This window comes from Caretta caretta, chromosome 2, assembly GCF_965140235.1.
Source record: "Caretta caretta isolate rCarCar2 chromosome 2, rCarCar1.hap1, whole genome shotgun sequence".
NCBI classification, from domain to species: domain Eukaryota; kingdom Metazoa; phylum Chordata; order Testudines; family Cheloniidae; genus Caretta; species Caretta caretta.
The window spans coordinates 257,250,104-257,389,939 of record NC_134207.1 but is presented as its reverse complement, the minus strand read 5'-3'; the positions used below and the strand labels follow the sequence as shown (position 1 = coordinate 257,389,939).

Here is a 139,836-nt window from a genome sequence, read left to right as displayed (position 1 = left end):
AGGCCAATGTCATTTTGGGATGTATAAGTATGGGCATTGCCAGCAGATCAAGGGACGTGATCGTTCCCCTCTATTCGACATTGGTGAGGCCTCATCTGGAGTACTGTGTCCAGTTTTGGGCCCCACACTACAAGAAGGATGTGAAAACGTCCAGGGTAGGGCAACAAAAATGATTAGGGGACTGGAACACATGACTTATGAGGCGAGGCTGTGGGAACTGGGATTGTTTAGTCTGCAGAAGAGAAGAATGAGGGGGGATTTGATAGCTGCTTTCAACTACCTGAAAGGGGGTTCCAAAGAGGATGGCTCTAGACTGTTCTCAGTGGTAGCAGATGACAGAGCAAGCAATAATGGTCTCATGTTGCACTGGGAGAGGTTTAGGTTGGATATTAGGAAAAAACTTTTTCATTAGGAGGGTGGTGAAGCACTGGAATGGGTTACCTAGGGAGGTGGTGGAATCTCCTTCCTTAGAGGTTTTTAAGGTCAGGCTTGACAAAGCCCTGGCTGGGATAATTTAGTTGGGGATTGGTCCTGCTTTGAGCAGGGGGTTGGACTAGATGACCTTCTGAGGTCCCTTCCAACCCTGATATTCTATGATTCTATGATATCTATCCACAGATAAAGCCTGGCTGTATAAATTTATTTTGAGTAATATAAGTATGTTTGTTTATAGCATTATATGACCTTGTGTTTGTTTAAAAAAACATGTTTTACTGTAGTAAAAGGCAACATTTACTGTATATGTTGGGAGTGGTATTGCCTAATTTTTATATTTAGGCACCTAAGTAAAAGTGGCCTGGTTTTCAGATTGCAGAGCACATGCATCTTCCACTCACTTCAGAGAGAGTTATTGGTGCTCAGAACATTTTGAAGATCAAACTGTTTTTATTTAGGTGCCTCACTTTAAGCATCTACATTTGAAAATTTGCCCTTAACGTGTCTGTATCCCAATTTGTTAGAAAAGGTGTGTGGGAGGGAACGACGGGGGGAGACAGGGGAGGGAGAAAGAAGGCTATAGGGTGTTGTGTGAATCCATTAAAGTTTTTAAAGTGCTTTGGAGATAAAGTGGTATATACAATTTTTCATCATCATACTGCAGCCAACCTGTCACAGAAAATATTACCTGGTAATCTGATACAAATTCAAGGCATGTGTATCTAGACAGAAGATTCTGGGAGTAGTTGTTTTTCCCTACTGGCTGTGAGATCAGCTTGTTTACTTGTCGGGTGTCTGTAGCAACATTGCTTTGACTGCTTTGTTGTGATAAGGCTGGTCAGCTGAAGTAAGCTGGGTGTCACAAAATTATTGAGAAAGAGAGGCTTAATTAAGATTTTGTATTTAAAAGCTCAGATGTCTAGGTGTCTTTGTCTATTTTGTCAGAATCTATCCTATCCCCTATTTCCATCTTTCATTTTATTAGAGAAGAAGTACAATCACATAACCAGGAGTTCTCAAACTTTTTTTTCGGGCTGTGATGATTCTCCCCACCCATACCATGCCACCCTTACTTCTGCACTGCTGCTGGTGGCAAAACTGCCTCCAGAGCTGGGCGCCCGGCCAGCAGCTGCCACTCTCTGACTGCCCAGCTCTGAAGGCAGCGCAGAAGTAAGGATGGCAATATGGTGACCCCCCCATACAATACCATTGCTACCCCCAGTTTGAGAAATGCTGACAAATATAAGACTTTAGCAAAAATATCTATCTATTCAAACAAGAGATCTGAAAATATTTGTTACAGGCAGTGAGAACAGTACTTGCAGATACAGATGAAAAATGACAGGAATAATAAGGTAATAAATAATTCTTTATAATTATTTGTTGCTTTACTTAGAAAATATTTTGTCTTAATGTGAAAACTCCATATAATAAAAATAAAGAAGCTATGTAATAGAGTGATATCCTAAAAAGATGAGGTGACCATTGATGATAATACAGAATAGTTTTCTGCCAAATGCTTCACGATTAAACGTAATTTATTTTATTTTTGCAAGACCCTATGAAACAAATTGCAATTAAAAACTATGTTACATTTTATTCAAATATTCTAATAAAATGAGTCTGAAGTAGGTCTTAACTAAACACATTCAAAACTCTCTAAAATTGCAAAATTAGTGTCAAAACCTTTGTACGGTTGGCTTTTATCCTATTTATTTTTTTAACTTGAGAACTGAAATATAGCTGTTACATTTGTAATATATTTGGAACTTCCATAGAACCTCAGGTAACTTTCTGTGCAATCTGTATTAAAGGAAATACTTATAACAATATATCAGTGCTGTATCCTCCAAGTACACTGATATTAAGCTAAATTTTGCCCTGAATTACATCCCATGCAGCCACCCCCATTGAAGAATTTGCCTCCTTGTTTAAAATATTTACTTACTTACTACCTAACGGTGGATTTTGTAAAGAGCATTAGGGGAGTTAGGTGCCCAAATTACATTGAAATTCAGAGAGAGTTGGGTATGTATCTCCTTTACAATCCTTTGAAAATGCCAGCCTGAAAGCATGATAGATGCTGCTGCTTTCTCCTGATTGATTTATTAAAGATTACAGAATAAAGAATTAAAAATACAAAACAGCAAGAAAAGATCAGTGGATTCATAGACCCATATATTTTAAAGATAGAAAGGACACTTGTGATTGTCTAGTCTCACTTTCTGAATATTATAGGTTATAGAATTCATCCAGTAATTCCTGAATCAAGCCCATAACGTCTGATTGAGCTAGAGGATATATGTTAGACAGACATCCAGTCTTGATTTAAAGACTTCAAGTGTTAGAGAATCCAACACATTTCTTGGTAAATTGTTCCACTGGTTGGTTAACCCCACAGACACTGCAGGACACATTAAGCTATTTGTATCCAAAAATGTCAATTTTATATTTCTTCTTTAAGTGGAAAAAAGAACAACTAATACTTTGTATGTGAAGTTGTTTTGTTTAATTGGTGTTTACATGATTACTCCAGCTTTTGTTCAACATCTGAACACCATTAGATGGCACCATCTACCATGTTTAAAATGTAGTTAAACTTAATTGAAAAACATGCAAAATTTGTTGTAATCTCCCTTTGGAGGTATTAAAATTATTTGCCTAATAAATATGAGAATGAGCTCATGATTGGTTTTAGTTTTGCTAATGAGTCTCTCTCCTCCTGCACATGCTCCCAAGCCAGCTACAAATCTTTGCAGGTGCTTGTCCCCTCAATTTGGTATATCTTTTCTATGCAACAGATCTTATTTCTTCAGCCACCAGTGCTGCCTTTTACTGTTTCTCTTCCTTCTGCCTCGACAAAACCATGTTTTGAAACAAAGGGTTCCCGCCATCTGCTGAAGCTATATAAGGCAGGGAATGACATCATCCATGGTTCTTCACTCCCCACACAAGCAGACACCTGGAAACACCTTAGGAACAAAGACTGAACTGGGGGAAGTGCTAGACCCAGGCGAAAGTGATTTCTAGCCTGTGTATGAAAGACCTGGAGATTCCAAGCTGTAAAGCAAGTGCAGCTTGTCCCTTAAGAATCTGCAGCCTGCTTGTATAATTTCTCAGGGTGAGAATCTGCTGGTTCATATCCTATCTTTCTAGTATCTTAGACTTAGTTTACGTTTTGTTTATTTACAAGGTAATCTGTTTGCTATCACTTATAATCACTTAAAATGTATCTTTTGTAGTTAAAATATATTCTATGTTTTAATCCAAACCAGTGAGCTTTGACTGGAGTGCTTGGGGAAAATCACTGCTTGATTATCACAAGTGTGCATTGTTCTCTTCACATTGAGGGACAGGTAGACCGGGTATTAAACCCATATACTGGTCAGATTTGACCAGGGCAGGACTGTACTTATTTGGGGTCCTCGACTGGGAAGCTGGTGGTTAGAGAGCATGCGTGTAACTACAGCTGGGTGTGTCCCTACCCTATTTCTGCACTCCAGTTTTCCCCAGCTGTCCACATTAGCCTTTAAGGGTCACAGGCAGCCAGGCACAACTGTCTTGAGGCTGCTCAAAGTTCCACCAGTGACTGAAGTGGCCCCAAGACTGGATAGCTGCAACAGTGAGGGGGAGAGCTTGTAATCACAAGCTCTCCCCCTCAGCCTTGTGGTACTGTGCTTAGCACAGCTTAGCCAGACCAAAGAATCTGGCCATTAGGTCTGCCAGAAGGTTCAAAGAGTAATTATTTTGTAAAGAAAATTAATAGCATCTAATTCATCAACAGCTTTATCTGTTGTAATGGGAAAAGCTCTTGAAGGGTCAGAAGAGAAGCTGGGACCACAAATACCTAGATTGATGAAATGACAGTTGATGTCCCAGTCAGGACCAGAAGGGACTAATGTTAGCAGTGACATTTGGATATGATGCAGTTGAAGAGAGGTTCTATCAGAAAGCGACTGTTCAGAAGATTGTGACAGGACACTAAATAATTAAATACAATAGAGAAAAAAACCATGAAGTGTTTGAAAAACGCTGAAAGGGAGAGAAGTGATGTAGTTAAAGAGTGAGTCTCACCTCCTGATGCAACTTTTAAAATGTATGGAGTTTCTTTTATTAAAGTCCAAGTTGCTTAAAAATAAATAAATAAATAGATAAATAACAAACAAAAAATAAATAATAAAATAAATTTATATAAATAAGTAAATAGAAATAAATAAATAAATAAATTTTAGCTCAGATTAGAATTTATCATCCTTTGGTTCTATTTCCTATTTTTTGATGGGGTTTGCTGGTTCTGCTATAGTATAAGTTCTTCTGTAAAAGGATGGTATCTTAGTCTATGTTTTGTAAATTGCTGTTGTAGCAAAGAGGCCTGGCCACCCTCAGAGACTGACCAGGAGGGACGGCCAGATGCCCCTTGGTTGGCAGAACCAGGAAGCCCATTCTTACCACACCGGAAGCAGAGGGGCGGGACAGGAACGGGAAGTATAAAAGGTGGGCCCTGTAGCTCAGTTGAGCACCAGCTCCCAAAGGAGACGGATGTGTTCTCCCCACTGCTGATGCAGGAACCCACAGAAGACTTCAGTGACCCTGAGGACTCACCCAAGCTACCAGAGCTGCCAGAGCCAACCAATGCTGTGGAGCTGCTGGGGTTGCCACTGGCAGTATACCCTGAGGAGACACCAGACTCACCACACCAACATACCAAACCTGAGGTGAGTAGGAAGTAGTGCAGGGAAACTAGACAGTCATCTGGTTGAGTGCTGGCCTGATACAAGGTCAGTGTGTTGCGGGCGGATCCCCGCTGGCCCACTGGCGGACCACTCCACCACTGTTAGAGTCCTGGGCTGGGACTCAGTGGAGTCGGGTGGGCCCACGTCCCCCTACCTTCTGTCACCCCACTCCTGTTGTGGCAGCCTCCCCACCATAGGCCAGGAGGCCTGTGTCAGTCTACTGCCTGAGCCCTAGACAGAGTATGGTGCTCATTGCTGCCTGAAGGCCAGGTTCCTAGACTCTTACCTGCTATACCCTGCTTGAGGGCTAGACTTCTAGACTGCTTGGTGCCCTGCCCTGCCTAAGAGCCTGGGCCCCTGAACTGTTCACTGCTCTACCCTGCCTCAGGATTTGAGCCCTAGAGACAGCTAATTCCCCCTTACAGACTGCTGTTTGAGGTGCGTAACAGCAGAGGAGTGGCCACCCTCAGAGATTGACAGTGAGGGACAGACACGCACGCCTACAGCTGTGCAAACTAATGGTGTAATGTAAATGTTGAATAAGATATCAGAGCAGCATTGGAAGCAGATAAGCAGAGTCCTGTGGGAGCAGCAGTGTGTGGAATATTTGACTCAAAACTAACGTATAGAAAATCAAATTTGATTCAAGTTCAGTCAGTATTCACAAACTAGTGGTGGTTTGCTTAAATTTTTGTCATGTCTGCAAACTTTTCAAAGCATATAATAATTAGTAATAATGTCTGTCTTTCAAAGTGTAAGCTCTTTGGGGCAGGGACTGTGTTTTCTTGTGCCGTACTTGTAATGGTTAAGTCTTTGAACATCTAATTGCTGTTAAACAGATGATGCCACAAACCAAGTCAGCATTATCCTACCTCACAAACTCAGCCTACTAATGCACAATGTCTAGTGCCACTTCGTAGTATAGAGATTACATATTGGATACACTGCTGGGATCTGTTTAGTGTCTTCAGAAGGCTTCACTGCGTGAGAACAGTGTTGGGGAACAGTGAGTGATCAGGTGCGCACACTGATCTCTGAACCTCTAAACAAGATGGATTCAGCTTTCCTGACAGATGGGAAATAGAGAAGAATAGATTCCACCAAAACAAGCCTGGTGAGAAGGATCTTCAAATTAGCTGATGTCACCTGGGTGGAGGAAGTAGTCAGAAGTGTAAAAGTCCTACCAAGTGTGACGGTAATGGAAAAAGCCTTCTACTTTGTCCAGATCTGTGTGACTGCTTTGTCTGTGACTTCTGAGTTAGTAACCTGCAATGTATTCCACTACTACCAAAGAATTACCCTAAGCAGGCACCATGGACTCTGATGACCTTTGGTGAAGCCGTGTGACTCCTCCTTCCCTATGTTCATTCAGAAGCTTCATGAATTTCTAGCAAAAGAAGGAAAGACTTTAACTGAGGTAATAGGAGTTAGGAAAAGGATAGGAATAGGACAGGCTGATGGTTGGATGCAGCTAGCAAAAGGTTGGAAACAGTAGTGAAGGTGAAGAAGATGGAAATAGGAACAACAATGAGAGGAGGAAATTGTCAATTTTGTTTTGGACTCCCATTGCCTTCAATAAGCACTGGATCAGCCCCTCACCCCCCCTCCCCTTTTTTACAGACTGTTACAGAACATTATCATCATACACTCAGAGTGAGATACTCCACTCAACCAACAGGATGCTAAATTCTAACTTAACCAAAAGTAACAAAGGCAAAAATAACAGTAGCCATCAACCTCCTTGCCAGGTGTAAATGGTGAGGGGAGGGAAACAGGTCTGGCCGTTGCTGCTATTTGGTCAACTAGAAATAACTGGAAATCTAACCAGACCCCAGAGTTGCAAACTTTGATAACAAATAATGGCTGAACATCCTCCATCAGGAGGGCTGATATAATTGGACCCAAATCATCGGATTTCCTTCTTCACCCTACCATAATCACCTAATGCATAACAATAGGCATATAATAAATTATTTAAGAATAATGATTATTAAACAACACTTAGTGACCATCTTCAACAGTTGTTTGTATCCAATTGGAAGTTTGAGTCCATTCCAAATGATATAAAAGATACAATTCTGTTCCCTCTATATAATAGAATTGGTGACGGAGTAGAGTGTGGAAATTACCAAGGGATCTCCCATCTATCTATTCCTGGTAAAGCACTGGCAAGAGTCCTCAGTCAGCTTCTACAACACTGTGTCAGATTTCTTTCTGAGAGGCACTTGGATACCTCAGTGATGAATGCATTATAAATGCTTGGACAGAGTGTCATCAAGTGGTTTCAGAGTATGATGTGGTAACACTGGTATGATCTTTATTCTTTGCCAGCACCAGAGAAGATAAGTGAAGAATATCAACCATAATAAGTGGGTTTTATTGATCTACAGAGGGCCTTTGAAAGTATTAAAAAGATATTTAGGCAACTCCTCAGGAAAAAAACTTCCCGGGCAAGTCAGTTGCAATCAGCTCTTTATTTCATGAGGCTATGCCTGGAAGAATCAGTTATTGCAATAATGTCCTTCCTGATCCCAATCTGATCAAGACAGGTATGAAACAGGGATACATATTTCTACTGGGTTTGATTCAGTATGTTTTTTTGCTGCTGTTATTAATGAAGTTTGTTACAATCTGCAGCCAGGAGTCTGCATTCACTTTGGAGAAGATAGAGCTTTCAGTCTGTCATACAAGAAAGCAAAACCTTAAATCACTGACTGTCTCCAAAATCTGCATTCTGCTGCTGGTCTTTTTGTCCTTTCTGAACAAGAGCTACAAGAAATGGCTACACATTTTAATATGGCAGCACTGTCCATATTTTTTTTTAAAAGGCCCAAATTCTCTGTCACTATCCTCTGGGTTACCATGTTGGTCCAAAATCATCACCAAAAGACACCAAGTTTACAGTTTTATAAGATGTTTTTTATTAACTAATGTTCAAAAATTCAGGCTTCATATAAGTATTCAGATGCTAAATCTCTAATATTGTTCCTTAGCCGAATATTTTTTAATACAATGGAAATCATTTTAAGAAAGAAAATGTATCACAATGTTATTTACTTTTATTACAGTACATGTAGTAGTTTCCGTACTTAGAATGGGAAATACTACAAGTACTGTGATAGTCAGCTACTGTGCATTTTAAATGGCATCTCCTGTATCTGTTCAAAGCTGAATAGTTAGGAGATACAGTTCCCTTCCCATGATATTTGTGGCCTGGTAAGCTCATGCGCTTCTCCTCTTTTTTTCTGAATGCCAGTTCTGATGGTGGCTGAGGGTAATCCAGAGACAGGAGCCTCTCTCTCTGGCCCCTCCTTGTAACGTCAGATGAATCTTCTTTTATGACCATTTATATAAGACAATCTTACTGTTGTTCCTTTCCTACCCATTCCCCACCTGTAACTAACTTTAGCTATTAATCTGTCATTCTGCCAGTATCAATTAAGTTTGCTTAAAGTAAGGAAAGAGTGAACCTCATCATATAGATGTACTTACATCTGTGTCATTAGTATAAATAAACAACATACCTCTAGGTCAAAGGTATAAGAAAAGGAGCATTCAGAGTAAGGTCTTTAACTTTTCAATGATGGGGAAAAATCCTTTTGTGAAAGAAAAGTTTATTTTTCAAAAGACATTTAACCACCATGACAGTGAAAATAACCTTCAATTTATGATTATGGGTTCAGTGCTTATACCTGTCTATACAGAAGCAGGTGTTCTAATTGCAATGCTTTTTTCATAATGTTTTATAACATTCTATTAATAAACATAATGGGGAAAGTAATATCTAACTCATATATTCTGTTATATGATGTTAGTCATTGGATTTGATTATTAACATCCTGCTGCAGTAAAGGATAAAATAATAGATACAATTGTATTACTTATTGCTTTTTCCATTGTTCAGTTTCTAACTCCTCTTCAGCTGAGCACTGTTCTTTGATATTCAGCTGAATACTACAATTTTTAATACTTAATTAAAATTTAGCTGATAAACATGAACAGGGATGAAGAGCATTGTGAGGGTCTTCTGCAGTCACTAGCAGTCCGCTAGCATCTGACATGATTTTCTGGAGACCTACCCCTATCATGATACAGGAAGTAATCCATCTGGAAACTGTCTGTGCTGAAAGTGCTTGCCGTCTTATTCTGTCTTGCATACAAAATGAAGAGCTGAGGGGACAGCCTGAAAGTCTTAGTTCTGTCAAGATGGAATGCTAAAGCTCACCTCACATCTAAAGTATGGAGACACTCTTCATCCCTATTTGAATGTGGCTTTGGGGAAAAGAACAGGTAAGTATATTGTCTGGTTTAAATGAAAAGCCAATACCACTTTAGTTAAAAATGGTGGATGTAGCCTCAAAGTTACTTTATCGTTGAAAAATAACATATGTGGAGGTCCTGCCATGAGAACCAGCAGCTTACTCATTCTTCAGGCTGATATGATGGCAATGAGAAAAGATACCTTCTGATACAGGTGAGACCAAGAACAGGTGGCAATATGCTTGCATGGAGGGCCCATCAAGGCAGATAATACAATGTTAAGATTCCAAAGTGGTACTGTATCTATAACAGGAGGAAAAAGCTGAATAATCTTTTAACAATCTAGAGAACATGGGGTTGGAAAAGACCAGTCTCTCTTGAATGGGAGGATGGATAGCTGAGATCATTGCTAAGCGAACTCTCACGGAGCTTAGAGAAAGTCCTGAGGATTTGAGATGTAACTGGTACTCAAATGTCTTGAATCTTAGTTTCTGTTGGCTATATTCCCTGGAGAATGGACCAATTGGTGAAACATTTCCACTTAGCTCAATAAGTGGCTTTAGTGGACTGTTTTCTACTATTAAGTAATATTTCCTGAACTGCCACTGAGAAGTCTTTCTCAGCTTTATCTAATCACTCAACCGCCGTGTCATGAGGTGCAGACTGTTTGGATCCAGGTGCAATATTCATCCATGCTGCTGAGATAGCAGGTCTGGGAGAGGAGGCAGAGGCCATAGAGGTGGAATCAAGAGACTGAAAATCCAAGAACTAGCATTGTCTCAGCTATGCTATAATAATTATCTTGGCATTCTCTCATTTCAATCTGAGGACAACCTACAGGATGAGAGGAATTGATGGGAGATGCATACACGAGACTTGGTTCCCACATAGGAAAAGGCTGTGGTTAGTGAGGCTGGACTATGACACACTTGGGAACAGACTTGACATTTTCCGTTATCCTTTGTCACAAATGTATTGACTGATAGAATACACCAAACCTGAAAAACATTTCTGAGCACACACTTCTTCAGGGACTGCTCATGATTTTGGGAAAATCTCCTTCTGAAGTGATCTGCCAACTGATTCTGGGAACTTGGTAAATACATGGCAATGGGAATAATGTCTTCTTTGATACAAAAGTTCCACCACTTCATTTCTTCTTGACAAAGCTGATTGGACTTTGCCTCTCCCTGTCTGTTTAGATAGTACATCGCGGTTGTATTGTCCGTCAGTGTTTGGACTTACAAGCCTCTGATGCAAGGGATCAAAGCATAGCATGCCCTGTGAATTGTCTGGAGTTAAAGGACATTGATATGAAGAGTTGCTTTGTGTTCCTTTCATAATGCTTGTGTTTTCAGGTTCTCTAGCACCCCACCCTTTCACAGAGGCATCAGTAATAATTGTCCTGGATGGAAGTGGACGAGAAAAGGGTACACCCCTGCATATGTTGATCTGATCAGTCCACCACTGTTGAGATTGTAGGAATGCAGGATGAACCCAGACCAACTTGTCCATAGGATGTCTGTCTGGTCAACAGACTGATTTCAGTGACCCTTGAAGGATACGCAGGCAAAGCCTGACATTGTGGGTCATGTAAGTACTTAAGGCCGTGTTGCCTAATAGCTTTAGACACATCAAGACTGCGATGATGGTGTGTGACTTGAGAGAGAGGCATAGTTGATGAATCGTCTGAAATCTCTCCAGTGGGAGAAAAGCCTTGAATTCGCAGAGTTGAGTAGGGCTCCACTGAACTTGGTTTTCCATGGCAGGACTTATGTGGATTTTCCCCTGTTCAGCATGAGTCTCAGATGGTTGAAGAGATGAACTGGATATAATGGAGAATCTGATGTTTGGATCTGTCCTGCATTAACCATACATCCATGTCAGGGGAGAGGAGCATTCCCTTTCTCTTCAAGTAGACCACCACGTACTTGGTGAATAGATATGGGGTTGACAACAGGCCAAAGGGAAGTATTGAGTATTGATAGTGTTGGGCTGCTGTTAGAAATCTTAGAAACTTCCTGTGAGTTAGCAGTGTTGTCACATGGAGGTAAGCATCCTGCAGATGGAGGGCAGCAAACCAGTCATTGCAGTCTAGGGAAAGAATGACTGATGCTAGGGAAACCATACAAAATCTTATGTACTTGATGAACTTGCTGTGATTTCAAAGGTCCACCCTGGGTCTCAGAACTCCCCCACACTCCTTGTACTTGGAGTTCAGAAAGTATTGTCAGTTAAACTTCATTCCCTGATGTTGAAGGGGAACTTCCTCTATGGCTCCTAGAGTGAATAGTGTCTGAACTGCTTGAAGGAGCATTGACCTGTGAGATTGGTCCCTGAATAGCGATGGGGCAGGTGGGTAGGAGAGGGAGACGGAGAAAAATAGGATAGAATATCCCAGTCTCACAGTGCTTAGGATCCATTTGTCTGTCAGTATAGAGTCCCAAGCAGTGAGGAAACAGGACAATCTGTCCCTAGAGGAGAGATGGCTGGAAGATCACTGATGACTATATTGCTATCTTCAAAGAAATCAAATGGGCTGCTTCTTAACAACTGAGGATGCTATCGAACTGGAGTTAGAGGGCCTCTTTCTCTGTGATTTGTGCTTTCTATTCAAAAAAATTTTCTAGCTTGGTGGGTATACAGGCTGTCTATTATACTGATGTTGATATTGGATCTGTAATGATGGCAGATGGCTGGGGTATAGCTTTCTAATGAACAAAGGGTAGCATGAGAGTCTAAATAATGTAAAGTTACACTGGTTTTATCTGAAAAGAAAAGTTAATCAACAAACAGGATGACCTTTGTAGTTTGCTGGATATCAGAAGCTATGCCCCAGTTCTGTAATCATGAGGCTCTCCTCACTATTAGTGCAGAGGCTATCACCATAGAAGAAACATCAGCCACATCAAGCATGGAGTGAAGCGACACCCTGGCCACCATGGAGCCTTCTGCCAGGAAAGTTTTAATTTCCTCCCTTGCATTTTTTGGTAGTTTGTCAAAAACTTGGACATTGCATCGCAGTTTACAAAGTCACATTTAGCTAACACTGTCTTCTGATTCACTATATGCACTTGGAGAGAGGAAATAGAATGATTTTTTTCTCCCAAATAGATCAAGTCTTTGGGGCTCTTTTTTCTGTGGGAGTTGATTTAATTCTCCCCGATGTGATCTCTCATTGGTTGACGTAACTACCAGTGAGGCAGGATGGGAATAAAATCACTCAAAGCTTTGCACTGGGATATGATATTTATCTGTGCGCTTAGTTGTAGGAGCTAAGGAGACTCGTGTATGCCACAAGGTCTTTGTCAGTTCTAGAAAAACCTCATTGTTTTGGAGGGCAACTGGCATGTAAGTGTCCTCTTGCACAAGCTCAGCTTCTATAATGGAGAAGCCCCAGCCCCAGCCATTCTTGTCAGCAGTGCCTGATGAGACTTAAAATCCTCTGCTACCAGAGAAGAAGAGTCCAGGATCACTGAGTCATCGGGTGAGAAGGAGGAAGGGATAACAGGAGCCAATGGATGCTTATGTGATAGAACTGGTTCATCAGCAGTGGTTCTTCCTGCAGCACTGGAATAATAGAATCATAGAATATCAGGGTTGGAAGGGACCACAGGAGGTCATCTAGTCTAACCCCCTGGCTCAAAGCAGGACCAATCCCTAACTAAATCATCCCAGCCAGGGCTTTGTCAAGCCTGGAGCTCAAGGGTGAATAGAATCTCTGTGTGCTTCCAATTTAGGTGTCTCTGTTTTGCAAAAGGCAGTGGCAACCTTCCCCTAGATTGGGCCAGTGATCGAGACATGGGGGACCAGGAAACACCAAAGGGGTCCAATAAGGACATGGAGGGAGACCATAAGGCATGGGCAACCAAAAAGTATTAGGTCATGATGACTTGTTCCTGCTGAATGATTGGCCCTGCCCCCGGTACTGATGTTTCTCCTGTGGGCAGCCTAGATGATTAGCTAGAGTGACTGTATCTAGGAGAGGATGGTGAGATACTGTAAAAGTCTGAGCTTGACTGAGAAGAACCATCTGAGTAGTCCATGGGCATCAGGGGCGCAAAGCCCGATGGGGCCACTAGGTGATCTGTTGTATCTATAGCCCACTGTGAAGATACTAACATTGGCACCTAGGTAGATATGTTTCAGAGTAGCAGCCGTGTTAGTCTGTATTCGCAAAAAGAAAAGGAGTACTTGTGGCACCTTAGAGACTAACCAATTTATTTGAGCATAAGCTTTCGTGAGCTACAGCTCACTTCATCGGATGCATGCGATGAAGTGAGCTGTAGCTCACGAAAGCTTATGCTCAAATAAATTGGTTAGTCTCTAAGGTGCCACAAGTACTCCTTTTCTTTTTACAGGTACAGTCGCAGTCTGTGGTGGCAGCGTGCTTACTAAGGCCCAGGATTGGAGGCAGGCCTTTTTGCCTGCTCCCTGAGGTGATGTTTGAGGCACAAGTCTCTGGAAATCTGCATCCTTTTCTTGAAAGAATGGCAGCTGCTACACCTCTCCTGCATATGTCCCTTGCTGATGCACAAAGGCAGTGCACATGGGGGTCACTACTTAGGATAGACACCCCATATGATAGGCAGTGCTTAAAGCCCAATGAATGCTGCATGCCACTGGTGACCACACCAAAAACTATTAAAATAACTTAAAATACAATAAAAAAACCTCGCTAACAGGTGCTAGCTGCTAACTATTTATGGGTAAAGTTAGAAAGCTAAACTCACAGATTGCACAGAGGAAAATGTATCTGAGGTAAACTGAACAGGGAGCTCAAACTTGGACCACAGGTGATGAGAAGGAAATGATCGGGGACTGGGCAGCCCCACCCTTATATTGCCTCAGCAGGGGCCACAATGATGGCCCACCCCAACGAGTATTGCTACAGAAAACTCTCCAGCTTTAACATTCTGTGCACATGCACACACACCTGAGTGGGATACATGTATGCAACCAGTCAAAGAAGAAAGTGAAGTTCTGGATATCATAAAAATCGAGGGTAAGATGAACAAAAGAACAAATTATAGTTATTTTCCTTTATGTTTTTTTGGTTTTGATATGATATTTAGGTATGTTTTCCAAGAGGCAGTTGTAGACATTTCTTTTAGCAGAAATCAATTATGCATTGGCATCAGCCTAACAGTATCTATCAAAGTGTCACAGATGCTTTCATGTATGCAATATATTGCTTCGTCAGACCCCAGAGAAGGGAAGATTCAGGCATCACAGAGTTTTCCACTTAAGTAGGTGTTGAGCAAATTATCCCATTACATTTCAGCATGCATTAGTCCATTAAAGAGATGAAAATTCCTTTGTGTAATCAAATGGTTTCAATGTGTACTTATACTAGTCATTTCCTGTTATTCCATAAAGTTCTTATTACCCTTTATTAAAAAGATCTGAGTTTTTACAGGACCATAACTGTAAAAAAACATTTGATAAAAGAAAACATTCTCTTTTATTTGGCAAAGTAATTAACCGTATTTAATAACATTAAATATAATTACACAGTGATTTGAAGGACTTTGTTTTTCTTTTAATTTATTAACATTCTGGGTAGCTTTCTTATAATGGATTTAGTTTCTTATTTACCAGAAAAAAATCTTTCTTTATTTTAATGTTAGAACAATCCTGCTTTGAGAAAAGGACAGGATGAATATGACTTAAGGCAGTGATACAGACACCTCAGTGGTTCAGGAGCCAAATTAGCAATCAACATTACCCCAAAAAGCCCCAGTAGTGTGAATTCATTATTTCATTTACTATAGTACTATTTATATTTAAACAGTATGCAAGGGAAAATATTTAGTTTTTATATATAAATATTCTCATAGCAACTAAGTTAATAACTTAGAGAAAGTTGATAATTTACTTGGTTAATAACATAGTAAAAGCATCCTGGTGGGGTAATAATGTTAATATCATGTGCTGCAAAGAGCTGCAGGAGACACATTAAAGAGCTACTCCTGAAGGAATTCTGTGCCAAAAATCAAAAATTCTGCATATTTTATTTGTCAAAATAACACAATATAATCACACCAAGTTCACTTATTTTGGTAATTTATTTAAACTACCATACAGAAAAAAATCACAATAACTATTCAAAATAACTTTTCCTAAACACATGAAAATTAAGTTACAAATCCTGGTAATCAAGACCTGGCATTCCAGTTATAATACTGGATTTTCATTTAAATTACATTACTTTTATTTTGGTGTTTGATATTCTGTAAAGTAGAATGTTGCTTTAAATTGCTCAGACTTTCATACAAGAAAATCATACAATTTTGCTAATCATTGTCCTGCATTTTTTTTAAAATGGATAAGTAAAAGCCAGTGGGGCCCCTGGACGTTCGAGATACAAAAGAAGTATTTAAAGATGATAAAGTCACCACGGAGAAACTAAAGGAATTCTTTGCTTCAGTCTTCACTGCTGAGGATGTTAAGGAGATTCCCAAACCTGAGCCGTCTTTTGTAGGTGACAAAGCTGAGGAATTGTCACAGATTGAAGTGACAGTAGAGGAGGTTTTGGAATTAATTGAGAAACTTAACAGTAACAAGTCACCGGGACCAGATGGCATTCACTCTTGTGTGAATGCCATCTGGTCCCGGTGACTTGTTACTGTTAAGTTTATGTTCTTCTAGGTGTCTGACAATTTTATTCTTTACTATTGTTTCAGCTAATTTGCCCGGTACTGATGTTAGACTTACCGGTCTGTAATTGCCAGGATCACCCCTAGAGCCCTTCTTAAATATTGGCATTACATTATCTATCTTCCAGTCACTGGGTACAGTAGCTGATTTAAAGGACAGGTTACAAACTATAGTTAATAGTTCTGCAATTTCACATTTGAGTTCTTTCAGAACTCTTGCGTGAATGCCATCTGGTCCCGGTGACTTGTTACTTGAAGGAGGTTTTGGAATTAGTTGAGAAACTTAACAGTAACAAGTCACCAGGTGACTTGAACTCCTTGCCTGAGGAGGTTGTGAAGGCTAGGACTATAACAGGGTTTAAAAGAGAACTAGATAAATTCATGGAGGTTAAGTCCATTAATGGCTATTAGCCAGGATGGGTAAGGAATGGTGTCCCTAGCCTCTCTTTGTCAGAGGGTGGAGATGGATGGCAGGAGAGAGATCACTAGATCATTATGTCTTAGATTCACTCCCTCTGGGGCACCTGGCATTGGCCACTGTTGGTAGACAGGATACTGGGCTGGACGGACCTTTGGTCTGACCCAATATGGCCATTCTTATGTTCTTAAATAGATCCTGAGCTGTAATCTAACCCCATTGTGCCTCTCTGGCACAGGAAAAAAAAACAAGAAAGCACATAGACCTTCCTAGCTGATGATTCCGTTACTGTCATTTACAGTAAGGCTCCTTTACACCACTCTGGCAAGGTAAAGGAGCCTTAATTGACTAAGAATGGCATGAGTTAACTAACAATTGGAACATTAGCAGCCTGCCTCTTTAGTTGTTACATTTCTGCTCTGCCTCAGGGACAGAGCCTGTTTCACACAGCCCTACACCTCCAAGCCCAGGATGCAGCAACAGTGAAGAGAATGACAGAATGAATCTGTCTCACTCATTCTCATGCAGGCAAGCACCCAGCCCCACCCCCTTAAGGTCTCTCCATGGATGCAAGCACCATGGATGCAAGCACGCATGCCCAGCCTCCCTCTGCTCTGCTCTCTGCTGCCGGCTGCACCTAGCAGATGCTCCCGGGCTGGAGTGGCGCCTCTATGGCCCGGTGTAAGTGGTGCTGCGCGCTCCCCCCACCCTCAGTTCCTTCTTGCCACCAGTGAAGGTGCTTCGGAACTGCTCTGTTCCAGCTTCTCCGCAGCTTTCCTCCAGAACTGTTGTTCATTCATTGTAGTAGTACCTGTAGTTGAAGTAGTTAGATTAGTTTAGTTTAATGCGCCCGGGTTGGGGCATGCCCCATGCCCCGGGCTTTAAGTTGTGCGACCCTTGTAGGCGGCCAGTGCCAGTGAGCGATCCACATGCGGTCTGTTTACGCTGTCTGGGTGAAACCCATCTCAGCAATCGCTGCAAGATTTGCAAGTCTTTCAAGCCTCGGGCCAAGAGAGAAAGAGACATTCGGCTCCAGGCTATCCTGATGGAGTCGGCCTTGACCCCGACTCAGGCACGCCGCTCCGAGTCGGCACCGGGTACCGCTGTGTCAGTGTGTGGAGACCCCTTGGTGCCATCTACTGGTTGGCACCGCTCCCCGTCCGCAGGGCACTCCAAGAAGGCTAAGAAGAGGCCTTCGCCGCGGCACCAGAGCAAGACCAAGGGAGAGGCGAGACCCATGTTGGGCAGTCCTCGGTCCCCATCGGCCTCCAGACCTCCAACTCAGGTTGAGCAGAGTAGCCTGGCCCATTCAGAGCAGGCTTCCCCGGATGTCCGGATGCCCTCCGCGTCAGAGGCCCTGCAAGCGGCCCAGGATGTTATGTCCCTGCCGGTGCCAGGGGCACTGCCAATGCTGTCTCCCCAGTCCAGAGGCAAGCCACCACTGGGATCTCTGCGGTCGCCCCCTGCTTAGTACCGTTCACGGTCGAGGGAATGTTCCCGACGCCGTTCACCACTCAGTGACCATCCAGTGCATAGTCCATGCCGGTCACCGTTGACCCCTACCAGGTTGTCTGGCTGGGTTCCAACTAACAGGGGCTCCAGGCACTGCTCCGCCTCGAGGAGCAGGCCCTGTTGAGACCAAGACAGATGTCACTAAAGGCCCTCATCTCCGAGGGGCTACCATAGCCAGTTGCGACAAGAATGTTGACGCCGTTCCCATTCGTCATCTCACTCCAGCAGTTCTGGGCATCAATCGCCAGCACCTCACCGTTGTGGATCCGCCCGCCAGAGCCGATCGTGGAGCAGCTGCTACCAGCAGTACTGTTCCTGCACATTGGGATCAGAGTCTCACGGCCAGCACCGTTCCCGCCGCCGCCGCTCCTCCTGGTCCTGAGACAGCGACAGGTCATACGCCAGCCTGACATCCCTTTGTAGCCGTCGATCGATGGGACAGGCCAGTGAGGCTGAACAGCCTGCTCCACCGGTGCCACAGCAAGTGCAGTGGCACTGGGCTCCTTGGCCGGCACTGTGGTACCAATGGCCCCCGTGGCCCCCGACACAGCCTCCAGTGGGGGTTCGCTCGGTGGCTGGAGCCTCGGTACAGCCATCAGCCTCTCTTTCCCAGCCTCCTAGGAAAGAGTCGGTGGAACATGCATCTTCAGTTCTGTGCCCGGAGGGTGACACGATCCATTGTCTACAGCCAAGCTCTACAATACAACCGCATTTGCTCCAACCCCTCAGACAGAGACAAACACCTACAAGATCTCTGTCAAGCATTCTTACAACTACAATACCCACCTGCGGAAGTGAAGAAACCGATTGATAGAGCCAGAAGAGTTCCCAGAAGTCACCTACTACAGGACAGGCTTAACAAAGAAAATAACAGAACGCCACCAGCCGTCACCTTCAGCCCCCAACTAAAACCCCTCCAACGCATTATTAAGGATCTACAACCTATCCTGAAGGATGACCCAACACTCTCACAAATCTTGGGAGACAGGCCAGTCCTTGCCTACAGACAGCCCCCCAACCTGAAGCAAATACTCACCAGCAACCACCACAACAGAACCACTAACCCAGGAACCTATCTTTGCAACAAAGCCCGTTGTCAACTGTGTCCACATATCTATTCAGGGGACACCATCATAGGGCCTAATCACATCAGCCACACTATCAGAGGCTTGTTCATCTGCACATCCACCAATGCGATATATGCCATCATGTGCCAGCAATGCCCCTCTGCCATGTACATTGGTCAAACTGGACAGTCTCTACGTAAAAGAATAAATGGACACAAATCAGACGTCAAGAATTATAACATTCAAAAACGAGTCGGAGAACACTTCAATCTCTCTGGTCACTTGATTAGAGACCTAAAAGTGACAATTCTTCAACAAAAAAACTTCAAAAACAGACTCCAACGAGAGACTGCTGAATTGGAATTAATTTGCAAACTGGCTACAATTAACTTAGGGTTGAATACAGACTGGGAGTGGATGGGTCATTATAGAAAGTAAAACTATTTCCCCCCCACACCCTCCTCAGACGTTCCTCAGATGTTCTTGTCAACTGCTGGAAATGGCCCACCTTGTTTATCACTACAAAAGGTTTTCTGCCCCGCTCCACCCCGCTCTCCTGCTGGTATTAGCTCATCTTAAGTGATCACTCTCCGTACAGTGTGTATGGTAACACCCATTGTTTCATGTTCTCTGTGTATATAAATCTCCCCACTGTATTTTCCACTGAATGCATCCGATGAAGTGAGCTGTAGCTCACGGAAGCTTATGCTCATAGCAATTATGGACATTTGCAAAGTAGCAATATGGTCATCTGTGCATACTTTTTCAAGACATTATGCCATCACTCAAGCCTCTTGCAACCTCAGCAAGTTAGTGCTGCAGCCTCTCTTCACATGCTGCAAAGTCCCACCACATCTTTGGGAACTGCTACAGAGTCACCGAAAGTGGACTCTAACATGCATAATCACTTGAAGGAGAAAAAGTGGTTATTCACCTGCAGTAACTGTTGTTCTTCGAGAAGTGTTGTGTACATATACATTCCACAACCCTCCCACCTCCCTTGATACTTCGGACAATGTTTCATGAGTGAGGAGAAGGAGCTGAAAGGCAAGCAGTGGACACCCCCTTTTTATGCCCTCAGCTGGGTGCATGAGGAGAGCAGGGGCACATGTGCCGCCTAGTGGTACTCCTAGCAGAAGTCTCTGACATGAGTACATTGGGAACCTCCCCCCTCCCCCAAAGTGGAATGTGATGTGCACAACCCATCTTGAAGAACCTTAGTTACTGGGGGTGAGTAATCTTTGTTTTCCTTTTAATTCCTTTTTTCACCCAGGGCATTTCAATCTGGGGGTGTAAATATGGCAAAAAAAGCACAGCTCATGTAGAATGTCATCACAATTATGCAATGATTAATTCATCACATCTAATAGATGTTCAGTGATCAACTTGTCCCCTGAAAAAGAATTGTGTTTGCAACATAATTTTTTGCAGCTTGAATTGTGCAGTCTTGAATCCCTTCTGCAGTCAAGAAGTCTCAGTTGGCATCATGGACAAGCATGTTACAAATCACAAGTTGGCTCCTCCTTCCAGTGAAGTCAATGGGAGATTTGCCACTGATTTCAGTGGTAGCAGGATCTGGTTGATGTATATATGAGACAGAGAAGTACTTGAACTGAAAAGATTAGCTGCATTCAAACATCCAGCCATAATTACCTAGTAAATTGGAACTTACTGTGGTTCCCAAAATACATTCATCTTAGAATGCATGGGTGCAGCTGCAGTATAATTATTTGATTTTATTATATGTTTAGCTTTAAAAATTTCCAAAGTGCACAGGTGAGAAGTTGAAAGTTTTTACTCAAGGTGACCAAAAACCCAAGCAATGAAGAGGTTAGAAGCATACTGAATGCCATCCAATTCTCCCATGTTAGCACTGTCCTTCCATTTGAGTGGGAGGAGGTCATACAGAATATGTCTTCATTTAGTTCTAAATCAAACCTAAAGTATGCATGACAGCAAAACACTAGTACAAATTAAAGTATTTCAAGGAGGGAGGAGACCTACTTTCATGGCTGGTTAACATAAGTGAAAAGTAAATCATCATCCTTATTTAACATAAACAGTATTCCTTCTTATGTAAGATCATGAAAGCATCTGTTTCCTCTTCTTAAATCTGCTTTTCCTCTCTATAAATTCCCCCTCCTCCTCACCGGAGTTAGATGTCTAGTCAGCAATCTTAATACAATTTACAGCATAAACAAGACTAGAAGATTTGACCTCATCTTTGAAACATGAATCAGGCACTTTCTGCACCAGGTTCCACTGTCTTGATTAAAATTGTTTGGAATTCAGAGTTATTTGGCTTTATTTTCCTCTCAGTGTACATCAAGATTAACTGAGTTTAAGTTAATGGAGTTACACCCTTGTAAAACTAGTGAAATTGAGAAGCAAATCAAGTCCATTATTTTGTTAAGTGGAGGACCCATTCTTCCCTCACGTATGCAACAGAGAATGAATAAATCATGTAATTTAAATATACAGCGCTTACCTAATCACTTATTTACTTCAGGTTTATGTCAATTTTATCTAAGTTACATTGGTGGAAAACTGTAGTAACACAGTAGTGAAACAGTTCCACAGGCTGTGAAGTTCAAACAGTGTTTCCTCTTTTCACCTTCTCCTCACTTCATAGAAAGATCAAAGTCCACACATAGTTTTATGAAAGTCATATATTATATACTGTGAGCCAGTTCTCTTCTCACAAAGATCATAGAGACATATAAGACCCTTGACTTAATTGAAGTTGCTCCTGATTTCCGTGCATGTGAGAAAAGAATCAGGTTTATGTGCTTTGCTTCTTCAAGGAGATTAATAATAAAATGTTTCTACTGTTTGGTTATATGTTTTTTCAGAGGGTGTATTAAACTGATTTATTGTTACTGTATGTGTTTTTGAGTGGTAAAGTGTTTGGTATTGTCAGGGCAAACCCCTAGATATACCTAATCTTGGTTGGTATAAGTAGTATTAGCGATGCTCACTTTTTAACTTCACTTTGACTGAATACTGTAACTCTTAATATTGTGTAGTTAGACCACCCAGAGGAGAAAAATGGAGCAATGCAGAGTACTCTACTTAAGTACTTAAATAAATTTTCCTGCTGTTTGAAATGTGCATTAGACCATTTAGAAATCTGAAGATTACTGTATACCACAGAATGGTTTCAGTATGTTCTTAAAATGAAAGTCATTTCCTCTTATTCTGTAATACCAATTATCCATTTAAAAGAGTTTGGATTTTACATCAGTGTCATTTCTTATTTCATTCTCTGATAGAAGGAAATGAGAAACCTTTATACTAGCTCTTTATTTTGACAAAGATGCCAATTAACTACTTTGTACAATTAGACTCCACTACTATGGAGACTAGAAAATGGCTTAGGTTTTCCTCTTAAAGGAAAGCTGAATATAATAGAACGTAAGAGCTATTCTAATCTCTGTTATTACAAAGCACTGCAAATCACTAAAAACTACTTCAGATCATTCCCCAGCCTTTACACTGGGTGAGGAATCTCCATGTAAGTTAATGTTCACTACATCAGCATTGATTTATGAGTTTCCTTACTGTACAGCAGCTCTCTCTCCCCATGGGGTTGGATTGTCAGCAGAGGTCATTGAAGAGGCTAGAAGTTATGTGGAGTCTTTGGATCTATGTATGGATAGACCTTACCCTACAATGTGAGAACTGTATTTCCGGCGCAATCCCCATCTGTTCTATGGGAATGAAAGCAAATCCTGCAACAACATCCAATAAGGTGGAACCTCTCTGATACTAAACTCACTGACTTCTCTTTTTCCTACAAAGGAATAACCCACATGGGGGAAAGTTTGGTCCTTTATTTGCTTTGCTTTAAATGTGAATTAAACACTGTTTGAAGTACTTTCTAGTTCATTTCAACTACTGTCCTATATATGTCTACAGAAGTTGCAAAATCCTATTTTTGCAGGCTATATATCTTTGTAATTAGAAATTCTATTGTTTTCAGTTAAGTTTTCAGTTAAAAAGTTCAGAAACTTTTATTTTAAGTTTAACCCGTTACAGCATACAAGGGTTTTTTTTGATTAAGGATTATACAATTCCACATTGAAAGCTTGAAATCTGTTGAAGAATTGTAAGCTGAAATGTTTGTCTTAACAGGGGAAGAGAAAGAACATCATATTGAAAATCTCCCCTTTCTGAGTGCATGTTACTATAGAAATTCAACCCTACTTTGCATATTACTAAAACTTTCCATCTATATCACATTTCTCAAATGTTAAATCATCCTCTCCCTCACAATTTCTAATTTCACTAATTATGACAGTTGCATTTTTGTGAGATAAAGAACATGACATAACTGTGGTTTGGTATTTTTATTTCATGATCAGAAAGTTCACATCTTTCCAGATATAGTTTGTGCTACCAACCCCACTGTATATCATTAAAAACAGATTGTATTGAAACGGGAATGGAATTTACTATGATGTTTCTGGCTAACGTCTGGACCAGGGGTTCTCAAACTTCATTGCACCGCAACCCCTTTCTGACAAGAAAAATTATTACGTGACCCCAGGATGGGGTCTGAAGCCTGAGCCCAGGTGGCAGGGCCTAATGCCCAAGCCCCACCATCCTGGGGGGAGAAGCCAAAGCCCAAGATCTTCAGCCCCAGGCAAGGGGCCTGTAAACTGAGCCTTACCACCCAGGACTGAAGCCCTTGGGCTTTGGCTTCAGCCTTGGGTGGTGGGGCTCGGCTTCAGCTTTGGTCCCAGGTTCCAGCAAGTCTGTGCCAGCCCTGGCCACCCCATTAAAATGGGAACCCGACCCACTTTGGGGTCCCGACCCACAGTTTAAGAACCGTGGGTCTAGACTATGCGGAAGGACCAAATGTTTATCTTTAATATTTTTGATGATGCCAGCTTTCCAGAACTGCATGCACAGATGTACAGTGAGATGCATATCTAATTTGCTCTCACAGTTAGCACAATTGCATTCACAAATGTGGTAACTGCATGAGCAAATGACCAGTTAGACATAGCTAATACAGTGATGACAGACATATAAGAACCTAGATAGATAGTGTATGGAGCTGCAATATATGTGTAATTCCTCGTCTTGTTATTTCCACTCCTTGTTACTTCTAAATTAAATTGTAAATTCTTCATAGCAGGGACTGTGACTTTCTATCCATACTGCAAAGTGTCTAAATTTCTGTAAAATAATATAATACAACAGATAAACTGTATATACAATCATCAGAAAACACAAGTAATTAAGCTGGCAGTTTAAAGAAAACTAGGAACTGAAATTTCCTGATACTAGAATAAAAGCTTTTTAAAATCTCAGTTTAGTATTCCAAGGTTCTTGCTACACTAGGGAGGGCAATAATTAGAAGGCTGTTGAATCCAGTAATTTCAACTAAACATGTAACTTTCTTACATGTGAAGGCTCCAGTGGTGTGGACTGGAGAATGAGAAGTTACTCATAGTTTACCGTACTGGAGTTTTTTGTGATGTGTTTTTCGTATGCACATCCACAACTTGCACTTCCATCTTCTTTACTTCAGCACCCTCACTTTGGAATTCTGCAGTGAGAAGGAACCAAATGGCAGCTGGCGCACTCCACCCATATGTGCTCTCAGCATGGAGCATGAGGACAGACAAACACATGTGTTCCCTACAGATACTTTTGGCCAAAAAGACTCCAATTTCTGGCACATGAGTTGCATGCACACCCATTAGTGGAATGTGCATATGGACAACACACCTTGAAGAACTTCAGTTACTGTACACAGGAACTAACTTCTTATTCTCCAGTCCACTCGCCACCCATAAGCTGGAGGGAATGGGAGTAGGCACAGAGGGACAGGTATTTATAGGTATGTAGGCACCTAAAGATGCAGAAAGATGTCTAGTGGGATTTTCAAAGGTTTCTAGTGGCCTGTGATGGGGTGCTCCACTCACCACTAGGATGGTGCCTTCTCCTGGTCACTCTGGGGAATAGATCATCAGGTCAACACTCCTTCCCATGGTCACACGCCATCTCTCCACCTCTCTCTCTGAGTCTGCAGCCCCTCTCTAGCTCCACAAGCTGCTGCTGCCACCTCTTTGTGACTCAGCGTTCCGGCCAGGTCACTATCTGCATTGTCCCCTTCAGGGGTATCAAAGTCTTCCTTCAGCAATCCTGGGCAGTCTTCCCATTCAGTGCCGCATGGTGCCACTTCCTCAATGGCTGGCAGGGGAACCTGGGCCTGCCCTCTATTCCAGGTTCCAGCTCAGGGACGCTCTAGCCCGCAGTCAAGGTCTGTTCTCTTCTAGACCTTACTGCCTTTTCCCTGAGCCTTGTCCTACCTTCCTGGCTTCCCCCTTCCTTGAGTTTCCCAGTTGACCTTTCTGCTGCCAATTTCCTGCTTTTCATTCCTCTTCAGCTGGGCTCCCTCACTCAGTCAGGGGATTACTTCGTCATCTGGTTCCTCTCAGCTGTGGCCTTCTGGGTCTTCTTTGTCTTCATTAACCCTTTCAGGGCAAGTGTGGGGTAAACACCCCAGCACATGGTCTAAATGCTGTTTATTTCAATGAGAGTTATGCACTTTTGAAAATCACACTAGGCACCTATCTGCATGATTAGGAACCTAAATATCTTTAAAATCTGGCCTACAATGCCTTTTTACTCCTCTGTGTCTGGACCCAAGGTCCAGATAGCCTATGCAGGAAGGATAAGGTGGTTTTTACTCTCCTACATGGGCATCTAATCCAAGTTACAAGCTAGTCCTAAGAGAACAAAATCACCGTTCAGTAAATAGATGTGTCAGATACTATGATGATGAGGGCCATGTAAGGACAAAGGTAAATCGATAGCATAAGACATTGAAAGGAACAAAGATAATATAATTTGAGTTTATATTATGAAGTCTGAGATTTGTTTGATTGATCTGTACAACCTGCTCTTACTTTATGCTGTTAATTGAAAATAATAGTGAAGGAAGTGAAACCAAATGGATGGATAAATCTTTTGGCTGTTTCTCTCTAAATGCAGTGTGTGTGGCTAGTTCAGCAGCACCATGTGACTTCCTTTAACTGTTCCTGGATTTCCACACTAATCTATTTTAGAAGTATATGTTTTGCCCATGGAATTAAATAGTTGATATAACATCCTTTCCTTTGAGTTCTAGACAACCAAATCCAGCGTGATGTTATTGACATGAACTGTGACCGTGTAAATCATTGTTGCAACCAGGGTCCTATGGTTGCACCAGGTCTTGTACTGAGAAGGTCAAGTGGGGTGTCTATGGCAAGGTTGTAGTTTGCTGGTTATGATTATGCTGTCTGTATGTGTGTATCATTTTTGTATTTGAAGTTATAAATATTGGCTATGTGCTTGTATCTCAATGTGTTTGATTCTAAGTAGCCTCAGTGAAGCATTTGGTCAGATTCTTGAGAAAGGACTATTCTCAGTAAGTGCCCAATCAAGAAACACTTAACTGACAATGGACTTTAGGAGACGCCAATCCACATCTGAGCTTTCCTGGGAACATTCAAACTAACATGTAAATAATGGCGTCAGCCTGCAAAAAGCTGAATCATTCATGGACATGTGACTTGCCCATGTGGCTACAAACTCCATCTTGTTGCTGTGACTTTGCACAGAAAAACAAAGGGGTTTCCTCCCACAAGAGAAAATATAAAAGGCCCTGGAAACCCCTCCATTTTATCTTCAGCTGACTCAAGAGATGGCCTTTCCACCCCAAAGAGATGCCTGAAAGAAATTGGAACAAAGGACAGTAACTACGAGGGTGTGAGTGATTGCTGGACCCAGACTAGGAAGGAGACCAGTCTGTGAAAGAAGCTTATTGGAACATCTCTGGGGGTGAGATTTCATCTTCTAATCAGTTTCTTAATGTATTAGGCTTAGACTTGTGTGTTCTGTTTTATTTTGCTTGGTAACTTACTCTGTTCTGTCTATTAGTTGGAACCACTTAAATCCTACTTTTTATACTTAATAAAATCACTTTTGTTTATTATTGAACCCAGAGTAAGTAAGTAATACCTGGGGGAGCAAACAGCTGTGCATATCTCTCTATCAGTGTTATAGAGGGTGGACAATTTATGAGTTTACCCTGTATAAACTTTATACAGAGTAAAATGGATTTATTTGGGGTTTGGATCCCATTGGCAGTTGGGTCTCTGAGTACTAGAGATAGTAGCACTTCTTAAGCTGTTTTCAGTTAAGTCTGCAGCTTTGAGACGCGTGCTTCAGACTGTGGGTCTGTGTTATAGCAGGCTAGCGTGTCTGGCTCAACAAGGCAGGGTTCTGGAGGCCGAAACTGGCGGGGAAAATGGGCTCAGAGGTCGTCTCAACACATCAGGTGACAGTCCCAAGGGGCGTCACTGTGACCCAACCCATCACACCCAGAACTTAACTCATCTTCTTGTGAAAATGCTGGATTCTCAACAAATTTTAAATATACAACAACAAAAAACATTACTTGCCAAAAGACAGCAGTGCACCAGCACTACATAAATGTTGTGGATGTGGTGAATATACGCTAGCCTTAACTGTTGACACTGGCCCCCAAATGGCCCATTCATCCTCCTCTCTCATACATATCTCACGGGTTTTGTGACACAATGTGCTAGACTAAGAAAGAAGGACAGAGCATCAGTGACAGAAAACTAAGGCTTAAATAGGAATTGAAACAGAATTTCTCCCAGCCTATTGCAAGGCTATATTAGAAGCCCTGAGAGCTTTCTTCTCCACTTCCACAGAAGCTGCCAAAATACACTCTAAGGAACTATGAATTCTGGTAAATTGTGTCATTAGCCCTGACTGCCTGTAGTCCACAGTAGAACTTAGCAGCAAGCATTGCACAGAGCTATCATCCTCTGTAGTTAAAAATATTGCTCACATTTGGAAAAGCTGCTCAGGATCTGCAGATACAATCCCTTATGATGATATCCAATTACCAGATTGCTTTCATCCCTTGAGGTCAGCCTTTCCTAACTAGAGGAAATATTATCAGACACCCTGAAGGAGACACAATTCAAAACCTGTGAATCAGCCCCCTTCCTGTCATTTTTGGTACAAGAGACTCATGAGCAACTGGGGGCCTCTTCTGACTTAGACAGAAAGCGCCTCATTTGGAGAAGGAATCTTCCTTCCCCCTCAAAACATGTCACAGAGTAACCAATGCTGAAATAAGCTATTCTGGATGCACTGGACCTGGCTAGCTATTGCCCACTATCAAACCTTCCATTGCTGATCAAGCTTATTGAGAAACTGGCCAAAAGTAACTACAAGCTTATTTAGCTAAAGCCAATATCCTAAACCCTGCACAAACCAAATTCAGGCCAAGACACAACAGAAACAGTGATAGACTGATGGACAGTCCTTTGATGATGATGGATAGAGGTCAGATCTCCAGTCTCATACTCCTGAACTTCTACACAGCATTCAACATGGCTGATTACAGGAAAGGGGAGTGTTGGAGCCCAAAGAAATGCACTAAAATAGCTTAAATACTTCCTGGAAGGACATTTCCATAGGGTAGTTATAGGAAACAATACCTCCTGCACCAGACTCCCTTACTTGTAGAGCCCCCACAATGATCAGTTCTTTCTCCAGTCTTATTTAACAGCTGTATTCAGTCACTGGAGAACTGGCGAGACTTCACGAGCAGGAGAAGCCCTCCACCACTGCCACACACACTTTATGGTTTCATCTGATTAATCTGTGCTTTCTAACATTCATTCTGAATTTGCTACAAAGTTTTGCCCTCAAAATTAGAATTTGTTAATGATTTTTGGGCTAGTAACTGAATATCAAAAACATATTAGTGACGGTGGATTGCAACCTTTCACTACCACAAAAGCTATACATGTTTTTCCATTAACATCCTTTCTTTCTTTTCTTCTCCTCTAATTTTGACCTTATCCTTTCGGTATAGTTCTCAGACTCAGCACCATATATATTTTGCACTATTTCGCTAGAAGGAGATGGAAAAATATTCAAATAATATGAAAGTATTTATGCTGAAAGTTTTTGCAATACAGACAGGGTGGAGAGTCCACTACATGAAGAGAAGAGGTTGTAAAATAGATTTTGCCTTTGTATTTCCTATCTGCTTTGTTCAGATTCAGTGCAAACAATGTTTTTTTTGTCAAAGATACTCTTATTTCTGCAGAGATAAAATAAATTTGTAAAGGAATACTCAGCTAGGAGCCTCCCCCATTCTTTGCTTACTTGAGTTACAGCCTTTCCCATGAGATCTTGTAGAATCACATTAGTTACTTTCACATCTAAACAAACACACACTCCTCCTTCATTCCCTCCCTTCCCTCATATACACACCCCACATACAAATAACATTGTCTCTGGAGTAAGAGTTTAGCCAGGGTGGAGAGGAATTGCTTAAGGGGGAGATACAGATGGTGATACACGGAGGAGAATTTTCTAACCCTTGGGAGATAACTGGCCTGAAACTCGTTTCTCTTTGAATTAATGAAATGAATTCTGGAGCCTTTCTTTAGAAGGAGTGGAAAAGAATGTAAGTTTTATGTACTTAATGCATTCTTTTTCTTCTTGGGAATAGGAATATTAATGCTGGGAACTTTTACTTGCTTCAGTGACGTATTACCTGCTTAAAAGACATCTGAGAAGCTAAGCAAAATCTTTCATCTAGGTGAGTGGTTTGAACAGAACATTAAAATTGGGCAGGAGTTAAAGAAAATGTGAATGTTTACTTCTCTGAGAAGTGAAATGGAGTTTCTCTCACTCCAATTTTAGTATATTGTATCCCTATGATTTCAGATAGGATCAAAACAACATTTGTAAGACATAATATATGGTTCAGTAAAATTTGATCTGCTTTGATGTTGAGATGCCAGAGATAAGACTGTTAAAAATAAAGACTATTTAGTTATATTTTTTTCTTCAAAACCAAAGGGTCCCCTAGAATCTGGAATTATTTCAATAAATGAAAGTTTAATACCTCATTATTTTATCATAAAGTGAAAATGTTTATTTTATTTAAGAACACCAGATGCTGACTGTGACTAACCTTTATATTCTGAAAACAAGAAAAGAATAGGTCTTATATTAAAGTGGATTTTTTTTTAATCACAGACTTAATCAGGTCTCCGTTTTGTATTTGCAACCAAAATAAGTCAGTGAGAAACTTGGAAGATGATATTTGGTGATCATGGTTTTATCAAGACCAGGGCAATGACTCCAATGAGAGAGTTCGTGGGAAAATAAATTAAAGAATGATGTAGCAAAGGGAATAGTGTCTGAGATTAAATATTTGATGGGCATTTGGCTAAGGAAATGAAGATAAACTTTTTAAAGATACCTAAATGGGAGTCAGAGGTCTGTTTGTTTTGACCAGTTAGGACAGTGAAAGGTCCTAAAGATTGCATTTGTGGTAAATCTCTGGGAAAATGGTATAAAATGAAATAGAAGCCATACAGAGACTTTGTAAATCCTCATAAGTAAATCTGTAGGTGTACTCAGCTCTGAGCATTTTTGGAGCTCAGTCCATGGTCCTGCTATGCATTCCAGTAGCTTGTTTCATAGGTCTAAGTATTTAGTAATGTAGAATTTTTTTTTTTAAATTGTAGGATTTGAACTGAAACTATTTTATGAGTAAGGGAGATAAACTGCTTATTTTTTTGATCTTGGCTTCTTGCTAGGATAAACAGAGCAGGTGAAGATGCAGATTATGGCAAACTGGGAACTTCTATTGTCTAGATAGACTTTTCAGATTACTTTAATGCAAAATGGGACCTTCAGAGCTACATTCTGCGCATATGAGTTTCAGCTTCTTTCTGTGATTAAAAACTTTTAGGCTAGAATTTGATACAAGTTGTAATATTTTTTAGATTTGGAGGTCAAAAATTTCAGTCTTTGGATGATTTTCAATAATCCTTTTATAAGTTTGTTACTCCAAAACGTGGTACTCCGGGTGTGAACTCCTTTTCTATCTAGGAAGATACCATCTGCAAGCAATTTTCAGCACTTCAGAAATTACAAGTTTGTGGTATTTTCAGTGTGTATGTTATAAAAAAACCTCATCTTAAATTGTTGTTTCAGTGGGATTTTTATCTAGTTTTATCAGTTTTAACCAAAACTTCGAAATGGACAGTAGAAATATAACCAGTTTCTAATTTAAAATGTTGTTAATTTTTGGGCTAGAAACATACATAAATTCATATTTATCTTAATTATAATTTTCAATACACTATTCTGTCTAAATATACTGCTTATAAATTGAATCAGAATTTTTAGGAAAAATCTTAGGAGCAGTTTGTGATTTTCTAATTAAGCTAGAAAGACGGTTACATTTTAGCTTGATAATATTTATCATATTTTGTTCAGACTGAAACAAAATTAAAGTGGATAAATGCATATGCAAATTTCCTGCACCCCTAAGGTTTCTGGTCATTTGCCAGTGTGGCCTTAAATGTTGCAAAGATTGCTCTTCACGGTCTTCTACAGTTCATGATTTTAACCACTTTGTCTAGTCCAAAGGATTTGTGTATCCTTAAACAATGAAAAATAATAATTGCATGATAAATAATTGAGAGTGCCAGAGACAGAAGTCCTGTCCTCATTAAAATTACAGCATGGGCATTGAGGCATTGAAGGTTTAAGCGTCCTCATACCAACCTGCCAGTGTTCGTCAAACCTGTCTCAAAGGGAGCACAGCTAGTAGCAAGAGTGTAATTTGCTTCCATACACATTCAGTCCTTAGTCTCTCTGCTAAGACCATCAACAGTGGTCCAAATTGTGATGGTGTCTTTGTGATTTAGGCAGCAGTCAGCTTGGAATTGGACTCAGACCACCAATGAATTTCAAATAAGGCACTGAACAACTGTCAGGTGGTAATAACTTTTAGTCAGTACTAACCAGGACTGTATTAAAACTGCTTTGCTAGATCCAAAATGTTCCAAATACTATTATCAACCCTCTTACTCATCCAGTGCCTTCAATGGAATATTCTCTGAACCACTGTGGTGTCACTGCAAGTGGTTATATCTGAAAGATTCTGAACATCCAAGGAGTGCTTAGAACAGATCAGCTCAGAAGGGGGATCATAGAATCCTAGAATATCAGGATTGGAAGGGACCTCAGGAAGTCATCTAGTCCAACCCCCTGCTCAAAGGAGCACCAATCCCCAGCTAAACCATCCCAGCCAGGGCTTTGTCAAGCCTGACCTTAAAAACCTCTAAGGAAGGAGATTCCACCACCTCCCTAGGTAACCCATTCCAGTGCTTCACCACCCTCCTAATGAAAAAGTTTTTCCTAATATCCAACCTAAACCTCCCCCACTGCAACTTGAGACCATTACTCCTTGTTCTGTCATCTGCTACCACTGAGAACAGTCTGGATCCATCCTCTTTGGAACCCCCTTTCAGGTAGTTGAAAGCAGCTATCAAATCCCCCCTCATTCTTCTCTTCTGCAGACTAAATAATGCCAGTTCCTACAGCCTCACCTCATAAATCATTTGCTCCAGCCCCCTAATAATTTTTGTTGCCCTCCACTGGACGTTTTCCAATTTTTCCACATCCTTCTTGTAGTGTGGGGCCCAAAACTGGACACAGTACTCCAGATGAGGCCTCACCAGTGTCGAGTAGAGGGGAACGATTACGTCCCTCGATCTGCTGGCAATGCCCCTACGTATACATCCCAAAATGCCATTGGCCCTCTTGGCAACAAGGGCACACTGTTGACTCATATCCAGCTTCTCATCCACTGTAACCCCTGGTTCCTTTTCTACAGAACTGCTGTGTAGCCGCTCGGTCCCTAGTCTGTAGCAGTGCATGGGATTCTTCCATCTTAAGTGCAGGACTCTGCACTTGTCCTTGTTGAACCTCATCAGATTTCTTTTGCCCCAGTCCTCTAATTATCATGATGGTGATGGGATGGTGATGCAAAGGTGGCTTTAAACCACCTTGTCACTTTCCTGATATTAAGCCAATATACAATGGGTACCTCCCTTTGCACAGAGTAGCATCAGGGCTAAGGACAGTGAGAAATCTTTCACACATATAATAGATACAGATTTAAGACACACAAGTGTAAATCCAGAGTAACTCCATAGAGTATACAATAGAGTTACACTGGGTTTATATTTTAGCGTAAATAAGATCAGAAGCAAACTTCTTGTAAACTGCTATAAATAGGTAGGCAAAATGAGGTATGATATTTTCGACTCTTAGTTTCTTTGTTTTTTCATCTTACTTTATACCTTTCAAATTATTATAAAATGTTTTTGCATTACACTTTCATTTTTTAAGAAACGGAAGTACAAAATACGTCTTTACACATTTCATTGTTTTCTTTAAAATATATTTTTAAAATTCACCAATATCGTGTCTGTTTGATATGTTCATTTAAAATTATCAGAGTTTCATGGAATATAACAACACATTTGAGAAAACAAAGGGCCTGATCTGCAGCAGCTTTGAACTGTTCTACCAGCCCCAATGCTGTCTTACCCAGCTCCCAGAAAATTCCTGTCAGTTGGCTTAGACCTACCATAGTGACTCCCCTGAAGCTAGAGCAAAGGGCATGACTAGGGTGGTCCTATACCATTCTATGCTGGCTGCTAGAATGGCCCCCTAGGGCCTAGGGCCTAGTCAGTGCAACTTAGAGCAGTCACCTTTGCAGTTGGTTTTCTCCATGGGCTGGATAAAATCAATATGTCTAGGAGAAAACAAAGGTGAAATCTTGGTCACATTGAAGTTGGTGATAAAACTAAAATTGACTTCAGTAGAGCTAGGATTTTCACTTCAAATCTTTAAACAACACTTAATTCCAGTTACTTACAATATAACATATGAACATATTATACAAAAGTCCTTAACTGATCAGAAGAAAAGTTTAAAAGGGTCAGGAGAAAATGACCCAAGAATTAAGAAATGTAATTCACTAGTGACAAAATTGGTCACTAACATTAATTATCTATCCTGTCCCTCTCCTCCACCCCAGTATCAGCCTAATGGGTCTCAAACCACAGTTCTGACCTCTGTTAAATGGATGTACTTCCACTGATTCAATGGCAGACAGAATTCAGACCATAGTCACTACAAGAAAAAGAGAGAGAAAATCTCTTCTACGATAATTTAGTTTATACATCAGAAGTAACATCCCTGAAAAAGAAAAATTGTGAGGGAAAACACCTTTACTGTAATATTTTAGGTACACATTTGGGTAATCATCTGATAGGTAATAATTTACAAAAATTATACCAAAAAGTTAAAATCTCAGCTCATCAATCATATATTTGGTGGTTTGCTCATTATTTTGACTCTTGATCTCAGTTTGAGCATTCAGGACTTGAAACTGTCTCCAACAAGAAAACTCTTCATTTTAAACACCAGCAAAGTATTTTATGAAAGGCCATAATATTTTCTATGTGCTGTTGTTGCCTCCATAATATCAGGGGGAAAAAGCTCTTTCTGGCCTTGAATTAACAATTTAATCCACAGATGGTCACATTGCTAAATCTACCCTTGATCCAATACAAATTCAAAAATAACCACAAGTGTACCTTTTAGGTAACAATCATGGGATACTACTGAAGAGTTCTGAATAAACAAGGAACATTTTTCTTGAATCCTGTATATTAAATAATTATAAAGGTTAATTAGCAAAAGTTTAGGTACCTCACAACTCTCAGTGGTTGAAAAGTGTATTTTAGGAATACTTCTGTTCCCATTTAAGTCAATGGGAATTTTGCCATTGACATCTGTGACAGCAGGATCAAGCCTTTATTTCCTGTGTAGCACCTAACCATTGTCCACAGGTCAAGACAGTTGCACAAATATTTAGACCAGAAAGCACACTCTGGCTCTGAATCCCAGCTCTGGCCAAGGAGTGCTTGGTAAAGTCACCATCAGAAGGGATTCTAAAGTGCCTTGTGTACCCTACAGCCAAATTTGGGCCAGCCAGGCTCCACCCTAGTCCCTGCCTATATATTAGAGTAACTTTGGCACCAGCTACTAATAGTTCTTAGGAGAGGATGACATTGCTAAATCTAGCCTTGATTGGATACAAATGCAAAAATAATCACAAGTGCACCATTTAAGTAACATAAATTACTTCATGGGATATTATTGAAGAGTTTTGAATAAACAAGGAACATTTCACTTAAATTTGAAGAGCTTTTATATTTTGAAGGATTTTTTTGATGCAGGAGAAGAGAGAAATCTGTAACAAAGTCTTCAACAAAACAATATGAATGGTGAGATCTGGGGAGGAAGTGTTTTAAATTATTTTTTTAATATCTTGAGTTTTTGAGGTTGGTAGTCTTTTATGGAAGCATTTTTGCTGATGAGCACCTGTGTAACATTTGGCAGATAGCACAGCAGAGCAATTATTGTATTCCCTCTGTGCACTGCACAGAAAGGGTATCATTTCATCCATCATTCACAGCTCTCATTATCAATACCACAACATCTGAATTATCCCAAACAACAAAAAAACAAATATTTGTTTGGACTTTAATACATTAGAGCAGATTTCATTTTAATTTCACGACAATATTATGAGCTGCACTGATTTCAAAGTCACATGCATGTAATATCAAGATGCAAAGAATGAAATATTGCAAAGATATATTGGTCCTGATTCACGAAAGCACTGAAGGACATGTTTTCCAGAATAGGGATGTATTGACTCATGTACTCAAGTATTTTCTTAAACTGGGGTCAAAAGCACAAAACTCATCCCTTTCTACTAGAAAAAAGCGATATCAACTACCAAACAAATTTTACTTCCCAGAATTCATTATTTTCTCCTTTTTTTTTTTTTGGTATTGTGACTCATTCTGAGCAGTCTTCTCTTCCTAGCCTGGTGTTATAGGCTCCAGTTTTAGAACATAACTCAGTCAAAATTCAAAGACATTGAAAATAAAAAATGGGAAGTTAAGAATGACCATACGCACTATTCTGCATTCTGCCTTCCTGGCCTCTGAAGTTTCTTCACCAAAGCAATCTGGCAACACCATGAGGAGTGTCTTGGTGAATATTCAGAGAATCATAGAATATCAGGGTTGGAAGGGACCTCAGGAGGTCATTTAGTCCAACCCCCTGCTCAAAGGAGCACCAATCCCCAACTAAATCATCCCAGCCAAGGCTTTGTCAAGCCTGACCTTAAAAACCTCTAAGGAAGGAAATTCCACCACCTCCCTAGGTAACCCATTCCAGTGCTTCACCACCCTCCTAGTGAAATTTTTTTTCCTAATATCCAACCTAAACCTCCCCCACTGCAACTTGAGACCATTACTCCTTGTTCTGTCATCTGCTACCACTGAGAACAGTCTGGATCCATCCTCTTTGGAACCCCCTTTCAGGTAGTTGAAAGCAGCTATCAACCCTCCCCCTCCCCATTCTTCTCTTCTGCAGACTAAATAATCCCAGTTCCCACAGCCTCGCCTCATAAGTCATGTGCTCCAGCCCCCTAATAATTTTTGTTGCCCTCTGCTGGACGTTTTCCAATTTTTCCACAACCTTCTTGTAGTGTGGGGCCCAAAACTGGACACAGTACTCCAGATGAGGCCTCACCAATACCAAATAGCGCAAAATGATCACGTTCCTTGATCTGCTATCAATGTTCCTACTTATACAGCCCAAAATACTGTTAGCCTTCTTGGCAACAAGGGCACACTGTTGACTCATATCCAGGTTCTCGTCCACTGTAACCCCTAGGTCTTTTTCTGCAGAACTGCTGTCTAGCCGCTCGGTCCCTAGTCTGTAGCAGTGCATGGGATTCTTCCATCCTAATATTGCCACCTTATACTTAATAACATTAAGGCAAGTGGCGAGCCTTGACTACTGCTCATTTTGCTACAATATGTTTTGTCTTGTCTTCTGAATAAAAGCTCTTGCTAATTGTTCCCATATTCCTGTGAGCCAGAATGCAAGCCTACAACAAGGGTTAAGAAAAGTAATAAGCAGGTAAGAAGACTATCTTTCTCCTTCATTAACATGTTGACCAGTCTGGAGACACAGTAAACTGTAAGAGTACAAAGCTCCCTTCTGTCCATTTCATACATTTCATGTGTCTTGAATCACATTCCTCCAAATATGTCTATACTTCTCTGAGCTTAAAATATGTACTGTCATTGTGGGTAACATTTTTGTAAAGCACCTAAGTCCCATTTTCAGATGTTATTTAGATATTTAGGAGCCCAAGAATCATTTAAAGTCAATGGAAATTAGGTTCCTAGATGCCCAAGTCCCTTTTGAAAAAAAAAATGGGACATAGGCTCCTAAATCACTTAGGTACTGTCAAAAATTTTGCCTTCTGTGTATAGTCGATAAATCGATTCTTTGCTCACGTAATCTAATTAAGCAAAATGCCATAAAATATGTGTGTAAGCAGAGTTTGGATGAGCTTTCCTCTGACATCTAGTGGTGAGCTGTGGAAAAAGACTTCAGAAGCTGATTTCGTTTGCATGGACATACCCACCCGGCCTAGGTGCTCAGCATGATGGGACTGCTTGCCCAAATGATCACTTGTGGCTGGTGTTGGATCCCCAGTCTCTTTGTTATTGGGGCAGGAGTAATAAAGGTTGTTATCCTTGTTGTGTGAACCAAGGGCAGCAGAACTGTACCTGGCATACCCCAATGGAGGGACTCACCCTCAACTGAACAGCACTCACTATGCAGGGGACATGGGTTCCAAAGCTCAATGAGTTGAGAGAGGGTAGGGACAGTACTTGTACCTAGTGGTGTGGGCCCTGTTTAAGGGTCCTAGACACCATTTGACCCTTTCTCTCTCCATGGTATAAGAAACGAGTTAATTTAGACTCAATTGAGAGTCTTGTTACATGCTGCAGAGCTGAAATCACTGATACCTAGGTCTAAGTATTAGACTTATTTTGGGACAGTGTCTCTATTGCAAGAGACTGCCCAATGTGCACCAGCAGTGAGGGTCCCCCACTAACAGCTGAAATCACAGAGAGCTGTGTTGTGTGTGTAGAGAGGGGGGCTGATGACATCTTGGTGAGTGGGCAGCCGGTGGAGAGGCGTGGCAAGTGGCTAGTAGCACGGCTGGTGGAGAGGGCCAGAGCAGAGCCCCGCAGAGGCATGGCAATCGGCTGTTGGGGTGATGAGCGAGTGCCTGAGACATGCAGCATGTAAGGTGCCTCCTTACCCATCGTGCCTTCCACACTGGGTGGGAGGAGAACTCTGAGGATGAACCTCTGAACTCTGGGGCTGCACTGGCCAAGGACAGCAATTGAGAGTGGGGTACAGAGAAGGGACGGGCATGTTAAAGGGACTTTTGGGTTGTTTGACTTAAGATCCTGAGGGGAAAAGGACACTGCCCAACTTACTTGGGGGTGGGTCTTTTGCTCATGGTTTGTGTTTATGAACCCTAGTTGCAGTGTTTTCCCAAATTAATGCTGAGTTAATTCTCTCCTTTTATTAAAAGTTTTTGCTACACTCAGACTCTGTGCTTGCAAGAGGGGAAGTATTGCTTCTTAGAGGCACCAGGGGGTGGTGTGTAATTGTCCCAGGTCACTGGGTGGGGGCTCAAGACAGTTTTGTGTTGTATTGTTGAAAAGGAACCCCTAGATACTGAACCCCCTTGTTGCTGCTGGCTCCACCTGGCAGAAGGGTTACATGTGTATTGTCCAGCTATTGGTTCATAAATCAGAGGCACAGTGTGTTAAACAGCTTCCAATTTAGCTTTTAGAATACAAAGTAATACTTGAGGGTGCCTTCATATTTGTATGACCAGCATTGACAGAGGGTGTGTGTATAATATTTTGTATTGAACATGTTTGTTCTAGTTTTAATATATTTTCTGATATATCTTTAGCTCTGTTACTGTTACCACAAATCATGGTTTGTGATTGGTTTTGTAGTTGTTGTTTTGTTTTAAGTGCCTGGAAGGTTAAAATTGATACTGAAAGGATAGCTGGATGTGTGGAGTGAAAATGCCCTCTTTTCCCCCTTAAGCGCAGCCCTTTTCCCTCCATAAGAACAGCCATACTGGCTCAGATCAATGGTCCATCTAGTCCAGTATCCTGTCTTCCAACAATAGCTGGTCCCAGATGCTTCAGAGGGAATGAGCAGAACAGGACAATTATCAAGTTATCCATCCCCTGTTGTCCAGTCCCAGCTTCTGGCAGTCACAGGTTTAGGGATACTCGGAGCATAGGGTTGCATCCTGACCATCTTGGCTAATATCCATTGATTAACTTATCCTCAATGAATTTATCTAATTCTTTTTTGAACTAAGCTCTACTTTTTGCCTTCACAACATCCCCTGGCAATGAGTTCCACAGGTAGACAATGCACTATGTGAGCAAGTACTTCCTTATGTTTGTTTTAAACTTGCTGACTATTCATTTCAGAGGGTGGTCCCTGGTTCTTGTGTTATGTGAATGGGTAAATAACACGTCCTTATTCACTTTCTCCCCATCATTCATGATTTTTTTAGATCTCTGTCATCTTCCCCACAGTCATCTCTTTTGCAAATTTAACAGGTCCAGTCTTTTTAATCTCTCCCCATATGGAAGCTGTTCCATACCCCTAATCATTTCTGTTGTCGTTCTCTGTACTTTCCCCAAATCTAATATATATTGTGACAAAGCTCTGTCCTTGCCTTCGTGGGTCGCGTGTTGCCTGGTGGATTTCGCTAGCCTCAGAGGCTCACTGTGACCTTCTATGTAACCCTTCTCTCTCTAGAGACAAGGGTCACAGTCTACTGAGCCATTTTCATCATAAGCCAGTGAGGGAGGTGAGGAGAAGTTATCCTTCCTTGCACAGTCTCTGTTGTCTCCCAGTCTCAGTGATTAAACAGGGGGCAAAGGGAGGGGGAGGGAGCCCGGGCCCACCCTCTACTCCGGGCTCCAGCCCAGGGACCCTAATAGTATCAGCTATGGTAGCTGACCTTTTAGAAACATGACATGTGCAATTCCCTGGGCTACTTCCCCCACAGCAGCCCTCACTTCCTCAAGCTCCACTTCACCCTTACCTCAGGGCCTCCTTCCTAGTGCCTGATATGGTGTGTACTACTCAGCCTCTCCAACAACACAACTTCCTCCCACAGCTCCTGACATGCACACCCACCTGACTAACTGGGAGGCTTTTAACTAGTTTCAGCCAGCCCCTGATTGGCTTCAGGTGTCCCAATCAACCTAGCATTCTCCCTGCCTTCTGAAAAGTTCTTAATTGGCCCCAGGTGTCTTAATTGACCTGGAGCAGCTGCCATTTCACTTATCCTGGTACCAGGGATTTGTTTAGCCTGGAGCTAATATATCTATCTCCCACTACTTTTCTATAGCCATCTGGCCTTGCCCCATCACAATATATATATATTTTGAGATAGCATTCAAGGTATGGGTGAACTATGGATTTTACAGTGGCATTATGATATTTTCTGCTTCATTATCTATCCCTTTTCTAGCTGTTCCTATCATTCTGTTAGCTTTTTTGACTGCTGCACATTGAGCAGATGTTTTCAGAGAACTATCCATGATGACTTGAAAATCTCTTTCTTGAGTGGTAACAACAAATGTAGACCCCATAATTTTGTATGTATATTTGGGATTATGCTTTACAATGAGTTAAAGGTCCTTTCTGTTTTCCTCAGTATGATTTGATTTCCAATTTTTAAAGGATGTCGTTTTGTCTACCTACCCCTTTTACTCTATTATTTACTATGATGGCATTTTTTGGTAGTCTTAGTGTTTTTTTATTTGAGGTATATCTATAATTTGAGCCACTGTTCTTGTGTTTTTAAAAAGCTTCCATGAAGCTTGCAAGCATTTCACTCAAGACTGTTCCTTTTAATTTCCATTAAGGTAGTCTTCTCAGTTTTGTGGAGTTCCCTGTAATAGTGCGCACTCACCGCTTGGTGTTTCTTGGTGGCCATGTCTGGTAATTTGCTGCCCTCATGTCTGATACGCCCCCTTCTTCCCATTGCTCACACTGCATCCCCTCTCATTCTCCAGACATACAGTGTTCCCTTTTTGTGATTCATCTGCTCCTTCTTCGTGTGTTGGCCCTCTGGCCAGATCATTATATGTTTTCCCCTTCCTGTGGTGACAAAATCCCACAGGATAAACCATCCCAGGCACTCTTCATATCGACTGCCCTGACTGTGCCACTTTCCCAGTCGCTGGGAGGGTAACCTAGGCCTACCCTCTACTCTGGTTTCCAGCCCAGGGATCCTCTACTCAGTGGCCAAGGTCTGCAATGTCCCACTTTGCTGCTGTTTCCTTGAATCTTTTCCCACACCTTCTCTCAGGCTTCCACCCCACCACCTTCTGTGTAAAGTCTTCCTACAGGGCTTGGATTCCTGCGGTTTCTACTCTCCTCCAATAGGTTTCCTCCTTTAAATATCTAATCCCTAGAGAGTGACTGCAGGCTTACTCACTACAGCCCTTTTTTGCTGTCATCTTCCTGGCTTTATACTAGCCCCTACTGTTCCTTTTCAGCTGGGCTCCATTATCAATCAGGGGTTACTTAGGCCACCTAATTCCCCTCAGATGTAGCCCAGCTACTTAATTGGCCCTTCTCACCCTCATTAACACTTTCCAGTCTAGTGTGGGGTGAACACCCCATCACATTAACCTTTTTGAAGTTAAATGCTACTGTGTTGGGTTTCTTTGGTATTTTTCTCCCTACAAGGATGTTAAATTAAATTACATTATGGTTGTGATGACCAAATGGTTCAGCTATATTCACCTCTTGGACCTGATTCTGTGTGCCACTGAGGACTAAATCAAGAATTGCCTCTCCCCTTGAGGGTTCCAGGACTAGCTGCTCCAAGAAGCAGTCATCCAGCAGGGCTCCTATTCTCGGCAGGCAGCTTAAGTTGCTTTTACATTTTTGCTTTGCATGCCCCTTTTACAGGAGCTGGAGATAGAACACTGGTATCAACTGGTTCCATGGCAGTTGGAGTTTGGCAGTTGAGCTCCAATGCTTAGCTCTTAGAATGGTGGACCCCTGCTGTCCATCCATTTGGGGGCAAGTGGAATCTTATTGATTGGAGGGAGGGGACAGCAAGGGGGAACTTCCAGGCTTCAAGAAAGGAATCTGTTATCTCCTTTTTCAAGAGAAGGAGTACTTGTGGCACCTTAGAGACTAACAAATTTATTTGAGCATAAGCTTTGGTGACCTACAGCTCACTGTAACTCACGAAAGCTTATGCTCAAATAAATTTGTTTGTCTCTAAGGTGCCACAAGTACTCCTTTTCTTTTTGCGAATACAGACTAACACGGCTGCTACTCTGAAACCTGTCATTTTTCAAGAGAGCAAATTTGCTACTCTTTGATGGAATTAATGAAGAGAAAGAAACAAATGTGGCAGGGCACCTCCTCCGTTTCGCTGGGCTTAGCACTTCCTCCTCTTGCAGTGGAAGGGGGGTACTGGAGTAAATCACTCCGACTTTGCAGAGTGTTTGTTTTCTCATGTGGGATTTCTCTAGCCATATTTTCAAGGTTCAAGGAGTACTCCTCCATCAAACAAATTCACAACACAAAATAAAAGGGATATCTTTTCCTACCCCCCTCTTTGAGGGAGGGTGCTGCCTTGTAATTGGCTCTGGTGTGCAAGTCCTTCCCCTAAACAGGGAGGAAAGCAGCCTCTCACTCTGGAGAAGCCTCTCTCCCTGCTGCCACTGACCCTGCAGCAGCTTGTCTCTCCTCCCACTCTCTCACCAGAAGAGAGTTTTGTAAAGGTCTCCAGAAGCCCCTGATTGACCTGAGATAAACTCTTGTCAGTTTACAGGGGGAAAGGCTAAAATATCTGTCTTCCACCACTCTCTTACAGCTGTCCAGCCTGACTTTGTCACATAAGACATCCTCATTTAATAAGTAATGCAAGTTCTGTTTGGTGGTGGTTGTTTTGTTTTGTTTCCCTAGGAGATTGACAGCTACAAAAGCATGTGCAGTTATAAGACAACTGCAAAGCCAACTGTGGTTGGTTGTATTTGACAGGTTTTTGGTAGTCACTTACGTTGATACCTTTTGTTAGCTGTTTCCACTACTAGGGATACAATCTATCACAGGAGGAAAAGGATGAAAAGATGGCTGACTTCTCACTACCATGTTCTAACAATTTCTGCAAGTTCACACGTGAATCCTTGGCTGCTATTGAGAAGCGAATCGCTGCCAAGAAGGAATGTGTAGGTCAGAAGCCTGAAGAGAAACCTCGGCCCCAGCTTGATTTGCAGGCTTTCCAGAAGCTGCCTGCTCTCTATGGAACTCCCCCTCAGGAGCTCATTGGGGAACCACTGGAGGATCTTGACCCTTACTACAGTGATCACAAGGTTAGAGCCATCAAAAAAGTTTGTTGTTTTAACTTTGCTTTATTAAGAAGTTCAGAGAAGAAATGCTAATGCCGAGGGGTATGATTTTTATGCCTCCTTGACCAGTTATCAGTAGAGAGCCTTTTCTGGTTTAGGGGTCAGAAAGCTAAATTTGGCAGTGCTTCCTTTGAATGATTATATTAAGATAGCTGTATTAAATCAGGTTATAATAAAACAGGTACCTAACATACTTGGAGTACTAAGTGATAATATAATAAAACCTTAACTTTATAATCTACTAATCAAACAGAATGAAATTAATCAGCACGAGGCATATGCATCACTTATTTTCTGCTTAAGCCGTCCAAATAGGGTTCAAGTGGGACTTTGGTGGTGTATGTTAGCCCTCTTCACAAAGATGAATTTCACCCACACTGAATATAACATGGGACACAATATAAAAATCTATTACTACACGATGACAGAAAACTGAGTTATTGGTTTATCTAAAGTATCTTGTAGCCTACTAGACCTATGTGTAGGCTGATCAAAGACACTACATTACATGTAGCCTCTCTCTAAAGGCTGCTAATAGTCAGAATCACTTAATACAGTCTATTTTCCTATGTTACAAAGTTTAATAAGGAAATACAGAAAATAAATATATATATTTTTACAAAACCACCAGTTCTTTGACAATGTTTTCTATAGAATATATTTTAGCCTTTAAAATATACATGAAATTCTGAGACTTGAACCCACGTCTCCCACACTCTGGTTAGAGACCTATCCCCCAAGCTAATGGGATGGGTTTCTCCAAGTCTTTCCTGTTGCAGTTGTTACATCTTGTATAAATAATTAAATATTCATTGGCACAGGGACTTGAGCCCCGGTCTCCCATATCCCCAGGTGAGTGCCAAACAACTGAGCAATAGAGTCAGTCTCTCTCTGATCCAAAGAATATTTAGTTATTTATTCAAAGTGGAAGACCTCCAACTGGAGAAATTGAGAAAGGGAAGAAGAGCGGGAAAGAAATTGAGAAAGGGAAGTATATCCCAGTTGTTAGGGCACTCCCCTTTTCCAGTTTTTAGCGGAAATTCCAGGGTCCCTGTTTTTTCAGAAATTCCACCCTGGACCTGAGAAACCTTCCTGATTAAAATTTCAGCAAAACCAAACCAAAACCATCTCTTTTGTGGGAAAAGTTTCAGGTTTGACAAATCAGTATTTTTTGATGAAAAACTTTTATTGAAAAATTCTGGACCAGTTCTAATGTCAATATTAGTGAATTCTGAGAAAGTGGTTCAGTAAATAAAGGTCCTTATCCTGCAAATGCTTACAGGCGTATGTAGATTGACTCTCACATGAGTTGTCCCATTTATGAATATTGACATGAGTAAAATGACTTCTTTGGACATTCTTTTTAAGACCAGGGCTAAAGAAGAAAGTTTCCTACTGAGATCTTTCAACTGATTAATTAATAGCCTAAATTTTCCTTGGGAAAAAAAGGACATGTAATGTGTTCTCCATAGTACACAATATTTCTTATTGATTCATTGAAAATTGTGTGGTATAAATATATAAGAAATCAAAAGGAATAGACAAGATTTACAAAAAAGTCTTTCAGTTTAAACAAACAAAGTGCAAGTCCAGACATCAGACTTTTGCGTATAATCTGCAGCTCTGGCCATAAATACAAACCATTAACATCCTCAATTCAATTTCTGTAAAAGTTTAATTTATTTAATATTATCTCTCATTTTTTTGTTTTCTTTAAAGACATTTATGGTACTGAACAAAGGAAAAACAATCTTCCGATTTACTGCCACACGTGCCTTGTGTATATTTAGCCCTTTTCATTCAATCAGAAGAGCAGTGATTAAAATTTTGGTTCACAAATATCCTTTCAGTTGGCTTTACTCATTCTATTTTTTAAATAATAATACAAGATAATGATAGTTATACTGTGCTTGTTATATTTTAGAACATATGTTGGCTCTAGCCTTTTTCTAAAAGCAATAATACATGTGCTCCAGATAGCGCACAGATAATTTTGAATTATTTTAGAAATGACTATTATTAGTATATGAAACTGGAAAGTACAGGGATAGATAGATCTGTACAGAGGAAGGATGGCCATGGAAACCAGGTAACAGAGGGCCCAATTCTGATCTCATTATACCTGTGTAAATTGGGAGTAATGTCATTAAAGTCAATGTGCTTGGTTCACTAGAATGTTTCACCAGTTTTACATTGTGAAGTTACACTGGAGTACCACAGTGATACTTAGACCCCAAAGAGGGCATGATCCTGCCACTGTACAGCTCTCAGAGTGCCACCAATCACATGGAGCCCTTCAAAGGTGTTATGAGCACCCTGAGGAGAAGTATGTTCTGTAATCCAAAGCCCACCCTAGCAGCAGGGGACAGGCGCCGATGGAGGGGTGCTGCATATGGCTCTGCAATGGTACAGGGAGGGTGATTTTTGTCTAGGGTCACCTCTCCAGCATGCTGAAGTGTGGTCGCTTGGGCTGGCAAGCCTAGTTCTCCAGCAGGGCTGCCTGCGTTCAGGTCCATGGTGCTTTTGGTGCAGCTGTTGAGTCTCTGGAGGTCCCTGTCTGAAAGGATGGCTCCTAAACTTGTAGCTGGTAGGCATAGGGGAATTTGAGGAGGGAAGATCTTCTGCACAGAACCGTGCTTCCTGGATTGCATGTCCACAGGGAGTGTGGTGTCCCACCCCTTCTGCCCTCTGCCCACTCCTCCAGAGCTGGGTGCACATGGATCACATCTGTGATGTGGTGACTATATCTGCTTCGCTTTCTGCACCAGTTGCAAGTGGGGATCTGCTCCAGTGATGCCATTGAGCTGTGCTCAGCGCTTTTGTAGATCCCGTGTGTGTGGTAGTGGAAACCCCTGGCACCGCTTTCAGGCTCACACCCATAATTACTACAGTGTAAAATCAGTGTCAGTGATATCAGAATCAGCTCTCTGGATTATGTTCCTGGCTTTTTCTTTGTGATCTTGGATGAGTGACTTAATCACTCTGTTTCTTCATCTGTAAAAAGGGCATAATGTAATACATGCCTCAGAGTTTCATGAGGAATTCACTTGTTATTACCTTTACTTTTATTGCATTAGTGCCCAAGGACACCAGCCAGAAGCAGTATAAACACATACAAAGTCATGGTTCCTGCCCTAGAGAGCTTATAATACAATTTAAGATGGAGACTCCACAAATGAGTGTAACAAATTATATGAGGGAAGAGGAAGGGTAGAAGGAGAGTAGTGCCAAGCAGTGATCTATTTTCTACACATATCTTTTTGAACAAAAGGTTTGTGTGTGAGGCAGGATGGTCTTGTGGCTAAGGCACTGACCTGGGGCATTGACATCTGGCTTCAATTCCCACCTGTCACAACTATCTGTGTCACCCTGGGCGAGTCACTTCAGCCCAGTTCCACAAAGCTACTTAGACTCCTAACTTCCACTGAAATCTGAATACTTTTGTGGATCTGGGGCCTTTATCTCTTTGCACATCAGTTTCTCATTTGTAAAATCAGGATAAAAATACATCCCTTTCCCCTCTCTTTGTCATTCTTACCTATTTAGACCCTGAGCCCTTTGAGGTAGGAACTGTTTCTTACTAAGTTTTACATGTGATGCCTAGTGCAATGAAGTCCCAATCTTAGTTGCTTAGATGGAACTGTATTTTAAATAATGTTAATAATAGTGTATTATGAGGTGATATTAATTAAAATGAATAACATCAAATTGTACGACATGCTTAACAATTTTATTTTGAAGTCAAATATTAAATTCACAACTGTTAAAACACTTTGTGTAGTGACATTTTCTGATTATACAATAATGTTCTTTACCTTAACTCCTGTTACTTACATTGTTCACTATGTTTATTATGTGCACTATTTTAACCAATTGTGTCTTCATGGCTATATCAGAGACTCCTGGGAAGTCTAAGTCACCTGAATCTCCTGTATGGAACAAGTATGTTGAGTAAGTATTTCTGTAGGAATTTATTTTTCCTAATTCTCTAGTTCTAATTAGTTAATCGGCCTAATCTTGTAGTCCTCTCACAAGGTAATGTCATATTGGGGTCAGTAGGAATTTTGCTTGTGTTAGAACTTCAGGATTATTGCTTTGTGGAAATAGGGCCATCATCTATTTTCACTTGCTCCATTGTCAATCCAGAGTAACTCATTGGAGAGCAGAATCTGAGTCATGAAGGAAAAAAAAGTGCTAAATTTCTTTTATTGTTTACCTTTCCTCCACCTTTCATTGCTCTAAGCCCTGAAGTCCTTCCTCAGTTTTTACTCAATGCTTACCCAGACAAGTCTCCCACCAATGTCAATATTGAATAAGGATTTCAAGAAGTTGTCCTTTGTCTTTTTAAAATTCTTTCAGTAATGTTGATTTGTGCACTATTTGCTCTAGTAAAATATTCTGTTAGATGCTTTTTGCTTTTGGAACTCTGTCAGTAAGTAAGGCCCTTGTCTTCAGCATTGCCAATTCTCGCAATTTTATCACTTTCACTAAATAGCACAATATTTAGTATTTTGTCTTAAAGCCCCAGCTTCTGGAGTCATGTTAAAACCTGAAAATCTCAGATTTCAGAAAAAAGGTACAATTCTATCCCTCACAGTTGTAGAGGAAAACTTGAAAATGTGAACCCTAATGGCCTCAACAACAGAAGGCAAAGAAAAAGAACCCCAAATGTATTATTTCTAAAACATCATTATTTTTAGGCCAGTCGTGTGACTTTTTCGGGCCTTGCTTATGAGTTTTGAACACTTGCTGCTGGCAATCCTGTAATGAACTCTATGTAGCTGGATCCCTGCACCTGCACAGATCCCATTAACATCACTGCATCTCCTGCTCTTTTGGAGCACATTGCAGGATCAGCGTCTAAATTAACAACTTTCAGTCTATCACAGGGGTGGGCAAACTTTTTGGCTTGAGGGCCACATCTGGGTGGGGAAATTGCATGCAGGGCCATGAATGTAGGGCTGGGGCAGGGGATTGGGGTGCAGGAGGGAGTGCGGGGTGTGGGAGGGGGTGCGGTGAGCAGGAAGGGGCTCAGGGCAAGGGGTTGTGGCACAGGAGGGGTGCGAGTGTACACGGGGGCTCAGGGCACGGGGTTGGGGTGCAGGAGGGGTGCAAGATACGGTGGGGTTGGGGTGCAGGAAGAGTGCGGGGTGTGCCAGGGGGCTCAGGACAGGGGGTTGGGGTGCAGGGTGCAGGAGAGGTTTGGGGTGCAGGCTCCGGCCCGACGCCGCTTACCTGGAGCGGCTCTGGGGTGGTAGCGGTGCACACCGGGGCCAGGGCAGGCTCCCTGCCTGCCTGCCCTGGCCCTGGACCCGGACCCATGCCACTCTGGGAATTAGCCTGCACAACATCCCTGTGGCCCCTGGCGGAGGGGGGCAGAGGGCTCTGTGCGCTGCCCTTGCCTGTAGGTACCTCCCCAAAGCTCCCATTGGCTGGGAATGGAGAACCACGGCCAATGGGAGCTTAGGGGGGAGGTACCCACAGGCAAGGGCAGATCACAGAGCCCTCTGCCCCCCTCCCCCAGGGGCCGCAGGGACATGGTGCTGGCCGCTTCCCGGAGCAGCGCAGGGCTCATGGCACCACGGAGGTGGCAATCCTGTGGGCCGGATCCAAAGCTCTGAGGTTCCAGATCTGGCCCGCATGCCATAATTTGCCCACCCCTAGTCTATCAGCTCATCCACTTTGCTAACTGTAATATCTGAATAAAATTGTGGCATGATTTTAATATGCATCTCCATTTGTAATAGTGTGGCTCCCTAAGTTTCTATGTAAGGGAGTCAGAATTTAGACAGAATATTATATGCTGTGAGAATTGAAAATGCTGTTTGAATGAATTCAGACAGTATTTTCAGAATATTTTTTCTCAGTGAAAAGGGCTACATTACTGTTAAATAATTTCTGAACATATTTTCTGTGTATCAGATGCTTTTAGAATCCCCGCAGGAGACCTCGTTCTTGCAGAAGTGACAAGTGCACTCAGAAAAGCCAGCAGAGCATTTACTGACAATTTCCATTTAAAACAATGCTGCCTTTAAAATGAAGATCCTGTTACCAGATTCACAAACTGACCAACATACAGCTATTTTGGCACATTGACAAGTGATTATATGAATTATGTTCACAAATTTTAAAAGTGGCCTGTGATTTTGGTTACCTCAAATTTGGATTGCCCAAACCGAGACACCTTAAAATTTTAGCAAAGAAAACTGTCAGAGGTAAGTCAATATGCTGCAGACACAGATGTTGGTAACTGAATCCAGACTGCTGTCAGCTAATATCTCAAATTGCCTATGAGTTAGATCCTGATCGAACACCCATCGAAACCGATGGAGCCTTTCCATTATCTTCAGCGGGGCCATTGGACTAGCTCCTGGGGGCTCTAAGGCAGCTCACAGAGTGCGTACGCTGAATGTGCCTCCTTCACTAATTGCTAATGTTCTCGCATTTCTTGAACACTTTACTCCCCAGGTACACTTTCACTGGCATTTACACTTTTGAATCATTGATAAAAATATTGGCAAGAGGATTCTGTCTGAATGAATTCACTTTCCTTCGAGATCCATGGAACTGGTTGGATTTCAGTGTCATTGTTCTGGCGTAAGTAAGAGTGTATATATATATTAAGGACAGGTGTGAAAGTAAGTCGAGTGACTTACCGGTACTCTGGGGCCAGCTCTGGCCCCCAGAAGGGGCGGGGCCTAGGGCGGAAGAGGCGGGGTTGAGGGGGTCAGAGCCAGCCCCAGCCCACCCTGTCAGGTAAGTGCCCCCCCCTCACCGGGGTAGCAGCAGCAGCCCAGGGCTCCAGGGGCTATTTAAAGGGCCCAGGGCTCCCCTCTTCTACCTCCCTGGCCCTTTAAAGAGCTGCCGGAACCCTGGGGAAGCAGCGGGGCTCCAGCGGCTATTTAAAGGACCGGGGCGGCAGAAGCAGCTGGAGCCCTGGCCCTTTAAATAGCCCCTGGAGCCCCTGCTACCCCAGGGCTCTGGGGGCTATTTAAAGGGTCCGCGGCTCCCCTGCTTCTACCGCTCCGGACCTTTAAATAGCCGCTGGAGCCCTGGAGTAGCTGCAGTGGGGCTCCAGCGGCTATTTAAAGGGCTTGGGCCCTTTAAATAGCTGCTGGAGCCCTGCAGCCACTACCCCAGGGCTCCAGCAGCGGGGCTCTAGAGGCAATTTAAAGGGCCTAGGTCTCCAGCCACTGCTGGGAGCCCCAGGCCCTTTAAATTGCCCCCTGGGGAAGCCGGGCTGCCCCTGTACGGTGCACCGGCTCTTACCGGTATGCTGTACTGGGGCGTATCGGCTTACTTTCACATCTGATTAAGGGATATCATGCCATTAAAGTATTTTTGCTTGTTTTGATTTTTTCCTCTAACTTTTCACTGAAGTGGCTAAATTGTTCTACTTTGCACCCACGACACAAAATCATTTTAAGGAACAATAACTGTATCTGGAAAAGCTATCTAGTGCTCCTGAATCCCCTTCGTTGTAGGGTGTAGAGGATAGCAACAGTATACCAATCCCTCAAAAAAGGATAAAAGGGACTGTACAGAGGGCAAAGACAGCAGTAAGATATGCTGTATTCCATCACACAGAAACCAGCAACCCCTTTATTTGAAATAGGAAAAGGATCTGACCTGACAGGCAGTGAGATTTAATATCTGTAGTGTCATGAAGTGTGTGTGTGTGTGTGTGTGTGTGTGTGTGTGTGAATGCATGTGTGTGAAGGCACTATGGCCACGTACGTACAGACACCATTGTAGTCAGTGAATCAAATCTGGGATTTTGTCACCAGAAACACAATTTGAGCTTGAACTACTGAAGCTAGAAAGCTATTACAGTGGCAGCCACAAGAGGGAAATAAAATCAAACCCATTAAGCCACTGTATTATATACTCTTCCGACTGTTACACAAGCATGTCAAGAATATTTGCAATCCACAGCTCAAGACTCACAGGGGATATACATTTTTATGTTAGCTTCCTTTCAAATATAAGTACCAACCAGAGGTAGAACCCGTTAGTCCAGGTTTTATTTGATTACTCCAAACATTCCAGAGTGTTGTGAGTTCCAAAGATACTGGGTCTTTTAAAAACAACAAGGAGTCCGGTGGCACTGTAAAGACTAACAGATTTATTTGGGCATAAGCTTCCGTGGGTAAAAAACCCACTTCTTCAGATGCATGGAAGAAGTGCATGTCTCCATGCACCTGAAGGAGTGGGGATTTTACCCACGAAAGCTTATGCCCAAATAAATCTGTTAGTCTTTAAGGTGCCCAAATAAATCTGTTGTTTTTGTGGATACAGACTAACACGGCTACCCCCTGATACTGGGTCTTTTAGTTCCTTCTGTCTTGGTTTCTTTTTATCACAGTAAGGCAATAAACAGGCAATACTATCATCCATAGCATATCCAAATATTTCATTGTAGTAGATAGAACGAAGTGTACTCCATACCAACAGTGGCTGGAGCTACTCCCTACAGTGTTCCACTGAGCTGTCTGCACGGACAGCTTCTCACTCACTGTGCTCCCAGTGGCAGCACACTGACTGCAGCCCAGTCAATGAAGAGGAGATGAGGAACTTCCTACCACACACACAAATACAGCCATGGACTTTAGAGTTCCATCTTATGCAAAGGTCCCTTTTTGTTACTAGTTCACATGGCACTATTGTTCTAAGGAAAAGAATATCAAAATGATACCATTAAAGGAAGAAAGAAATGTGGAGTTACACGTGCCTCTGTTAGTGTGTGTATGTGAAGCTTTGCTGTGGTCTTTTCCATCTTTGCTCCAAAAAAACCAGATTGTATGTAAAATAAACTAGGAGAAACATTCTGAGTCACCTCATTAATATCTCTGCCCGTGAAGTCGTGACTCGCTCAAAGTCTCACCCCTGACCTCCTGCTTGGCCAAAAGAACTGTGTGTGTGTGTCTGTCTGTCTGTGTCTGTATGTGTGCCTGTGTGTGTGGGGGGGGGGGGGCGGGGGGAGGAAGGGCTAATATCAGATAGAGCTGAGAAGCAGAGAAGAGGAAAGGTTGTAGTTGATAGCTATTGGGGACTCTGTGTTATGGGAGGATGTTAGGCTTCTTTTGTGGAATGGGGCTATTTGGGGGGAGAACTGATTGGTTTGCATTATGGGAATATGGAATACAGTTCTAAAGGATAGATTTGATTCATTTTGTTTTAGTGAGGAAAATAGACTGATTTTTTTTTTTAGGAGGTAGGCCTGTGGCACAGGGGGAATTGAGAGCTTTATTGTGGGGTTAGGGAGGAGGCATACTTTGAAGTTTTACTTGAGGATCTGGTCAAAAATAAATTATTTTCTTCTTCCTCAGCTTGAAATACATAATTTTGAATAATTTCTGAGTTATTTTAGTTTAAATTTAAAAGTGTATTGTAGGAAGTTGGCAACATGCATAATCAAGCACTACCATGTAAATAGTTTCTATTGAAGTAACCAAGAAATAGATTTATAACACTTAGGATGAGAACTTGACATGCGGTTTACTAATGCACAAGATATTATATACTCAGAAGGGTTAGCAGTTGGGAAAACGCATATAAAGTAGTTGCTTTGTTCATTCAATTCAATAGCATGTTGTGTCATGTCTTGATTTTACAGATATGCAGGGGCGTTTAGTGATCTAGGCAGTGTTTCAGTCCTTCGCACATTCAGGGTTCTGAGAGCTTTAAAAACTATTTCAATAGTCCCAGGTAAGAAGCCCAGATCTTTGAATATTTTCTGCCAACTACAAGTGATTTTCTCCTCCAACTACTTCATTATTGGTTTGTTTGTTTTTTTCAGGTCTTTTGTCTTTTTTTATCTGTATAACTTTCAGCTGCTACAGATACCACTGAATTTGTGGGCATGGATGGTGTCTCAGGATTGTTGGCCCAGTCATTTAAGCACTGGAAACAATTTACCATCTTATTTATTTTGGTTATTTATGTCTTTGAGGATTTTGTTTGATCTTTATAATGACTATTACACAAAAAGCCCTTCTAATTGTTCTTGTTTATCATTGTTTTGACTGTGCAATGTCAATACATCAACAGACTTGTGCTTTATAATTAACATTTATTATTATTGGTTCAGATCCTATTCAGTTTTTACTTATTCCTTAATCAGGAAAGTCAATTAGGTATTGCCTGATTAAGGAAGGGCTGTCTAAAACTTGAATAAGGTTGATGAATTTGGTCCATTGGTCTCTTTCTGGTCCGTCTGTATTATTTTCTGTATGTCTCTAGTGTTCACAGGTCCTCCCTAGGTAGCATCACTGTAAATTTTATTAGCATGATGCTTATTCCACTTTCTAGATTATGAAAGACAAACTATCCTGATCCTTGCATGGAAGAGGGTGCAATACATGGGGGAAGAACATAAGAAGTCTTCTGCCCTCCAGACAACTTGCTTTCCCTGCAAAAGTGCTAGGGATAAATGTGTGTAGGGGAAAAAACTACATTTCTCATGTTGATCACTTCTCTCTCATCTGGGCTTTGCTTGTATTGCAAAGATGCATGTAACACTGGCCTAGTAAATATGAAACGATGGCTGCTGTATCTTGTTTTAAATCTCAAAAAAATGGTATATTGTATGTGTATCAGTTTCTCAGTCCATACACTGTTGAATTTTATCTCTCTAGGACTGAAGGTCATTGTAGGTGCACTGATCCAGTCTGTTAAGAAACTTACTGATGTGATGATCCTGACTGTTTTCTGCTTGAGTGTCTTTGCCCTCATAGGCCTCCAGCTCTTTAAGGGCAATTTGAGACATAAGTGTGTCAGGGTTTTTAACTACACCAACGGAACTATTACTTCAGATGATAAGTCATGGGACTCCTTTGACTTGTTTACTAACGATTCAGGTAAACTGTCCTCTTATTTCTTTTTAAAATGGTAGTATATATATGGAGAATCCTGCCCTGCAAATGATATTGAAAATACCAATGAACTGCTACCACAACACATTAGTCATCAAAATGCAAGAGCAGTTTGCAAATGTCCTGGGATAATTTCTTCTATTGATGATACAATTCTGTCTCTCTCTCTCTTCCCCCCACTCCCCATCAAAAGTATTGGAAATAATGTTCCCAACGTTTCTGATAATATTCATCTGTGTTTCCTAGTATGATAGCATAATAACTGAAATGCACATTAGCTCATTCTTTGATGTAATTCCCAGAAGTTCTGCCCTGTACAGTGTGCTGAACAGTTATAATTATTCAGAAAACTGTATGTTTAAGTAGGCTACACATTTATGTGTTCTGAAGTGGACTGAACAGTTTTATTAAAGATTCAGCTAAATTGCTTGCTTTTTTCCTTGAAATACATTCTATATTTCTTTATTCCATATGTATGTCATGACCACAGTTAGTGCTGAAAGTATGGATGAGAACAGAGGTATGTGAAAATACATCAAAGCATTCTCAGAGGACAGGCACTAGTTAGATGCACCAAGGGAAGAAAGAGGTTTATGCAGAAGAAATACCTCAAAATACACAAGAGGAACCATACCAGAAAAAATGTTTGCATGTGTGATGGGTTCCCCCCAGGGTGCCACTTGGAGCTGGGGTACCACTGAGCCCTCTGACTCACCAGCTTGGGCTCCCTCTCACACTGTGTTGCTGTGTCAAGCTGCAGAGTCCTCCAAGCTTGCACTTTCACTTTCACACAGGTAGGGACACACCCAACTGCAGTTACATGCAGGCTCTCTAACCACCAGCCTCCTACCTAGGACCCCAGAGCAGTACCGTCCTGCACTGGTCAAAATCTGGCCAGTATATGGATTTAATACCTGGTCCGCCTGATATTTCAATGTGAAGAGGACCATACACACTTGTGATAACCAAGCTGAGATTTTCCCCAGACACTTTAAAAAGACACACTCATTTGTATTAAAACATAAAATAAGTTTATTAACTACAAAAGGGTAGATTTTAAGTGATTATAAGTGATAGCAAACAGATCAAAGCAGATTACCTAGTAAATAAACAAAACCGCAAACTGAGCTTAACATACTAGATACATAGAATATGAATTAGTAAATTCTCACCCTGAGTGATAAACATGCTGGCAGATTCTTAATGTACAAGCTGTCTTTGCTTTGCAACTTGGGTTTCCCAGGTTTGCATTCACAGGCTAGAAATCCCTTTAGCCTGGGACCATCACTTCCCCCAGTTCAGTCTTTGTTCTTCAGGTGTTTCCAGGTGTGTTGTTTTAGGGAGAGTGAGGTACCATCATGATGTCAGTTCCCTCTTTTATATCTTCTTCCCACTTGCTGGAAAGCTCTTTTGCTGTGACCTGGGTCAAACAGTTCCCATTGTGTAATGCTATCTCTGAGAGGTTTCTATGGTACACAGTTCCTGGAGTAAGCCTTGTGCTTGTGTGCTTTTCCTCAATGAGCCATGAACGTTGTTTCATCTTTTTACTGTTGTACCTGAAAGGCTACTTGTGTGTGTTTTCAACCTCACATCATTTTTCAGTAACACATACATAGCCAAACTTCATAACTTCACATAGGATGATAGCACATACAATCCAATGAGATATTAATGTCTAGCACAGGGGTGGGCAAATGTTTTGGCCTGAGGGCCATATCTGGGTGAGGAAATTGCATGCAGGGCCATGAATGTAGGACTGGGGCAGGGGGTTCAGGTGTGGGAGGGAGTGTGGTGTGCAGGAAGGGACTCGGGGCAAGGGGTTGGGGTACAGGAGGGGTGCAGGGTGTATGAGGGGGCTCAGGGCAGGGGGTTAGGGTGCAGGAGGGGGTGCGGAGTATGGCAGGGGGCTCAGGGTGGGGGGTTGGGGTGCGGGAGGGGTGCAGAGTGTGGGGAGGACTCAGAGCAGGGGGTTGGGGGTTCAGGGCAGGAGTTGGGGTGCAGGAGCGATGCAGGGTGTGGCAGGGGGCTCAGGGCAGGGGGTTGGGGTGCAGGAGGGGTGCGGCAGGGGACTCAGTGCAGAGGGTTGGGGCGCTTACCTGGAGTGGCTCCGTGGTGGCAGTGGCATACAGTGGGACTAAGGCAGGCTCCCTGCCTGCCCTGGCCCCACGCCGCTCCTGGAAGTGGCCAGCACCACGTCCCTGCGGCCCGAGGTACCTCTCCCAGCAGTTCACCTTCTAGATCTGCAGAACACTCTGGCAGATAATTTGAGAAGACATTTCTCATCAGATCATGAGTGGACAAAGACTGTGATTCACACATTTTTCCAGGAATGGGACCATCCTTCAATACATCTGTTTGTGACAGAAAAAAACAAGTATCTCACCTTTTGTTCCAGACGGTTTCAGAGCCCACGATCCGTCAGATACATTCCTCATGCGGTGATCCTTGACACTGATGTACGCTTACTCACCATTTCTTTTAATTCCCAGGGTACACAGGAAAATCGAGCAAGATGCTGACAGGGTCATCTTGATAGCTACCACTAGGCCAACATCGGTTTATTACTCCAAGACCCTTACCTGTAACACCAGACTTGATATTCCAGGACACTGGGAGCATCCTTCATCCGAACCCATCCCCCCTCCATCTCACTGTCCAGAGACAGTCCGACTTGTTTTTCAGATATCAAGACTATTCTGATAAATAGTAGGAAAGATTCCACCAGAGAAGCCTACACTGCTAAGTGGAAAAAATTTACAACTAGGTACATACAATACCCAGTTACATCCTGTTAACATACAGCTATCTACTATCTTGGACTATTTACAATATCTAAAGAAATCTGGACTTTCAATTATTTCTGTTAAAGTACGCCTTACAGCCACCACTTCATATCATTCTCCTATTGAAGTCTGTACAGTCTCTTCCTACCATACTATGTCTGAATTCCTCAGAGACCTAACTAGGATTTTCCCTCTCCCTGGACCTCAACACAGTGTTTGCAGGTCTAATGGACCCTCCATTTGAACCCCTAGCAACATGTTCACTATTAAACTTATCTATGACACCTCCTTTATGGTAGCAATTGCATCAACTAGGAGAACTGGGGAAATACAGAGATTCATGACAGGAAGTCTGTATTCAGTTTTTCATATTTCTAAGGTATCTCTTACACCAAACTCCAAGTCCCTGTCCAAGGTAGTTTCAGACTTCTGTTTAAATGAATAATATTGGTCATCTACCAATATTCTTTCCCAAACCACATTTCTAATCAGAGAGAATTCAGATTGCATACCCTCAATGTTTGTAGGTCCCTAGCCTTTTATCTGCAAAAGACTAAACCCTTCAGAGCTTCCCTGAGGCAGTCTATATCATTTGTTGAGACAATGAAGGGCCAACCATTTTCTGCCCAGAGATTATCTAAATAGGCTTCCTTGCAAACCATCTCCATTTTGGGTATGTTTAAATCAGTTCCTCGAGGTTCAGCATAGACTATTACCAAGCATTTTTCCGTAATGGAAGCATTCAAGTTGGACACTTCTTTTCGCAGATTGCTGCAATCTCTATTTGGATAGACTCTGAGCACCTACCTCGTCATATCTGATCACTGCTTGGGAGTTATCAAGAATGCAATATATATATATATATATATAGAGAGAGAGAGAGAGAGAGGGAACAATTCAAAGACAGAAAAATTACTTACCTATACAGTAACTGGAATTCTTCGAGATGTGTTGCCCATATATATGTATTCCATGACCTGCCCTTGTTCCCCACAACTATAGAGTCCTGTTATATATGGATTCTGCAGTGGCAAAGGAACTGAGTGGCAGTTGGGCATGCACCATGTTTTTATGCCCTTAGTGTGGAAGCATAAGGACATTCAAGGTACATGCAGGGACACAATGGACACTGCTGGCCAAAAGATTCTAATCTCTAGTGCATAGGGTGCATCGAGTGGAAAGAACAACAACATCTTAAAGAACTCCAGCTACTCTACACATGAATAACTATTTTTAATAATCAAATGCCAATTTTACCTGTGTGTGTGTATTACAATTCATATTCATCTAGTGGGTTGATGTTTAAAAGTATTTTTGATTTACTCTGCTTTCATTTTCATTGTAGAAAATGTTCTCAAGAAGAATGGCACCAGTGATAGCTTGTTGTGTGGCAATGGCTCAGATGCTGGGTAAGTGCAATCTACAATCTTTCTTGATTCTTTTCTTTCTTTGCTCCATATCTTTTGGCTTAACTCAGTCCACCAGTGACTAATGTAAAAAAGCAGATTTCAGGTTCCTAACAACAACAGTAATTGGAAGAAGGATAATGAAAATATATACAAATAATAAAACAGTTTAATGAAGGTTAGGGGATAAAGTTCAACCCTGTGGTTTCCTTACTCAGGTCTAAATTATTTCCAGGCCTCCTGGCAGATGTTTTTGCAATTACTTTAACATTCTTCTCAGGAATGCATTTAATATACCTTTCCATTTAGTGAATTATATTTTAAGAGAATGAGCTGTGGAGAAGGAAGAAGGATTAACTTCAGTGTTTCTAATAAGGATGGGTGCATCATTTCAGACATAAAAAATCTAACCCAAACGTTTCCCCTCCCCAGTGGTGTAGGAAGAGAAGACTGAGAAAAAGGCTAGGGAGTTTCAGATGCGAGTGGGCTTGTGAACCCAAGGCTTCACCTATTCCCTGCCTGCTTTCAAGGCCTGAGTATGGCAGGGGGAAAGTACCAAACATGTAGCCCCAGATTCCTTCTCTACCCAGTGCCCTGTCCCTGCAGTTGAGATACAGGAAGGCTGTGCAAGAGAGTTTCGGGAGTGAGGATCTTTATTCCCCTTTTGTTTTTGTGTGGCTGAATAAGCCTGGGCCACAGTCTGGCAAGTGCTCTGCTCTGTGAAAGACACAGAAAAGTCAGCCTCTGCCTTGAAGGTCTTATAATTCACAATCTAAAAATCATCTTAGCTCACAGTGCCAGAAATAGATGTAGAGATCGATCCTCTAAACAGTTACTCCTGCACCCATATTCCCTTTGATTTCAATCAGACTATGTTTTAAGACAGGATACACTGGAAGACTCAGAGAAAGTGTTAATTTAGAATAGGAAATATTATATAGAATACACACACACATACATACATATACATAATTAAAAATGCACTTGTGTGCATCTGTTTTTGTATTACTGTCTCTACCCTTCCACTCTGTGTCCCTCTTCCCCACCAAACTATCGCAGGGCTTTGGAGAACATTTGCATAGCATGGGATACTGTTTGCAGGTCTCACAGAAGAAGTGAGTCCCTATATTTGAGTTTCAATATAGTTGAATATATTCTGAACTTACACAAAAAGAAAAGAGTACTTGTGGCACCTTAGAGACTAACTAATTTATTTGATCATAAGCTTTTGTGAGCTACAGCTCACTTCATCGGATGCATAAAAGTGGAAAATGCAGTGAGGATGTTTTTATACACACAGACCATGAAAAAATGGGTGTTTATCACTTCAAAAGGTTTTCTCCCCCCACCCCACTCTCCTGCTGGCAATAGCTTATCTAAAGTGATCACTCTCCTTACAATGTGTATGATAATCAAGGTGGGCCATTTCACTACACATTGTAAGGAGAGTGATTACTTTAGATAAGCTATTACCAGCAGGAGAGTGGGGTGGGGGGAGAGAAAACCTGGATTTGTGCTGGAAATGGCCCACCTTGATTATCATACACATTGTAAGGAGAGTGATCACTTTAGATAAGCTATTACCAGCAGGAGAGTGGGGTGGGGGGAGAAAACCTTTTAAAGTGATAAACACCCATTTTTTCATGGTCTGTGTGTATAAAAATATCTTCACTGCATTTTCCACTTTTATGCATTCGATGAAGTGAGCTGTAGCTCACGAAAGCTTATGCTCAAATAAATGTGTTAGTCTCTAAGGTGCCACAAGTACTCATTTTCTTTTTGTGAATACAGACTAACACGGCTGCTACTCTGAAACCTGAACTTACACATGAATTGAAGCTGCTTCCCTTTAAATTTGCACATTTTAAGCTTTCATCACTTTTCTGTTATCATCTGTAGCACCTGTCCAGATAAATATATATGTCTCAAAGTCGGGGAAAATCCTGATTATGGTTACACAAGTTTTGATACATTTGGCTGGGCATTTCTTTCCTTGTTCCGCCTGATGACACAGGATTACTGGGAGCGTCTCTATCAACAGGTATAAGATTTACTTATTTCAAATACAGTAACTCCTCACTTAAAGTCATCCCGGTTAACGTTGTTTCGTTGTTACATTGCTGATCAATTAGGGAACATGCTCGTTTAAAGTTGCGCAGTGCTCCCCTATAACGTTGTTTGGCAGCCGCCTGCTTTGCCCACTGCTTGCAGGAAGAGCAGCCTGTCGGAGCTAGCTGGTAGGGGCTTGGAACTAGGGTGGACCAGCAGCTCCCCTATTAGCTCCCTGCTCCCCTAAGTTCCCTGTGCGGCAGCAGCCCAGCAGGCTATCAATAGCTGGGCAGTAAAGCTGTCCCTCTCACCACTGCCATGTGCTGCTCCTGCCATCTGCCTTGGAGCTGCTCCCGGGAGCCTCCTGCTTGCTGTGCAGGGGAGGGGAAAAGGGGTGCTAATGTCAGGATGTCCACACCCCCCCCCCCCCCCCCCCCCGCTTCTGTATCTTATCTCCACAGAGGAGGGGGGGCACCACAGGGTTTGGGACGGAGGGAGCTTGCTGGCAGCAGCTGCTCTCGCAACTTGCTAATCTACTTAAAGAGGAAATGTACTTAGAGTGGGGTCAGCGTACTTTAAGGCGCAATGTGTGTGTCTCTCTCACACACATGGTGTATGTCTCTGTCTCTCTCTGCCATGCTGTCTCCCCTCCCTGCATTCGTGCTGCCTTGTAGAGTGTGAGGCTACATTAACAACATGTTAACCCTTGAGGGCTCAGCCGATTGCTAGTTCATCATTTAGCAGTAAGGCATTCCCCGGGAAATATCCCACCCTCTACCACCCTCTGACTCCACCATCTCAACCAAGCTTCACAATCATCATTGCTGTGTACAGTATTAAATTGTTTATTTAAAACTTATACTGTGTATACGTGTGTGTGTATATATATATATATATATATATATATATATATATAATATAGTCTTTTGTCTGGCGAAAAAAAATGTCCCTGGAGCCTAACCCCCTCTATTTACATTAATTCTTATGGGGAAATTGGATTCACTTAACACCATTTAGCTTAAAGTAGCATTTTTCAGGAACATAACTACAATGGTAACTGAGGAGTTACTGTACTAAGTAAAGCAGTAACCTAACTGGATAAATGTATAAAGTATTTAAAATTTAAAGAGAGAAAAAGAAGTTCTCCTTCAAGTGATTGTGCACATATACATGCCACTATAGGTGTGTGTGCGCCCAGTGCCCTCAAGTCAGAGACTTTTGCCGGTAATACCATTAGGTGGCACATTACTCCCCTCATGCTATCAGGTGGGGCATAAAGGGTGTGACTGCTGTTTCTCTCTCAGTTCCTTTTAACTGCCCAAGGTGACAGTTGGAGCTCCTCATTGCTTTGGTTCAGTTAACCATCTTTCTGAGTCTTAGTATATATAGTTAGTTAGTGTCTTAATAGTTTAATAGTTCAGTTAGTTAGTCATTGTAGTTTTACAAGTTCCTGGGAGATTTTTTATAAAAATTCCCCAGAATTTAATCAGTGTGCAAGGTGTAGGGCTGTTTTTCCTGTCTTGGATAGGCACATCAGTTTAGGTGTTTAGATGAGGGACATGTGAATGACAAATGCTCCATTTGTAACTCCTTCCCCACCAGGACTAAAAAACAAACAGTAGTTTGAAGTTTCACCTCATAAAGGAGGTAATGCAGTGTGCATCTGAACTGGGCCCTGACCGTTACACAGTGGATTCTGATTAAACCTGCAGTACACCTCCAGCCATTTCTCACTCAAAGCACAAGTTGGGTGAGAAACCTCATGCTTTGTCTTCTTTATCATATTTGAAGCATTCCAGACTCTGACTTTGTCAAAAACTCATATAAGTCCTCTGATATTGTTTCTTTACCATACAAATCTAAGCGTTCCCCAGTACTGTCTGAGGAAGCACGCTTGACTCTGGCTCTGTTATGGCTTCCAAAACCGATGTCTTCCCCCATGCTGGATCCGTCTTCCTCTCCACTGGTTTAGTCTATTTCAGCACCATCCTTGGCTTTTCCTTACCTGACACCCCGTTGGTGTAGCTGAATCCTCAGCTTGCCCCATCAATGCAACAGATGCCATCAATGCACGCTGTGGCTATCTCAGCTCTGCTAACTCCCTTGATGCCCTCTGTAGTCATGCCAGCTCTGTTTATGCTCTCACTGATTACGCCAGCACCAGCCATGCATCCAGCACTGCTGATGTATTCTGCAGCTATGCTGGCTCCACTGACAATGATGATGCATGTGGCATTGTTGATGCACTCTCTGGATTTACTGGCACCACTGGCGCTGACAAGTTTTTCTGCCTGCTTTTGAACCTCATCTGTCTCCAATACCCAGACCTCCTAGAACTCTGACTGGAACTGCTCCTCCCTATCCTGAGGATGTTTCTGTTTCTTCTTTGGACTCTGAGAGAGAGGACTCTGTTTCTTCCTCCAGATCTTTTAGATTACCCTACAGGTCTTCAAATACCAGGCCAAAAGAATAGGGTTGTATTCCCTACAGGGGAGTTTCAGCTTGGAGTCCCTCACCATAGATGTCTCAGGTCATGCCTTTTCCTCCTTGGCCTTTGGATGCTCCAAAAGATTCGAGACCTCCATCTCATGCACCTTCTAGGAGAAAGTCTCCTCTTTCCATAGTGCAGGAGTCCTTCTTCTATGGAGGAGGGGGAATAATTGGAGGGGTCACCAGATGTTCCTCTACCCTCGTCACATTTCTTCATGTTTGCCAGATGAAGCTTAGACTCTGGAGTCAACTTCTCTCCCCACATGACCCAGAAGATTTCAGTGTTTTTCAGGACCTCATGAGGAGCATGGCTACCTCTGTAGAGGTCCAGGTGGAGATTCTGCAGGAGAACCTGCTCACTCTCCTGGACAATTTATAGACTCCTGTTGTAGGAAGGGTCGCCCTTCCTATCAGCAAAGTTTACTAAACCCAGAGAAGGCTCTTTGGCAGACTCCAGTCTATATACCTCCTAAGAGAAGGTCAAGATTTTCTCAAAGACACCAGCCATCTTCAACTGTGGCAGGCCCTTCTCACCAGATGACTGCATCCTTGAAGCAATCATTTTGATTCTTCACTTGAAGAGAGTGCACTGATAATATTGCCTCCTTTCAGATAATGCCTATCCCTCTTTTACTGTGCTTGATTACCTTTGACAAATGGGTACTCAGAACAGTGAAGGAGGAATCTGTCATCCAATTTACATCTCTCCCTTTTCCCAACCCACCTTCCCCAACCATTTTTGAGGACTCCTATTACAAGACCATGTTACTTCAAGAGCTGTGGTCCCTTCTAGAATTGGGAGTGATAGAGGAAATTCATTACCAGCACAGAGGAAAAGGCTTCTATTCTCAGTACTTCCTGGTCCTCGAGAAATCTGGGCGTCTGCATTCCATTCTATATCTAAGAAACCTTAACTATTTCATCCAAAAAATCAGATTCAGGATGGTTACCCTCACTTCTATTATCCTTTCCGGAGATTGCTCTGCTACCCTTGATTTACAAGACACATACTTTCATATGGTGATGCATCCTTTTCACAGGAAGAATCTTCAATTTGTGGTAAGCACCAACCATGACCAGTATGCAGTACTTCTCTTCAGTCTCTCATCTGCCCCGAGGATCTTTCCCAAATTCATGTCAGTGATAGCAGCCCATCTCCATCATACAGGCATTTAATATTGCCTTATCTGGATGACTGTCTAGTCTGGGCAGCATCAAGTGCTCGGGTCCAAAATGACACCCTAGACATCAAACATTCTCCCATTTGGGCCTGAAATTAAATTTGGACAAATCTCAATTAAAACTGACTCAATGACTGACTTTCATAGGAGCAGGCCTCGATGCCAGAACAGCCATTGTCAGACTGTGGCTTCTAGGCAGTCAGGCCTCGTGATTGGAGCAGTGCCCAAGAACAAATACCAGGTGTCAAAGTTGGATGGACAGCCAGGACCAGGCTGAGGGCAGTGCTGAAACTGGGGTCCAGGGAAAGGCTCAGGGTCAGAACTGGGGCCAGAGTCCATAGAAAAGCCAAATCAGGATCATAGAGTCCAAAAGCCGGCGAAAGGCTGGAATCAGTCCAAGGGTCTGGGGATCAAGAGATGGGTGCATGGCTGAAGGAGGTCAGGAACAGGGCTGGAGCAGGGTCAGAATAGGACACAGACAAGGTGGGAGTGGGCTGGAACAAGGCTTGGGCAAAGCTGGGGCTGGAATAGGGACAGGATCGACTGTAGTCTGGAAGCCTAGGAAATCTGAACCGCAGCAAGGCAGCAGGAGGGTCCCTAGCTGAGTGGTGCTATTGGACAGATGAACTTACAGCTTTGGTAGTTGGAGTGAAATATCTGTGCCTGGACTCATCTGACTTGGACCCTGCCCAAGGATAAGTATGTCACTGCAGGCTCTTCTGGAGGGGTGAGTCATAGCTGAGTGACCAGCCTTGGTCCAGCTGTGGGTTTGCCTTATCGCCATGGCTTAACTCCCAAAGGAGAGGGCAGGGTTCTTTTAAGGTTCTTCCCAAGAATTTTATTCAGGAATATGGATATATGACCAAGCTTTAAAAAAATAAATTAGAATAATGTTTACTACTTTCATATAGTGCTTTACATCTTCAATGTGCTTTTCAATATTAATTAATCTAATTAGACTTGAAATGTCATTTCAGACTTCTTACTTTAGTGTGTACTTTGTGCTTACAGACTCTCAGAGCTTCTGGGAAGATCTACATGCTCTTTTTTATGCTGGTCATCTTTCTGGGCTCATTTTATCTGGTCAACTTGATCCTGGCTGTAGTAACAATGGCATATGAAGAGCAGAACAAAGCTACTATTGCTGAAACTGAGGCAAAGGAAAGGAAGTTTCGGGAAGCCATGGAACTGTTAAAAAAAGAGCAAGAGGTCCATGAACTATTCCCTTGTTAAAATTAGGCAGTTTCCACCAACTGTATATAATATTGATAGTGAAATGTATCATTCATTCCCTATCTTTGAGTGTGTATTAACAATGACGCTGTGGTCACTGATGAGAAGAGGTGCCAACTACTATCTTATTTAAAATTATCAGACTGCTGCCAAGAGTAATAGGAATGTTTCCTTATTGGTTGGTAAATTGTAGCTGTGAGGAGTGAACAGCAGAACATAACATTAGTCCATGGTACTGTAAGCAAATTGATATTATAAAGTATGTCTAAAATTCCACCAATCTATAGTTTCCACAGACATGAACATTTTTTGTATTCCTCTGCTGTGCTGTTCTATGCTTGTGAGAAGGCTGGATTGAATATATATTGAAATATACAATTTTTTTTGTATTGAAATATTTAATATTGTATTGAAATATACAATAAATTTTGTTCTTTGACGGCTTTAGAGTTAGATCCAAAGCCCACTGGAGTAAATGAAAAGACTCTAGTTGACTTCAATGGATCAAGCACCTGGAGAGCAGAATTCTTGTATAGAAAAATATCACTGAAAACTTAACACAAATTGTGATTTTCAGTGTTTAAGCCCTCATATTGGGAAGTGGATAGATTATGCAGAATCAGGTTAAAAATTGAGTATTTTTACAGTAAGCAAATATGTAGTGAGTATACAAAAATGGAAGTTGAACCACATGAATGGTCCAGACTGTTATATTTTGTCTCTGCTAGGGACTAGTACCTGTTTGCACATAAACACAGCATGTAACTTCTTGTTCAGTGCTCTATGTGGAGTGGGAAATCCTTCCTAATTTCTGCTGTGATCAGCTTGCACCAAAAGCAAGGAGTGTTGGTATTTAACCATCTATATGAAATGATAATTGTTAACAAGAAAGAATTACAGAGCACAGCAATCTTTTCCCTTACTGAGATGCTAATTGTGCAGTGATAATATCAGCTATGGTTTTGTTTGTTTAATTTTAGGCATTGGCTGATAAAGGAAATGATACAATGTCACTTTGCTCTTTTGAAATCTCGCCTTTACCCTCAAAAGAAGTCAAAGATAGAAGCAACAGGAGAAAGAAAAATAAGTCCTTAGAGACAGAAGATTATGGGGAAGATAAAAAAATACACGAATCACAGTCCAGTGACGATCAACGAAAGTTGGTAATTCATTGTGTAAATTCAAGAATTGCTCAAAAACACAAATACAACCCCATTAAGAAACAGTAGGCTGTATTTATAGATAAAAGCTAACATCCACTTTTTCAATCTTCAAAAAAAAATCTCTTTTGAGTTGGGAAGGAAGCATATAATGCAAAAGTTAAACTTTTGAGAAAGTTATGTGTGAAAGAGAAGGTATAATGAAAGTGAGGTGTCACCCTTTATTGCAGAATTTTCTGTAAGAGAAGTAGTTTCATGAACATTTAAAAATATAAATAAAAAAAGCATTTCTTGCCATATTAGGAAGTGAAACAAAACTGCATTGGAACTAGAATTCAGTTAAAATTCCATAAACAGTCTTTTGCAAAACTAAAATCAATATTTAGTGAAATGAAGTTACAAGGATTACCAGAGATTCCTGCCTCAGCTGATAGGATTTCAATAACTGTCATTTAAAATCTAAATTAAATCCTTTTTGAGTAACTTTAAACACCTTCCCTCTCTCTAACCCTCCTAGAAAGTTGGGGATTGGAGGGGGGAATAAATATTACCTGCTTTTCGTAGATCCCCTAAGGGGGGAGGATGAAGGCGGCAAGCAGTGGACTCCTGGTGCCCCCATCCCTGTATCTCTGGGAGGGTTAGAGATGGGGGAGACCCATCTGAATTTTCTCCTTGTCCTTTGGGAAGGAGGGGGAGATAGGGGCCACATTCACCTTTCCAAGGAGGTAGCAGTGATGGGGGGTCAGGTACTCCTTTGTTCTTCGTTCTGTTTTGTTTAACGGGGCGTGTCTTGGGTACCTGACCCTTCAGTGTCAAAATAGCTTTATCTGGCTTGAGTGAAGCTCCCTCACTTCTTGATTGTAGTCCTCTGAGTTCCCTTCTTTGTCCCATTCTTGGTTTGATTTTGTGTCATTAAGACGGACTAGGGCTTAAGGAGCATGAACTATCAAATCAGGTCAGCTTCTCCATTGCAAGGCTGTCTTTGTTCGGAATCACTTATGCTCTTAGGTGTCTAAATATTTACCTCCTTGGAGACTTGGCCATGAAGGTGCAGAAACTTGGAATCCTAGCTGCTCCTTAGTGAGGAAGAGAGAGAGAGCTCTCTGAGGGAGGCTCAAACTGGAGATTTGCTGTTCCCTCCCCAAAATAAATAATTTTTCAGATTCAAGTACTTGGTAGAAGCCTTTACAATACAATGTATTGATACAGGCATGGTTAGAGTCATATCCTTGTGGTATTCTTAGCTGATAACAAAGGGAACCTCTCCATGTCCGCTTATATAAAACATACCATGATGCATATATGTGCTGTGACTTCTGAAATCTGCAGAGTTTTTTAAGAAATATGCCTCGTGAATATTAAATTCGGGGGGAGGGGATAGCTCAGTGGTTTGAGCATTGGCCTGCTAAACCCAGGGTTGTCAGTTCAATCCTTGAAGGGGCCATTTAGGAATCTGGGGCAAAAATTGGGTATTGGCCCTGCTTTGAGCAGGGGGTTGGACTAGATGACCTCCTGAGTTCCCTTCCAACCCTGATATTCTATGATTCTAAAGTGGGACTTATGGATCTTCCATGGTTGATGGGAGAACTCAAACTCTTTATCATTCCCAAGAAATGTATTGCTTGATATGCCATTTCCCCCTTTTTCCTTTTTTGGGACTTTTAGGCTCTTCTTGGTCTTACTTATGGTGCCAGTGCAAATCAAATGAAGCGCAGGCTCAGCCATGGAAGCATATTCAATTTCCAGATATCTGGCAGAGACGTTGGCTCCAAAGCTTATCTTGGTTATGATGAGGTCAGCAGTGCTGGGGAAAATGAAATCCAGCGTGGGTCACTGTTGGTTGCACGGACTGGAAGACAACTGAGTGTGCAAAGTCAAATGAGCCATAGTTCTTATCCTGCTTCTCCAAACTACATGCAGAATGGCAAGTGCAACAACACAGATGGTTACAATGGCGTGGTTTCATTAATGGGAGGAGGAAGCACCAGGGCATACAGTCTAGAACCATCTGCTCCTGAAGGGTTATTGCTCCCCCCAGTTATGGAAAACCCTAGAATAGGTGATTTGGTAAGAAAAGTGCAATTTTAAAAACATGTACTTCATATTATGTTTTCCTCCAGAAGCATAAGGTTTTCTGTGGTTTCTTTACGTACTTTAACATATTGAACATCCACAAAAACACAATAGGGCAGGATCTATTGAGGAAAATCTGCTCTCTGCTATGCTATTTTAAATCTGGAGTAACTCCAGTGGAGTTGAGAACAGAATCTGAACCAGTGTGAGCATCGTGGATCAAATTCATCACTTGAATAAGAAGATAAAACTTCACTGATGTAAATGGATCTGCATTTGCTTACTCCAGCAGAAAAAGTGGCCACATGAGTTTAACACAGTTCTCATGCTACTGACAAGTGTTGTAAAAGTGGTCGAAGTATTTCCATTCTAAACTGCTTTTTTCACCTGTTTGGAACTTTTGCAAACTTACTTTTCAGGAACCTGAAAGTTTCTAGGTCTGGTCTCTTCCAAGTGGTGAAAAATTTGAGCAAAATGAGTTCAGCTATATTTTAATATGAAAAATAATTTTTGTGATCTTTTTTGAGCAGCTCTTGTGCTGAAATGGTTTGCAATAGAAAGATATAACTTGGCATGAAAATGCTCCTTAGTGAAAATAAGTGATCCTTGGTATCCCCATGGAAATCCACTTTTGTTTGGAGAATTTATAATGGTTTGAAAATTGTAGTCTGCCTGTAATATAACCATTTTTAATAATCTCTCATTGTACTAAAGCAAAGAGCAGCACTGTACATGGATGTGTGTTAGATTTTAGATCCTTTGAAAAAGTTTTATGTGGGATTTCAGAAATTTTGGAGAGTGTGTGAAAATTTTCCCAGTGGGGATGAGATGAATATGCAGGACATAGGGAGAAGCAATAAAACAGGCTGAGGAGAGCTGGCGCTGTAAAAAGAAAATCATATATGCACAATGGGAGATCTGCAACCTATTGATCCTTCTGTAGGATAAAAGAGTTGAGAAGATAGGGAGTGGGAAAAATGTGCAAAATGTTAGGACTTATGGGTGGTCATTGCATTTATCTAGCCCTGGTTGAAAGCATACAGACCCATTAAATTTTTATATAATTCCAACCCAAATCCATGAAGAGAGGGAAGGAGAGGGAGGTCATGATAGCAAAATTAATAGAATATTATAGCATAGACTATCTGCTTGGGCACATGTGTGCAACATGCCAGGTGTTTCATGATGTGCAGAAACACTACAGATAAATTCAGGATAGGAAATTCAGAAGGCTCAATAAAAGAGGAATTGTAGCAAGGCAGAATCTCTTTAACCAAACTGAAATTTGTGCAGAAGACTTAATGCAAATACTCTGGGAACTAGAATGGCCACAATGGATTAGGGCCTTCATTTTACATCTCATTCTAAATGGCTATTTCCTGCAGAAGAAACCCATTTATTCACTGCATGTCTTCATTCATATTAACCTCCACAGCTACCCCAACTGCCTGATACTTCACTTTGTTTTGTGGTATTTTACTAACCATGTTTACTTCTTTAAGCAGAGCCCTTTATGTGATGAGGGGAGCAAGATGTATTTGGCCCCTCGTCTGTCAGTGGATTATTTTAATGAGCCACTTCAAAGACAAAGGGCAGCAAGTGCAGTCAGTGTCATTACCAGTGTCTTGGAGGGTAAGTCATTTCTCATCATTTTTTAATTCAAACCTAAGCATATGTTGATGTGAAAGATCAGAATGTCATCAAAATGTCAAGAGTAAAAAATTTAAAGTTGCTAATAGAGCCTTTGTAGATGCTATAGTTAGGAAATTCCAGAATTAATGTTGCCTATGCAGCCTTAATTTGGCTATCTTGTGAATATGTGTTATAAAACAGTCTTTAATTACATGATCAGACTTTTTATTCTACAGGACTCTTACCTCATTCAGTGCACAGGATGGACAGGGAATGAGCTAGGAGTAACAGAAGGAGAAAGGACATTCTTTTGTGTTTAAGGCACTGGACCTGGATACAAGAGAGCTGAGTTCTATTTCTTGACTTTGCCATAGACTGTGATATTGGGAAAGACTATCACAGGCACATGCCCAAGGGAGCCAAATAAAGATTGCACAAGCAAAATTAATTCTGTCATTTCCAGACTTTTCTGTACTTGTCTTTGCCATCTTAAAATTCCTTTAATTTAGTTTTTATACATAATTATAGATGGGTCTGCTAGTATCACCTATTATTAAGGTTACCTGACACATCTCATTATAAGATTCAGAGTAGCAGCCTTGTTAGTCTGTATCCGCAAAAAGAAAAGGAGGCCTTGTGGCACCTTAGAGACTAACAAATTTATTAGAGCATAAGCTTTCGTGGGCTACAGCCCACTTCATCGGATGCATAGAATGGAACATATATATATATATATATATATATATATATATATACATACAGAGAAGGTGGAAATTGCCATACAAACTGCAAGAGGCTAATTAATTAAGATGAGCTATTATCAGCAGGAGAAAAAATCTCATTATAAGATTCTGTTCCAGCTGCTTATAACTTTGCCAAACATTAATCTTTTGGGCTGAAATCCTATATATTGGATGTCTACCTCAGACTGATCAATTTTGGAAAATTTTAGCTGTAAAAGTTTAGCCATTTCTGAAAAAAAATGGTTAGGGAAAAAACCTTTTGTTTTGCCCATGTTAAAAAATTCTGGAGACCTTTTATTTGAGAAGCTCTAGTGCCCTCCATTCATTGAACAGAGATTTCAAATTTGGCAGGGGATATGTAGGTTATTTGAAAAAAACAGGTGTGGGGATAAGAGGTGGCCTGGATTTTAGGATTAATTTCCAACTGACTGGGCTGAGTACATTTGTAACAATTTTGTACCCATTCTTTGTTAGTTGTCATACTGTAGCATTAGCAAGAGCTTGAAATATAGTGGCTCTCCCCCACTACATGAGGCATTCTATTCCCTCCATTGTTCTACCAGTCTTTTAAATCACTTTTTGATAGGTTATCAGAGATAGTAAATAAATAACATTAAGAAAAGCATTGGGAGGGGTGAAAATTTGAAGCAGTACCTGCAAAGCAACTGTCATGACCTGTCCTTCCGTGGCATACTTTGTTCAATATCAGCATCTCTAGGTTGCTAGTATGGCCTTTCACCCAGGGGTGCTGGAACAATTTGTATAGTGTGTGTGCTAAGAGCCATTCAACCAAGCTATAAACTCTAGTTCCTGCACCTATGCTTTTATCTCTCTAATCTTCCTCTCAGACATTTGCCTGTAAATATCAGGTGATCCCTCTATTTCAGGGGACCTGCAGGTCTCTTCAGAATCCCCCAGTTGACTACACCTCCAACTTTTGGATTTGAAAAACCGCTAAACTTTTATTCCACCAGACTAAACATAACAAACATAACAATAGCTTTCAGAACCATCCTGCTTCTTACTCCACTAGGGGAAACCTATTCTTATAGGAGTCTGGCTGTGTGCTTCCTTGCCTGACCACAGTCTAGCTCTATGACCCCACTGTGATCCTGCTCCTTCTGACCCCAGTAACCAAATGAACATCCTTCAAATTCAACCCCCCCAAAGTTCCAAATGGTGGAACTTCCATCCAGGAGCCAAGCTTCTATGTCTACAACAGCATATGTGCTTTTTGGTCTTTGTCCCACCTGTAAAATGTGGATAATAATACCTCCTCATCTTGCAAAAAATCAATTGTTTGTGAAACACTCAGATACTATAATGATGAGAGCCATAGACAAGCCCACAAGGAATTTAATAATTTTGTCTTCCTAGCAGGGTTTGAATGTGTGCAGTAAACAAGGCATGGGGCCACACTTTGATCAATGAGGAGAAAACAAAATATTGAATAGCTGCTAATTAGGTGAGAACCATCCATCCTGTGCACTGAATGAGGCCCGGGTGCTATGGGAAAAAAGTGTGTAATCATAGAATTAAAAACTATGCATATGTTTAAAGTTGCCAAATTAAAGTTTCACAGATAACTTTAATTCTGGCATTTCCTAACTTTTGCTTCACTTTGCAAACTTTAATAATGCTTTTTAAATATAGGGTTTTGTTGGTTATTGTTTTTGTTTGTTTTGTTGGTGTGTGTAATCTCTATAATAAAATCCCAAGAATGTCATTCTGTTGTTACTCTGAAGCCTAGAATATCTATACAGTCAGTGTGAGCATGGCTGAGCACCCTTTTTTGTTCAGAATATCACCAGGTTGAATCATCACTGGGTTTTGCAGTCTCTTGCTGTAAACTTTTAAAGTTTTCAGTCATTTTGACTTTATGAATTATACCCATGCTGTGTTTGGCGACAGTAAGGCATGTATCTATGCCATGCCAAGAGTCCTAGACCATTGTGATATCAGAGGTAATTCAGAAAATCACCCTTACTTTACAGCTAGTTTACATTCAACAATTTCATTGGTGCTATCAGGGAGACTGCATAGATGGCGGATTACTTGGCCCAGCTACCAAACCTGTGTGCCTAACTAGCACCCACACAAATCCACAAAACTCTCCCAGCACAGTACAACAGACACAGAGATGAACAGAACCACCCACCCAGCCCACACAACAACCCCAAACGTGATTCTGAAGCCTAGAATGTCTGTGGAGTCAGTGTGGAACACAGTGTGGAAAAATGGAAACAGCTACAAGCATGGTTGAGAGCTTTTTTTGTTTGGAATATCACCAGGCTCAATCATCACTTGGATTTGCAGTCTGTCACTGTCTAGTTTTTAAGTTCTCAGCCATTTTCGTCTTTTTTTACATACACGATTTTACGAATTACACCTATGCAACAGCACAGACTGTCAGCTACTACTGTAAATAGTTTACAAGTATCCAGAATGATCAGTTGCTGCAGAGGTAATACACTCACTGCCCAGTCTTCCCCAAAATAATGTAAATTACATGGTTTTAGTCAAATAAATTCTATACACCAGATGGAAGAATCACACCACTTTTTTCATCACTCTCAGATCCTTGAAAATAGCTGTTAACCTTCCGTACAGTTTCCACCAGCATTGTCCAGATCCACTGACAATTTTGAGCCTAAAAAATGTTACCTATGTGTATGTACTGAGTTTTGCCTCTACTGAGATTTGGCTTTATGTGAATCTAAAACTTTCCCAAGATTCAGGTGTGATATCAGGCGAAGTGGATCTAATCAAAATTTAAGTGTAGTACAGGCATTTCACTTCAGCATTAATCAGTCTCAGAGTTATTTATTGCATGCAGCATGGTCACTGGTAATGTGGCACACAAGATTTATAACATGTAAGTGGGGAGAAAGCACAAAAGTAGTTTTAAGTTTTATATTCCTTGGTGCATCTGGAGCAAGGTTTTACCCCAGTCATATTTTTAAGGGTGTTGACAGTAGAAATGTATGTCTCACGAATAAAGGCCTGATCCAATGCCTGCTGAAGTTCAGTGGGTTTTGAATGAAACCTTATCTGAAGAGAACGAGTTAAAATACTAATTCTCCGGTCTAGGAAGTGTATTTAAAATGATTGCAGAGTGACGGAGTGCCTCTGTAGAAAATGAGTGATATGATTTCAGAAAGTATCCAGAAGAGTTCCCTGATCACTTGTGAAGTGATGGAATTTGGGGGGTTTTTCCTGTGCTTTCATTAGTTGCAGTTCTTCTTTTGCCACTTGGCTCACCACTGATTACCTGGTTATTGCTTTGTTTTTTGTTTGTCATTAAGAACTTGAAGAATCACAACAGAAATACCCTCCATGCTTGAAAGATTTTGCCCTAAAGTATCTTGTATGGGACTGTTGTCCGGTATGGCTGAGAATCAAGAACAAAGTGACAATTTTAGTAATGGATCCATTTACTGACCTTGCTATCACTGTTTGCATTGTGATGAATACTATCTTCATGGCATTAGAGCACTATAACATGACAAACACATTTAAATTCATGCTTCGCGTAGGCAACATGGTAAGTGAATTGTCACATTCTATATCAAGAATGAATTTATGGATATTTCTACCCAGAATACAAAGAATGCTGATAAGAAAGAAAGTTTTCTCTTTCTCTTTCTTTCTTTCTTTCTTTCTTTCTTTCTTTCTTTCTTTCTTTCTTTCTTTCTTTCTACTTCAGGGATATGGGGTTCCCAGATGTTACTTTTGGTTTTCAGACATTCTAAACATCAATTAGAATGCAGCAGAAAAGCTTAGAGTTTTTATTGACAATGCATTATATGAATACATGATAAAAGTAGGATCTGCTGTTCAGATTTCATTGACCTATCTATAGCTATGCTACTATATTTGAAGGAAGGTAGTCTAAAGAGTACCCTTTTGGCTGACATGACTTACTGTTTCTTTGTCACAGGTCTTTACTGGCATTTTTACTGCAGAAATGATCTTGAAGATCATTGCTCTAGATCCTTATTACTATTTTCAGCAGCGCTGGAATATTTTTGACAGCTTAATTGTCACCCTCAGCTTAATTGAATTGGGTTTACCCAGAACTAAAGGCAGTAAAGGAGGAGGAACCCTATCAGTTTTACGTTCTTTCAGACTGGTAATGTCTCATACTGATTCAATCTCATAAAACCTTTTGCATGAATATAATAGAGGATGTCAGTGCCCCCCATTCAGTGCAAGGAAAATTAATTTGTAAACCCTCAGTACTAGAAATGGGAAAGACATTTTGCCAGATTTCAAACCCATTTGGATTTGACTGAAACTAATACAGCATTAGTATTTCAACTTGGAGATGGTTAAAAACATATGGAGTGAATGAGATAGAAAACCCCCCCAACATTAATATACAGTGAAAGCTGGAGCAGAGAATGAACAGATGAAAAGCAAAAGCAGAGAAACTGAGAAAGAAGAAGCAGAGCTGGAGATGGAGAAAAATTGTAATAAAATAGGCATCATTTACATTATATAATCGCTAGGCACATCTACTAGCCTGAGTTTTAGAGAGGTGGCTGGTTTATCTATCCATATAATATATATCAGTCTTTTTTTTAGCTAGAAACTTTGGCATCAATAGGACTATTCACATGTTCAAAATTAAGCAGGTTATGTGCCCTGTATAGTATGGTGATGGATGGCATAAAAAACTCAAGATAGATATGTGGCCTGATTTCTAGAGGTGCTGAACACCCATAACTCCTAATAACTTGGAGTTGTGGGTCTAAAATTTAGACCATCTGCATATAAAAGTTTGATTATTGTAAATGCAAATCAACTACAAATTAGGTTAATCAGGAAAGTTATTAAAGTTTTGTTTCTAGGAGACATGGAAATATTGGAAGAATGAAATCTGCCAATGTGCTGTCCCCCAAGATTATTTCCTGAGAAATTCAAATTGCAAGTTGGTAATTTATGTTTATGGAAGTGTGCAAAGACAACAACCAGGATTGGGGCCTCATTGGACTGGACTGTCTATAAAGATAGATAAGAAACAGTCATTACCCTGCAGGGCCTGTGAGCAAAAAGACACAAACAGATAAAGAGCAGGGGATAGTGATATAACACATGTGCAAATCAGTATGTCTATATTGCATTGATCATATATAGACTTTAAAATATCTTACATTTCAGAAAAAAGAAAAGGAGTACTTGTGGCACCTTAGAGACTAACCAATTTATTTGAGCATGAGCTTTCGTGAGCTACAGCTCACTTCATCGGATGCATACCGTGGAAACTGCAGCAGACTTTATATACACACAGAGAATATGAAACAATACCTCCTCCCACCCCACTGTCCTGCTGGTAATAGCTTATCTAAAGTGATCATCAGGAAATGGCCCAACCTGATGATCACTTTAGATAAGCTATTACCAGCAGGACAGTGGGGTGGGAGGAGGTATTGTTTCATATTCTCTGTGTGTTTATAAAGTCTGCTGCAGTTTCCACGGTATGCATCCGATGAAGTGAGCTGTAGCTCACGAAAGCTCATGCTCAAATAAATTGGTTAGTCTCTAAGGTGCCACAAGTACTCCTTTTCTTTTTGCGAATACAGACTAACACGGCTGTTACTCTGAAACCTACATTTCAGAGTGTTTGAATAGTTTAAAATGTATGTATAATGTTTTTAACCATTTTTAAACGATGCAATGTGAGGAATATCTAATCTTCTGTTATCTAATGCTATGTTTTATTTTTTACACAGCTTAGGGTCTTCAAGCTGGCAAAGTCCTGGCCAACTTTAAATACCCTCATTAAAATCATTGGTAACTCAGTGGGTGCCCTGGGTAACCTCACCCTGGTTCTGGCAATCATAGTCTTTATTTTCGCCGTGGTAGGAATGCAACTTTTTGGGAAAAACTATGGTGAAAATTGCCATAAAATAAGTGAGGATTGCAAGCCACGTTGGCATTTTATGGATTTTTTCCACTCATTCCTTATTATATTCCGAATTCTGTGTGGAGAATGGATTGAGACCATGTGGGGTTGTATGGTGGTAGCTGAGCAACCATTATGCCTTCTAGTCTTCTTGCTCGTCATGGTGATAGGAAACCTAGTGGTGAGTTTCCAGCTATTTTTCTATTCTTATTGCATATATAGTATACAATATACTGACTTGTCTTTTTATCACTCAATGATAAGTCCCTCAAAGATGTTGATAAAGAGGCCACACTATGTTGTGCTCTAGAAAATCCCATTTGTCTTTCACCTTTAGAACTCCTATTAATATTTAAAGTAAGACACTTTCAGTAGTGTAGCAATGAACTCTTTCACATGATAGTGTTCATTCCAGGGAGGAATAATTTTCTAACAGGAAAAAAAATACTGGCAATAATTTATTTTCTTATCAGGAGTTTGGTGTAAATTATCACTAAGTGTATGATTATCAAAACTTGTATCTGCACCGCGTTCTTTGCAATCAGCCCCTGGACCCATATGTAGCCACACTGAAATCAGAATTCTGTCAGTACATAACTCAATGCAGGCTCGTAGTTCAGGTCTCTTTAGATGCCAGACATTGGCTCTACTTCTCCTCTCTTTTACACTAGGCTAAATCAGGAGTAACTACATGGAAATCAGTGTAATTACACTACTGTATAAGTAGCGTATCTAAAAGAAAATGCTGGCCCATTAACTCTGAGATGACATTTTCATTGCCAACTTGCTTTCGGCATATTAGTGGAATTTAAAAAAAGCCAAACAAATAAATATTAAGATGTGAATAAAAATTAAGTTCAGTTGGAGTTAAGGTTAAAAGCACTTAAGAATAGCTTAAGGGTACCAAACATTACAGGGATGTTGTAATTATCCCTAAAACAAACATTGCAAACCCAGGACATTCAGAGTTAATCAAAAACATCAGCTTGTGATGTTTACATAGCACACCCCCCTCCCAGTCTCATATTTCAAAACACAATGCAAAATTAAATATATACAGTGAAAGACTCATGGGGTACAAGATCCAATTCTTCTCTTGCTTACACCAGTATAAATCCGGAATATCTGAATTGGAGTTAACAGAGTTACATGGTGCAAATGATAAGAGTCTCAGGACCAAAGATTCTCCTTATATGTGTTATTTTAAATTTGTAGGTTGGAGCTGGCAGTGATCTCTTATAGTAAGAAGCTTAGTGCAATAAAACGAAAAAATTTAAAGCAGTCAAAACCTTTGTGTGGCAGGAGACGGGGTAGCCATCTGGGGATAACTATCTTGTCCAATACGAAGCATCGTAAATGATCATGGACTCCTACCGCCTTGATCTTGTGACAAAAGAGCTGAACAGTCCGCATACAGTGAGGTAGTTGGCCAATGAGACTACCACCCTAGGAGACGAGCTGCCAGTAGCTGGCCTGAACCTGCCAACCTCTTTGAGAGAGGGTTTTTACCTGAATCCTGTTGCTCTTCCTCTGCTGCTGGGTTTCCTGAATCAAAGTTTCACCCAGAACTGGCACTTTTCAGGGGAGAGTTTGAGGAAAGTCACAGAAGTAGAGTCAGTGGACTTGTCTACAAGAACATTTAGTCTGTTTCAAAGCGGGTTAGATCAAAGCTCACTATGGACCTTTTAGTATGCAGTTACATGGTCCACATGGACATTTAAAGAGCAGCAAGCTAATGTGGGGTAGATTTACACCCCAGCTTGTTGTGAACTAACTGTTCGTGTAGACCAGTCCAGTGATACTAAACCAAACTAGCCTTGCAGCATTCCTTGATGAGTGTTCCCTTCTCACTGCACAAAACACAGAACCCTTCCATTGTGTCCCAGGCCTGTCCCCCAGCATACCCTGCTACTCCAAATACCTATCCCAATGCCGCCACCCTACCCAACCCATCTTGTGATTGTGATTTAGTGGTGAGTGAAGGCAAGGAGACAGGAAATTTGGATTCTATTTCTAGCTGAATCACTGATTCACACTAAAGGAGTACTTGTGGCACCTTAGAGACTAACCAATTTATTTGAGCATGAGCTTTCGTGAGCTACAGCTCACTTCATCGGATGCATACCGTGGAAACTGCAGCAGACTTTATATACACACAGAGAATATGAAACAATACCTCCTCCCACCCCACTGTCCTGCTGGTAATAGCTTATCTAAAGTGATCATCAGGTTGGGCCATTTCCAGCACAAATCCAGGTTTTCTCACCCTCCACCCCCCCACACAAATTCACTCTCCTGCTGGTGATAGCCCATCCAAAGTGACAACTCTTTACACAATGTAAAGTTGGCATGGTTTTCAGTCTGCAAAATTTAAAAAAATCAGGCCCTATATACATATCACATTTAGCTTATGAAAGCTTAGCTGGGAATTCACTAACATCATAAACTAATCACTCTTTGTCCCTTCCTAGTCAATAGCATCTCACCTTCCACAACCTCTTACCTTTGCAGAGAAGGTTCCCTGCAGAGATGTCAGAATCAGGTGGACACGGTTCCCTAAGGAATTCTCTTCTAATCCTTTCGGCTTCTGTCCTGACCTTGGGGAAATTTCTCAATCTGGTCTTCTAGGGTCCCCATCGTTCCGTTGCTGAAGACATTTACTGGGGATGCACTGTTGGGGGCAGTACCCTTTGAGGTCAAACTCTCATACAGTTTCACTAGGTAATCACCAGATCTAGCAGTGGAAAGATGGTTCCCTCCCTCACTCCCACATGTTGAATGTCTCCTGATCCTCTATTTTGTTCCTGCCTTCTTACCGGTTTTACAAGTGATGTTTCACAGGAGCATGTTGTTAGATTTTTGGGTTCTATTTTTTAGCTCTCCCGCAATCTCATTGTGTGGACTTAACAAAGTCACTCCATCTCTGTCCCTCCCCATCTGTAAACAAACCCAAACAGTTTCCCCATCTGTAAAATAAGGATAACAACGTTCCTTTGGCCCACAAGATGAATGTCTGGTTATGAAAAAAATCCATATTTGTCTAAATGGGATGACAAAGGTATAGATGCACCAGTCCATTACCCCTTCACTCTAAGCCCCGTACACATATTCCTAGGACATGAGGCCAAAGAAGAAAATGTTTGTGGGAACTTCTTCTTCAAATACTGGCAGCACCAGATCTGCACCAGGATTTTAATGCAAAACATTCTGCCAGAGCTGTAATTCAAGGCTTACCAAATGACTTTAAAGGAATTTTACTTCTTTGTTCTCTCAATTTGCTCAGACTTTTCTAAAACCTGACCCAAAGCCCACTGAAATCAGTGGAAAGACGTGTTGAATTCAGTGAGCTTTTAGTCAGACCTTCATAAATGAAAGTCCCTTTTCTTTCAACACCTTTTTTCAAGAATCCCAGTTAAAACAATCTCCCTTCAAACCCATACTGCAACTTCCAGAGCTTGTCTGTATACATTCCATTGACGGTGTGCCCATGCCCTGTGCAGTCAAGTTCAGATTCTTTTGGCCAGCAGTGTCTGTTGGGGACCATGCCTGCACCCTGAGTGTCTTTGTGCCTCCAAGTGAAGGGCATAAAGGACAGGGTGATCCCAAAAGCCACTCAGTTCCTTCTTTCCACCTCTGGCTCAGAGTCAGAACCCTGCAATGTCTGAGTCTTTTCATTCACTTTGTGGCCGTATCATTCTTTGTAAATAATTAGACATTACCTTAATGATTAGAAATAAGATCAGAAATAAGAAATAAGAAATGGCCCAACTTGATGATCACTTTAGATAAGCTATTACCAGCAGGACAGTGGGGTGGGAGGAGGTATTGTTTCATGGTCTCTGTGTGTATATAATGTCTTCTGCAGTTTCCACGGTATGCATCCGATGAAGTGAGCTGTAGCTCACGAAAGCTCATGCTCAAAAAAATTGGTTAGTCTCTAAGGTGCCACAAGTACTCCTTTTCTTTTTAAGATCAGAATAGTGTTTCCATTTTTCCTCTCCCACCTTCCCTGCTACAACAGCCTTATAGCATTAGGATTCTGTATTGGCGAAGGAATTGAGGGGCAGTTGGGGTCTCTCCACACTTTATGCTCTCATTTGGAGGCATGAGAACACTCAGAGCACAGTTGTGACCCCCAATGGACACTGCAGGCCAAAAGAATCTAGACTTGAATGCAAAGGTCATGTGCACACCATCTGTGGAATGTAAATAGACAGCTCATCTCAAAGAACCACAGTTACTTTAAGGTAAGTACCGATTTCATCCCTCTTTTATCTTAAAATGAATATAAAAATAGGTTTTCTTCGCAAATTTCTGACCCCCTCCTTTGGAAAAGCCTGGAGGAAAAACACCATGATTCTATAACTGCTGATTCAATCACCTCCACCACTGTATTTGAAGCAATATATTCAACATCTAACTGGATATACACTTTATAGTTCCACCTGCAATCAAATTGACTCTTCCTAAGGGAAGCCAGTCCTAGAATATTCTTCATTACAATGCTACAAAGTTGATAGACACACTGAGCCTGATTCTGATCTCATATCCATGCAAATCAGAAGCAGTTCCACTCAGGTCTGGTGTAATTACACCCAGGTAAAACTGTTGTGAGACTAGTATCAGACCTTCATTATCCTGTACAAGGCCCAGACTGTGCCCTTACCCTAAAATCCAGGCTGATAGTTCTATTGCACAAATCTCTCCAACACTGTTTTAACAATATTGTCCTGTTAAAGGAACAGCACCCCCATAATTAGTGTATCTGTAATTTTATGTAATTGTCTCCTCCTTGTGGGATTGATGGAGTACTGTGATACACCAATTTTTTTTATTAATCTTTTTTGTATTTCAGTTAAATTGTGTGATCTTTATACATATCCCTGTATTGGCAATAAGATCGTCATTTTATGCTACACAAAATCTACTATTTTTTTATTTTTTTTTGAGGGTCATGGAAACATATACCTTTGTGAGAGCCAAATATGCTGCATGAAAAATAACTTGCTAAATAATCATTTCATTTTGTCTTGTTAAGGTTGGTGCATTAAGAACAAATTGTTTAGAAACCAGCTAATCTTCAAGCCGTTATTTACATTTCAAAATTATATTGCCATGATTTTCTTTTTATTCCAATTATTTTCAGGTTCTCAACCTGTTCATTGCATTACTGCTGAACTCCTTCAGTGCTGACAACCTCCAAGCACCCGAAGATGATGGAGAGATGAACAATCTTAAAATTGCATTTGCTCGGATCCACAGGGGACTTCACCTGGTGAAACACGTAACATGGGATTACTGTTGTGGACAGTGCCAGCATCCAAAGAAAGCTGCCAAAAAGAAAAATAAATTGGCTGCCAAGAACACATGTGTGGAGGCTGGAAAAGAAGGGCAAAATTGTAAAGAAAATCACAGTAACAATGGAACTGAGAAAACTGGGGACAAATGCTCAGTTAGCATTCTTGAAGATTTTATCACCAACCCCAACATGTTTGTCTGTGTCCCTATTGCTGAGGCAGATTCTGATAGTGAGGATTATGAAGAAGATGATGATAAGCCAACCACATTCTCAAAAACTGAGTACAGTAAACAGGTAAGAAGCATGTACAGGGAGAATATGTTTGATACTAATGGGATTTTTAATTTAGCAGACAAAGGCAAAGCATGATCCAGCTGCAGGAAGTTTAAGTTTAAAAAGTTCCATCTGGAAATAAGGTTTAGATTTTTTAAAGTTAGGGTGATCAACCATTAGAAGAACCATTACCAAGGATTAGGTAAATTCTCCATCACATGGAATCTTTAAATCAAGATTGGATGTCTTTGTGAAATACAGATCACAAGTTGTTGGGCTTGATGCAGGAATTACTGGGTGAAATTCTATGGCCTGAGTTATGGACGAATTTATACTAGCTAATCACATTGGTCCATTCTGACCTTGAAATATATGTTTGGCACCAGTAACCAGGCAGAGAGGAAATAGTGTCAAGGGCTCAAGCTGTGAACTCTTAACAACGAGACCTCTCTTTCTCTTCTGTCATCTCAGCAAAAAGAAGGATGGATTAAGAATGGAATGAATCTTTCAAAGTTATATTTATTATATTGTAGTGCATAGAAACACATTTTTAAGTTTGTCTGAATTTTTGCAGTTCCCCTTTAAGTATAGAGTTGTGATCCATAGGGACGTCTGGATGCCAACTGGCAGAGGGCGTGGGTGGTTCATAGAGTTTTACAGGGATCCCTTGGGTCAGTTATATGCATAATGATTCACTAAATGGTGGCATGTGAGGTTTCTGGACATCATAATCACTGGAAAATATGTGTGCTGGTAATATTTAAGAAGTTATGTGTTTATACTGAAAATTAGGTTCTCAAGGCAGGTAACCCAGCGGTGACATACCTCAGGAATGTTTCTTTCAAGCAGCAAGTAATGGCATTTATCCCTCTGTCTGGTCAGTATCCCTTGTATACTGAGTCAAATGCTAATGAAGAGATTGCAAAATCTTCAAAAGAGGAAATTTACAGGGAAAAATAAACAGTAGCAGGGAATCCTGTTCATGAGTAAAAAACAATGGATGGTGGGATATACTTGGAGGTGCAGAGGTATACCCTGCATCTTTCCCCTCGGAGGCAATCTGACAGCAAGACTTGTCTCCTGAACAGATTACAGCCATGTCTGGTAGTAAAACTCTGGAAGAACTTTGGGTAGGCATTGCTCGATAAGTTTATGAAAGTAACTAGTTCAGTAAGTCCAGGCTCTAGAACGCATGTAATGATTTTCTTTTATATGTAACCATTTGTTTCTAATACTTCAGCTTGCTATCACTTGAAGCTCTATAGTTTGTTGAATTAACTTTTACTTGTTTTCACTATGAATGTATCTAAGTGCTGAGTATTGAACGGAGTTGTGATCTGAGGTATAACTGGTGAATCTTGGGTGTAATGCGCCTTTGGGAGCTGCAAATCTGTGAATACAGCAATTGTACAGTGGAACAGGGCCTGGACACTCAGGGAGATACTGGGAGGGTTTGGGGGTTAGAGGATGCCTATTGCTAAGCCAGAGAGAGAGTGTGGGGCCTGCATAGGTGTAGAGGGCAGTGCTTGTGTTGCCCGTGGGCGGTGGAGTTGGTGAGCTGACCCACAGCAGGGACTGACAAGGCTTTCTCTTCCTAAGGGCATGTGGTAGCGAAGTGCCTCAGAATCCTGGGTACCCATGGGAACGTCACGGGAGTCATGACTAACTATGAATCTAAAATCTCCCCTTCAGGTCTTGAGTTCTTCACTTCGTTCTGATTAAAAGATTCCCATTGATTTCAGTGGGCTTTGGATCAGGCCTTAATTTATTTTAGGTAACCAAGGCAAACTTTTCCCACTTTGTATCTCTCTGTAAAGATCAAGACTATAAGTGAGTAGTTCAAGGTGCTTTGTGTTCCATTTAGAGTGTTCTACTTTGAAATTAAGTGTGCCATCCTTCTGGCACAAAAAAGAAAAGAGAAAATAAAATATACCCATCTAAGATTATCTTCAGCAGGAAAACCACCTGAGACAGAGGGGAGAGCAATGTAGAAGCCCAGAAACTTGGAGTAAAGGATCTGAGGTTTTCTCTGAAGACTTAAGTGAGTTTAACATATGTAAACAAAGGAAGGATGAATCATCACAAGGACAAAAAGAGGTAACACCATGTTCTTACCTAACCTGAAATCACCAACATTGGCCAATCTCTGTATGTTCTGTTTCCGTTTTTTGGAATCTAATAAAGATAATGACTCAAAAATAATGTTGTACAATAAATTTTATCTTTATTATTCTATTTTGTGTTTAAAGCACGAGAACTCTCTTTCTTCAAGTATTGGGAAGGCCTCAGATATCTTAGCCATGCAGGTGTTCATCATAGTTCCATTTTGGATTAATACTTGCATCATGACATGACTGATAAATTTACTTGGCTCAGTTATATTTAGCTTGAAGTATTCTGTGTCATTGGTTCAGGGTGGAATAGTTGGATCTCTATGAATGGAAATGGCAAAATGCTGTATTTATAAATATTAATTAAAAACTTTATTAGGAAGAGAAACTGGGTTCTGAGTTGCCTTTGATTCAGAAAGATTACCAAAAAATTAACATTGTCTACTTGACATCTGAATTAGCAAAAATGTTTTGTCCCAGAAAATGGTTTCAGGGACCATTCTGGTGTGTCCAGTCTTTTTTCTGTATAATTTCAAAACACATTAAATGAATTTTGTATATGTAATCTTAAAAACAATTTTCCAAGCTGAATATATAAGGGTTATACTCCTCTAGTCAGGGAGTGGACACATACAACGTTGTCTATATGTCCAATCAAAACAGCTCAGATTTCAAATACAAAATATTTTAAATGAATTGCTCACAAAAAGTAAAAAATAAAATCCCATGATTATTTACACAAGTCTTTGGAGAATAATTTTAATAAGGAACATATTCAAGAAAATCACAAATTGTTCATCAGCAATTTGGAAACAGAAAAAGTGGCAGAATTCACTGAATAAATAATTTGTTATGAATTATTCACACATCTCTAGTGGTGTGAAGTGTGAAATATGCTGGAATACAAGAAAGTCTAAGCCAGTGGAGAATACATTATGTTTTATGTGATTACATGTTCTAATTCATGTAAATTATTGAGGGCATTTTACCGTACTTTCATTCTGAAAAGAAATTTGTAGAGCTCTACCAAACAGGACTCTGAATAAACTATATTTTCATTTCTCTGTCTGTCTCTCTCTCACTCTCTTTTTCCCCAGGTGGGGTGCTCTGGTTTTAATTGTTTTCAGCTCTAACTAGTTAAATGTTTTAAAGCCTGTCTGTTTGAGAACTATATACACTTAATTCAAGAAAAGTTGGAATCATTCCCATATGCAAGTTTTATTACAGTGATTAATCTGGTGCCTTTAAATCTAGCTTTGGCTTTAACTTGATGTGGAGATATTTCAGGGGAGAAAGTCCATTCCACCAGAATGTTGCCAATTTAGCTATTTTGTCACTAGATTTAGAGACTTTTTGGTTTCCCTAGTGAGAAAATAAGTGTCAAAGTGACCAGTGACAAATTGAGTGACTTTCACTGCCAATTACAGTGACATTCAGAGAAAGAAGTCACCAATATGTATAGTCACAAAATCATTCACAAGCAGCTCAATAGTGTTAATAAAATCCATTCTATGCTCTTCTTACTACATTCTGTTGTACACCAAGTCAATGTCATTACGTCTCAATTGAACATGTCCACAGAAGGAATCACATTCCAGGGCTTCTTGGGCTGATATCACTATAATCTGCAGGTGAAGAAAAGAAATTTGTGGAAGCTAATTAAATACTTTGCTAAAGCCTGGTGTACTTTAGAGAGAGCAGCACATTAGCCAGGACTTGTTTTTACTCAAATGTGTTCTTTCTCGCTGTTCCATAGTAGGTAGCACACCCTATGATGCAGGGAAAGATGGCGAATGAAGCGGGCTGGGCAGGGGAGGCAAGTTAGCCAGTGAGGAGAGCCGCACGGATGGAAGGTGGGGTGGGATAAGACAGGGCCATGTGCCCCAATGGGGTGGGGAGGGGAGGCACCGTGCCTCCAGGGATGAAGCCCTTACTACAGGATCAAAGATGGAGCTAGCTTGACTTTGTTTCCCCTTTACTCCTTCCCCTGGCTTGGCCTGAGGTTACCTGCTCTGCTGTTTTCAGAAATGAAACCCTAGAAACGGGGGGAAGGGGTACGGCTTGCGGATTTTTGGTTTTAAATCTACTTTCTTAGCTCCCTGCAGTGCCAAGCTCAGGTGAGAGGAATGCCCTCTTCCCCCTGGTTCCGGGTTCTCCCTTTCACTAACCAGTCCGCTCAAGTCCAGGTTAGCAAGAAATTAACCAACCCCAGCCAACCTGGGCTGCAGTGTACAGAGCACCCTTACCAATGAGCAGAGGGCTGCAGTTTCCTTCCCAACGAGCAGAAGGCACCCTCCTGATGATGACAGTGTAATGTTGTAGTTGCTTCTGGTGTGCAACAGAATGTAGTAAGAAGAGCATTCAGTTTATTTTAAAGCACAGTGACCACTCTAAACAAAAAAATGATACATTGTCTTCTCTTGTGTAGCACCTGGATTACATCAGCTGTTCTGAAGGCAGCACAGTGGATCTGACAAATCCTGAGGAGCTTCTGAAACAGATCCCTGAGCTGGCTGAAGACTTAAAAGAACCTGATAACTGTTTCCCAGAAGGTAAGGATCTGCTAATTTCACTATGACTAGGAAGTGAGACAAACAATCCAAAGGTTTCAGAGTAACAGCTGTGTTAGTCTGTATTCGCAAAAAGAAAAGGAGGACTTGTGGCACCTTAGAGACTAACCAATTTATTTGAGCATAAGCTTTCGTGAGCTACAGCTCACTTCATCAGATGCATACTGTGGAAAATACAGAAGATGTTCTTATAATACAAAACGTGAAAAAATGGGTGTTTACCACTACAAAAGGTTTTCTCTCCCCCCACCCCACTCTCCTGTTGGTAATAGCTTATCTAAAGTGATCACTCTCCTTACAATGTGTATGATAATCAAGGTGGGCCATTTCCAGCACAAATCCAGGGTTTAACAAGAACGTCTGAGGATACAACCGCATTTGCTCCAACCCCTCAGACAGAGACAAACACCTACAAGATCTCTATCAAGCATTCTTACAACTACAATACCCACCTGCGGAAGTGAAGAAACCGATTGATAGAGCCAGAAGAGTTCCCAGAAGTCACCTACTACAGGGCAGGCCTAACAAAGAAAATAACAGAACGCCACTAGCCATCACCTTCAGCCCCCAACTAAAACCCCTCCAACGCATTATTAAGGATCTACAACCTATCCTGAAGGATGACCCAACACTCTCACAAATCTTGGGAGACAGGCCAGTCCTTGCCTACAGACAGCCCCCCAACCTAAAGCGAGTACTCACCAGCAACCACATACTACACAACAGAACCACTAACCCAGGAGCCTATCCTTGCAACAAATCCTGTTGCCAACTATGCCCACATATCTATTCAGGGGACACCATCACAGGGCCTAATCACATCAGCCACACTATCAGAGGCTCGTTCACCTGCGCATCTACCAATGTGATATATGCCATCATGTGCCAGCAATGCCCCTCTGCCATGTACATTGGTCAAACTGGACAGTCTCTACGTAAAAGAATAAATGGACACAAATCAGATGTCAAGAATTATAACATTCATAAACCAGTCGGAGAACACTTCAATCTCTCTGGTCACGCGATTACAGACATGAAAGTTGCGATATTACAACAGAAAACTTCAAAACCAGACTCCAGTGAGAGACTGTTGAATTGGAATTCATTTGCAAATTGGATACAATTAACTTAGGCTTGAATAGAGACTGGGAGTGGCTAAGTCATTATGCAAGGTAACCTATTTCCCCCTGTTTTTTCCTACTCCCCTCCCCCCCCCGGTTCCTCAGACATTCTTGTTAAACCCTGGATTTGTGCTGGAAATGACCCACCTTGAATATCATACACATTGTAAGGTGAGTGATCACTTTAGATAAGCTATTACCAGCAGGAGAGTGGGGTGGGGGGGAGAGAAAACCTTTTGTAATGGTAAACACCCATTTTTTCATGGTTTGTATGTATAAGAACATCTTCTGTATTTTCCACAGTATGCATCCGATGAAGTGAGCTGTAGCTCACAAAAGCTTATGCTCAAATAAATTGGTTAGTTTCTAAGGTGCCACAAGTAAACCATCCAAAGTAGCCTCTTCTCCTACTTAATGTTGAGACACTCAGGCATTCAACACCAAGGCACTCTGTCTACTTGCACAGTATTTAATAACAATATAATTACTGAGTAGTTGCATAGAACTTTTGATCCATAGATCTCTATAATAGTCAAACACACATGAAACAGGCGGAGAGAACTTGTTAGTATTCAGCTGAATTTCTGTAGGATGGTAAGTCCAGAAGCCCAATTTAAATTGCTGCACAGCTTTACAAGTTTACTTCATACCAATATTTGTACTCAGTGCTTATTTTAATTTTCACAGCTGTCTCCTTCTAGCCAAAACTAAGAATACTATGGTTTTCACTAGAGAAAAATTTAAATTTATTAACATTTCATCCAACCCCTACTTTATATCAGTTATTTCTCAGAGCAAACAGTAGTCTCCCTGAACTGTCTGTGGTAGAAGTAACAGGTAAAACATGTCATCAGGGTCAGTTCACAATTAGATTAATTTCCACTTGGGTTATGATTCCTTATGATTATAAAAGACCAGTGTTCCTGGAGAACTAACTGATTTTAGAAAGCTGGACAGTATTCAGATTCCTTTCCCACAATGCTACTCCCGTCAGCTGACATGCTCTTTCCTCCTACCAGCTGGCTCACAAGACATAAAGTCTCCTCCCTTCTACCCTTCCACTAGCCATTAGCTGTTGCAGTTTGAGTCTAGTGTTCAACTGGCCACGCTTCTTCTAAGTTTTCCCTTTATCTCTTGTACCCATCCACCTTGTGACCTCAGTTATCTGTGGCAGATCTGCATCTGCCATCCAGCTTCTTCCTTCACTTACTAACCCTGCCTGACTGCCTCTTCCCCACTGTTCCTCACTACCCCAGCTATCTCTCTCCTGATTCTGTCCTGCTCCCCATTCCTGCTACTTTCTTTCATTATAACAACATTCTAGATTCCCACAGGCCCTCCTTACCATAATCTCTCCTGCCATCTACTTCTCCACACTTTTCCTTACCTTCACTGTTCAGGGTCCACCTAGCCTCTCCCCCTGCAGCCCACCTATATTTCCTTCCCAATTACTTCCGATTCCCCGACTCTTCCATTTCTGAATTTTGAGCAAAAATTCAGAATGAGGCAGGTTCATTGTATCTGCTAGTACTAAATTACTGTGGCTTTTAACAAAGGCTCCATAAACTAGCCCTGGAGTAGATACAAGTGAAGCAGATAACCACTGTGGTGCCATGCTTGTGTTTTAGGCTGTAAATTACTATATTAATTGTAATACAGTTGAAATAGCTGTAATGGAGACACTTGCTGTAGAATGTGCAAGGGAGATGAGGTTGTATGTGAAAGATGCATAAAAAATGAGGGCTGAAGAAACTGTTGAAGGGACAGTTTTACACTGGAATAACTGAAAACAAGAAAGAAAATACAATATTTAGACAAAGTCAATAGTTTGATGTGCTAGTCTGATATATTTGGAAATGTTCCTACTCCCCAAAGCTGCTTTAAATGGGAATTGATACGCCCTGTTTGGCTATGAATTGCAAATGTATGGCCAGATCTTTGGCCCTGGTCAGGTTCCTTTATGTCAATCTCTAACAGAGAAGCTGGGGATTTCCCCAGATTAGAGGAACCCTGTCTCCTGCAGCAGTGACATAGCCAGCTCTGCACCATCTCATCCTGCCCCCATCACCTGGGACAGGTATCAGGAGTAGGAGGAGTGCTTTGCACTCCAGTAATCTCCAGACAGCGGAATAGTGCCTTGGCGGAATAGTGCCTTCGAGGCTATTGCTGCTGGCATAGATTAAAGCAGCCTGCAGATTAGAACAAATTAGAAACCAGTCTAATTTACATCAAGGTAGAACTGGCCCCTGGCTACCACCAGGACAGCTACCTTTTCTTGCTTATCTAAGGTCCTGTGCTGAGAGTAACTTAGCTGGACCTAAGGATCTGGTTTGTAATAATTTTCTGTTTTCAAGCTGAAATTGATTAGATACCAGGGATACAGCTTCTGTTGAATTAGTTCATTCTATAAATATCATTGCTAAATTCCAATGGAATTACAGGTTTCAGAGTAGCGGCTGTGTTAGTCTGTATTCGCAAAAAGAAAAGGAGTACTTGTGGCACGTTAGAGACTAACCAATTTATTTGAGCATAAGCTTTCGTGAGCTACAGCTCACTTCATCAGATACATTCAGTGGAAAATACAGTGGGGAGATTTATATACATAAAGAACATGAAACAATGGGTGTTACCATACACACTGTAATGAGAGTGTGTATACATAAATCCACAGCAATCCATCATCAATAATGTTATTACAAGGAATTCCTAAGAAATTGATCTAGTAGACATGAAATCCTACTTGGAATGTTAATTTCAATGCCATGGTATATGAGATCACATGGATTAAAAACTTGTTGAAGGATCTTAAAGTTCACTGATCAACTTAATAGCTAAGTTTCAGAGTAACAGCCGTGTTAGTCTGTATTCGCAAAAAGAAAAGGAGTACTTGTGGCACCTTAGAGACTAACCAATTTATTTGAGCATGAGCTTTCGTGAGCTACAGCTCACTTCATCGGATGCATCCGATGAAGTGAGCTGTAGCTCACGAAAGCTCATGCTCAAATAAATTGGTTAGTCTCTAAGGTGCCACAAGTACTCCTTTTCTTAATAGCTAAGTAAATTCCGCACAAAAAATCCAATGAATATTATGATTATTCATTATTGATTTGTATTCTGGACATGCCAACAGTATGCTAGATACTTTGTACACACAAGGCAGATGTAGATCTTGAGATCTTGCATTGCAAAGTTTACCATCTAAGACCATAAGAACTTATGAATGAGTTTAATTTGATGCAGGGGAGTAGCTCCCTTGAAGCCTACTTACCTGCTTACAGTTAAGAATGTATGAAGGTGTTTGCAGGATTGGGGCCAAAGCAGCATACAAAGGTTGTCAGGAAGAGGGCTAGAGTCAAACTAAGAACTGTTTTATTTATCTATTTTATGCATTCTATTGTTTCATTTTCTAGCAAATATCCTAGAAGATCAGTTTAATGGCAGGAATGTTTGTTGAAACAATGACATTTAAGTGAATATTAGAAAATGTTGGCAGAAATAAAATGTTGAACTCATAAATATGAGTAATTATACCAGATATTGCGAATGTTTGAAATACTTGCATTCATTTAACTAGGGATCTATTCGCCTTGTGAAGCCAATACAATTTGAATTTTGAATAGTGAATGCTCACAACAGCCTGCTCACAAACAATCTGTAGACCAAGAATTATTGCTGTAAGTGATTCAGCTAGTAGTTTTGAATAGCAAATACATTTACAAAAACTGGAAGCTGCTTGTGAACAATTCATAAACGGGGGATATTGAAGAGATCAGCTTTGGGTCTGGTGCTATTTAATACCTTCACTAATGATTTTGAAATGAAGAAAAACACCATGTTAACTAAACATGTATATGTATGTATATGTCACTAAACTGGGAAGTGTTGCAAATACCAATGCTGACAAAGAAATAATAAAAAGGAGATTTAAAACACAGGGGCAAGTAATACAATGAAATTCATCTTAGAAAATACAAGCTGAGATACTTGGGTAAAAATAATCCAAAATAAAGATAACTTTGGAAGCAGTCATTTCAAAAGAGAATAAAGCAAGGTATTGGACAAAAAATGACATTTAACTTGTAATGCAATGTGAGTGTGATCCAAACCCACTGAAGCCAGTGGAAAGTCTCCAATTGTTTTCAGTGGGCTTTGGCTAAGACCCTGTATCAAGCACAATGTGTAATGCACTTTTGGACCTATATATGAGCTGTAACTGGTTATAGATCAGGGAAAGTAATGGCCCCTCTCTTTATGGTGAAACTGTTCTTAGAACACTGCTTTCATTTCTTGTTGACAAACTGGACAGAATTCAAAGGAGAAAAACAAACATGGTTAAAGGTCTGTAGGGATGAGTTTATGAGACAAGATTTTAAAGAGTGTTTATTAACACACTGAAATGGGGTGTCAGAGTAACAGTCGTGTTAGTCTGTATTCGCAAAAAGAAAAGGAGTACTTGTAGCACCTTAGAGACTAACCAATTTATTTGAGCATAAGCTTTCGTGAGCTACAGCTCACTTCATCAGATGCATACTGTGGAAACTGCAGAAGACATTATATACACAGAGACCATGAAACAATACCTCCTCCCAGCCCACTGTCCTGCTGGTAATAGCTTATCTAAAGTGATCACTCTCCTTACAATGTGTATGATAATCAAGTTGGGCCATTTCCAGCACAAATCCAGGTTTTCTCACCCTCCACCCCTCCCCCCCCCACACACACACAAACTCACTCTCCTGCTGGTAATAGCCCATCCAAAGCGACCACTCTCTTTACAATGTGTATGATAATCAAGGTGGGCCATTTCCAGCACAAATCCAGGTTTTCTCACCCCCCCCACCCCCCACCCCTTTTTTTTCCCCAAAAACCACACACACAAACTCACTCTCCTGCTGGTAATAGCTTATCCAAAGCGACCACTTTCCTTACAATGTGTATGATAATCAAGGTGGGCCATTTCCAGCATAAATCCAAGTTTAACCAGCATGTCTGACGGGGGGGGGGAGGGGGGGTAGGAAAAAACAAGGGGAAATAGGCTACCTTGCATAATGACTTAGCCACTCCCAGTCTCTATTCAAGCCTAAATTAATAGTATCCAATTTGCAAATGAATTCCAATTCAGCAGTTTCTCGCTGGAGTCTGGATTTGAAGTTTTTTTGTTTTAAGATAGCGACCTTCATGTCTGTAATTGCGTGACCAGAGAGACTGAAGTGTTCTCCGACTGGTTTATGAATGTTATAATTCTTGGCATCTGATTTGTGTCCATTTATTCTTTTACGTAGAGACTGTCCAGTTTGACCAATGTACATGGCAGAAGGGCATTGCTGACACATGATAGCATATATCACATTGGTGGATGTGCAGGTGAACGAGCCTCTGATAGTGTGGCTGATGTTATTAGGCCCTGTGATGGTGTCCCCTGAATAGATATGTGGGCATAGTTGGCAACGGGCTTTGTTGCAAGGATAGGTTCCTGGGTTAGTGGTTGTGTGGTATGTGGTTGCTGGTGAGTACTCGCTTTAGGTTGGGGGGCTGTCTGTAGGCAAGGACTGGCCTGTCTCCCAAGATTTGTGAGAGTGTTGGGTCATCCTTCAGGATAGGTTGTAGATCCTTTATAATGCGTTGGAGGGGTTTTAGTTGGGGGCTGAATGTGACGGCTAGTGGCGTTCTGTTATTTTCTTTGTTAGGCCTGTTATGTAGTAGGTGACTTCTGGGAACTCTTCTGGCTCTATCAATCGGTTTCTTCACTTCCGCAGGTGGGTATTGTAGTTGTAAGAATGCTTGATAGAGATCTTGTAGGTGTTTGTCTCTGTCTGAGGGGTTGGAGCAAATGCGGTTGTATCGCAGAGCTTGGCTGTAGACGATGGATCGTGTGGTGTGGTCAGGGTGAAAGCTGGAGGCATGTAGGTAGGAATAGCGGTCAGTAGGTTTCCGGTATAGGGTGGTGTTTATGTGACCATTGTTTATTAGCACTGTAGTGTCCAGGAAGTGGATCTCTTGTGTGGACTGGACCAGGCTGAGGTTAATGGTGGGATGGAAATTGTTGAAATCATGGTGGAATTCCTCAAGGGCTTCTTTTCCATGGGTCCAGATGATGAAGATGTCATCAATATAGCACAAGTAGAGTAGGGGCGTTAGGGGACGAGAGCTGAGGAAGCGTTGTTCTAAATCAGCCATAAAAATGTTGGCATACTGTGGGGCCATGCGGGTACCCATAGCAGTGCCGCTGATCTGAAGGTATACATTGTCCCCAAATGTAAAATAGTTATGGATAAGGACAAAGTCACAAAGTTCAGCCACCAGGTTAGCCGTGACATTATCGGGGATAGTGTTCTTGACGGCTTGTAGTCCATCTTTGTGTGGAATGTTGGTGTAAAGGGCTTCTACATCCATAGTGGCCAGGATGGTGTTATCAGGAAGATCACCGATGGATTGTAGTTTCCTCAGGAAGTCAGTGGTGTCTCGAAGGTAGCTGGGAGTGCTGGTAGCGTAGGGCCTGAGGAGGGAGTCTACATAGCCAGACAATCCTGCTGTCAGGGTGTCAATGCCTGAGATGATGGGGCGCCCAGGATTTCCAGGTTTATGGATCTTAGGTAGTAGATAGAATATCCCAGGTCGGGGTTCCAGGGGTGCGTCTGTGCGGATTTGATCTTGTGCTTTTTCAGGAAGTTTCTTGAGCAATTGCTGTAGTTGCTTTTGGTAACTCTCAGTGTGATTATAGGGTAATGGCTTGTAGAAAGTGGTGTTGGTGAGCTGCCGAGCAGCCTCTTTTTCATATTCCGACCTATTCATGATGACAACAGCACCTCCTTTGTCAGCCTTTTTGATTATGATGTCAGAGTTGTTTCTGAGGCTGTGGATGGCATTGTGTTCTGCACAGCTGAGGTTATGGGGCAAGTGATGCTGCTTTTCCACAATTTCAGCCCGTGCACGTCGGCAGAAGCATTCTATGTAGAAGTCCAGTCTGCTGTTTTGACCTTCAGGAGGAGTCCACCTAGAATCCTTCTTTTTGTAATGTTGGTAGGGAGGCCTCTGTGGATTAGTATGTTGTTCAGAGGTATTTTGGAAATATTCCTTGAGTCGGAAACGTCGAAAATAGGATTCTAGGTCACCACAGAACTGTATCATGTTCGTGGGGGTGGAGGGGCAGAAGGAGAGGCCCCGAGATAGGACAGCTTCTTCTGCTGGGCTGAGAGTATAGCTGGATAGGTTAACAATATTGCTGGGTGGGTTGAGGGAACCATTGCTGTGGCCCCTTGTAGCATATAGTAGTTTAAAAAGTTTAGTGTCCTTTTTCTTTTGTAGAGAAGCAAAGTGTGGATTGTAAATGGCTTGTCTAGTTTTAGTAAATTCCAGCCACGAGGAAGTTTGTGTGGAAGGTTGGTTTTTTATGAGAGTATCCAGTTCTGAGAGCTCATTCTTAATCTTTCCCTGTTTGCTGTAGAGGATGTTGATCAGGTGATTCCGCAGTTTCTTTGAGAGCGTGTGGCACAAGCTGTCAGCATAGTCTGTGTGGTATGTAGATTATAATGGATTTTTTACCTTCAGTCCTTTTGGTATGATGTCCATCTGTTTGCATTTGGAAAGGAAGATGATTAAAAAAAAAGGGGGGGGGGGTGAGAAAACCTGGATTTGTGCTGGAAATGGCCCACCTTGATTATCATACACATTGTAAAGAGAGTGGTTGCTTTGGATGGGCTATTACCAGCAGGAGAGTGAGTTGGGGGGGGGGGGGGGCGGAGGGTGAAAAAACCTGGATTTGTGCTGAAAATGGCCCAACTTGATTATCATACACATTGTAAGGAGAGTGATCACTTTAATAAGCTATTACCAGTAGGAGAGTGGGGTGGGAGGAGGTATTGTTTCATGGTCTCTGTGTATATAATGTCTTCTGCAGTTTCCACAGTATGCATCCGATGAAGTGAGCTGTAGCTCACGAAAGCTTATGCTCAAATAAATTGGTTAGTCTCTAAGGTGCCACAAGTACTCCTTTTCTTTTTGAAATAAGGTGGTGTTATGTATTTTGCTGTTTACACAACAAAAATAATATGAAGAAACTGCACTGGCAGTTCAGTCCCAAATAACCACATTTATTAAATACTTATAAATGTGTAAGATCTAGCTACACATATTCCTGCTCTGCTTAGTCCTGGTGGCTCCTCAAAACATAAAACACAGTGAATACCACTACAGGACTCTCAAACTATTTAAAAGTATACTACCCTCTTCCTACGCACTAGAAGTAGGTATGTGGTAATCATCTCAAAGTATTTGAAGTTTGTAAACAATAAGGACTTCCTCAAGGCTATACACACATATCCATGACATGCACACCTAGGACATTATATATGCATGTTATATAATAATTACACACAAAAAACGATGTTAAAATAACATTATTAAAGTTTCAAAGTGAAGCACTCAAAAGTTAGGACATGGCAGAGCTAAAGTTGTCTGTGCAACCTTAACTTGGCCCCTTTGTGTATATGCATTATAATACATTCTTTAATTACATGATCACATACTATTTTTTCTATAGCACTCCTGCATCCTTCAGTGCACAGAATGGATGATTCTCACTTGATAAGCAGCTATTCAATATTTTGTTTTCTCTTTGTTGATCAGTGTGTGGTCCCATGCCTTATTTACTGTACACTATTCAAAATCTCCTATGAAGACAGCCTTATTAAATTCCTCATGGGCTTTTCTCTGGTGCTTATAACTATAGTACATGAGTGCTTCACAAAAGTAGTTAATGTGTCCCCACAATACCTCTGTAAGGTGAGGGGAGGTATTTTCCCCATCTCACAGATAGGAAACTGAGACTCAGGGAGATTAAGTTCAAAAATATCCACTAATTTTGGGTGCCTAATTTGAGACACTTACGACCTGATTTTTCAGAGTATTTAGCACTATATAGCACTTCATATGTTCAAAGCACAGATCACATTAATTTCAGTTACTGGCTGTGTGTGCTCAGCACTTCTGCTCATGAGACCCACAGAGTCTTCAGTTAGGCACCCAGAGAATGAGGAGCATATAATTAGTGACCACCTGTGAAAAGTTTGGTTTAAGTGGCTTGACTAGCATCACATAAGAAGTCTGTGGCAGAGACAGAGGTATAGTCGAATTCCCCAGGCATCATTCACCTGCCTTAACCATGAGGCCATCCTTTCTCTTCCTGCAGTCCACTGCCTCATGCACTATACAACATTTGGCTTTTGGAATAAATGAGGCAAGGATCCTACAGATAACACTTTTCTTCATTACCACAACCCTTATTCATGCCCAGAGCAGGTCCATCCTTATGCAGTGAATGAGGCAGGGGTCCAGGGGGAAAAAAAAGTATGTGATTGTGTAATTAAAGACTGTATCGTAGTCCATATGCACAAAGGGCCAAAGTAAGGTTGCAGAGGTTTGTGACAGACACCCAGCAAGGAAAATTTCAGCCCAAATGGTTAAAGTTTGGCAAAATTATAAGGGAACTGAAAACATGGTTTTATAATGGGACGTGTTCGGCAACCTTAATAATAGGCAGTTCTACCTGCCCCAGCTATAATTAAATAAGTACTAAAAAGTATATGAGTAATGTGCTGAGATTGAAAGAGAACTTTTCCTGATATTCAACCTAACTTTTCCTAAATTGTAAGATCAACTAGACAGTTGACTATTCTTACAAGTTATGTTGTGGAAACCCAGTCAGTTTGTACATTTGAACATAGAATGGATAAATGACTAGAAATTAAAAGGTAGGGAACAATCCTGCTGTCAAAGGGGATGGACTAGATGACCCTACAGATTATCTTTTTCTCTAATTTCTAAGATACAATGACTCCTTGTGCCAGTTGTGCTATTCTTCCATCTCTCAATGCTTGTCATGGCTTTGAGATAGCTGGTAAATCTGCAATGCCATAAGGTCCATCCTGTTGTGTTGCCTTTGTTCTGTAAACCCAGCCATCAGCATTCCGAGAGCATTCCCAATGTTCTTACCAATTTCCAGTGAGCTGGAAGGTAGCTCACTAATGGGTGCAAGATATTCCTAATTGCTTAAAAATAATTTTGTAGTTTGCTTTCAAATAATAAAGGACTGAGAAAGAGGAAACAGGAGACAGACAAGTTTGAGGGACTAACGACTTTCCCCTGAACCCAGAAATTTCCATGGCTGCCCTGGGTACTAATGTAACCCATGTCCCTCTTTCAGGTTGTGTTCGACATTTCCCTTGCTGTGTGATGAATACCACAAAGTTTCCAGGCAAAACGTGGTGGAACCTGAGGAAAACCTGCTTCAAAGTTGTTGAACATAGCTGGTTTGAAAGCTTTATCATATTCATGATCCTGCTGAGCAGCGGTGCACTGGTAAATTTTTACTTAATCTCATCTCAGGTTGAATTATAATTGTATGCAGAGGTGTTACATAGCTTTAATTTCAGATCCAAGATATGACTTTTTTGCTTAGGGCAGAAGGATGTATTTTCAGACTGGTTGGTAGACGTTTCAGACTGTGTTGGGAGAGGGTAAAATTACTTAGCATGGGGTAACTTCTTTTTTATAATGACTGTAAAGTACTGTAAGTCACATGACAGATGATTTCCATTCTGCTTGTGTATTGGTTTTGCTGTGGCTTTTCTGTGGCAGTTATTTCAAATGTATAGATTAGCATTTTTAGATGCTTCATTAAAATCAAACATAAAAACATACGAACGGCCATATTGGTTCAGACCAAAGGTCCATCTAGCCCAGTATCCTGTCTTCCGACAGTGGCCAATGCCAGGTGCCCCAGAGGGAATGAACAGAACAGGCAAACATCAAGTGATCCATCCCCTGTTGCCCATTCCCAACTTCTGGCAAACGGAGGCTAGGGCCACCATCCCTGTGCATCCTGGCTAATAGCCATTGATGGACCTATCCTCCATGAACTTATCTAGTTCTTTTTTGAACCCTGTTATAATCTTGGCCTTCACAACATCCTCTGGCAAGGAGTTCCACAGGTTGACTGAGCATTGTGTGAAAAAAATAGTAACAGGGGATGAATCACTTGATGATTACCTGTTCTGTTCATTCCCTCTGGGGCACCTGACATTAGCCACTGTGGGAAGACAGGATACTGGGCTAGATGGAACTTTGGTCTGACCCGCTATGGCCGTTCTTATGTTCCAAGTGGGTCCAAAAGGGTTAACACTGTTCCTGGAACAGTGCAGGAGGCAGGAGGTGTATGGGTGTGTGTCCCCTTGCTGTCTGCGGAGGAATGAATACAGTCATTAAAAAACTGGCCCAAACTGACCCAAATCAACAGAGGGTCCAGCGAGACAAAGAGATACCTCAGTGACTGAACAATCATATCTAACAAAAGGAAACCCCAGCAGGCAGGACTTGTGAGCTGAGTTGGAGAACAATGTGTCAGCTGACTGGTAGAAGGGGGCTTTTAGGAGGGACTTGGGAGCCCAGATCTGCAGGACAAAGAGGGGAGAGATCCAGAGATGGGGTTCATCACAACTTGGCTGGCTCATCAAGGCACTGGCTTGGTCAGGATGGACTATGGCTTAACTTCTACCTCTCTATGTTCAGCAAAGGATTTTCAGATTCTGTAGCCAGTGACTAATAAATGGTTACCTTGTTTTGAAAAGGCTGCCTGTGTCACTGTAAATACTCACTGAGAGCATCGTGTCCTGAAGGGGCACAGTACAAGCCTCCCACAGAACTCTGGTTTGGCTGGATTCACTGCAGGGATCCTTGGAGAGAGACAGGAGATGCTGGTGCCAAAGGGCCAGTCTTGGAGGCCATGGGCCTGCCTCTGTGGAACTGTGTAGGTCCTTGGGGCCTGGCACACAGAAGGGGTCACACCCAGGAAACTGGGACAGGCTGGGGGGATAGACCTGACTCTGTGATAGTCTCTCTCACCAACATAAGTTGGTCCAGTAAAAGATATTACCTCATTCACGTTGTCTCTCTAATATCCTGAGACCAACATGGTTACAACAATACTGCAGAATTTTGTGCCTATCTGACAATATATTCTTCACCTAGAGTCCACCAAAAATAAAATTCCTTGGGACAGAAGTGATGTGTGTATGTGTATGGGTCATTGTAAGCTACAAGTTGGTAAACTGGTGCAAGTCTGAATGGGTTTAGTGTGAGTCTAAGTTTCTGTAACTTACATATTGAGGGGCCTTTAAGTAGCTTTAACTAACTTAATTTCCCTCTAGGATTACATTTTCTTAGACGCACCTTGGAATTTTACTGTTTGTTTCACAGATTGTATCCAGGAAATTTCTAGGCCTGCAATGAAACTTTGTGATAGTCATCTAGGTCTGTAGTTGACTGAGTCTATGGCGTTGTCTTCACTATGGGATACATCAGTGTTGCTGTGATTGATGTAGCGGGCATCAATTTAGCTGGTCTGATGAAGACATGATAAGTCGATGTGAATGCACTCTCCCGTCGACTTCAGGACTACACCTCCCCGAAAGGCTGAAGCTATGTCAGTGGGAGAGCATCTCCCATTGACATAGCGCTGTGAACATAACACTGTAAATTGATCTAAGCTATGTTGACTTAAATTACATTTCTTACATAACTTAACTTGCATAATTTAGATTGATTTACCGTGTTAGTGCAGAACAGGCCTATATTTGTAACAGGGACACCTGTTTGTACTTGTATTAGGATTTTCACAGAGAGAGATGATGCAACTCCCAAACTTCCACATGTAACATGTAAAGCAGCTGAGGAACATCACATCTGCTGCTGATCTCTCTCAAAATTCTGCTTGTAAGATCCTGATTTCTTTGATGTTCTTCCCTAAGTGAAGAACCATGTCAGCTCTCCAGGAAGGTTCCTAGAGCTGAAGTGCATACACAATTCTAAATAAGAACCTGCTGTTCCCTTCTTGAAACAAGCAACAAATTGTAAGATTATTTCATCATTAAAACAATGACCACATACCAAGTCCTTTCAGCTTTGATACTTAGAGGACTTATTTATGCTGATGCAGGATTTCATAGAATCATAGAATCATAGAATATAAGGGTTGGAAGGGACCCCAGAAGGTCATCTAGTCCAACCCCCTGCTCGAAGCAGGACCAATTCCCAGTTAAATCATCCCAGCCAGGGCTTTGTCAAGCCTGACCTTAAAAACCTCTAAGGAAGGAGATTCTACCACCTCCCTAGGTAACGCATTCCAGTGTTTCACCACCCTCTTAGTGAAAAAGTTTTTCCTAATATCCAATCTAAACCTCCCCCACTGCAGCTTGAGACCATTACTCCTCGTTCTGTCATCTGATACCATTGAGAACAGTCTAGAGCCATCCTCTTTGGAACCCCCTTTCAGGTAGTTGAAAGCAGCTATCAAATCCCCCCTATTTGGGGAAGCATAAGAGATATCAGAGTTGGCATTTCCACCATCCATCTTTACATTTTCTCATCCCACATCTCACCGCTTGTAACCACTTTGTTTGCCACAAACAGATTTTTGTGTCACAAAATACAGCTTTAATGAAGATTGACTATATATGGAGCAAGGATTGTTCCTTGCATATGGTAATATTTTGTAGCTCTTCCACAGTATCTAATATGTTCTTTTCACTATTATCACTAGAGCTGGTTGAAAAAATGTTTGACAAAACTTGTTTTCTCCAAAAAAATTAATTTTAGGGAACCCAAAATTTTTTACAGCATTGTGCCCAGAATCAGGGCTGTGGCCTCAGCCTGCCCTCAAACGAACTCCTCCCTCTGCTGCTCCAGCTGAGCATGGTGGTGTTCTCAGGCCTCCATTGGTAGCTCCTGTGCTGCAAGAGCATGTTCCCAGTCCCCAAGCACCATAACCTCAGCCTGCAACTGCTGTTTCTTCTGAGCACTGCTCACAGGCATACTATGCCTGGTCCCACTCCTCCAAAGTAGGAGCTGGTTAAGGTGGTGTAAACTTCACTTGCAAGAGAGTGGGTACTAGGTTGCTGGCCCGATGTTGGGAAGAGCAGCAACTCTGGGTGCTGCCATCTCAGGTGGGATCACAAAGGTGGTCCCCAACTCCCTCTCTCGCTTCTAAGGAGTCACTGTCACAGTGGTGATAGGGAGCCACATCCAGTTGCCGTGCCACCACAATGAAGTACTCCAGTATGACAGAGGTTGGCAGCAACTTTGGGAATGCTGAGGGGATCCCTTCTCTCCTCCACTTACCCTCCCCACCTCCATCCCTGAACGATGCAGTGAAAATCTGAATAAATGAACAGTAGGACATTTGCTGTTCTGGATCAAAAAATGTCTTAGCAAAGCATTTTGGCATTTTTTCAAATGAAACTTTTTCTGGATTCCATTCTGTGAAACAATAAAACTTTTCCGAAATCATGGAAAACAATTTCTGTATTTTCAGTCATCTGTAATGATCACCTTCATTGGGACTATTCACATGTGTAAAGTTAAGCTGATGTGTAACTGTTTGCAGGATGAACGTCCAGGTTTCATGTGGTTTCATAATGAAAAGTGCATACATCTCTCATCTCAGTACATTAAAATATTCCACTGAAACTCTGTAGAGTGGGATTATATTTAATCTTTATTATTCCAGGCATTTGAAGATATTCATCTTCAAAAAAGAGAAAACATTAAAACCATGTTGGAATTTCTTGATAAAGTCTTCACTTATATCTTTGTCTTCGAAATGTTTCTGAAATGGCTGGCTTATGGCTTCAGGAAGTATTTCACCAATGCCTGGTGTTGGCTTGATTTCCTAATTGTAGATGTAAGTATTGCATTTGAACAATTCTGTGAACCGGATACAGCAACAAAATGTTCACTCTTCTTTTTTGGATGTACTTTGAAGGGGAACTGATTTTTAGAAAGTGCTGAGCGCCCATCATCTGAAAATCAGGACTCTTCAAGTTGTCTGAATTTGGGCAATGAAAATCATTAGTCTGTTAAAATGTTGGATTCAAAATTCCTCCATCTTTAATAATCTCAGGTAGCATTAATAACTCAGGTAAGTACGTTTGTTTTGTTAAAATGTATTGGGTGAAATCTTGGCACCACTAAAGAGAATGGGTATTTTACTATTAACTTCAATAGGACCAAGATTTCACCTATTATTTTGTAATTGTCAGTGTCCATTTAAGGTGCATTTCTACTTGTGCTATACAGGCTGTTTATTCACACTTCCACTGGTAAGATTTTTTAAGCAAGAGTTAAAAAAAAGAAGAAGAGGAGGAGGAACAGATGGTAGGATTGCACTAATATTTTGGACTTTTACTTTGTGTCTTCATTCAGGTCTCTTTAGTAACTCTCATAGCTAACTCACTTGGATATTCTGATATGGGAGCCATGAAATCCCTTAGGACTCTCCGAGCTTTGAGACCATTAAGAGCACTGTCACGGTTTGAAGGGATGAGGGTAAGAGTAAATAAAGCAACCATCTAGTGTGAATATTAAAGATGTAAAGTGACAATATTTTATATGGTTTTGTTTTCATTATGTTGCACAGCACCATAGTTAAGGTTACATTTAAGAGTTCAGTTTTAACAGGAGCTTTAACTACCTGTTTTGTAAAAGTCTCATTGAAATGGCACCAAATGAAACATAAACTGTGCTCATAGTTTATATTCTGATTTTTTTTGTGGTGGATTGATGAAAAATGAGTTGATACAGAGAGAATAATAAAAGTTTTAAACTCATCCCTTTTGGCAATTTTTCACTAGATTCTCTCACTTTTTTTTGTACTTCTTTTAGCAAGAACTCTACTAGGGGGGAGGGATAGCTCAGTGGTTTGAGCATTGGCCTGCTAAACCCAGGGTTGTGAGTTTAATCCTTGAGGGGGCCATTTAGGGATCTGGGGCAAAAATTGGGGATTGGTCTTGCTTTGAGCAGGGGGTTGGACTAGATGACCTCCTGAGGTCCATTCCAACCCTGATATTCTATGATACAATCTGGGACCTTTCTTTTCTCTACATTGTTGCTCCTCATGTGCTGATCATTAAAATACCAGTTGTACATTAGGAGTGTTTGTCAATAGAGCATTTTATAACTTTTAAGCCATACTGGCAAATTTAAGCACACTTGTCTATGTTTTAAACTTGGGTAGCTCAGTCTTTTGTAAATAGCTTTTTTTTTGTCAGTTAGCTTTAGAGTAGGTCTTCTGTTACTATTTTAGTATTAGTTTTAACATTTAGTTAGGTATTGGTACTGGATGACAAGCAGCTATGTTGGTTCCTAAATCATCCAGTTTCAAAACATGCCGTTCATGTATTGTTGCTATACCAGCCACATGAAAAGTGTCTTTACTATCTAGATAAGTGGAATATTCCTAGTAAATGTGCAATCTGCTGTTCTTTCAGCCACTGCTTTCAAATGACCTGGGAGATTAAACTCAGTATATATCTCCAGGGCAGATCCATGAGACCTGATTCCGATTCTGGTCATTCGGACCAGTTTATTTCCAGTATTCCCTCAACAAGAAGTGCTCCTGTGGTTAGAAAATCTTTGGCTGTGCTACTGTGGTTGTTAAAAGATCTTTGGCTGAAGAGAGCCACAGATTTCATTCTCCTGGTCCTTCAAGAAAAAAGAAGGCAAGATCACCTCAAGCTTCAAAAGGGACTTCAAGACATAGAAAAGTGCCCTTAGAAGCCCTGAATCATACTACTAAGAGCTCAGAACTGTTAAAGAGAAAATCTTCTGATCGTTCTGAGGCTTCAGTACCACCTCTGAATGTTATGGTACCATCTACTGTATGTGCTCCATCAGGGTGCATGGATTCAGTACCAAGTGCCCAGGTGCCATTTAAGGTCAAGGATGCTGCCTCCAGGTCTCTTTTCTCTGTAATACTGCATGTACTGATACAGCTCCAGCTTTGGTACCAGTTATTTCAGGTCCTTCATTCACCATAGCATCAGATTTAGTTGTATCTGATCATCCAAAATCACCTCCAGTGGCTTATGCTGAAAATCCACTATTGGTACTGTATATGGGTGAATCATAAATACCATCTATTGAACTTCTAACTTTAGGGTCTGAAACTCAATTAATGAAGACTCCTCAAAGTCCTTATTCAGAAGAATGTGTATTATTTTCATCAGCTTCTGAGGCAAGTTTAGAGGGATCTCCTTCTTCCTCACCTGCCTATTTCTCATCAGAGGTTCATTCTCAAACCAGACTGCAGCAATCTTCTTGTAATTATTATGAACCTTTCCTTGCTTCTGGTTTCCTTCTCCTTGGGCAGCTATGCAGTTTCCTTATGGACAAAGATGTGGCTGTATTGGTACCCTTGGATTCTTCATCAGAGCTATAGGACCCCAACTTCATCTAATTCAAGGCAAAGGTCACCATCACCCGAGCAGTCAGAGAGTGTCACCCTGATGAGCAACCTCATACATTTCCTATGATACAGCAGCAGGTTTCCTCTGATACATTTCTCCAGGTACCAGAGACCCATCAAACCCCGGAGAAAGAAGCATAGGTTCCAGCGGAAGAGAAACACAAACCCATCTGGTTCAAGTACACAACCAGCTTCATCATCAAAGTATCAGTTTTGAAGAGACGGTTAAGGGTTTGAAGCCTCCCCATTCTTTAGCCTGCCAGCTACAACAATTTTCCCATCTCCCCATTCTGACACACATGGGAGTGAATTATCACAGAAAAATGAGTTTTGGAGATTGTCAAATCCCCACTCTTCAAGGACCCTTCTCATGAGCTCATACTAAGACTGGAAATAAACTACCTCCTTTGCTTGGGAGTAACAGAGCCTGTCCCAGCTCTACACAGGGGAAGGGTTTCTACTCAAGTTATTTCCTCTTACCAAAGAAAAATGGAGGGTGGAGACTGATTTTAGATCTAAGACTCCTAAACAAATTTGTGAAGTGCTAAAAATTCAGGATGGTGACTCTGGCAGCAATAGATTGAGGGGATTGATTTTCAGCCCTTGACTTACAAGACACATATTTCCATACACCCAGCTCACAGATAATACTTGCATTTTGTGATAGGTCAAGATCACTTCCAATATCATATATTTCCTTTTGGTCAAGAGGCAATTGTGGTATTGCCATACCTCAGCAACTGGCTGTTCAAGTGTCAGTCTTACGGGGAAGTGCTGTTGACCTCCCAGAGGGCTCTCTCACTGTTCCTGAGATTAGGCTTCCAGCCCAATGTCAGGAAGTCTGTGTTGACCCTTATTCAGAAAATACACTTAGTTGGGGCATCTTTGGATTCACTGACTGCCAGGGCCTATCTTCCCATAATCTTAACAAACCTCATTAGGACTATTCAAGTGAGCCGTCAGTCCTCAGTGAGGTTCTGTTTGCAGCTCCCTGGGTTACATGGTGGCTTGCACTTTCATCACAGATTGTGCAAGATTACACCTTTGGTACTTTCAGGGGTGCCTCAGGACAGTGTATTCACCACACAGACACAGCTTAGCCAAACAAGTTTGTGTTCCATGCCAGATGAAAGATGCCCTAGACCGGTGGAAGGATCACCACAATGTTGGGGTTGGCATTGCCTTCCTTCAGTCAATGCTGATGGTCACCATAATGACAGATGCATCACTACTCAAATGGGGGAGGGAAACATCTCAATGTTCATACAGTCCAGGGCAGATGATCACCTCAGGAGACCAGTCTCCACAACCACCTGCTGGAACTAAGGGCAGTCAGAAATGTCTGTCTCCTTTCTTCCTCTGATCAGAGGGAAGTCAATCAAGATTTTGACAAAGTAGCCTGCATGTTTTATATCAACTGACAGGGTGGCATGAGATCCCCTCTCTGCGTGTTGAAGCAATAAAGTTATAGAATGGGTGCATAGCCTATCATATTCACATTTTGGCAATGTGCATTCCTGGAATACAAAACTCCACAGCTGATGTTCTCAACAGACACTTCTCCCAGGACTATGAATGGGAGCTGCACCCTTGGATCCTAGATGACATATTTTGAATGTGGGGACCTCTGGAGGTGGATCTCTTTGTCTCAGCCACAAACAGGAAGTGTTGTCTGTTCTGCTCAATGGAGGGCCTAGGCTTTCAGTCTTCGGGAGATGACTTTCTCCTTCCTTGGACAAAGGGCTTGTGTTACACATTTCCCCCAGCACCTCTCATTCTAAAAGTGATGAAAAAGATTTGGCAGGACAAGGATAAGGTAATCATGATAATCCCTACTTGACTGAGAAAAGCATGGTTTGATTGTTTCTTTGTCTGATGATCAATCTTCCATGTTTCCCTCATCTTCTCTCTCAAGATGAGGGATAAGTGCTTCATTTCAACCTAAAGATTCTCCACCTCAGGGCATAGTTCCTCAGTGGTTCATGGACATAGAGTCTACCTGTTCAGTAGAGGTACAGCAGGAAAGCACCTATCCATAGTACTTCAGAAGTGGAACAGATTTAGCTGTTGGTGTGAATACAGCAAATTGCACCGGAATCTTCCTCACTTTCACTTATCCTGGATTGCCTGCTACAAGTGAAGAAAGAAAACAGGCTTAACAAGTAATTCTATTAAGATTAATCTAGCTGCAATATCAGTCTTCCATTCTCTAGTGGAAGGGTTCTCAGTATTCTCTCACTCCACAACTGTAAGGTTCATTAAAGGACTGGGGAACCTCATCCCTCAAGTAAAAGCCCCTGCTCCAGTCTGGGATCTTAATCTAGTTCTCAGAGGTCTCATAGGGCCTCCTTTTTAACCTATGGTGACCTGCTCATTACTATACCTATCCATGAAGATGGCCTTTTTAATAGCCATTGCATTGGCATGAAGAGTTAAGAAATCAGGGCCTTAATGGCAGATGCTGTCTTTATAGTATTCTTCAAGGATAAAGTTTCCCTATGTCCACATGCCAAATTCCTTCCTAAAGTACCATCTGGGAATGAACGACAGGGGATGGATCATTTGATGATTTCCTGTTCTGTTCATTCCCTCTGAAGCACCTGGCATTAGCCATGTCAGAAGACAGGATATTGGGCTAGATGGACCTTTGGTCTGACCCAGTTTGGCCGTTCTTATGTTCTTATCTGAGTTTAATATGACCTAGACCATACATTTACCATTTTCCCCCAAAACCACATAACTCGGGTCAGGAAGCTTCTTTCCATACCTTAGATGTCAAAAGAGCACTGTCTTTCTATCTTGATAGGATCAAACGATTTCAGAAGTCTCCTAGATGAGTAGTTCTTAACCAAGGGTGCAAGTACCCCTGGGGTACTCAGATGTCTTCCAGAGATCTATTCATCTAGATATTTGCCAAGTTTTACAACAGGCTACATAAAAAAAGCACTAGCAAAGTCAGTACAAACTAAAATGTCATACAGACAATGACTTGTTTGTACTGCTCTATGTACTATACACTGAAATGTAAGTACAATATTTAGATTCCAATTGATTTATTTTATAATTATATGGTAAAAATTAGAACGTAAGCATTTTTTCAGTAATATTGTGCTGTGACACTTTTGTATTTTATGTCTGAGTTTGTAAGCAAGTAGTTTTTAAGTGAGGTGAAACTTGGAGGTACACAAGACAAATCAGACTCCTGAAAGGGGTACAATAGTCTGGAAAAGTTGAGAGTCACTGTCCTAGACTATTTGTCTCCACTGAAGACAGATCTAAGGGTTTCACTGTTTCTACCCAAATACTATCAAGGTGGATTTTGGGATATATCATCACTTGCTATGAGGTTGCCAATACCTAGTCTCCTGCTTGGGTTCTGGTCCACACTAATAGGTCAAAATCAACATCTATGGCCTTACTTAAGAACGTTCCAGTACTTGAAATTTGGAAGGCCACTACATGATCTTCAGTACATACTTTCTCCAAACACTATATCATGCCTCTAGATCTGATGTGGCAATGGGCAGCCCAATTCTTTCATCTGTACTAGACTTTATTCCAAAGCTGCCTCTTCCTGGGGATACTGCTTGGAAATCACCTGAAGCGGAGTGTACATAGGGACATTACTCAAAGAAGACGGAACCCCCGCTGTGCAGTAACTGTAGTTCTTCAAGAAGTGTATCCCTATTGCGTGTCCAACTATCTGCCCTCCTTCCCCTCTGCTTTGGAGTTTTCTTGGTGGGACTTTGTGCTAGAGAAGGAACACAGGGTAGTTCACCTGTGCAGCTCTATATAGCCTCGGCATGGGCCACAAAGATGTGTAGGGCATAAGAATAGGTTGAATGGAAACTGCTAATGAAAATCTCCAGTTGACGGTGCATGGGACTCTTGCACACCTGAAGTGGAGAACCCATAGGAACACACATCTTGAAGAACTACAGTTGCTGCACAGGGTGAGTAACCTTTTCTTATAGACTTGTGGATCTTTACACAAAGCATAGATATGATACTCAGAGTTCCCCATTGAGTTCTGGTGCCCCTTCGTTAGTGGTTAAATCCTTCTGAGGTTTGCAAGGGCCTTCCGTTTGTATCTCTTCAACCAACTGTAATGAGGATAATGGATGCCTCCAAACTGGGTTGAGATGTGAACTTCCTACATCATCAGACTCAAGCATTATGGTCTCAGAAAGAGTCTCTTCTACATATAAACATGTTGGAACTGTGAGCAATTCATCTTTCTTTTCTTTTCTTTTCTTTACTTTCTTTTCTTTTCTTTTCTTTTCTTTTCTTTTCTTTTCTTTTCTTTGATCCGACCAGGACAAGGTTGTTCAAGTCATCATCAACAATACCACCACCATTTTACATAAAATCATAGAATAGAATCATAGAATTGTAGGACTGGATGGGACCTCGAGAGGTCATCTAGTCCAGTCCCCTGCATTCATAGCATAACTAAGTATTATCTAGACCATCCCTGACAGGTGTTTGTCTAACCTGCTCTTAAAAATCTCCAATGATGGAGATTCCACAGCCTTCCTGGGCAATTTGTTCCAGTGCTGAACCAACCTGACAGGAAGTTTTTCCTAATGTCCAACCTAAACCACCCTTGCTGCAATTTGAGCTTATTGCCTCTTGTCCTATCCTCAGAGGTCAAGGAGAACTATCTTTTTCCCTCCTTGTAAAAACCTTTTATATACTTGAAAACTATTTTCATGTGCCCCCTCAATCTTCTCTTCTCCAGACTAAACAAACACAGTGTTTTCAATCTTCCCTCGTAGGTCATGTTTTCTAGACCTTCAGTCATTTTTGTTGCTCTTCTCTGGACTTTCTCCAATTTGTCCACATCTTTCCTGAAATGTAGACACCAGAATTGGATACAGTACTCAAGTTGAGGCCTAATCAGCATGGAGTATAGTAGAAGAAATATTTTTTGTGTCTTGCTTACAACACTCCTACTAATACATCCCAGCATGTTTGCTTTTTTTGCAATAGTATTACATAGTTGACTCATATTTGGCTTATGACCCACTGTGACCCCTAGATCACTTTCTGCAGTACTCCTTCCTAAGCAGTCATTTCCCATTTTGTATGTATGCAACTGATTGTTCCTTCCTAAGTGGAGTACTTTGCATTTATCCTTATTGAATTGTATCCTATTTTCTTCACTCCATTTCTCCTGGTTGTGCAGATCATTTTGAATTTTAATCCTATCCTCCAAAACTCTTGCAACCCCTCCCAACTTGGCATTCTCCACAAACTTTAGCAGTGTACTCTCTATGCCATTATCTAAATAATTGATGAAGATATTGAACAGAACTAGACCCAGAACTGATTCCTGCAGCACCTCACTCAATATGTCCTTCCAGCTTGACTGTGAACTACTGATAACTACTCTCTGGGAATGGTTTTCCAACCAGTTATGCACCCATCTTATAATAGCTCCATCTAGGTTGTATTTCCCTAGTTTGTTTATGAGAAGGTCATGTGAGCCTGTAACAAAAGCCTTACTCAAGTCAATATATACAACATCTACTGCTTCCCCCCGATCATTTCAATTTATATTCTGGTTATTTAACAGAATTTGGGTTGAATTTAGGGAGATGCTGCTAACAGAAAGAAAGTTATGAGGTAAGAAATTTCTCATTCTGTTGTACAGCTTCTCTCCTCATTCATTGGTAATTCATTCCTTATTATCCTGTCAAAGAAACATAAACAGACAAGGGAAACAAGGTCAGAACTCTTATGTCAAGAAGTGCATCTACTTTGGGAATGGTGTATACAATATCAGGTGTCCCTGAAAACAGTTCATCTACCAGGTCTTTTGAATGCTCATACAGACCAGCTAAGCAGTTTTCATCAGACCATGACTGGTCTCTGAAGAGATCTGTGGCTCTTATGAATTCCAGAATTGAGGTCAGCCTCATGTGGATCTGCTTGCTACAAAAAGTATCAGAGGTATTGCACAAAAGCAGGGATCAGTCCAGGCTCTATAACTGACATGTTCATTATCTAATGGTCTGTAGGCCTTCATTTTGCCTATCCTCTGCTGACTCCAAGAACTTTAATGAAGTTTAATGAAGATTCCACTGATTCCAAGAACTTCAGTGAAGCTCAAGCAAGACTCAGCTTACATGATTCTCATTGCACCAGCATGGCCAAGACTGGTTTCTGGAACTGTTCAGATTGTCCATACTGTGGCAAATTGCCAGCACTAGTATGATGGGTCCCGCGCTTTCTCTTCTTGTGGGTGGGGGTTCAGGGCACTGTTTCTCACCCCTGATCTGAGGTATCACCTGTCCCACTAGTATCCCAGAGAAGGAGAGTGGAGAGGGAGGGACCCGGGCCCTAGGGATAGCATCAAACCACTTGAACTAGTGATTCCTTCCCCTGGCCTACTTCCCTCTCTGGCCCTTCAGCTTGTGGGGCTTCCTGCCCTCTCTTTGCTTGGGCCAGGTTTCTCCCAATCCCTTGTGTCTGTGGAGTCCCTCTGCTCTGCACAAGCCAGGTTTCCCTTTACCTAGGGTCTTGGTCTTCTTGCCCACCACAGTGCTTCTCCAAACTGTCCTCTGCTTCCCTCTAAACTGCTCTCTGCTCCAACACCAAACCACTCTGCTTCAACTCCTTCAAACTGCTCTCTGCTCCAACACCAACCCACTCTGCTTCAGCTCCTCCAACTGACTGATTGAAGCAGGGGGGTTTTATCAGGTGACTGGCTTCAGGTGCTGTAATTGGCTTCAGGTGCTCTAATTAATCTACAGCAACCTCTCTTCTCTCTACAGGGAATAAGGCTCTCATCATCCTGGGGCTTACATATCTCCCCTCTAAAGCTTGCTATCCAGCGATGGGGGGATTTTCATCAAATTCTCCAGGCCACAAGGGCCCTTATTGGGGAGGGTAAAAGGTCCGGCAAGCAGGCCGCCGCAGCCTACCAGCAGGTCTGCGGCTTCTGTGACTCCTTGCTCACCTACAGAGTAGGTCACGGTTTACTGCGAGGCCCAATAGGGGCTGCAAGCATCCCTGCTGGCAAGGATCCCCCCCAGCCCTCCTCATGGCATCTATCATCATCGCAATGTTGAACACCTGGGGCTATAGGATGGGTCTCCGCAGGTCCCAGGTGCTCTCCTTCCTTCGGGAAGGGGTGTACTCTGTGGTTTTTCTGAAGGAGACCCATACTGATCCGGCCTCCGAAGACAGCTGACGGCTGGAATGGGGGGACAGCGTCTACTTTAGCCATCTCACAGTTCGTACGGCTGGAGTGGTGACCCTGTTCTCCCCTGACCTACGGCCCGAGGTGCTGGGGGTCGCCGAGGCTATGCCGGGCCACCTGCTGCACCTCCGGGTCTATATGGAGGGGCTCGTGGTCAACCTCGTTAACGTCTATGCCCCGACATCAGGCCTGAAGTGGCTGTGTTTCTATCAGCAGGCATCCGCCTTCCTCGGCACCTTGGATCCTCACGAGTGCCTGGTCCTGCGCGAGGACTTTAACACCACCCTCAAGGAGCGGCACCGCTCAAGGACTGAGCAGTGCCTGGCCGCTGCGGACGTCCTCTTGGAGATAGTTGTTAGGGGGCTTATTCCTTCACCCACTTACTTCCCTGGTCCTTCTCGCATGAACAGAGAGCAACAATACCCGAAGTCCAAAGATGCAAACAATTCGATGTTTATTGGGGTGAACTTCCAGCAAGCATGATTCCAGTTTCCTTCCTTAGTATCCTCCTTCCCAGCTCTGACACCACAAAGCCTTACACCTGTGTCCCTGTTCCCATTCCTGCCCTTAGCCAAACATGATTCCAACTTCCTTACTCCCATTCCCTGTTCCCATTTCCCCCTTTAGCAAAACATGATTCCAATTTTCTTACCCCCATTCCCTGTTCCCATCTCCCCCTTTAGCAAAACATGATTCCAATTTTCTTACCCCCATTCCCTGTTCCCATCTCACACACCCACATGCCCACCCCCACCCACACCCAGTCACTTCCTCATTGACTACAGATTATATAGTAAAACTTGAGTTCTGCTTAGCTATACCTTAACCAATCATTTTCCTGAAATTTAACTAACCAATCCTAACATATTGTAACATGATTATGTAACCAATTATATCCCACCACCTCAATTAGTTTACACCCAGCAAAATTAATTATACAGCAGACAGGAACAATCACAGAACCAGACAGAGATTATACAGACAAACAACAGCAAAGTGGGAACTATAATGACAAAACAATACAGAAGTGAGGATTTCACATCCCAGCTATTGATAAGTGAGTTCTTGCCAGACAGGATGCTATCAAACTAAGTTTCCTTTTACATTTTCTAGGCACTTCCCTTTCTCTGGAGGTGATAGGAATACAATCCTGTCCTGATAGTGCCTAACAGCCCAATAGCACCTTATTTCAATGTGACTAGTTTGGAATGTGAGGATGTGACCGTTCGCTTCCCAGCTTATGGCTGCCTCTGCTGCTTAGCCAAAGGCCTGAGCCTAAGCACAGGGCCACAAACTGTCACAGTAAGAGAAGGCCCTTACACTGGCAGACAGTGGTTTTGATTCTTTCTTTCTTTTATACCTCTATCACTAGCCAAGTGATAAGAATACACCTAAATTCTTAGAGTATAGGCCTTTACAGACAGGCCTGAATATCTATATCCTAACAATAGTCAAACACCACTCCCTGGTGGAAGTCTGACGTGACCACCACCCGGACGACATCTTGATGTTCACCTTTGTCCGGGTGGAAGCCCATCGGTCTTGCCACTCCTGGTTGGACCGCATCTATTTATCACATTTCCACCTTTCACGGGCCCACTCCTCCAGCTTCCGGCCGGCCCCATTCTCTGATCATCATTTAGCCACCTTGACGGCCTCTGTCTGCATGGAGAGGCCAGGGCCAGCCTATTGGCATTTCAACAACAGCTTGTTGGAGGATGTGGGCTTTGTGGTGTCCTCCCAGGAGTTCTGGCTGGCCTGGTGAGGGCAGCGGCATGCCTTTCCCTCGGCACAGCAGTGGTGGGACCTGGGGAAGGTGCACGCCCGGCTCTTCTGCCGTGAGTACACCCGGGGCACCAGCCAATGGAGGAATGTGGCGATAGAGCAGTTGGAACGTGAGGTCTTAGAGTTGGAGAGGCATCTGGCTGCCAGCGCCAAGGATCCATCCCTCTGCAGAGCGTGCCAGGAGAAGCGGAAGGAGCTCCGGGCCCTCGAAGACCATCGGGCCCGGGGCGCCTTTATTCAATCCCGCATCCGTCTCCTTCGGGAGATGGATCGTGGCTCCCGCTTCTTCTACGCCCTGGAGAAAAGGAGGGGGTCCAAGAAGCACGTCACCTGCCTTCTGGCAGAGGACGGCACCCCCTTCATGGATCCTGTGGAAATGTGCGGGAGGGCCAGGGCCTTCTGCGCAAGCCTTTTCTCCCCAGATCCGACCGATCCTAATGCTTGCAGAGTGCTCTGGGACGAACTCCCTACGGTCAGTGCGGGCGACCAAGACCAAGGCTAGAATTGCCTCTTACTCTGGCTGAGTTCTCAGAAGCCCTCTGCTGCATGCCCACCAATAAATCTCTGGGCATGGACAGGCTGACCGTGGAGTTCTACTGCTTGTTCTGGGACGTCCTTGGCCCAGATCTAGTCACGATCTGGGCTAAATCTTTGCAGAGCGGGGTCCTCCCTCTTTCGTGCAGGCAAGCCGCGCTCACCTTATTGCCGAAGAAGGGGGACCTCCACGATTTATGAAATTGATATATATTCTGTTGATAAGAGTATCTTTGTCTCTGGGGCTATCAGTCCTGACCTTTTCGCTAGCAGTTAATTCACTAATTAATAATCATAATTAATATATACACCTTACTTGCCATATACAGGTAATAGTTTGTGGAATGCCATTTCTGCAACATTTTTTCCTTCCTTTCCCCTTGTGAAAGCTTCTCCCACTGATGCTGGGCTGCCAACGGGCTGGGATGGGAAGAAAAAAGCCTCAGAATCCATCTAGAGGCACAGGACCCCCTTGTGGACAGATAAATGTGCTGCGGGAGCCTGAGCTGCAGCTCGTGGTCCAGGACCAGGCGACTTGGTGCGGGCGGAGGCTTGCTAGATCATCTATTCGGCAGCCTCCTCCGCCCAGGTCAGCTGGGTCAAGAGCTCTGGCCTGGTGGTCGGGGATGGGTGGCAGGCGAGCTCCCTCCCACCCGCGCTTCAGGCCATCCAGTGGAGCGCAGGTCCGCTGCTCTATCTCGGGGTTTACCTTTCTGCCACTCATCCATCTCTGCCAGAGAACTGGCACGATTTAGAGGGCAGGGTGACAGAGCAGCTCCAGAAATGGACAGGACTACTCTGGTGCCTCTCCCTTCGAGGGAGAGCGCTGGTGCTTAATCAGCTAGTCCTGTCCGTGCTCTGGTACCGCCTCAACACCCTGGTCCCGGCCCCAGATTTTCTGGCCAACCTCTGGACATCGATTCTGGAGTTCTTCTGGTCAGGACTGCACTGGGTCTCTGTGGGGGTTCTCCATCTACCCCTGGAGCAGGGAGGGCAGGGCCTAAAGTGTCTCCACACTCAGGTCCATGTCTTCTGCCTCCAGGCCCTGCAGAGGCTCCTTTATGGTGCAGGTAGTCCAGAATGGAGCGTACCGGCACACGCCTTCCTGTGCCGCTTCCGAGGGCTCTGATACGACCGGCAGCTCCTTTCTCTCCATCCGAGAGGTCTTCCGCGAGACCTCTCCAGGCTGCTGGTCTTCTACCAGGACCCCCTCCAGACCTGGAAACTGTTCTCAGCGACCAAGCCATGGCAGCTACCGTGGGGACAGATCTCCTCGCGGAGCCCTTGCTGCACAATCCCCAGCTCCATGTGCAGGTGGCAGAGTCCCACTCGGTGCGCCAGAGGTTTGTCTTGGCAGAAGTCACAAGAGTCAGAGACCTCCTGGACTACGACCGGGGAGACTGGCTGGATACCCTGATGCTCGCTTAGCACATGGGGCTCTCCAGGCCTTGTACTCCCTGGCACGTACTTCAGGAGGTGAGGGCCGCTTTGCCACCCGCTGCTTGGGTTTACCTCGACCGGGTCCTGCACGAGGGCACACCCCACCCACCCTCCACCCCAGGCCCTCTGAACCTTTTTATTGGGTCCCTACCCCATGGACCCAACCAACCCCCCCGCCCCTTCACTGTGAGCCGGCTGCACGATCTGCAGCCAGTCTGCTTCCAGACCACGCCAACGAAACAACTATACACACTCGTGCTCCACACCCTTCACATCCTCACCCTCGCATCCCACCCCGACACAAAGTGGCGGGACCTCCTTGCCACCTCTAGAGGGTGAGGAGCCCCGGTGGGCAAGCCTATACTCCACCCTGGTCCCGAGGCCCACCAGGGATATCAGTTGGTGGCTCCTTCATGGGGCCGTGAGCACAGGCGTGTACTTGGCACGGTTCACCCCTATCCCAGACACCTGCCCCTTTTGCGGCATGAAGGAACCCCTGGCACACATTTACTTGGAGTGCGCCAGGTTGCAGCCTCTATTCTGGCTCCTCACGGATATTTTGTTACGTTTTTGGTTGTACTTTTCCCCTCACGTCCTCATCTATGCACTCCCTATCCGTGGCCCCACAAACCCTAACCTCCTCCTGGCCCTGGCTAAAGTGGCCATCTATAAAACCAGGGTTAGGAGGTTGGCCGATGGAGTCTTCTGTGACTGTGGGGCCCATTTCTGATCCTCTGTCCGTTCATGTATCCGGGCAGAGTTCCTCTGGGTGGCATCCACTGACTCCCTTGACGCCTTCGAGGAGCAGTGGGCTCTGTCCGGGGTTCTCTCCTCGGTGTCCTCATCCGGTTCCCTTCGTTTGACCCTTTGACCGCACTCCTGTCCCTGTTATTTTGTTAGTTGTCCCCCCTATTTTTTTGGCTTCCAAGTCCTGTGGATCCCCCTCTTAGGCTGGGGGGGGGATCCTTTAGCAGTGGATCCTGCCCACTTCCTGGACCCCAATAGGATCACCCTCCTGCTGCCCTCTGGCCATGCTGTATCACAATACATTCACCAATCACCCTTCCTCTACTTCCCAACTTGATATCACAGAGCAAAGAGAAAATCCTTTGTCTGGACATGTCATTGCTACATCTGAAGAACAACAGTTACAGAACAGGTTAATAACCATTTTTTCCTGTCTATTATTCTACTATAATAATTAAACTCTGCTTTATCCTTTCCCCCCTACTTCTGGGATTCACTGCTTGCTACTTCCCATTAGCAATGAATGAGGAGAGAAGCTGTACAACAGAATGAGAAATTTCTTACCTCATAATTTTCTTTCTGTTAGCAGCTTTTCCCCAAATTCAACCCAAATGCTGTTAAATGACCAGAATATAAACTGAAGTCTTTCTCTGAAAGGAGACTTAGGCATATATTGTGTTCAGGCTAATTTCATACATTATAGCAAGTCTCTTAATGATAATAATCAATTCCTGGAGTGTTTCCACAGCTGTGGAAGAACTCTTGTTATGGCCTGGGGTGAAGGGCGGAGCTTAGTCCTGGAGCCTCTAGCAACAACACTGGACTGCCTCCAGATTCCCTGGGGGGCATTAAGCCATTAATAATTAGTTTGGAGAGAAACAGCTAAGAGAAAGAAGTTTTGTACCTGACAGTTTTTTCAATCCTTGTCACAAATTCAATGTAGGTTTCTATGAACTAAAAGTTACTACAATCTATTGGGTGTTCAGAGGCCCATGATATAAATTGGTTGCCTCACTCCAGTTTCTAAAGGATAACTGTATACATTCAGAAAACAAAACACCACCAGCACATTTGGAACCCTTTCCTCAAAATTTGCTATAGGTTGGCTTTGGTTTAGACTAATCTTTAATGAAAACTGGATAATCCCCTCTGTTACCATCCCCTGATAGCAATTGCTTTCCAAGCATGAGACATATTTGTTGGGCGCTGTGAGGAAATTTATGCTGCAATTAACGAATATATATATATATATAAAAAGAAAAGGAGTTCTTGTGGCACCTTAGAGACTAACCAATTTATTTGAGCATGAGCTTTCGTGAGCTACAGCTAAGTGAGCTGTAGCTCACGAAAGCTCATGCTCAAATAAATTGGTTAGTCTCTAAGGTGCCACAAGAACTCCTTTTCTTTTTGCGAATACAGACTAACACGGCTGTTCCTCTGAAACCTGTCATATATATATATATATATTCTGTTGATAGAGTACATTGGTCTCTGGGGATATCCGTCCTGACCTTTTTGCTAGCACTTAATTCACTAATTAATAATCATAATTAATAATGAAATAAATTTTGTCTTCACTCACAGTATGATATTGTACACACTAGTGACAGAAAAAGCCTCTGAGGATTCAGCTTACTTCCCAAATTCAAACTTTGCCCCCTGCTTCTCGTATGTTGACCTAACTAATGCAATCCGTGCACTCAGCACATCCAGATTACATTGCTATAACTTGCACGAGCTGAGGCTAGGTGTGAAGGCCATACTACACTGATTTAGAGTAGCTCAGGATTTGGTTCTTCTCATGACCTTCACAATTATCTATTGCAAATATGTAAAATCACTTTTCCATGCTGCCTTTGTAACCTGTAGACCAATATAAAAGAAACTGAGAAATGCAATATTAGTAGCTTAGAAGAAAATGAAAATGCTGTGCTCTGGTGGAAAATAAGAATAGGCGTTTCCACAATCAGATTCAAAACTAGATAAATTTTCATTTTTGTGGATCTGTATCACTTTATCTCAGAGTCAGAATGTAAGCGAAAAAGAGTAAAGGCTTGTGTCAGCAAAGATCCTAATTTTGCATGCGTGAAAGAATTGAGGAGCAAACACATTCAAATATAGACTCAAGTCAGTAGACAGACTGTTAGATCATTATATATGAGTATTAATTTGAGTTATTGACACCTAGTAGTGGATTTGAAAGGAAAAGATAGTAATATAGTGGGGAAACAATTACTTCTTGTGATTTACAGTGCGTGTAAATGCATTTTAAATGTCTTTTCTGTTGTTTGATATACATTGTATTTTATGTGGTAATTAGAATTTGAATCCTGGATAACTGGTCCAAGTCTGCCCTCAAATAAAACTGTGTGCAACCCCTATTGAATTCCATGGGAGCTGCACAGATGTAGCTGGGGCAGATTTGTGACTAACATATCTACTGCTTTCCTCTATTCTGTTAAGTATTATACAAAACCATCACCTATGTGATTATCCAAAACCATCACCTATGTGATTCCCTGCATAGGGAATTTGCCACAGTTCCTCCTGTGGAAGAAGCAGGGATCAGTCTCAGGTCTTGGAAGATCCAATAAAGGTAGTGTCTGTGCACAACAGGGTCCGGTGCCTCTAGACGGATTCTGAGGCTTCTTTCTTCCCGTCCCAGCCTGTTGGCAGCCCAGCATCAGTGGGTGAGGCTTTCACAAGATAAGGGGAAAGGAAGGAAAAAATGTTGCAGAAGTGGCATTCCACATACTATTACCTGTATATGGCAAGTAAGGTGTATATAATAAGCTCTACTCTCTGTATATTACAAATCAGATGTAATATCCTTGTGGTTTATTGACCTTAGAGAAAAATTGATATGAGGGATGGTCAACTATCTGAACTGTCTATGGAGAATATGAAGTAAGATGTTGCTGTCTTTGATCATAGAATCATAGGACTGTAAGAGACCTCAAGAGGTCTTCTAGTCCAGTCCCCTGCACTCAAGGCAGGACCAAGCATTACCTAGACCATCCCTGACAGGTGTCTGTCTGACCTGCACTTAAAAATTGCAATGATGGAGATTCTACAGCCTCCCTCAGCAATTTATTCCAGTGCTTAACCACTGTGACAGTTAGGAAGTTTTTCCTAATGTCCAGCCTATACCGCCTTTGCTGCAATTTAAGCCTATAGTCTTCTGATCCTATCCTCGGAGGTTACTGAGAAAAAATTTCCTCTCTCTTTGTAAAAACCTCTTATATACTTGAAAACTGTTATCAAGTCCTCCCTCAGACTTCTCTTCTCTAGACTAAACAAACCCAGTGTTTTAAATCTTCCCTCATAGGTCATGTTTTCTAGACCTTTAATAGTTTTTGTTGCTCTTCTCTGGACTTTCTCCAATTTGTCCACATCTTTTCTGAAATGTGTTGCCCAGAATTGGACACAATACTCCAGATGAGGCCTAATCTGGGCAGAGTGGAAGAATTACTTCTTGTGTCTTGATTACAATACTCTTGCTAATACATCCCAGAATAATGTTTGCTTTTTTTGCAACAGCATTACAATTGTAACCCATTATGACTCCCAGATCCCTTTTTGCAGTACTCCTTCCTAGACAGTCTATTCCCATTTTGCATATGTGCAACTGATTGTTTTTTCCTAAGTGGAGTACTTCACATTTGTCCTTATTGAATTTCATCCTATTTACTTCAGACCATTTTTCCAGGTTGTCCAGATCGTTTTGAATTTTAATCCTATCCTCCAAAGCACTTGCAACCTGTCCCAGCTTGGTTTTGTCTGCAAACTTTATGTGTACTCTCTATGACATTATCTAAATGATTGATTAAGAGATTGAACTGACCCGGATCCAGACCTGATCCTTGCGGGACCTCACTTGATATGCCTTTCCAGCTTGACTGTGAACCTCTGATGACTACTCCCTGTGTTCCAACCAGTTATACCCTCATCTTATAATAGCTCCATCTAGGTTGTATTTCCCTGATGTATAAAGAGGAAGTGAATTGAAAGGTGATCTACAATTAGACTGTAGGCTACTTGTGGTTAATAATTGGTTGGTTCATGGTGCTTTGTAGCCCATACTGGAAATTATATGAAGTAGGACAAGTAGATGTAAGAGGGTTTCTGAGTGGGGATATGGGGTAGAATTAAGATTGTAGAACCATAACTACATATTTCGTCCGTGTTTTTATAATCACCATGTTCTAAAATGTTGTTTTGAATTTAGATATTTAATTACAACTTTAATACAATCTTAAAGATTTTGTCTCGGAAATTCCTTAGTTTCTACAGAAGCTATATAGAACTTAAAAGTTCTTCCCCCCATGTCATTGGAGCATTTCACCCCAGCAAGTGCAAACTTGAATAGTACAATATTTGAGGTTTCTTTCCATTTTTCCTGATGTGATGAAAGGTGTCTGAAACCTGTAAAGAAACAAATATAAGAAAAACTTGCCTGGGTTTGGAATTTATTATGAATCTTAAATGTGCTCACCCAAATATAGCGTAAGTTTCATACTACACCTGTAGTCAGTTTAAGACACTCCCCTACTCCTCCCAAAGAAGTCCAGCCTCCCACTTTATCTTTAGATATTTCTTGGGTGTAACACCCAGTGGCCTGCATGACCCCTCTCTTGCAAAATGTCACGTATGGGAAGCCAGCTCATCCTGTTGGCTGTGACCTGTGTGAAGGTAAATATCACCCATATCTTAATTGTTTGGGGTACAGGGTTCCACTCTGAAGTCCATGCATGCCCTTTATTGGAGAGTAAAATTGGGACCAGCAATGAGTAGAAGTTCCATGTCCTAATCAGGAAGTGATAGCTTTGTATTTGCTGACTCTCGAGATCATTAGTAGAGACTGAAGCAAGCAATTGAAGCACCTAGCCAGATGTAATAAGATCCACAGTGGAAGTTAAAATCTCCATTAAGCATGAGTCAGAATGAGTTATGGTGTTTTTATCTTTTATCATTTTCCTGTGTGAGTTCATTGGAGAGAGTAGTAATTGTCTGGTTTCACCCACACAGTTGTTGTTGGGGCATTTCTGTACTGAAGCAGGTTCTCTCGGGTATTTGGGTGGCCCATTCCATGATGCAATCTTCTCCTGTGCCACAATGATCAACACCCCCGCACAACATACCTTTCAAGGTCCATGGGTCCTACCTAGGCCTGTCATAACATGTGGTGTACCTCATGAATGTCCAAATATCTACTATCTGGGTAATACCAGACAATTACTACACTCTCGAATGAACACACACAGGAAAATGATAAAAGACAAAAACACTGTATCACCTGTGGGTGAACACTTTTCACAAAGTGATCACTTTATTTCTGACCTATCAGTCCTCATCCTCAAAGGAAATCTGCACAACACTTTCAAAAGAGAAATCTGGGAGTTTAAATTCATAACATACTAAACATTTATAATCATGGACTGAGAGACACTGTATTTATTCTTATTACAACAATCTGTAACCCACTAAGAACCCCCACCCTAGCTGCTTCCCTCTGTCTTCCTTTGTCCCCTGTGGCTGGAAGGATGTTAATGGGCCACTTCACCTTGAATGGTCCACTGAAATATATGTTAATTACTTATGCTAAACACTCTGTTACACCTTGTATTTAGCTGTGACATTCTGAGTATGTTTCCCAGACCTGAAGAAGAGCTCTGTATTAGCTCAAAAGCTTGTCTCTCTCACCAACAGAAGTTGGTTCAATAAAATATATTACCTCATATTACCTTGTCCAATAAAACATATTACCTTGTCTCTTTTAATATCCTGGGACCAGTAATGAATAAAACAACATTGCATTCAAGGGTTTGCTTAGTTTTTCAAAACAGTTTAATGTAGTGAATAGCTATTTAGGGCCATGCTCATGTGAATGCCTATAATAACTTTTCTTTCATTTCACTTTTAAGGTGGTTGTAAATGCCTTGATAGGTGCCATCCCTTCCATCATGAATGTTCTGCTTGTCTGCCTCATTTTCTGGCTCATTTTTAGTATCATGGGAGTGACCCTATTGGCAGGAAAATTTGGAAAATGCGTTAACTTGACTGAAGAAAAATCAGAATTAAATAAAAATATTAGGAACAAATTGGATTGCACAACCTATAACAACACACAAAAAATATATTGGACAAATGTTAAAGTCAACTTTGATAATGTTGGTTCTGGTTATCTGGCTCTTCTTCAGGTGGTAAGTTCTGTTTTCTTTTGCTGGTTGGCTATGGGGTGGTGTCATGGTGCTGATTTCTCACCCACCTCTGTGCAAGGTGGGGAATAGTGGCCTTGCAGAGCCTTCTCTGCCCCTCCAGCTCATGTTCACACTGGCAATGTGGTTAGGCCATGTGGGGCCTCTTACTCTAGTGAACAGACATGTAGGGCCTAGGGGTGATCTACAAACTGATGATGTAACCGTTTGAACATATGCTACTCTATGATACTATGCTATTCTATGATACTCTGATTTACAGCTCCTGGGAAGATGGTGTGTTTGTTTTAATTTCATGAAACTCAAGGCAAAACTCTCTCTCTGCCAGAAATAGGAAGGGGGAAGACAGCATTAGTGGGCTAGTTCCAATTCCCTGAATCTTGGCTCAACCCCTGGCCCAATACAATTTATACCTGGTGTCAGGCAGCTTTGATCTGCCACTGAATTAAGGTCCTTAATGGGTCATACACAAGTGGAGGACTGCTATGGCAGAATATAACTGCAGTCTGCATCCTCCCTCTCCTGACATGCCCTCTATGCAAGAAGATGGTGGTCATCAGGTAGATCCCCTACACCAGAAGTAAATCTACTGGGCATTTATGGACAGACTGCAGTCCCTTTGCACCAACTCAGTGGCACAAAGATGTTGTAAACAGGCTAAAATATCTGTCCCTGAAAGTTGAATATGATTTTAATAATTTGTCTTTTATTCTAGGCGACATTTAAAGGTTGGATGGACATTATGTATGCAGCAGTAGATTCACGAGGGGTAGGTCACGAAAATTAACTATTCTCCTTGATGACTATCTCTCCAGTTCTTTATTGTGTTTGATAATTTTCATACTTGTTAGTTTTAGGTGATACAATGTTATAAGTCTTTTCTGTTCATTGTTTTCTTGGTGTTGTCCACTTATGATAAAACTCCCTGATCTTTATTTTCAGCGTCTGATATGCACATTGCAATACCATAAATACAGTTAATTGCTACAGTGGATGTTTTAAAGGGAAGCTGCTTTCTGTCAAATTCAAAGCCTTCAAAATTATAACTAGGAGCAATTCAGGGTTGAACTAAAGTGGATGACAACCATTTAAAATAAATGGTCAAATATTATTATTTTATTTAATATTTATATTACTGTAACATCCAGAGGCCCAAATCAGAATCAGGGCTCTATTGTGTTAGGTTATATGAACACAGAAGTCTTGTGTACACAGAGAGTGGGAGGGCAGTTCATGCACAATGTATTTTTGTGCACTAAGAAGTGCATATTAGATAGTACACACTGATGGCATACAGACTGTAAACTGCTTTCTGATTCAATATGTGTCCATGTGTGTAAATAGCTGGGAGTAAGCGGCCAGCATTCTGAGTGGTTTCAGAGTAACAGCCATGTTAGTCTGTATTCGCAAAAAGAAAAGGAGTACTTGTGGCACCTTAGAGACTAACCAATTTATTTGAGCATAAGCTTTTGTGAGCTACAGCTCACTTCATCGGATGCATACTGTGGAAAGTGTAGAAGATCTTTTTATACACACAAAGCATAAAAAAATACCTCCCCCCACCCCACTCTCCTGCTGGTAATAGCTTATCTAAAGTGATCACTCTCCTTACAACTCCTTTCTCTGCATGAAAAAACTTGTACAGATACAGACAGTATGCATCCGATGAAGTGAGCTGTAGCTCACGAAAGCTCATGCTCAAATAAATTGGTTAGTCTCTAAGGTGCCACAAGTACTCCTTTTCTTTTTGCCAATACAGACTAACACGACTGTTACTCTGAAACCTGTCATTATGCAAGGCACTGCATTTAGCCGTATGGAGTGGAAATCTATCAACTGCATGAAAAAACTTGTACAGATACAGACATTGTAAGGAGAGTGATCACTTTAGATAAGCTATTACCAGCAGGAGAGTGGGGTGGGGAGAGAGATTTTTTCATGCTTTGTGTGTATAAAAAGATCTTCTACACTTTCCACAGTATGCATCCGATGAAGTGAGCTGTAGCTCACGAAAGCTTATGCTCAAATAAATTGGTTAGTCTCTAAGGTGCCACAAGTACTCCTTTTCTTCATTCTGAGTAGGTATCCAATGGTGCTTTGCTTCACTGCTGGGCTCTATACATTCTGGGGCTTTTCTTGCTGCACATTTTGAGATACATAGCAGAAGTCAGTCAGAAGTAACTGGAATTCTGGTACTTGGGGTAGGGTTGCCAAATTTCTATTTGCAGAAAACCGAATATTCTTGCCCCGCCCCTTTCCCTCCCCTCCCCCAAGGTCACGCCCCTGTCACACGCCCTGCTCACTGCATCCCCCCTCCCTCTGTTGCTTGCTCTCCCCCACCCTCCCTTAATCACTCATTTTCACTGGGCTGGGGAAAGGGATTGGGGTGCGGGCGCTGTCTGAGGTGCAGGCTCTGAGATGAAGCCAGGGATGAGGGGTTTGGGGTGTAGGAGGGGCCTCTGGGCTGGAGGGGTGAGGGGTTCAGAGTGTGGGAGGGGGCTCTGGGCTGGGGCTGGGGCAGGGGGTTGGGGTGTGGGAGGGGGTATAGGCTCTGGGCTGGGGTTGCAGGCTCTGGGGTAGGGCCAGAAATGATGAGTTGTTACCAGATGTGCCCTTTACTTTGGGGTATACTCATTTATTAGGGTTACTCTTCTGGGGGGAGGAATTTCTGTAATTCTATTGATGTACTGCAGCCCTAGAACCAGATGAACACATGTGTGCACACGCACACACACACGCACACAGCAAGTCTGAGCAGACTGGGTCAATCAGCAGTCTCAAGCTGACCCCCTTATATGTCCCTGTACTCAATGGGCTGCCACCCTTATGTGCCACATGTTTAACACATCCCTATCCCCACTTTCATGTCACAATTATACTGGTAGTAACCCACTTGATGAGCAAACCCCACAGTATTTTGGGCACTGCAGGGATCTTTAGCTTAGGTAAAAGAAGCATGGCTTCAGAGTACATGGGGGAAGCTAAAAATATAAAAAAGTAAAGTTCAGAGAGAGAGAGAGAGAATCAACCAGCTTAATCATAAAAGTTATTTATTGAATAATAGTGATAACTACACAAGTAGAGCCTAAACCAACATAACATTTATATTATTAAAGGTTAATACCTAAGGTAGAAAAGAAAACAGAGAGACAGAAGAGAAAGAGAGTGGGTGATCTCACCCACTCCATGAGGCTTGAACTGGTTGGGGTTCCCAGGTGATGGTGGGAGCTCAGGGTCCTGAGTGCTGGAGACAGGCAGAGCCCCCAGCATGATCATTCAGGAGATGGAGTCGCAGTGGAACTGATTCAGAGTTTGGGTCCATGCATCAGAACACTTACTTGGGCATAGGTAGGGGTTTTTGTAGAGAAAATACAATGGTTCAAGGGAGAACACTAGATTTGTTTATGGGTAAGCTGATGACTCAAGGATTTTCTTTAGGCTAGGCAATAGGAATTGATCACTCTTGGCTATGGGTTGTGTTTTCTTCCAGGGAGCTCACAATGCAATTGGGCTGCTTCAGTATTTTGGATATCAATGAAGGATTCATTACTAGAATTGATCTGATAACTGCTGAGCTGTCTGTGTGCAGGCGTAGGTTCATTAACATCTGGAGCAGAGATCCCCCATGATGCAGTGCTTCCCCGCTTTTCTGGTCCCAGATATCAGTGCAGTTCTCTGTTCTCCATTCTGTATGCAAATGGAGATGTCTCCCTGTCCCATCTTTCTCTCTGTTCTTCATTCTGTATTCTAATGGAGATGTCTTAATCTTGTCACCCTTGTCAGGAGGGGTCTAGGTGTGTCTTCCAATGCCCTTCACTGCTCTCTGCAAGCCTTTTCTCTGACCGGTTTTGGTTCAAGCAGAGAATGGTGAGGGGGGTGTCTTTTATGAGTCAGACAGGCTAGATACTGTGCCCTGGTTTCCCAAAAACACAGAGCTGACTGGTATCAGGGTTCAGGATATGGGAGGGGGCTCCGGGCTGGGTCAGGGGGTGGGAATGCGGGAGGGAGTTTGGGTGCGGGATACATGCATGCAAATATTAGTCCTCTCTAAGTTGATTTGCAATGAAATTAATATACTTTCAAAGTGGGTTATAGAATACATATCAACTGGCCAGATAGTACACATCAAGATTTTCATCATATTGACACAGGTGGTTAATGAGAAATATTTTTTTGCTTATTCCACACTGCGTCATTTGTGTGTACGAAAACATCTAGGCCAAGATTTTCAAAAGCAGGAGAACTTGAAGTTAGGCTCCTCTGGCCTGATTTTCAAGTACTGAGTACTCAACAGATCCCACTGACCTCAGTGAAAACTGTTGATCGTTTGACACCTTTGAAAATCATGCCAAGAAAGTCTGATTCAACTCTCACTGAAGTCAATAATGACTCCATTGACCTCAGTGAGAGTTGATTCAGGCTTATATTTAGTTATGATGGATAGTATTTTAAACAAATGCATAAAAAGAGAAACATTATCTTATGTAAAAAGGGATTATCCTTCAGGATACGTTGTAGATCCTTGATGATGTGCCGGAGAGGTTTTAGTTGGGGGCTGAAGGTGACGGCTAGTGGCGTTCTGTTACTTTCTTTGTTGGGCCTGTCCTGTAGTAGGTGACTTCTGGGTACTTTTCTGGCTCTGTCAATCTGTTTCTTCACTTCAGCAGGTGGGTATTGTAGTTGTAAGAACTCTTGATAAAGATCTTGTAGGTGTTTGTCTCTGTCTGAGGGGTTGGAGCAAATGCAGTTGTATCTTAGAACTTGGCTGTAGACAAGTTCTTGTGGTGTGGTCTGGATGAAAGCTGGAGGCATGTAGGTAAGTATAGCGGTCAGTAGGTTTCCGGTATTGGGTGGTCTTTATGTGACCATCGCTTATTAGCACCATAGTGTCCAGGAAGTGGATCTCTTGTGTGGACTGGTCCAGGCTGAGGTTGATGGTGGGATGGAAATTGTTGAAATCATGGTGGAATTCCTCAAGGGCTTCTTTTCCATGGGTCCAGATGATGAAGATGTCATCAATATAGCACAAGTAGAGTAGGGGCATTAGGGGACGAAAGCTGAGGAAGCATTGTACTAAGTCAGCCATAAAAATGTTGGCATACTGTGGGGCTATGCGGATATCCATAGCAGTGCCGCTGACTTGAAGGTATACATTGTCCACATTTTTTCATGTTCTCTGTATATATATATATATACATCTTCCTACTGTATTTTCCACTGCATGCATCTGATGAAGTGGGCTTTAGCCCACGAAAGCTTATGCTCAAATAAATTTGTTAGTGTCTAAGGTGCCACAAGTACTCCTCGTTCTTTTTGCTGATACAGACTAACACGGCTACCACTCTGAAACGTATTATCTTATGTGTCCTTGTGTGAATACTAAAGTGCAAAAAACCCTAAATTCAATCTTTGAATTTCTTAGTCTTCAGTTAGTGGAATGGGAGATTTTGCCCTACAGGTTTCTGAGCGTAAGTTTAATCAATATCAGTGCGAATTACAGGAATCTGTTCTGCACAGAAAAATCTTAACAAAGATTGCAGAGGAAATCAAAACAACAAATAGTAGTTATACTATTAATAGACATTGGGCCAAATTCTCTTTCCAATTACTTCAATGGAAACATGCCAACAGAGAATTTGGCATATTATTTTCAGAACATATTTTCAGCTTATCAGGAAGGATAATCAAATTCTAGGCAAAACATTGTTCCTTGTTAAATTGTTATCCACATTGTCTGTGGTGTCCTTGGATTTAACTTTAATCACACTGCAAACTTTATCTCCGCTTCCCTTTCTCCCCACCACCACAGAAATGCAAGACCTATGGCTTGTCTACAGTGAGTTAGTGCACAGCAAGACAGGGTGTGAAACTAGAGTGCAGCAGCTTACTGTGCATCATTCACCATGTGTTCACTGCTACAGCAGAACGAAAGTCCCAGAGTGTGGTTTAGCTGCCTCAAGCAGGTGCACTGTAGATTTCCACCCTGGCTTGCTGCATACTAACTCATTGGGTAGATAGTCCCTTATTCTTGTGCATTACAGACAGGTTTGTTTTTTTTCCGCATTTCTAGTGATGAAGCAAGTTTGATATCCTGCAAGGATCTCTGTGCGGGAGGACTCCTGCACCTATACAGAGCTCATTCCATGACCAGGGCCATACTATTCTCAGCCAATTTCATCTTGCTTTTCATTTTTGCAGAAAGAATTGCAGCCACAAATGGAAAAGAGTCTATCCATGTACCTCTATTTTGTGGTTTTCATAATCTTTGGATCTTTCTTCACACTGAATCTCTTTGTCGGTGTCATTATTGACAATTTTAATCAACAAAAGAAAAAGATAAGTACACTGGATATGTTCCCAGGTCCCGATATATTCCTTATGTGTTGTCTTCAAACTAGAACATGCCAGCAGTACACTGAAGCTCTGAAATATCTATATACATTTATTACATGGAGCAGCATCAGTACTGGATTTAATAGAGGCAGCATTACAAGTGAAGTGCTTCCCCATCTCCATTCCATTCCCCTATATCCCAGCCATGTAACTCTTGGCTCTTGGGGCTGCATTGATTCATAAGAGTCTATGAAGCCAGTTACATTGTTTCATGAATGCTACTTCCCCTGCCCTGGAGCTGAGCACTGTGGGACAGGGTCTGAGAGCAGCTCTGGGATTGGGCAGTGGGCCTTAGATGGAGGAAGCAGCAAGATGAGTTGGAGGGGCAGGGAGAAAGTTGCTCCTTCCCTCAGATGCCTGGGCTCTTAGCAACCTAATCATTTTCCTGCTTTCTGAGCCACTAGATTGTCACCGCAGAACTGCTGCTCTGGGAGATCTTGTTAACTTGCTGCACTGTTTTGGGCCTAATAAGGTACTGGGAGAAGGGTTAGCAAGAGATGAAAGGATAGAAAAAGAAAGAAATGTTGGATTCCAATAATTTAGATGCTTGCACAGCAGTAATGCTTCTTTCTCACCAAAAATAACAGTAGCATTGTCTCCATATACTTAGGTGGACAAGACATCTTTATGACAGAAGAACAGAGAAAATATTATAATGCAATGAAAAAACTGGGATCCAAGAAACCCCAAAAACCCATCCCAAGGCCATTGGTGAGACCACCTGAGTTCTTCCAACTCAAATATTTCTAATCAATGAAAATCCATAGTAAAATTCACTTAATCCACTGAAAAAAACTACTATATATACAATATACCTGTTTCTTTCCATTACTTCATAGTCTTAACTCTGCACCAAGAAATTGTCATTGATTATAAAGATTATAAGGACTAAATGTTTATGAAGGTCAATGCAAAAATATTGTTTTGTATATTTATCCTGAAATTGATTATCCTTCAGGATTTGTATACTCTGATACAAATATATAATCTACCTATTATGAAATTAAATAACATTGTAACATATAAAAATTGGAGCTGTCCACTAATGAGTATGTACATTTATTTTACATGGTTACTAAGGATGATTAGGGAGCCGGGGGAAATAATAGACGTGATTTCTTGATTTTAGTAAGGCTTTTGATACAGTCCCACATGACGTTCTAATAAGCAAACTTGGGAAATGTATGGTCTAGATGGAATTGCTATAAAGTGGGTGCAAAACTGGTTGAAAAACCATGCCCTAAGAGTGGTTATCAATGGTTTGCTGTCAAATTGGATGGATGTATCTGGTAGGATCTCAGAAGGATCTGTCCTATATCTAGTACTATTCAACATTTTCATTAATGACTTGGATAATGGAGTGGAGAGCACTTATAAAATTTGCAGATGATAACAATCTGGGTGGGATTGCAAGTACTTTGGAGGACAGGAATAAAATTCAAAATACCTTAATAAATTAAACAATTGGTCTGAAATCAACACAGTGAAATTCAGTAAGTAAAAGTGAAAAGTAGGAAAGAAAAATGAAATGCACAAATACAAAATGGGGAATAACTGTCTAGGCAGTAGAGCTGCGGAAAAGGGTCTGGGGATGACAGTGGATCACACGCAGAATATGAACCAATAGTGTGATATTGTTTGTGAAAAAGGATAATATTCAGGTTATATTGTTTTGCTTTGCTTGGCACTCGTGAGGCCTCAGTGGAAGTGTTGTGTCCAGGTTTGGATGCCACACTTGAAGAAAGATGTGGACAAACTGGAGTCTGGAGGAGATCAACAAAAATTATTAAAGGTTTAGAAAACTGACCTATGGGGAAAGCTTTAAAAAACTGGGCATGTTTAATCTTGAGAAAAGAAGAGTGAGGTGGGACCTGATAACAGTTTTCAAATATGTTAAGGGCTCTTATAAATAGGACTGTGATCAAATGTTCTCAATGTCCACAGAAGGCAGACAAGTAATAAACAGCTTAATATGAAGCAAGGAAGATTTAGGTGAGATATTAGAAAAATCTTTCTATCAGGCTAGTTAAGTATGGAATACGTTACCATGGGAGGTTGTGGAATCCCCGTCATTGGAGATTTTTAATAACAGGTTACACAAACACCTGTCAGGGATGGTCTAGGTATACTTGGTCCTGCCTCAGTGCAGGGGGATGGACTGGATGACTTCTTGAGGTCCCTTCCAGTCCTACATTTCTATTATTCTATGCATGCCTACATTCTCATAATGAATAGTAAATAGTCTTTTTTTTTCTCCTACAGAACAAATACCAAGGGTTTTTATTTGACATCGTGACAAGCCAAGCCTTTGATGTTATCATCATGATTCTCATCTGCCTTAACATGATCACTATGATGGTAGAAACTGATGATCAAAGTACAGAGAAGACTTACATTCTTCAGAAAATCAACATGCTCTTTGTTGCCATCTTTACTGCAGAGTGCATCATGAAATTATTGGCCCTAAGACACTACTACTTCACCAATGGCTGGAACATATTTGATTTAAGTGTTGTCATCATGTCCATTGTTGGTAGGTAAAAATACAGAAGCATTTTCTTCACTATCCCATATTTAGTTTTCATAAAAGAAAGTCAGTTGAATTGGCTACTTGGCCAAAAACTGTTGCTGAAATGGGACCCAGGATGTTAGAAATGAAGTGTTGGGGAAAGTAGTCAAAATAGATTTTTTTAAAAAAGAGAGAAAGAAAAGAAAGGTCAGAAGAATAAATGCCAACAAATATATTCAAAGTAGCACAGAACAGGAATTTATAAACTTTTCCTATTGTTTTATCTTATCTTTTAAAAGGAACTACTTTTTATAGTGGAAGGATACATTGTATACAATCTCTGATTGTGTTTTTTTTCTTACTGTTTGAAAAGTTGTAAATGTAATGTTCCAGGTTATAATAAGTATTATACTTTGGTCTCATAACACTGGAAAGAGAATTCAGATGATAAAGTTAATAATTTTCTGTGTTAATTAGGGGTTATTTTAGGGATGTGAAACATTTTAAATTTTACTAAAATTCAGATTATTTTTTTCAGAACTCAGTGATTGTATAATCTTTTATCATATGATATCATGACCTGTAATAATTTTGGTTCGTGAAGAAATATTTTGCCAATTTTTAAAGCATATACAATACATTCACATTGTAAAGGAGACTCAGCTGCAAAAATTGAAATTAAAATATAGCAACGTTAGTTGATAAATCCTGAATAACAATAGATATGGTAATATCCAAAATCCAAAAATATTTGTGGTTCACTGTTCCCGGCCAATGGGAGCTGCAGGAAGCGGCGGCCAGGCCCATGCCGCTTCCCGCAACTCCCATTGGTCAGGAATGGCGAACCACGGCCACAGGGAGCTGTAGGCGGCCATGCAAGTGTAAACAAATGATCTGGCGGCCCGCCAGTGGCTTACCCTGATGAACCATGTACGGTCCGCGGGCCGCAGGTTGCCCATCACTGTGCTAGAGTAACAGAGAGGAGAATCAGGCCCAAATATGTTGTTTAGTTTGAAGGGATTTTAATGCAGACATGGAGTGAAGAACTGGAATAAAATTTCTGTTCTGCTAATTTAACTACTTCTAAAGCAGATACAGGCAAAAGTGATTGCAGAAGGTATACAGGTAAGGAAAATATCTGCTCTCCATATAATTAGTACCATTTAGTGCGGCAGTATGAGTATTGAGAGAAATGTATCCAAACCTCTTCCTGATTCCACTTTGATGACAGTGGTGAAAAATGAGGCACAAAGAAGTGGGTCCCCATAAAGATTAGAGATTTAAGAAAAAATCTCCCTTAAAAGAGAAGTATTTCTCTATAGTGCACCTCATCACAAGGAATTCCTAGAAAATAGCAAAAATAAATAGACCTAAAGGGAGAGCAAGAGAAAGAAAACCCTTTTTGCATTATGGGGAAAAAAAGAGTATAGATATTTACATCAAGCGTTGACCTGCTGATGTCTGGAAGATTACCTTTCTTTCTGTTGTCATATGAGACTACTTGCGGTTGCAATGGGACACTTTAGGAAGCCCTGAATGAATTTAGTCTTTCCTTGTGTAACACCACCTCTGGCCTCCTCATCTGCAGTGACTGAACCTTGGACCCCTGGATCTAAAAGAATAGACTCCACTTTTAGTGCAAATAGACCTTGTCCCTTAGCTTAGAGTAACCAGACTAATAAACCTCTATGTGTGATCATGCCACTAGAAAGGGACCAAAAGCCTCATTGTTAGCATGGATTACACTGTTGTTTACTCTGTTGTTTTTCTCTGTCTGGTTTATTTGGCCCTCATCACCATAGTATCTAAGCATTGAATGCCTCTGACTCTGGTGTCATGTTTTGTTTTTTTATATGAGCTTTGTTTTTTCAACATTTAGAGCCAAATGTTAAAATACACTTACATAACCTGCCCCTACAAAAAATACACATGTACCAGTGGTCGTGCAAAATGCTGCACATAAAACACCTACTTGTATGTTTCCCATGTGCAATAGTTCATATACAGATTTTAGGGGCGCAACATACATACTACTCCAATGTTTGAAAAATATTGTCCATTGGGTCCATTCTTGTTTTAATTTCAAAACTTTTACAGATAAGCCATTTAACTTTTTTAAAATGTGTACCTTTTCCTTTAAGAATCAAGATCCATCAGGGCTAGCACATTTTTACTGATACTATTATTTCTTTCAGTTAATAATTAGCAAAAATTAGAAATTCTAACGATTATTCATTTTTGTTTTTAGGCACAGTGCTCTCTGGCATTGTTAAAGTATTTGAAAATTATTTTTCACCTACACTCTTCAGAGTCATTCGCTTGGCTCGAATTGGACGAATACTAAGACTCATCCGAGCTGCCAAAGGAATTAGAACTCTCCTTTTTGCCTTAATGATGTCCCTTCCTGCTCTGTTCAACATTGGCCTCTTACTTTTTCTGGTCATGTTTATTTATGCCATTTTTGGCATGGCTAACTTTGCTTATGTTCAGTGGGAGAGTGGGATTGATGACATGTTCAACTTCCAAACCTTTGCTAACAGCATGCTCTGTCTCTTCCAAATCACAACATCTGCTGGCTGGGATGGTCTTCTCAGTCCTATTTTAAACACTGGACCTCCATTTTGTGATCCTAACATACGAGGTGCTGTGGGAGAATGTGGTAAACCTGCTGTGGGTATTATTTTCTTTGTAAGTTACATCATTATATCATTTCTCATTGTTGTAAACATGTATATAGCTGTTATTTTAGAGAACTTCAATGTTGCCACGGAGGAAAGTACAGATCCTCTAGGTGAAGATGACTTTGATATGTTTTATGAAGTCTGGGAGAAATTTGATCCTGGGGCAACTCAGTTTATTGAGTATTCGGCACTTTCAGACTTTGCAGATGCTCTGGCAGAACCTTTACGTGTAGCCAAACCAAACAAAATTGAGCTCATAGCAATGGATCTTCCCTTGGTCAGTGGAGATAGGATCCACTGTTTGGATATTTTGTTTGCTTTCACTAAACGGGTGCTAGGTGAATCTGGGGAGATGGATACTCTAAAAGTACAGATGGAGGAAAAGTTTATGGCTGCCAATCCATCCAAGCTTTCTTATGAACCAATCACAACCACAATCAGACACAAACAAGAGGAAGTTTCTGCCATTATTATCCAGAGGGTTTACAGGAGTCATTTGATTCAACGTTCCATGAAGCAGGCCTCTTTTTTATACCGTCATAGAACCTCTGATGGTGACATCCTTGAAGATGCTCCAGAGAAAGAAGGCCTCATTGCATTCATGGTGAATGAAAATTATAGTAGAAATTTAGACAAATCAGAAACTGTGTCCTCAACCTCTTTCCCTCCATCCTATGACAGTGTCACTGGGACCACTAACGAGCACCTTGAGGTGAAGATGGCAGACTCTCCGCAAAGTGATGAACCTATAGATTGTCCACTATCTGCAGAGAGAGAAAAGGAATCCATTGTTTAAATTTTTGTTAAGAATGCTTTAAAATTTTGTTCCCATCATGTAATGATGTAAATATACAGCAATTAAACATTCGTATTAAACATTAGTTGCAAAAGAAACAGTGGTGGTTTTACCCTTAACTGCAGAAGTTGGTAAGGTATAACCTTTGACCCTGCTACATTCAACTTTGCTTAATGTTTATATTTATATATGAACAGGAAGAATCTGTGTATGGTTTCAGCTATTATATCAGTGGCAGTACCAAGTTAAGGCAGAATCCTTAGTATGTGGTTACTGTGGCCCAGACATAGTGTTTATAGAGCTGCATTCCACTTCTGCTAACCAGACATCTACTTCTTTAGATTGGTTTGCTTTGTTGGGGAGCAAGTTCAAGGAAGATAAGTTTCATGGTGTCTGAAAATAAATATCTGCCCAGGGTAAAGGGTGGGCTGTGACAAAGTTTAAGGTTTGGGGTTTTTGGAAGTAGGGAGGGGGTTGAAATGTAGCCTTAATTCATTCCTAATTAACTTTTTGATTATAAACCCGGTAGGTTTATGATTCAAAATCTGTTCAATCCTGTGATTCACATATCACAAGCATAATCATTGCATGACTCACTGATATGACATAGTGTACTGGAACTCCCCCAATATGATGAATTTAAACAGAATAGCCATGGTGTATATACTATTGTAGTCATGTTACTGCAGTATAATGAAATAATAAATGTAACATTTAACATTCCAGAAACAGTAATGAACTGAGTAAGAACTTTCTTTTGTTTTTAAACAAACCTGAATCTTTTCCCTTTGTAGTTATGGCATTCATCATGTTATGTTCACCATGTTTTCTTTCTTAAGGTCTTTGCTACTCTTGTGGCATCATGCTCTCACAAAAATCCCACAAAGACGTCTACTCCTGGACCTAGGTTCAGTCTCTTTTCCCATGCATGTAAATACTTATTGGAGATATATATATATGTGTGTGTGTGTTTAAACTCTCAGTATGAACCATTTCATTTTTCAGTGGCTGATTTGTCTTCCTTTGGGTCATATTTTTAGGAGGTTATAGCCACAACATTGCCAGGCCCCTTTTTCCCACTCCATTTGTTTAAATATCACTCAATTTTCTATGCAGGTCAGTTTTCCAGATACGATTTTTTAAAAGTTGCAAGATTTATGTGATTATCAAGGGTTGTTGGTCCACGGGAGACCTACAGCTTTCCTTTCTTCACCACAGTTATTTCAGACTGAGAGGAAGCTTGGCATTATGGCTCTAGCACTAGACTAGGACTCTGATCTGGGTTCAGTTTCTTGCTTGGCTACAGACTTCCCACGTGACCACATGCAAATCACCTCTGATTGCAGTGTAGACATACCCTTAATCTCTCTTTCACTCAGTGCCCCACCTATAAAATGGGAATAATAATTATTATTATTCCTTTCTCCTTCTCCCTCACTTTTGTCTGTCTCTCTGTTTAGACTGTGAACTCTCTGGGCAGGGACTGTCTCTTACTATGCATATGTACAGTGCCTTGCACAATGGGGCTGCAATCTGAGCTGGAGCTTCTAGGTACTATCTGAATACAAGAAATAATAATATTTGTAATGCCTTTTAACTTTCTTTCTCTGTGTTGTATTTCCCCTGCTTCCCGTAATCCACATGGTCTCTCACTGTGGAGTTTTGGAGGCATACTATTATTTTCTTCCTATAATTTGAAGCTAGACACAGTGGGCGATATCCTTTGTTGGTGTGAATCAGTGTCATTGATGTCAGTGACACTGTACAATGGAAATCAATTGAGCTATGCTGATTTGCACCAGCTGAAGATCTGGAAAAACGACTAAATAAAATACTTCTTTTTTATGTAGTTTTTGTTATTACACAATTTAAAAAAATCCTATTTGCGACCCAGCAAAAACCAGGTGGTGACACAAAATGAATTGCACTTGCCCATTTGTTGGGAATCATTCTGCTAGGCTATTCACCAGTAAACACAATGCATCTCCGTCCATAGATAAAGCCTAATCCTATAGATTTAAAATCTTACTCATATTAGGGTGAAACTCCTCTCTCCCTGCATAGAGACTAAGTAATTCATCTTTATGCAGAGTACTAAAATGCAGGTAGGAAAAATGAATTCATGAATTCATCTTTCAACCACAGACAGGCCACGGAGCTACAATACAGTCCTTTCATGGACACTGTTCCAATCTAAGAGTTGAAAAATCCATCACTGCACCTTCACTCCCCCTGTGCAGGTGTTTGGGGACTGGATCTACACAACAGGTTGGTTCTTATGTGTCTTGCAAAATGATTTTGCTTGAGGAGTGTGCTAAAGAAATCACTGAATGATCACAATTACCTTTAAAAACATTTGGGTGGTTAATGGAAAATTAAATCCAGATTTTCAAAGTTTTTAAATCATATGGGTGTGTTGACGAAATTATCTTGTCTAAAGAGATTCAGCAATGAGACCTTTTTACAATGAAATTATCATGTGACTAATTTGTGTACACAAAATTGAGTTAAATATGTAAAAAGTAAAAATAGAACAATGTATATTTAATATATTCTCTTTATGAAGAGAGCACAGTTTCAGGCATCGAAATGTGTGCTTTGTATTTTCTGTCCCATTGGTCTTGTCCACAGGGCATAAACCATGGGACCTTTCTTCTTAAGATTTTTCTACTGAGTAAAATTTTCTAGGCATGAGCAGGTATATCAGAAGCGACAAAGTTAATATATAGTACAATCAACTGCCCATCTAGGTTAGCCTTCTGTACTCTGTGTCCATTTACTAGTAGTAGTCATGATTGATTTGGTAGTGGTTTGCCACATAGAATCATAGAACTGGAAGGGACTAGTCCAGAGGTCATCTGGTCCAGTCCCCTGCACTCAAGGCAGAACTAAGTATTGTCTAGATCATCTCTGACAGGTGTTTGTCCAACCTACTCTTAAAAATCCCCAATGATGGAGATTCCACAACCTCCCTAGGCAATTTATTCCAGTGCTTAACCACTCTGATAGGAAGTTTTTCCTAATGTCCAACCTAAACCGAACTTGCTGCAATTTAAGCCCATTTCTTTTTGTGCTATCCTCAGAGGTTAAGAAGAACAATTTTTCTCTCTCCGCCTTGTAACAACCTTTTATGTACTTGAAAACTGTTATCATGTCCCTTCTCAGTCTTCTTTTCTCCAGACTAAACAAACCCATTTTTTTTCAATCTTCTCTCATAGGCCATGTTTTCTAGACCTTTAATCATTTTTGTTGCTCTTCTCTGGACTTTCTTCAATTTGTCCACATCTTTCCTGAAATGTGGCTCCCAGAACTGGACACAATACTCCAGTTGAGGCCTAATCAGTGCAGAGTAGAGCAGAAGAATTACTTCTTGTGTCTTGCTTTCAATACTCCTGCTAATACATCCCAGAATGATGTTTGCTTTTTTGCAACAGCATTAGACTGTTGACTCATATTTAGCTTGTGATCCACTATGACCCCCCAGATTCCTTTTCCGCAGTACTCCTTCCTAGGCAGTCATTTCCCATATTGTGAGGCTATTCCTCATTCTTTGAATCTAAGCCCTGGTCTACACTAGGACTTTAGGTCGAATTTAGCAGCGTTAAATCGATGTAAACCTGCACACGTCCACATGATGAAGCCCTTCAATTCGACTTAAAGGGCTCTTAATATCGATTTCCTTACTCCAACCCTGACAAGTGGATTAGCGCTTAAATTGGCCTTGCCGAGTCGAATTTGGGGTACTGTGGACACAATTCGACGGTATCGGCCTCCGGGAGCTATCCCAGAGTGCTCCATTGTGACCACTCTGGACAGCACTCTCAACTCAGACGCACTGGCCAGGTAGACAGGAAAAGAATCGCGAACTTTTGAATCTCATTTCCTGTTTGGTCAGCGTGGCAAGCTGCAGGTGACCATGCAGAGCTCATCAGCAGAGGTGA

At 41.6% G+C, this 139,836-nt stretch overlaps 1 protein-coding gene across 2 annotated transcripts; it reads left to right on the top strand.

Moving 5' to 3' along the window:
• The first annotated feature begins 43,087 nt into the window (after positions 1–43,087).
• LOC125631203 (sodium channel protein type 5 subunit alpha-like) lies at positions 43,088–135,902 on the top strand. 2 transcript variants are annotated; one of them, XM_048837520.2, is made up of 27 exons: positions 43,088–43,347; positions 45,103–45,221; positions 47,218–47,334; positions 49,852–49,980; positions 53,000–53,091; positions 54,021–54,242; positions 58,386–58,449; positions 60,346–60,487; positions 65,178–65,375; positions 66,380–66,562; positions 68,225–68,626; positions 70,135–70,264; positions 74,313–74,551; positions 74,948–75,139; positions 76,743–77,096; positions 82,062–82,508; positions 84,441–84,584; positions 87,027–87,150; positions 98,491–98,645; positions 102,850–103,023; positions 103,545–103,667; positions 123,223–123,501; positions 124,232–124,289; positions 129,719–129,856; positions 130,520–130,620; positions 132,172–132,442; positions 134,667–135,902. In XM_048837520.2, exons 1-27 carry the CDS (start codon positions 43,105–43,107, stop codon positions 135,893–135,895), a joined length of 6,069 nt encoding a protein of 2,022 aa, XP_048693477.2. In that variant the 5' UTR covers positions 43,088–43,104; the 3' UTR covers positions 135,896–135,902. The 2 variants fall into 2 exon arrangements, with proteins under 2 accessions (XP_048693477.2, XP_048693478.2); XM_048837521.2 differs by having other exon boundaries at positions 82,062–82,519; positions 84,464–84,584.
• The last annotated feature ends 3,934 nt before the right edge of the window (positions 135,903–139,836 follow it).

Excerpts from the sequence above, each read along its gene's own strand:
- LOC125631203 (XM_048837520.2), top strand. The coding sequence starts at position 43,105 with ATGGCTGACTTCTCACTACCATGTTCTAACAATTTCTGCAAGTTCACA. Across the intron at positions 82,509-84,440 it reads AAACTGAGTACAGTAAACAG|CAGGAAAACCACCTGAGACA; the intron begins GTAAGAAGCATG and ends GATTATCTTCAG. Across the intron at positions 123,502-124,231 it reads ATCTGGCTCTTCTTCAGGTG|GCGACATTTAAAGGTTGGAT; the intron begins GTAAGTTCTGTT and ends CTTTTATTCTAG.